At 40.7% G+C, this 144,179-nt stretch overlaps 6 protein-coding genes and 2 long non-coding RNA genes across 12 annotated transcripts; 6 read left to right on the top strand and 2 right to left on the bottom strand.

Annotated features, from left to right (window-relative positions):
• The first annotated feature begins 10,991 nt into the window (after positions 1-10,991).
• LOC145448792 (kelch-like protein 7) lies at positions 10,992-11,951 on the top strand. The gene has a single exon (XM_080327243.1). It carries the CDS (start codon positions 10,992-10,994, stop codon positions 11,949-11,951), a length of 960 nt encoding a protein of 319 aa, XP_080183369.1.
• A 5,351-nt stretch (positions 11,952-17,302) lies between these two features.
• On the top strand, positions 17,303-19,093 carry LOC145448371 (uncharacterized). Its single transcript, XM_080326754.1, has one exon. The coding sequence runs from the start codon at positions 17,568-17,570 to the stop codon at positions 19,083-19,085; it is 1,518 nt and encodes a 505-aa protein (XP_080182880.1). The 5' UTR covers positions 17,303-17,567; the 3' UTR covers positions 19,086-19,093.
• A 4,616-nt stretch (positions 19,094-23,709) lies between these two features.
• On the top strand, positions 23,710-25,333 carry LOC145448791 (kelch-like protein 7). The gene is made up of 2 exons (XM_080327241.1): positions 23,710-24,522; positions 25,145-25,333. Exons 1-2 carry the CDS (start codon positions 23,710-23,712, stop codon positions 25,331-25,333), a joined length of 1,002 nt encoding a protein of 333 aa, XP_080183367.1.
• A 7,849-nt stretch (positions 25,334-33,182) lies between these two features.
• Positions 33,183-40,327, top strand: LOC145448407 (uncharacterized). The gene is made up of 3 exons (XM_080326788.1): positions 33,183-33,407; positions 34,576-34,648; positions 39,906-40,327. Exons 1-3 carry the CDS (start codon positions 33,389-33,391, stop codon positions 40,219-40,221), a joined length of 408 nt encoding a protein of 135 aa, XP_080182914.1. The 5' UTR covers positions 33,183-33,388; the 3' UTR covers positions 40,222-40,327.
• Positions 40,328-40,613: 286 nt separating this feature from the next.
• LOC145448408 (uncharacterized) lies at positions 40,614-42,943 on the bottom strand. The gene is made up of 2 exons (XR_013917898.1): positions 42,525-42,943; positions 40,614-41,556 (listed from the first exon to the last, which is right to left on the bottom strand). It is a non-coding gene; the product is annotated as an uncharacterized LOC145448408 (long non-coding RNA).
• Positions 42,944-47,737: 4,794 nt separating this feature from the next.
• On the top strand, positions 47,738-106,659 carry LOC145449019 (uncharacterized). 4 transcript variants are annotated; one of them, XM_080327485.1, is made up of 4 exons: positions 47,738-47,860; positions 64,705-64,765; positions 73,028-73,301; positions 105,325-106,659. In XM_080327485.1, exons 2-4 carry the CDS (start codon positions 64,728-64,730, stop codon positions 105,424-105,426), a joined length of 414 nt encoding a protein of 137 aa, XP_080183611.1. In that variant the 5' UTR covers positions 47,738-47,860; positions 64,705-64,727; the 3' UTR covers positions 105,427-106,659. The 4 variants fall into 4 exon arrangements, 3 of the variants coding, with proteins under 3 accessions (XP_080183611.1, XP_080183610.1, XP_080183609.1); XM_080327484.1 differs by having other exon boundaries at positions 47,777-47,872; positions 64,693-64,765; XM_080327483.1 differs by lacking the exon at positions 47,738-47,860 and adding an exon at positions 63,219-63,378 and having other exon boundaries at positions 64,693-64,765.
• Positions 82,476-87,583, bottom strand: LOC145448543 (hepatic lectin-like). Of its 2 annotated transcripts, none has more exons than XM_080326950.1 (3): positions 86,139-87,583; positions 83,107-83,254; positions 82,476-82,886 (listed from the first exon to the last, which is right to left on the bottom strand). In XM_080326950.1, the coding sequence occupies exons 1-3, from the start codon at positions 86,206-86,208 to the stop codon at positions 82,607-82,609; spliced, it is 498 nt and encodes a 165-aa protein (XP_080183076.1). In that variant the 5' UTR covers positions 86,209-87,583; the 3' UTR covers positions 82,476-82,606. The 2 variants fall into 2 exon arrangements, with proteins under 2 accessions (XP_080183076.1, XP_080183077.1); XM_080326951.1 differs by lacking the exon at positions 86,139-87,583 and adding an exon at positions 85,659-85,983.
• Positions 92,284-103,190, top strand: LOC145449028 (uncharacterized). Its single transcript, XR_013918110.1, has 3 exons — positions 92,284-92,884; positions 95,222-101,669; positions 101,720-103,190. It is a non-coding gene; the product is annotated as an uncharacterized LOC145449028 (long non-coding RNA).
• Positions 106,660-144,179: the final 37,520 nt, after the last annotated feature.

Here is a 144,179-nt window from a genome sequence, read left to right as displayed (position 1 = left end):
TACTTTCCGACAAGGGCTGAATATAGATAGAGGATGTATGTCTCACTACACCATGAATGCTTGACTTAGCACTTTTTGTTCTTTTCAAATTAGCATATAAACACCTTATCCAATCCGATTTTAGGCACACAACTCACTATTTGCATTTCAAATCAAAACTTGATATTTGTGTCTATGACGTCATAGAGTACGCGACTTTAGTATCTAGAATTTCTCATTCCCTATGATGTCATAATATGCATATGTTCAAATTGAAAATATTTTTGCTTTGCTCTTTTTGCGTTACTTTCGCTTTGACACCTGATGAAGGAGCAGCGCTGCGAAAGCTCGTGTAACTAATAAAGTTATATTCATTCGCAAGTGGACGTTAAATAGAGTGTGAAAGCTACTAAGGTCTTACGTTTATATATATCGTCTGCTATCGGCGCAACCAAGTATTCAAAAGTAAATATTTAATCCGATTTTCATTCGCCCTTGATCCGGATTTTCATTCGCACCGTTCGCACCACGTCCGTCATTCGCACTTGATCCGGATTTTCATTCGCACTATTCGCACCACCTTCGTCATTCGCACTGCAATTTTTTTCATTCGCACCAGTGCGAACCGTCACACAGGTTGAAAAGCACCGCACTATACAGTTTGTTCCAATGTCATTTTGGCGGCGTGAAGAAGCTTTTGCGATATTTTAGCATCGGGTTGCTTTGCGATAGGTATGGGATGTACGTGAATTTACCAGCTGGTATGTAATCCTGATTTACACAGACAGCATGTATGTAGGTAGGTGGTAAAATTACAGTCTGAGTGGCAAATATACAGGATAAAATGTAGATTGGATATACCGGAGGTGACTCTAACATTACAGTCTGGCGTGTAAAGTCAGATTACCGGACGAGTGTAAGTTAAATTTACATTGACTAACGGTGATGATAAATTACCACGAAATGTCTGGCTACCGTGCTTCCAAACATTTCGCGGTAAATCAAGGTTTTTTTTTTTACAGTGCGGTAGTTATGTCTCCTAACATTAGGGGTGTTCAAAAATGACTTTTTTCTCAAATTGTACTGGCTAATCGACAAAATTGTTCGGTTAGATATTTAAAGTCCACACACCAAATTTGGTTCAATTCCAGCCAGTAGCCGTATTGCTACTAGAGAAGAAAGTTTCTATTTATTATATTAACATGAATTACCAAAAATTTCAAAATTTTCAGCTCACCCCATGATAGTGTTAGGTTGTCTATAGAAACGATATTCACCAAATTTGGCCCAATTCCAACCCGTGCAAGCGGAGTTATAGCTGTCAAAAAATTTGGATTTGAATAAAATAATATTTACGGTGGGCACACTTATAATTAATAATTCAAGAATTGGTCACCGTAAATACTATTCTGTGACAATACAAATTTTTCGAAGGCAATAACCCCGCTTCCACTGGTTGGAATTGAACCAAATTTGGTGAACATCGCTTCTATAGACAACCTAACACTTTCATGGAGTGAACAGAAAATTCTGAATTTTTTTGTTTATTGATTTTTATATAATAAGTAGAAATTTTTCTCTCCTGTAGCAATGCGGCTACTGGCTGCAATGGAACCAAATTTGGTGTGTAGGCTTAAATTAGGTAACCTAACAATTTTATCAAGTTTGTTTTTAGTTGTAAATAACACAGTTATAATTTCCATGCATTGGCGGTACAATTGCCACTGGATCCGGGGCGATTGTAACATTTGAGCGGCGAAGCCAAGAGGACTTACTTCACAATAATACTGAAGACGTATACTAATGAGCTTAAGTACAGCTTTTCGTGGTGGGCACATTATTGGATACACTATTCCAGTGTTGGGATGAAGTCACTACCTTCGAGTCATGAGTCATTACAAATTTTACACGAGTCGAGTCGGGTCAATCGATTTTCGAAGGTGGCTCGAGTGAAGTCAAGTCACTCGTTTTTTGGATGTGACCTGAGTCATGTCAAGTCACAATTCAAACCAACTTGAATTATCAAAGTATGAGTAATGATTCAAAGTCATTAAATTTTGCAAGTTTTGTGAAAATTGGCCATTTATCTCAAATCAGACAACGACTATAAAGTTAAATACACAGGAAAAAACACGTTGTATCGCTCACGCACATCTCGAACTGATAAGAAAATACCCAAGTTACTGTATAACCACATGCTACAGACTGGCATTATCAGCCAAACTAGATGATCGAATACGAAGCCTCGATAAGTTACAAATTGACATGGTTCAACGCACTACCCATCTACACATTCATGAGAAAATAAAATCATGAACTATATTCGTTCGATTCAGACCATATGCAAGAGGGTGGGTAAAGGGGAGCACTGCGCAATGTAGGCTCCGAGCCGTCTAGGAAACAGGCATACATTGCTGTTAGATTAACCCACTACAACGACGACAACGTAAGCCATGATCATGTCGTTTGTGATCAATATATTTGTGATGTAAAGTAACAATGCAGGTCTGGTGTGAAGTATAATCAGCAAATGGCTGGTTGCTCTCACCAGTGATACCGACAATCCTAACATTAGGGCTACCATAATTTGGAAATCTGAAAAGAGGACACTTATTTCAAAATTTTCAGACTTGCAATACCGGAGGAAAATCCTAAAAAATGGTACATTTTTTGCATTTCGTGGTCGGTTAACTAAAAAGGGTCAACTTCCTGGCTTAGCTCCCAAAATGTAGCTTTTCTTTCACATTATCAGTTGGTTGACAAAAAAACGGTCAGCTTTATGGCTCAGCTCCCGAATTAACCGCTGGAAAGTTACTTCAGTGCTGCTTTACTGTATCTCAGTCGAATTTCGCCTTATATTTACCCAAAATTCTCAAAACAGAGGACAACATCTGAAAAAGAGGACATTTGGGCGTCCTAAGAGGACACTTTCAAGAAAGTCAAGAAAGAGGACGTATGGTAACCATACCTATCATACATAAGGTTCGGTGACTTAATCGACACTGTGTCCTTGATGACTTGAAATTGACTCGTAAACTTTTCCTAGACTAGAGTCACGAGTCAATCCACATTTTTGAACGACCGAGTTAAGTCAAGTCAAGTCAAGTCATTTTTGGAAAGTGACTCGAGTCATCCCAACACTGCACTATTCACATATTGTGTGGACATAGAACTTAAAATATTCCATTACTTTCACGTAAAATTAGTGGGATACTGTTAACTAATTCTACGAATTTCCAATGTGCTCACGAAACCTCTGAATCCTTGTTAGGGCGATTATTATTGAACATAGCAAAACAATATGATTTTCAAAAGTGTTTTTACTAAGTCAAATATTTTTATAAGCCGAATTTCCTTTGTGTCGTAAAGGTTGCATGGTCTGTGAACTTCTTCTTTTACATTTCACGAGTACTGTTCTAGAATATGTATGTCACATTTCCTACTTACTGTGAATCATAAACTGTCACGTGAAATAATTAGGTTGATATGATCTGATGATCAATAGGCTACTCCTCGAAACGTAAGTCCTGATTCCTGATACGGATTAGTTGGTAAACAGAGAGAAAACTGGTAACTATCAGGCACTGACGCAGCGTGTCACAAAGATGGAGAGCTCCCAATATTCGTTGAAGAAACTCACGCCTCTATCTCAAACCTGAATCTGAAACAAGGTCGCGTGGACCATTGGGACTCACATCAAAAACCGCTGGATGAAAAACTGCGATCTAGACGGCATTATCATTATGAAGCAACACGGTGTGGCACGTTGAACTTATGTGCATTTTATTCTAACAAATGTCAAAGTTTTCAAGTATTAGATCAAAATCTTACATTCTCAGGTCTAAAAACAATCGCACTATATACTTATCATTAGGGCGAGTTTTTACCTAAAAATGGAAAAGTTTGACCTAAAATATAAATGTTGACTGTTACGACCTAAAAAACTGAATTTAGACCTAATTTTGACCGCACGTATGCAAATTAGGTATTTTCGCACATAATGTTAAAATTGTACTACTTATCGTAATTTCTGGTTGGAACTGTGTGTCCTTACGAAGTATTTGGCTGATAAAACGTTTTTGGCTCAAAAACTGACAACTTTTTACCTGAAAAAACTAGTATTTAACGAAGTCTCGAAAGAAGGCAGCAAAAGACCAGAAAAAGTGCGCAAGAAAAAAGCGTTAAAAGACCTTACGAAATTTACTGTGCGTGCGCAAACGACCCAAGTGTTTACAAGCGCCATTTATGTCAATAAAAACAAAAACAAAACCGACAGTGCAAAATCTACGTTACAAATGAAATGCAGAGGTCAAAACAGTTTTAACTTCGAAAACAATATTGACAAATTTTGACCTAACCCTATACAATTTTGACCAAATTCTGACAAATTTAGACATGTAAAAAAAATCGCCCTACTTATCATAGATCCAAATTGGTTCATTGAGCCCGACTGGGTACCATTGTTGTAAACAACGTAAATTTTGCAGAAGATGTTGCAACATTAACAAGTTGGAAGCATATTTAAACATATTTCATCTTGGAATATTGTGCTTTGAATATTCATGCAAAGTTTATTCGCTTAGTTTAAATGCAAACTTGATACGGATATGAGGCTAATTAGATTTCCAAGTAAATCAAGGCATGTGCTTTATATTCGCAGGGTGCAGTACTTTTACCATTTTTGTGATTTACTACATGTGATGGGTGCTGGAAAATGGGGCTTGTTTATAAAAGAGCGAGAAGTCACACTGACAGAGTACAGTCCTCAGTGCTGAAACTCAGAACTGACGGGGAACTTTGCGACGTCACTATCAAGTGTGGGAATGTCAAAGTAAAGGCTCAAAAAGTTGTATTGGTGGCGAGCACAGAATATTTCAGAGCAATGTTTTTAAATAATACCGACAAAGCCCGGACCAGCATTGTAGATTTTTCGGCCATGACTCCAGAAGTGGTGAAACAGTGCATCGATTTTATTTATTCTGGGACCGTGGGAATTTCGATGGATATAGCACGGGGACTTCTGGATGCTTCCGAAATGATGCAATTGACAAAGTTATCCGAGCTTTGCGTTGAATTCTTGACTGAAAATATAGACATACAAAGCTGTGCTGAAGTCTTAGGCCTTATCCGTGTTTACGACAAGGATTCTCTTAAATTACCAATGAGGCAATTTATTACAATTTTGAAAAGTTTCGAAAAACCGCTGATTTTCTATCGCTGGATTATGGATGTCTGGAGCATTGCTTAAAATTCGTAGAACAAGGCCACACACGCATGGAAATGCAGAAATGGTTTGGTATCGTGTCCTGGACTAACGAAAACTGTCAAAGGAAAGAACACTTCAAGGATCTCTTCAAGATGATCGACTTGTCTTGCCTGCCTCGAAAATTTCTGAGCGAGACGATCTGTTGTGAAGATTCGGTTAAGGCTTCAGTAGAATGTTTGCACCTCATTCAAGACGTGCTTCTTAATGAATGCGTTTCATTTCGAAGACAAGATCATACCACTGAGCACGGAATCGGTCGAGTGCAACCAGCCGTACAGAATTTTAATATCGGCGCGATCATCCGCAGATGTTTCCTTTTAGTGCTAAGGCATATTGCATACTTTTTTGGTTATTGTTTCATCATTGTTATTGTCTTATCTGTATGGATAGAGCACAGGAAACAGTAATTTCAGTTGAAATTTAGCTATCAATTTAATTTGCTAACTTACTTGCAGCCATTGCTAGCAACGTCGTGTGCAACGTGCGTATCTTTGATCGTGAAGGGATTTTTGGTCGTCGTGCAACAATGTTCCTGCACAGCAAGCGTTGGGAAAGGATGAGCCTCCAATCGATCAATCAGAGTTCTGGGCTTTCCTGGTGTCATTGATCGCCAACCTATGATTGAATGTGTGAATTACCCGACCGTGGCGTGGTGACACTATGTATGATGGTACGTTCCACAGCATGTGTTTAAAATTTGACTGACATTGCGTCAAAACAGTGTGGAGTAGTTCCTTCGGATGTTGGTTTGTCAACATTGTTAGTGTTATGGTTAGTGTACGCTCATGTAATACAAATGCAAGGACCGTATGCGCCATTGTTCGTTTGAAGTTCAAGGTGACTTGCGCTACCGGGATTAATTATCAAGTTCATTACTGATATGATATACATGATTGGCGCGTATGAAACGATCGCGTGAACTCGATTTGGGAGTTAAATTGCCCCATGAATCGCCGCACTAACATATATTTTGCATTTGGTAAAAATCTGGTATTGAGAGAAGCAATGCAAATGGCGAGAGAATGCATTGTTCCATGATAAGGTTCGACCTCTCGGCAAGATAAGGTATGCATGTGCATTGTGCATGTGTATTCGTGGAATTATTAAAGCACCTTAATCAAAGAGTCAAAGAGCCGGTTCATAGGCTTCGCGGTTTATCCAACCATAGTCAATCCTATTTTTGTGGGATGACCCGGGGTCAATGAAAAGGCTGGATTGAAGCTGCATGTGGCTCTAAGAGTCATGGTTGGAAATCACTCGTCTAGGCCCTAGATATGTAGTTCTAAAAGTGGGCGATTTTGAGATACGGGGGCAAAACAAGGGTTGAATGGAAGTAGGCTAGTAGTGGAGATGTCGTACCGATGGATCCAAAATTGTAAAATGATCTCTGGCCCTCGAATCTTCCGCCGAGAATAGCAGATCTTTTGCTGACTCAACACTTCGACCCAAACTCTACCTATCGGGGACATCTAGATCAGTGGTTCCCAACGTGGGGGATATCGCCCCCCAGGTGGCGAAAATAACGAAGGGGGCCATAGGGGGCGAAAACGGACGAAGGGGGTGATAGGGGGCGAAAACAACGAAGGGGCAATAGGGGGGCGATGGCGCGGTAAAACGGCTATATTTGAGTCGCCATCGTAACTACCGCACCCCAAACCCCCCCCATTGGAAGTGGGGGGGGGGGGGGCGAACTCGAAGGGGTCCCAAAATTATGTCTTGAATTAACATAAATTATAGAGAATTTTTTTAGAAATTCATGCAACTTATTCAAAACAGTTTCGCGCTGTGCGCGATTTATTACTTTCATATATCTTGATTTTGAAGTACCCGTCACGCAACAAAAGTACGCATGATTATGGAAATGGGAGTCTTCGGCGTCGGCCGTTACTGCGCCACGACGCACCAAGACATATGAAGTTATAGGACATGTAACATGCGTCTCCGAGAAGTGTGCCACAGAACGGCCAGCAGCGAGAAGACCTTGGCGGAAAAGGAATGTCCTTGTGCTGACCGAAAACTTCGATATATATACTATACATATATGTGTAATTGTCCATAGGCGTCCAATGGCTGGCGTCGAATGTTCCTGTCCTGGCGACCTTAACCCCACAGGACAAATGCCATCCCGCAACGAAAAAATTATTTGCCAGTAAAGAAATACCAATTTGAAATCATGTGCGTCTTTTAGTTTGGTACGTTTTGACGTTTTCCATATCTTCTGACATAGCAGTATAGGAGGTCACGAAATAGCATCATGTAACGAAGTCAATATAACAACGATTCCGCCCGATTATGTTTAATTATTATTTAGAGGTCCTACCTTTTCCAACACACCACATTCAGCTCTACCGGTAAATCTGATTACGTGAGCAGAAATAGGATAAAAAATTGATAGCAATATGCCAATATATATGCAATTCCCGACCATTCTGACCGATTCATACCTGCATTACATAAATTTGTCACGCTTCACGCCTTTAGGCGAAATACGGTGACTCAACAAACAGTACATGAAATAGGGTATAGCTGATATGTAGCGACAAAAAAAACACTGGCTGAGGGGGGTCTGGGGTTTAGTTTATCACCATATGGGGCCAAAGACCAACGTTTTTAGGGGGGACTGACGAAGTGCTGTTTTTCGGTTCCCAATATTTGGGGGGCGATGATCGGTGTGGAGCTTCAAAAGGGGGCGATGAGTCGAAAAAGGTTGGGAACCACTGCTATAGATTAATATACACCTTTTCAAAAAATATTTATAAACGTTAAAAATTTGTTGCTTGAAAGTATCATCGGTCCCCACCCGGTGGGTCCAAAGGTACATGTCCATGGTGCATGGGACATATGACACATACGTTCAAAAACTCAAATTTTCATCTTGTTTTGTTGTGTACTGTATTCTAAGCTGCAGAAACCCCATGAAAATTGTTTCGTCGCCACCTTCAAGAATAAAATATATCATATCAACTCAAATGTTGGCATAAAATCAAGTTTCGATTTACGCCCGAACTTGCAAAATTATTGGCACATACGTATTACCCGTAAATCGACATTTTGACTTTCAAATACCATGTTTTAGCGATAAAACACCCTTGCAGGTATCTATGATTTACAGCCTCTACATATGTAGGCTAGGCGTGTTTTTGTTGTTGAGTGATTAGTGGGTCCAACTATTTTGTGTCTGATTTGGCTATGTTACCATAGACCCCCACCCTATGAAGATTGTATTAGAATTGAAAATAGTCCAAGCAAGGATGGCATTAAATTATAAGATATGTGCCAATATATACCCTGCTACAAGCCTTACACTTTCTATTAAAATTGTGGCTGGTTTGTTAGTGCAGAAGGTGATATAGAAAAATATATAAGTCGATCCAAAATTATTTGACACCTCCCAAAACATCAATCATCTGTCACCGACCCCATCACTCACGCAGGTCGAAGTTTTTTGCATATGAGGAAAGATTCTGCCAGCATGCAATTGTAGATAAGCTCGAGTACTGTAATTAAGAGATTATTTTCGGCCCCAGTGTATCCTCGGTACCACATCTCTCTTAGGCCTATACCATAAAAACTACCCGAGTGAGTTGATACAGTCTGCTTGAATACTACAGAAAATTGGAAGGATAACCTTACCGATGACCACATGTTTTTGGGGGTGATAAGGATATTTTAAGCAAGCTAAGGAGCGATAAGTCAGAAAAGTTTAAAAACGACCGCTCTAGCAAGACAATGGCGGTATCTGGTACATTGTCTGGCATATACACACACTAACTGGGAAATGTAGATATGTTTGTAATCTTCTTATTGACTAGGGCAGGATTTCAAAACTCCCGAACTCTGGGGCTGAATTGAGATTTTAATAGGAGTCCGCTCTTGGGTCCCTCTGTTGTTGTACGTTTGGAATCATAAGATAAGCCAAAAAGGTCGATAGCACAATGTTTTATTTATTTTAAATCGACCAAAGAAGCGTAAATTTCTATATTAGAAACTTCCAAGATACACGTAGATGATTGAATACAATCTACACGTATCATAAGGCATTATCAACGTTTATAAACTCAATGAATTTATGCTTTTTCAAACTGCAGTATCTACACCCAGCGACGCATCGATTACAATTGCCTTGTATTGCTATGCCTCCGTTGTAGTCCGTAGCGCACATGCTCTTATAGCACGTGTACACTTTATTATTTTATATTAATAATAAACTATGTCGCCAAATGACGTATTGGGCCGAATTCGCTACAGGTTACAGCTTATAATATCGTAATCGGGCGCAACACCACAAACGTGTAGTCCTACCGATTTTCTCGACGTCGAATCATGCCTACTCGGCTGTTTCTGCTTTACGTATCGATCGATGACGATCAGAAGAGCAGTGAAGCAGTGAAGGTTCCAGCAGATTTGAACGGCTTATTATCGACACTTATCGTGACATTCACCCATATATATTCATTCAGCGACAGCACCAAATAATATTTAGCCTAAATCCTCAAAAATTACCGCAGCTTCTTCGAACCCATAGATATATGATTACTGTGAATACGAAGCCGCGACAGTTGTATACACATTACACCGTGTACAGTACATGTAGCCTACAGCCCCAGTGAGCTGTATTTTATTGCTGCGTTGTGTTGTTTATCGCATCTTGGAGAATGAATTATATATTTGGTTAATGTATAACTTCATAACGACGCCAAAAGGATTCTGCTGGACAATTATACTGAAGACAAACATTTCTAAACTCAAGTATACACTTTAGATCGTGGTGGGCAAAGTATTGAACACATCCTGCGTTGAGCTTTCAATGTTCGCATTCCGTTCACGGGAAATTAGTTGGATATTGTTTGTCCAAGCAGGGGAGGCATACATGAGATAGTGCCAGTAGTCAGGATGAGCAAAAGAGAATTGTCTAATAACTCTGACCCTTCAATGCGTACTGGTATCTTTTATCAATGTTAATGAAAGACTAAATTTCCGAAATTCCTGTTTCCGAAAATTCGAATATTAATAATATCATCTTAGACGTGGAAAAATAACAACAAGGTGAGGAACAGAAGTCTCATTGATTGTTGGCAACAACCCGAGAATTGCAGCGGAATGCAACAATGCGCTGTGTGTCGACTTTGCAAACCGACGGTACAGTATCAAACGTGGAGTTACGACGGCCAACTGGTACTGCAGAGCAAATGCATTTCCTTTTTCATGTAACTCTTGTGTATTTTCCATACACACGTACCTTTAATTGTGAATATGTACTCGCTTCTTACGTTGGACGTGTGTGAAAAATGCTAATATGAAAAGAGTGTGAAGTCGCCAGTTAACATTTGGTTTTATATATTTGTAAATCGGTCTCGAAAGGGGTCAGTGCCCCATCAACCATGAATATAGTTGTAGCCACATCACTGATTGTTACCTAATTTTATCAATTTCCAATGAAAGCACCAACACTCGGAAACCTTATCACAGATCCCAATCCCTACTGGGAACCATTGTTGTAAACACTATCAGTTCTTTAAAACATTAACAGGTTGGAAGAAATATATTAAAACTTGATTAATTACTAATGTTGTGCTTCGAACATTCATGAATGGTTTATTTTCCAAGTTTAAATACTCGGATCAAGCAAAGGTGATACTGATATTAGGCAAATCGAATTCCCGAGTAATCCCGAACTGTATTTTATTTTCGAAGTGTGCAGAACTTTACTATTTTTGTGATTTACTAGATTTTTGGGAGTTTGAATATGAGGCTTGTTTATAAAACTGTTAAACATCACACTGGTAAAGTACAGGCTTCAGTGCTGAAACTCAAAACGGATGGGGAACTTTGTGATGTCACTATAAAATGTGGGAATTTCGAAGTAAAGGCTCATAAAGTTGTACTAGCGTCAAGCACGGAATATTTCAGAGAAATGTTTTTGAGTAACACTGAGGAAGATTGGACGAGCATTGTTGACTTATCGGCCATGATTCCAGAAGTGGTGAAGCAGTGCATCGATTTCATTTATTCTGGGACCGTAGGAGTTTCGATGGATATAGTACGGGAACTTCTGGATGCTTCCGAAATGATGCAATTGACAGCATTGTCCGAGCTTTGTGTTGAATTCCTGACTGAAAACATTGACGCACAAAGCTGTGCGAAAGTCTTAGGCTTGATCCGTCTTTATGATAAGGATTCTCTCAAATTATCAATGAAGAAATTTCTTACTGCTAATTTTGAAAATTTTCGAAAAACCGCTGATTTTCTGTCGTTGGACTATGTATGCCTTGTGCATTGCATAGAATTCATAGAACAAGGCCACTCATCATTGGAAATGCAGAAATGGTTTGGTATCTTGTACTGGACCAACCAAAGCCGTGAAAGGCAAAAACACTTCAAGGATCTTTTCAAAATGCTTGACCTTCACTGCGTGCCCCGAAAATTTCTGAGCGAGAATATCTGTTGCGAGGAACTGGTTACGACTTCGGTAGATTGTTTGAAACTCATTCAAGATACTGTTCTCGGTGAATGGGTTTCATTTAAAAGACCATGTGATATTACCGGTGATGGAATAAATGAACTGCAAACAACTGCACAGGAATTTAGTATCGGGACGATTATCCGCAGTTGTTTCTTTGCAGTGCTGAAGACTATTCAATATATTCTTGGATTTTATTTTTTCATTACGATCATCGGGTTGCTTTTTACAGCAGTGTTGGGATGACTCCAGCGGTGTTGGGATGACTCGAGCCACCTTTTTCGTACTACTGACTTGACCCGAGTCACTTTGCAAAAATGACTTGACTGGGCGTTTCAGAAATGTGGATTGACGCGTGACTCGGAGAAAAATTTACGAATCAATTTCAAGTCATCAAGCGATCGATGTTGATAAAAATCGCTGTATACTTTACAATTTTCGGATTGTTCCCGATACGCTGGTGTGACTTGTGAGCGACAATTCTCATTCATTGAATGATTTTGCGTTTTACTGAATCTCCATTGCTATATCACAAATAGATTGACTGCATACGTTGTCACAGTAGTAAAGTAGTATGATAAAAAAGTACATTTTTCTGTTCTAGTTTTCATTGGTGCTAGGTGATCACTAAGGTGATTTGTTTTCTAACATGTGAAAAAAGTCAAAATTGTTTACAAAGTCAAAAGATTTTTGTAACCTGCATTGCGTTTGTATCGTAGATTTTGCACTGTCGATGAACTTATCATTTGATATTTTACAGCTTGTAGTCTACTTTATAGGCCTACCGTTGTTGACGGCCTATTGTCTTGTCCTTGTAAATTATTAACATTCAAATGAGACAAACAGGTTGACATTGTGTTACGCTCAGCGTACCGGAATATCCTCTGAAATAAGACTGAGTGGACATTGCTTGGTTCTTATATCAAGAAGCGCACGATGAAAAATTGTGATGTAGACAGTATTGTCAGAATGAAGCAACATGGTGTTTCACCTGCACTGTACGCTCAATTTCAGTGTTGTCAGCACACAACTGCTGCTGTTAAACGTTTTTTGTCCTTTCTTGGCAAACTACTTAGTAAGGGCTGACACTTTCTTACCCGAGAATGTAGGAAAGTATCTTTCGTTGTATTACAAATTGTTTTCATTGTTTCTACCATAATACGTGATGTAACTACTGGGATTCTTCATGCGGCCTGATCCTGTTAAAATAAAGTTTTTTCATGTAAAGATTTGTCAGTTTCTGAGTCAAAAAAGTTTTGCCATGACAAACTACTTCATAGGGTCAGACAGTTCCAATCAGAAATGAAGATAATAAGTAATACTATTGTAACCAGTGGTGGCCCTACGAATGGGGGGCCCTGGACGAGACATCCCGTGGGGGGGGGGGGCTATAAGTATGTAACCGTAACTTCTGGGGGGCGGAGCCCCCAAGAACCCCTTTACATTATATTATTAGTATGATTATTTATCTGTCACCACGTCAAGGTTTGTGCCAGGTGCTGGATTAGGCCATACCTACTGTTGCATGAATGGAAGGTTATAGACTACATCCAAACTAAGTAATTCTACCGCATGCAAAAACGTGGGGATTATCGGAATATGGGACTTTTTTTTAACAAATCCAGAGATTTGATGATCATTGACATATCTATACGAAATCATCTTCTTGATTGGTACACGGATTTCCACATTTATTCGCTATAATTCTTGAAAAAAGCGCTTAAACCAAAGAGGGGGGGGGGGCCTTCGACCAGGAGGGGCCGGGCGACCGCCCACCTCGCCCACCCCAAAAGATACCACTGATTCTAACATTATGTGGAAAAACCTTCAATTTGCATACCTCAAGTCAAAATTTGATCAGAATTAAGTTTTTTAAGGTAAAGAAATGTCAAAATTTTGATTTTTTAGGTCTAAATCATTCGTTTTTTAGGTAAATAAAATTCGCCCTAGTGATCACCTTCACCAAATCTCTTGTATGATCGAAATAGAATTCGAATATAGTTTACAAATTTATATTACTAGTCGATAATTTACGCAGGCTTCAATTGTACCCCATGGATACGTAGCTGGGTTACAATGTATCATAACTATTCGTTTCCCCTATCTATGGTTCGTATTATATTCTCTTTTTGGCGGATAATTAAAGACTTGGGGTATACAATAATCACGTAGTTTAGCAGGACTACGCATTCGTGAGATATACAACGCCGTTTGCATATATTTCAACTCTATATTCATCCCTCGATTTAAAATTGACGACTGGTGACTCAAACTAAATTTCCAACAGTCAGGAAAGGAAAGAGCGTAAGATTTTTTGTCCTCGATGTTTTTGCGGCATATAAACCGACTCATGATATACATACACACGATTTCTGCATATGCATAGTATGAGTGCATGTGCCGCTGGATAAGGAATATGCAGATATAGCGTTGTACGGCTTTCTAAGTCTTGCACCACCCATGTTATCCCAGTAATGCCTGAGCGCTAATCAAAGAAGTCATGGATACCAGTAGTACTATAATCAGGTTTTTCAGTCTGACCCGGCCTGGGATTAAATCCAGGACCTACCTATCAACAATCTGGACTCTTCACCATTACGCTATGTCTGGTCGGCAAAATGTAATGACATAATCATTCCTCGTACTTCGAAAAGATCATTTGACTTGAATTATGACTTGACTCGTGACTTGACTTGACTTGACTCGAGTCAAAATGTGCAATGCAATATATTGATATTGTCTGGTAAACTTTTCTGCAACTCGTCATGATGAATGTGATGACTAGAGTGGCATTAAAACATACTCCACGCGCTCGCTGCAATGTGAATCAGGTTCGCTGTGAAGCCGCCCTCTCCACTTGACAAACTCAATGGGCTGGCTTACTATCATTATTCTGCGAATCAAATAAAGTATGTAGTGTTCATTGTTTTCTCTTTGACATGTCAGCGATGTTATGAAGTAAAGTATGTTCTCTATAAATCATGTTTTCATATGACTGGCGTTCTTTATCTCGACTCGATCGACCTATTTCCAATCGGCGTGGAATTTCACGACAGCAGTGTAGCTCGTGATTATAGAGCACATGTTTCGTCCTGTCGGCGGCTGTCAAGCAATCAAGTTGGTGCAGTTGTCACCACCGTGACGCTGATGGTCTTCAAGTGCAAGCGAGCTATCTAGAGCGGGTCCTCCTTCCTCCGTTGCTGTTGGTACGGCATCGTTACAAAACACGCAGAGAGAAGACCCAGTAAAAAAGATGACAGAATGACAATGAAAGAGCGAAATAGCCTAAAAACAACGCTATCAGACGTTACGATTTATATCAGTCGACCGAGTTGGTTGGTAGATTGATGGAGTGATCATGGTCCTCTTTACATCCTCCGATCTGCTCATTGTATCGCATATTGTACATTGTGCGTTTTGAGCTCCACATTTCCTGCAGTAGTCATGCTACCTCCACTGGCCTGTTGAATAGTGCGGAATACTATGGGCTGTAATTGACTAAATAGCAGGGTTCCGGAACATGTTTTTCAAATGAACCGTATCGGAACCATATTTTCAATTGTAATTCCCAAAGAGCCATATAACGATGCCTATCAACACAGCCTAACGATCGAGATGTGGCTGCACAGTTTTCAAAATTGGGATGTCATTTGTTGTTTACGAGACAATATAACAACAAAAATATAACACTCACTACCAATTTTAGTTTAAGCTGCGACATACACACAATGAGTTAGCTAATGGCGGATGGTAGATTCAAATCTTCCATAAATACTGGTGAATTATCGGAGAATAAGAGACAACGAACAAGAAATTTATTGATTCTTGTAACGTAACACATTTCCAGCTTTCATCTCCCGACTTTGATTATCACCTACCGCTGTGTTGTAATGATTAAATCTATCATTCGAAAAGTGTAAAAATTTCAGTTCCAGGAATAAAGAGGATGTCAGAATTTTTGAGCTGGAGCTCAGCCTTACGGGCGATATATTGGTCGGGTTATTGTTTTGGGGATCATGCAATTCCCGAATATATGCAATCGTTTGAATAGTAATTTCAGAAGCTAAAATAACTCAGTATTGGGCTGTCGTCAGCAATATGAGAATATTACCCCTTGTTTTTCTTTACGTTATGACCGTATACAATATATCTAGATTTGAGGAAATAAATGTTTACAACTATATAGTCAGTCTTTCAAATTAATTTGATTCAGTTTCTATGTTGTTTCGTCATCATTACCCAAAATAGTTTTGTGGAACAAATTTGTGTGCCATTGGGAGTGTTGCCTTTATACTAGATTTGATTAATCTAGGTGTAGGTGATGAGCTAGTTAATTGTTTTTTTATGAACCGTGTCAAAACGGTACGTCAACACGCACTCTTTCGTGACGAATAAAACATGCTACGATCAGCTTGATTAGACATCCATGGTGCTCAAACGATATACAGCGACTGAACTGTGTCTGAATGGGCTCGGCTGTCCTCGTGTCGGCAAATTATCCAAACATTAGCAGAGTAAGTGTAAAATGTAACGTGAATTCGGCCCGGGTGCCTGACAATCCGGGGAATTCGAAAGGTAGCTATAGTAAGGAAAGAGGTTTAAAGTTAATAGCTGCTTCTGCCAACCAGTAAATAAGGAGCAATGTAGCAGGTTTATTTCGTTGTGAGAAAATGGCAAATAAGAGCTTTGGCCTAGTTTTCCAGCTGAAGATGTGACCCATGTTTGCAGGCACACCTATTTCTAAAAGAGCTTTGTCCGTTGATCCTAGAATGGACACCTAGAATTAGTAGATTGTTATCGTACTATTTTGATGCTTTGCGACGGCGCATTTTGCTAGCCGGAACTCGCAATCTGAGTTTCAATAACAGTGGCTTTTGGATACAGTTTCTCGTTTAAGAGACTTTGCTCTAAATATGTTATCAAAGCTTTGTCCACACTCCTATTTGTCAATGCGGTTTGCCAGTTACGAAGTTGAATAAAATGACTAATGGCAAAATATCAAATCAAACACAATCAGGCAATTGGAATTCCAAATTATAAAGAAATAAAAACGATATAAATGAAGAACGGTTGAGTTTTTGACCGATTCCTTGAAAAGATGCTGTATGTCGTTACAAGAGTGTGCTAACACTACAATGAGGAGTTAGGACTGTTGATGCAAGCACAGCGCAACTATTCATTGCTGATTCATTCTGTATCAAAACGTAGCAAACTAGTATCACCCATTAACGTTGCTCACGTCAGTCCGCTCCCCAGTCCGGTTCATTACAACAGAAAATAAGTATTTTTCTTTCATTTTCTCACTATGTTGAGTATAGGCTATATCATTTATCGTCTACCGGGTGGCGAGATAGCGCAGTGGTATAATCCGCGGCTGCAACACCAATGGGTGCGGGTTCGAGTCCGACCGAGGTCGACTTCCGAATTCCGATATCTAAGTGTTGGAGGTTTACCTAGGCTCCTCCTCGCCACCTCATCCGCGTCAGCGGTGTCTTACAAAAAGCCTAGAGGTGGGCCGTGCTATAAGTCGGCAGTTACGGAAAAACAAGAAAAATATCGGCCTGGTGTAAATGACCAATGACCATAGTAGTCGATAAACACCATGCGCCAATATTGTTTTGTGTTGTGTTGAAACGGAGCCGAATGTTGGCTCCTGTTAATTGATTGTCCGCTGATTGCGATTGATTGGTGTCATCACATAATTACTTTATATAACGGTTGGTCGCGGTGTTGGGTTCTCTTTTACAGCAATAAACTTCTGTCGTAAGCCGACATCGTTCTTGGTGCCTATAGGGAATACAGGCTCTATACTGGCGTGGTGGCAGCGGTCAAGGAATCGAAACTCTCACCAAGAAAACGGAAATGTCAGCCTCGGCGCGTGCACCGAAGCAGTGGTGTCTAACAAAATCGGAGACGATCACATCTTTTGAAAGCTGGAAGAGCAATCTCAAATACTGCTTGAGCATGGACGCTAACTTTGCACCATTCCTCGCCGATAATGCAACGTGGCAACGCTACACGAAAGCCGATGCTACACGTGGCTACACCGACGACGACGGAAATGTTCCGGAGGACCGAAGAAAAACGGCCCATCAAAAAGTGCAATTGTTGGAACTCATGCTTGGTCAAGTAGCAAATTACTGCCCGATCATCTCCAGAAACATGTTTATCCAAAAGAGCACTTCTATGGAGTCGATTTGGCAAACTATCAGGTCTCACTACGGGTTCCAGCGAACAGGAGCCCATTTCTTGGATTTCGCAGAAATTCAACTCGAGCCAGATGAGAAACCTGAGGATTTGTTCCAACGTATAACATCATTCATAGACGACAACCTGTTGAAAGCTGGCGACAATATCAGCCATCATGGGACCGACGTGACAGAAGACGAGGAAACCTCTGCCACCGTCGAAAATCTTATCGTCGTTATGTGGCTACAGACCCTTCATAGAGATTTACCGAGACACGTGAAGCAGCGTTACGGCACAGAACTACGAAGCCGCACTCTTGCCTCAATTAAACCAGAAATCCAGGCGCTAAGTTCCCTGATGGACGAAGTGAATGCTGCAAACGAAACACGCGTTATGCGTTCTTACCAAGCTCCACCAAAAACTGCGGGCCAGGACAGACGACAACGCAACAAGGTGTGCCCGTTGTGCAAAGCCGCGAAGCGTCGGGTTACAGATCACTATCTCAGCCAGTGCCCATTCTTACCAAACGACGATAGGCGATTCATCAACTCGCACTCGCTCGTTGTTAACGACGGAGAAGAGCCGATCAAAAATACCGACCATATTGACACAGTAGACTGTAGTCACCCTGTCAGCCGTGTATCCATAAAATGTTCTCCATTCCTACAGGTGTACCGCAACTCGCTATGCATCAACTTGACTTTGGATTCCGGAGCTACTGCAAATCTTATTCGAGAGTCGACAGCTAATCGTTTGAAGATTCCGATTGTCAAAACATCTCACCAGGCCTTGCAAGCAGACGGAGAAACTCGTTTACCAGTTGTTGGAGAGATCTCGACGACATTCAGGTTAGGAAAACATAAACTTGCGTTCCCCGCCCTGGTTGTGCCAAAGCTAGGTTCTGACGCCCTGGCTGGGATGCCATTTTTCGTTCAAAATGACGTTGGCATACGGCCAAGCCGAAACGAGGTTACTTTGGGCGACGAGAGGGTGAAGTGTCTGGATATCGAATCACTACCAACATTCAGTAAGACCCAAGTTCTGCGAACGAAGTGCACTAAGACTATGGCCCGGCGACAACCTCGAACTACAGGTAAATACAAATTCGTCGATTATTGTAGAGCCGGTTTCATCGCACAGGATCACCTCCCAAGAGTACAGGTGGCCGATCACCCACGTTGCGGACGTTAAAGATGGTAAACTATGCCTTGTAAACGACACCGACCTTCCCATTAATGTCTCCAAACATGGTCACGTGTCGAGAATAGTACCTTTGGGGGACGCCCCCGAGGCCCCGGAAACCCTTCCCCCGGACACTCTACCCGACATGCTCGACTCACAACTAAGAGGTACTATACCTTGCGTCTCGATTGACCCTGATGGTATTTTGGACGATGATATCCGCGAGCGGTTCTCCGAATCGATAAAACAACATGCTGGCGTCTTTAACAAATCGATTGGTCTTTACAATGGGTCTCACGGAAATTTTGAGGCAGTCGTGAATATGGGCCCTACATCCCCACCCCAGCGTAAAGGGAGGGTCCCTCAGTATTCTAGAAACCGCCTCTTGGAATTGCAGCAGAAATGCGATCTGCTCGAGTCCCAAGGTGTTCTTCGTAAACCGGAAGAGTTGAGCGTAAGTGTAGAGTATCTGAACCCTTCATTTCTCGTGAATAAACCCAGAGGGGGTACACGTCTAGTTACGGCCTTTTCCGACGTAGCACAGTATTGCAAGCCACAGCCCTCACTGATGCCCGACGTAGAATCGACTATTCGAAAAATTGCTGGCTGGAAATATCTGATAAAGACTGACCTAACTAGCGCGTATTACCAGATACCATTGTCAACATCATCAATGAAATATTGTGGCATCGTTACCCCATACAAGGGAACCCGCGTATACACTCGTTGCGCTATGGGCATGCCAGGGTCCGAAACGGCTTTAGAGGAACTAATGTGTCGTATCGTTGGAGATTTATTACAGAAAGGAAAGATCGTGAAAATCGCCGATGATTTGTACTGCGGCGGAACCAACCCAGTTGAAGCACTGGATAACTGGTTATCCTTCTTGAAAGCCTTGGCACCTTCCGGTTTGCATTTATCTCCCGACAAAACCGTGATTTGCCCGAAAGAGACGATGCTGTTAGGATGGGTGTGGCAAAATGGAAACCTTCGAGCAAGCTCGCATCGAATTTCCTCGCTCAGCAGTTGCGAACCACCAAAGACTGTGAAGGGACTACGCTCGTTCATAGGCGCGTATAAGGTACTGTCCAAGGTAATACAGCAGTGTTCTTATTTCTTAGCACCGTTGGATCATGCCGTTGCCGGCAGAGACTCGTCGAACATCCTGGAGTGGTCGGAGACATTACTGGGCCAATTCAAATCCGCTCAACGTCACCTCAATACAAACGAAACGATCTCGCTACCGGCACCCAGTGATGAGCTATGGATAGTTACGGATGCCTCACCAAAGGAGAAGGGCTTGGGCGCGACGTTGTATTCGGTCAGGAACGGGAAAAAGTATTTATCCGGTTTCTTTAGCGCTAGGCTTAAAGGGCATCAACATTCGTGGATACCTTGCGAACTCGAGGCCCTGGGGATAGCTGCGGCACTGAAGCACTTTGGGCCATACGTGCTACAATCCAAACACGCCGTAGGTATACTAACTGACAGCAAGCCATGTGTGCAAGCAGTCGAGAAGCTACGACGCGGCGAGTTCTCCACTTCAGCCAGGGTATACTCTTTTCTAGCGACAGCATGCCAGTATCGATGTTTCGTGAAACATTTACCTGGCTCGCTTAACCAACTATCTGATTTTTCAAGCAGGAACGCTTACGAATGCAGGGAAAAGTCCTGCCAAATCTGCAGATATGTGGAAGAAACCAAGTTAGAACCCGTCGTCAATCATATCGACGTTGGCGATATCGCTCGTAACAAGGTGAAACTGCCGTACACCAACAGACATCCGTGGCACAATATACAGTCGGAGTGCAACAATTTGAGACGAACACATGCGCACCTGAAACAAGGCACTCGGCCCTCGAAAAAGGATGCGAATGCAAAAGATGTGAAAAGGTATCTCAGGGAAGTAACCATTTCCAATGACGGTTTATTGGTCGTACAGGTTCGTACACCGCTTTCTCCAGTCAAAGAAAGGATCGTCATCCCGAGAAAGGTACTTGCGGGAGTTCTGATGGCGCTTCACCTAAAACTCGATCATCCTTCGATCAACCAGTTGAAGCAAGTGGTCTCCAGATATTTTTTCGCACTAGATCTTCATCGCGCCGTGACGGAAGTGAACGAACGTTGTCACACATGTTTGTCCCTGAGAAACATTACTCCTGCTTTGACCCCTCAGTCAACGTGTCCTCCACCCTGTGCCATTGGAGAAAGGTTTGCTGCCGATGTCCTGAAGCGTGAAAAACAATGCATTCTCGTGGTGCGTGAAACAGTGTCTTCATTTACGAAATCTATTATCCTTACAGACGAAAGAGCGGAGACTCTACGTAGCGCACTCGTAATCTTGTGTCTAGACCTGCGCCCACTGAACAGCCCGAACTCGGTCATCAGAACGGATGGGGCTACATCGTTTTCAGCACTGAAGAACGACTCGCTCCTCTCTACCTACGGCATGGCTGTGGAAACGGGAAGGGTCATGAACGTTAATAAAAATCCCGTCGCCGAAAGAGCAGTCCAAGAACTCTCCAGCGAGATACTGAAGCTTCAGGGATCCGGCTATCATGGAGGTCAAGTGACTCCTCTACAACTTCAAATCGCCACTTGTAACCTCAACAACCGTATCCGCGGAAATGGCGTCTCGGCAAGGGAGATCCTGCTTCAGAGAGATCAGTTCACCAACTCCTCTCTCCCCATCGATGATGAAGAGCTGATAAAGAAACAACAGGAACGTAGGACCGCTAATCATCCGGCAAGTGAAGTTGCAAAGGCACCTAAACGAGAAACGAGGAAATCGGTTCCTGTCGGCGTTGGAGATATCGTTTACCTATACAACGATAAGAAAAAGCACCGTAGCAGGGACCGATATTTGGTGGTGTCAACCGAAGGCGAGTGGTGCAACATATCTCGATTTGGAGGCAAACGACTTTCGTATGGGACTTATCGCGTGCGTCAAAATGACTGTTTCTTGGTACCAAACGAAATTGGACCAACAGATCGAACTTTGAATTACTATGATTCGGATTGCGAATCTATCGAGCATGAGCCCGAGATTCTCGACAATGCGCCGATCTCCGACGAAGGGCCCTTGGAAGCATCTACTTCCGACGAACGGCAATATCCGGCATATCCTGTCTCCGAACCAGACTCGCAACAACGTCTTCCTGACCTCCCATCGGAGAGTCCACCAATACGACTTCGTCGGTCTCTGAGAGTCAGAAAACCTCCTGTCTGGCATAAAGATTATGTCATAGACAAATGAAGGAGAAAACGTTGCGCCAATATTGTTTTGTGTTGTGTTGAAACGGAGCCGAATGTTGGCTCCTGTTAATTGATTGTCCGCTGATTGCGATTGATTGGTGTCATCACATAATTACTTTATATAACGGTTGGTCGCGGAGTTGGGTTCTCTTTTACAGCAATAAACTTCTGTCGTAAGCCGACATCGTTCTTGGTGCCTATAGGGAATACAGGCTCTATACTGGCGATGAATACCCCAAAAACAAATTTATCTTCTACGTTTTGCTTTGTAGATTGCTTTCAGCAGTTCTATTAAAGATAATTTCACTTGAAACAGCTATTTGAAATTCATCCACTGATACATTGGCATTGGTATTACATTCATTAAGCGAGCGAGGGTGTCAATGATTAGCCTGCATTCGGACCTGAGCAATGTGCGGCTCGCGACTGGAGTTGGACCGCGAAAAGTTGTCTGGACTTTAGAACATAAAACCAACTTTTAAATGTTAATCAATGACCTAAAATCATAGGCTGTATAAACTGAACCTGACATTTGTTCACTATGTAGCCTGTTTATTTATGTCCCGTAATTACGCAGCCTACGTACGTCATACGAGTGAATCAGACTCAAAACAAAACCAATGCAGCTAAGTGTGACATAACAATTAGAAATTAGAGTCACAAAAAGTCATTGCTTCTATATGGTTTCGTTGAAATCTTCTTTGTTGCCATTGTCACATTTACACACTATGCGCTTCAAATTATTACGCGATACGTTTCCAAATCATTAATTCGTAAAATACATGAATCGGTGCTCGTGATTAAACAATGAACGAAGGTATATCAAACGACAAACGATGTCTAAAAAGGAAAGGTGCGGGCCAACGGACAACATTCCAATAAGAACCGGATCAATACCTATTTGTTTAATGAAGTCACAGATTAGCCCATCATTTTAGTCCTTTTAGCAGTATTGCATTCATATTGTGTCGAGCTTGCAGGTTTTGCATTACATTCTCGTGAAATTAATTAAGTATTGTTAGCAAATTCTATCAATTTCCATTCTGAAGTGGTATCACAGATTCCGCGGAGTTCCTGACTTTCGTTTACGACCCATTGTTTTAACTAAAATCAATTCTTTTAAACATGTTTCAAGATTTACAAGTTGGAAGAAATTATTTTGTACTTCATGCATATTGCAATGTTTTCCTATGAACATTCCTGCAAAAGTTTACATGGCAAGTTTTAAACGCTTGGATTAAGCAGTCTCTCATCATTTGAATCTGAGGTTAATTGAATCTCCAAGTAAACCCATAAGTCCCTTTTTTGGAACGATACAGTACCTTATCATTTTCGTGATTTCCTAAGTTTGATAGTGATTACGATGTTCATGGTCAATATGGAGCTTGCAAATAAGACTGTTGAAAATCATACCGACAAGTTGCATGCTTCGGTACTGAAACTCAAATCTGATGGAGAACTTTGTGATGTCATTATAAAGTGTGGGAATTTCGAAGTAAAGGCTCATAAAGTTGTACTAGCGTCAAGCACGGAATATTTCAGAGCAATGTTTTTGAATGACACTATGGAAGCCCGGATGGGCATTATTGACTTTTCGGCCATGATTCCAGAAGTGGTGGGGCAATGCATCGATTTCATTTATACTGGAAAAGTAGGAATTTCGATGGATATCGCACGAGGACTCTTGGATGCTTCTGAAATGATGCAATTACCAGAATTGTCCGAACTTTGTGTTGAATTCCTGACTGGAAATATCGACATACAAAGCTGTGCTGAAATCTTAGGATTAATTCGTCTGTATGACAAGGAATCTCTTACTTTACCAATGAAGAACTTCATTACCGCTCATTTTGAAGACTTTCGAAAACCCGCTGATTTTTTGTCGCTGGACTACGGATGTCTCGTGAATTGCCTACAATTCATAGAAAAAGGTCATACACGCCTGGAAATGCAGAAATGGTTGGGTATCTTGTCCTGGACTAACCAAAACCGTGAAAGGCAAGAACACTTCGTTGATCTTTTCAAAATGGTTGACCTTACCTGCATGCCTCGAAAATTTATGAGCGAGAATATCTGTTGTGAGGAAATGGTGGAGGCCTCGGTGGAATGTTTGCAGCTCATTCAACATGTTCTTCTCGGTGAATGGGTTTTATTTGAAAGAGATGATCATAATGCCGGTTATGGAATCAATGTAGAACAACCAATTGTACAGAATTTTAGTGTTGATGCGATTATTCGCAGATGTTTCCTATCATTGCTAAGGCATATTGCATATTTCTTTGGATATTGTTTCATAATTGCGATCATTGTTGCTATATGGATGGTCGAAAAGAAACAAAAATTATAATTGCAATGTAGAATGTAATTTGTTTGCACTGCTTACTTACTTACCACCCATAGCCAGCAACAATATGTGCATAGTTTAACTGGGCATGGCTAGTCCATGGATTGGATATCCACCGTATTTTAATTCATAGCCTAGAAGGCCCGGTCCGGATCGAAGCCAGAGTCGTACTTTTTATCATACGGCCAGAGCAGAGTGTCCTACAATGTTGTGGATGTGGGCACAAGCAAGTCCCACGGCTCACTGCGATCGGGTTACGCCATTCTTTCCATTTTATCAGGGCAGCAGCTGAGGGCTCTATTTAAACTTGCTTGCCGAGCGAGAAATTTGATAAAATTTGTATCATTTGAAAGCTACCATAGTACTGCTTACTAAAGTATAAATTTTATTATGCTCGTTCTCCTGGAACCTCCCAGAATCAGGGTCAAGTTTTGCATTGTAACGTATGTTTCACATTGTGACGCAACAGTGTCATGTGGAAGCAAGTGCGGAGCAAAGCAAACCGCAAGCGTATTGGTCATTGCTGCGCAATCGATTGAGCATACACACTTTCACTGTCACTGCGCGCTTGCTCCTGAGCAGCGACATAATATCCCACACTGGAATGTTGCGTTGTGTCAAAATGATTAACCCGTTGCAATGCAAAGTTCAAGGCTGATTTTGAAAGGTTCTAGGACCATACGAGAGCACAAAAAACTATATCATCGTAATGAGTACACTGCGGTAGCTTTGCTGGTGCACACACCATTATATAACACTATGGCCAGAGTACTGGGGAGTAGTGTGCACGATTTTGCCAGATCCAGGATGGATATTGGCAGGATTTTTTTTGAAATTTCTGATCGGAACCGGATCGGGAACGGATTCCTATTTTTCCGATACGGCCGGAGTCTGGTCGCAGCCGTACTCCCTTTTGAAAAAGCTGGACTTGAGTGGGAGTAGAGAATTTGTCGATGTATCCCGCACTAGTGCATAGTATGTATCCACAATCACTAAGGAAGTGATTTTTCAATGGTTCATGATCATTCAAAATGAGAAGCGCTGCATCCTAGTTTCGTCCCAGTACCATAGGTGGTCGTAGAAATGAATGAATATTTTGAATAAACTATCGCACTTTTCAATGAAATCTGCAGCCGAAATCATAATTTGATTAGACTAGATACACTTACTTCTAATTGCAACTCTATTGCCATTTTCTTTCCACCGTTGAAAATTAAATAGTTTATTTACATGGTCTATTCATGTTTATTTTATTCTGCTGAGAAAATAATGTCAAAGTTACGTCTTCTATATCATCGGAGTCAAATTCAAATGTCCTAGCATGGCCGAATGTAGGGGATGCGGTACCGATGGATCAAAAACTGCAAATAACCTCTGGCCCTCAAATCATCAGCCGTGATACTGGCTCAACACTTTGATCCAAGTTCTGCCTAGCGCGGACATTTACATGAATATCCGCCTTTTCAAAAAATATTTACGGACGTTTAAAATTTGTTGCTCAAACGTATCATCGGACCCCACCCGGTAGGTCCAAAAGCACACGACCATGGGACCGATGAGAGATACGCTCTAAAACTCAAAAACTTGTTTTGTTTTGTACTATAATCGTCGCCACCTTCAAGAATAAAATAGGTTATATCTGCTCAAATGTTGGCATAAAATCACGTTTCGATTTACGCCCCAACCCACAAAATTAATGGCACATACATATTGCCCGCAAATAGCTATTTTGACTTTCAAATACCTCGTTATACCGATAAAACACCACAGGTAACTATGATTTACGGTCTCTGTATATGTAGGCGTATTTTTGTTGTTCAAAAACTGCAAATGACCTCTGGCCCTCAAATCTGGAGCCGTGAAAAGATCTTTTGCTGGCTCAACACTTTGATCCAAGCTCTGCCTAGCGCGGACATTTACATGAATATCCGCCTTTTCAAAAAATATTTATGGACGTTTAAAATTTGTTGCTCAAACGTATCGTCGGTCCCCACCCGGTAGGTCCAAAAGCACACGACCATGGGACCGATGAGAGATACGCTCTAAAACTCAAAAACTTGTTTTGTTTTGTACTATAATCGTCGCCACCTTCAAGAATAAAATAGGTTATATCTGCTCAAATGTTGGCATAAAATCACGTTTCGATTTACGCCCAAACCCACAAAATTAATGGCACATACATATTACCCGCAAATCGCTATTTTGACTTTCAAATACCTCGTTATACCGATAAAACACCACAGGTTACTAGGATTTACGGTCTCTGTATATGTAGGCGTATTTTTGTTGTTAAGGTATTAGTTTGTCCAATTATTTTGCTTGATTTGGCTATGGTATCACGTATCACAGGCCCTCCATCCTGTAAAATATTGTAATTGAATTGAAAATAGTCCATACGAGAATGGTATTGAATTAAAAAATACGTGAGATTATATACCCTGATACAAGTCTTAAACTTCATTTAAAAAATTATGGCTGGTTTGTTAGTGTGGAAGGTGATATAGCAGAATGTATATACGTCGATCCAAATTAATTTTACACCACCTAAAACGTAAATTATTTGTCACAGACACCATAAATCACACAAGTCGAAGTATTTTGCATGTGAGAAAAGATTTTGCTAGCATGCCATTGTGGACAAATTCGCGTACTGTAATCATGGGAATATCACAGAGAATTTTTCAGGTATTTTCTGATCCCAGTGTCTCATCGGTACCACATCTCCCTACTCGTTTTTTGATTACGCATTATGCGTCCCATGGGTGAGATAATACTTGTTCAGTTGGATAAGACAGGATAAACAATGCGACAAAGCTCAAGAAATTCGTAATGTCAATATTTAGATCAGTGGTTCTTAACCTTGAACCCTGCGCCAACGAAATGACTGCCCTAATCATTGAGTGTAAACGTTGAGACCTGACACAGCGTTCAATACTAAAACCAAGACATACCGTGCAAAAGATCATGACAGATCTAGGTATGGAGCATCGTTAAAATCAATTGAAACCAATAGCGGCTTTTACATAAAATCTGTTAGCGATAAACAACGAATCAGCTCTTACTCGACTTGGAAACGAAATTACCAACCACATAGTTCAGTGACAAAGTTAAAACTTGTTACAGCGTTTGATACTAACATTAAGAATTACCGTGCCAAATGTCATGACCGATCTCTGTATGGAACATCGTCGAAATCAATGGATTCCAATACCATCTTTGAGTAAAATCTGTTTGCAATGCATGACGGATCAGCACACACTAAACTGTGGAAACGAGGCTACTACACTGATCTTTAAGTAGCAAACCTGAAACTTGGAGCAGTGTACAATACCACCAGCACGACACAACATACCAAGTTTCAAGAATTATCATGGTGCGAAACAACGTCATAATCGACCTATTCCAGCATAGGTCGACTCAACGCATATGACGGTAACATAGTTCAGATGTAGATAGGATTGTTACATCACTGTGTAGGGACAACTAGGCAAAGTCGACCAGCTTGCGCGTTAATTTGATGAATATGAGAGATTAAATCAGCATTTCTTTATTGTGCGCGGGTTTGAAAGAACAGACAGTGAAAGTTTTTATGAACGCCACCGGGACATGCCCTGGCTAGGCATTTACAAAGCGAGAACACAGAAGAGAATTTGATTTTCGCAGAGACTTCGCTATATATCAGAGATCTCAAACTCAAATGTGCTCGCGGGCCAATTTCCTAGTTTTTGATGACGCCGCGGGCCGCAGCATCAATAATAGGGATAGTCAATGTATAATTTCCAAGAATAGGTCTTATTTGACGGGACCTTGCAGACAGGCATTCCACAAACATCGTGGAAATGTACTTACTATTGTAGGAATTCACGCTTGACACGGAATAAAATCATATTTTCAAATATTCGAATAAAATTGTTTTAGTGCCGGGCATAATTTGTTAAAATAATGAGTTATAGACATCATGCGAGATGGTGCATCATGACATCGTAAAACTGTCGGGTTATAATATTGCAGCGATTGGACCTTTGACGTGCCACGAATTTTTGTAGAATATTTTAAAATCTACTGAATATTGATCTGATATCAGAGCGGTTTAGCCTAATCCTGGTTTTCATATAGTCGTGATAAGTAGGCTATTGTTGCTGTCATTGCCAAAGTCAAATTAAATCATCGTCATATTTTGCATTCGATTATTATTGGAACTTAGCAATAACAACTTGAATATAATATTTATTGAGCCATAGTAATTATTTCTTAAAATTTTTAGCGACCGTACCCCTTGTGCTTCCAATAAGATTTCTCGTAGCCTCTGACCATTTTAAACACAATTTCTAATGGTTCCTTCATTAAAATCAGAAAGCCCATTCACATAACATTGCGCGTAGCGCGAAGACTATTATCCAGTTGAATAAATTGACCTAGAAAATGTTCCACCCACTGATGTGGTGCTTTATACCCCGATGAGGTCTACGTACCTTTGGTTAAAAACCCATGTAACGGAATGTCCAGTTGCCGAAGAATTCATTGCAGGGTTGTAACCAAGTCACATGGTTCCGAGTCACGAGTCAATCCTACTTTTGTGGTTTTGACTCGAGTCGAGTCGAGTCATTTTCAATTCATCACAGACTCGAGTCCGAGTCCAAGTCACCGTTTAAAGGGTCAAGTCCGAGTCATGGTGTTATGACTCGAGTCGAGTCCAAGTCACAGTATTGAAGTCATGTTCAACTCATGTTTTCAATCCTGCTTGGGTGATATCGAATTCCCTGTTTGCGAAACATGCTCATTTTGTCCCTATCAGAGTCTTGGCACGTGTTTATTTAGGCAGATAACGGACAGGTCCTGGCCTCATTTACCGATGCTAAAGATAACTTTACTAATCTTAGAACTTAAAATCAAATATCTCTCTTGTCAGTCTGATACATCACCAATACAAGCATTCAGTTTTTATTATGAACACATCGACGATAGCTCACGAATAGCTGATAGAGAACCAACGAATTTACGCCTACATACTATCTGATAGAGAACCAACAAATTCACGTCAAGATACTAGTTGATAGAGAATCAATAGATGCATGTTAATGTAGAGGTATTTACAACAGGCCAGCATGCTGTAAAAGCGCGCATGCAACTATGTGCATTGTGCAGCGACAACAGAACAGATACCTTTTGATTATAATAAAGGTTTTCCCAATTGCATTATAGACTACATCGCAGTTACAGCATTGGAGAAATAATTGTGCAATGGGGCTGTTCAAAAACATTTTTTCAAATTTTCCGACTACTTCTTAAAATTGCTAGATTGCCTAAAAAAATCAAATTTGGCTCAATTCCAACCAGTAGAAAGCAATGCTATGAAAAAAATTTTAGACTAATTACAAATAGAGATTTTCGAATTTTACCGGCTATCTCATGATATTGTTACATTGTGTAAAAATATGATTCATAGCAAATTTGACTCAATTCCAACTAGAAGAAGTGAAGTTATTAGAGTAGAATGTTTTGGATATGAAAAAATAGTTGGCTTAGTACTATGTAATTATATTATATGAAAGAATTTCTCACTAAAATACTCCATTTATTTTCAAATCCAAAATATTCTCCTCTCACATCATTGATTCCACTTTTTTCAAATTAAGCCAGATTCAGTGTTCCTTTTATGCAACATAACAATTTTATCGTGTAACCACCCAGTAAAATAAAAAAGAAGTTATTTTAGAACAGCCATATTGTACAAACATCACACAACATTAGCCATTCATTATTACTCACGTGCACAATGCACATACCTAACAAAACGTCAAATGGACGAGGGGCATTGTGTGTTTTCACAGACAGCAGATCAAATCAATGAGTTACACCTCAAAAATACTAATGTGGAAAGGAGATCCTCAAATATGTTAAAGCGGCATGACCGTAGAATGAATCCACATCTACTGACTCCGACTCCTGAGTCTTTAAATGTACCGACCCCGACTCCGACTCCGACTCCTGGGTCTTTAAACGTACCGACTCCGACTCCGACTCCCGACTCCGACTCCAGCATTATTACAATCTACTTCGAAAATTATATGCCACATTGTCGGTTGAATGACTATCATACAACCATTGAACATATGCAAACATATGATTAACTGTGTCATGCTAAATTGTTTCATTGTGGCACAGCTCGAATTATCCACTATGCAATTAACATGAAGATGGCCTGTGCCACACGTGCAAGGCCGAAGAGACGGTCGAGCACTTTCTGCTTGTGTGCCCAGTATATGCTTCTCAGAGACAATATTTGAAGAGTGCGGCTAGACGGAACCATGTCGACATAACAGTACGGGCCCTATTATCCAGTCCATATACAATTCAGACTGTCATTGAATTCGTATTGGCTACCCGATTAATCTAATTATTTGCGGATATATTATTTTCGACGTGGTCTGGTGCACATGACCTTAGTAGTTAAGCACCATTAACCCCACATACAACAACAACAACATGAAATAAAGATTTGCTAAATATCCTTCCTTTCAAGTTTTTATAACATGGACTCTCTAATATCCTGACATGTATGAATCATTCAAATATGGCAGATATCCAATCCTGTATAATAAAAATGTAGATAAAAAATCCAAGTGTAGCGCTTGGGTATGGCTCAGCAACTAATAAAGAAATTGAACTTACTAATTTTGTCATTACACACTATCCTGATTACAAGCACAAACACTCTTACTACTAATAATAGACATTGGTCATAAATGGAATTTATTTAAGTAGTCAAAGACCATAGCCTATGTCTAGTCTACATGTACTTAATCAAGTATTCAAGGATTGGGACTTGCAGTCTTTCTTAATCATTTGTTCGACCCAAACAGCTAAGCTACACTACAAATATTTTTAATTTTGTCAAGTGGGAAGCATCGTTTGGTCATATTTACATCATTTTTACAATTTTACAAAACCAGCCGATGCATTTTCTCTGTCACACATGGTACAATTTCAAAAATTGCATCAATTTTGACTGCATCGCGAAAACGCATCTTGCGATTTTCTTCCCCTCTGCAACTGAGTTTTAATTTGCAAGTAATGTCTGATTTTATCTATATCAGGGGTGGGCAACTTTTTCGGCGAAAGGGACACCTGAGATTTACGAACCATTGCGCGGGCAACTGGAATGTTGATAACCTTCTTTTAGTCTTCGATAGGAGCGAACCGAATTAGGTAACATTGCAAACAAGACTTATATTAATACGCTCTAAAATTGATAACAATATGTCATGCAACTGTGCAGTGCGCAATCAGGCCCTGGTCGCGCGAAGCGCGAAATTTTTTTGCAAGATAACGACTGATTTAGGCTATAGCTATATCAATAAATATGTCGCTAACATACATTGGGGGTCGCATCTGTATACCACTGAGCTCATTTGGCAACGACAGGATTATTCGACGTTTAGACATAGCAAAATCGACGGTATCAGTGAACACTGAACATGCCTCTATCATTTTGTGCAAATATTTTGTCGACGATCTCGCTGCGAGTGCACAAGCGAAGCCGTATCTCCTAATTGCGAATATAGTTAGACTCAATTCTGTGAATAATATGTATTTATAATTTTCAGAAGGGGGCTCAAATACTGAATGCAAGAAATCTAGTGACAATGAATCATGCGAAGTACCGAGAAAAATTTCAAGTCAAATAAATCTGCTATGAAATATTCTACTTCATGGTCATATACGAAGATCTGGGATAAATGTGGCTGACCCCTGGATACGTCAATGCGTCAGAACTGTTGTTTTAGTAATCATCAAATTTCGCGGTCATGCCAATCAAATTTTAGTTGGCCTTGCAATTGTACCTGATGTCATAAATAATTTCGAGAATTACCTCGCAGGCCACACCTAACCTTCTCGTGTGCCAAATTTGGCCTGCGTGCCACGGGCTGGCCGCACCTGATCTGTATAGTTATTAATAACAGTGATTGGTGGTACATAAAAATTCTATTGAAAATTCTTTGAAAGCAAATGTTTTCATGATAGAGAAGTTGGAGTCGGAGTCGGAGTCGAAGTCATAGTCATTCTCACAAACTCCGACTCCGACTCCAGTCAGTATTTTCCCACCGACTCCGACTCCGACTCCGACTCCAGCTATTATAGTTTTCACGACTCCGACTCCGACTCCGACTCCATCAAGCGAAAATTACCCCGACTCCGACTCCGACTCCACCGACTCCGACTCCGACTCCACAGCCCTGGGTAGAAGGTCACATTTTTTTCAAGGTGACGCTCAATCTGATGCATAAATGAAAAGCATACTCTGCTGGTATAAACTTTATTTTCTGCACAAAACTTATGTATCAGAGAAGAGATCTCCACCCTTAGCAAAAAGGTGTGTATTCCCATCCGTGTACACATGGCGGTGTGAATATACACCAGTGATACACGAAACCAGTATCTACCATAGAGGGATAAGACCTACACCACGGTATAAATCAAATACAATATTTTAATCAAAATTATGCTTACAATGATTTATAATCACGATATGGTTCTGAGTTAGGTCATGTTTTCGTGCAGCACATTTTGCGTGTGAATAGGCCTACACCAATGGTAATGGTACCGCGGGCCAGTATTTTCTTACTAGAATTTGCTGGAATTTCATATCGAACCAGGACATCTGGTAACAGGCGACTCCATAAACCGATCATGTGCCACAAGTCGGCAGTTCATGAATCACAATACATTACGTGAGTGACAAAGTAGTTTTTCAAATCGCAAGAACATAGCATTGTTATTTCATCGGAAAATTCGATGGCCTCACAATAAATCCATCCAAAATTCGGACCGTGATCCTTGAGCTTTGTAAACACCCCCTGCTGACTATATTCAGGGGTATACAATTGTACGTAGACCTATGTGTATATTTAGTTAATTTGGTAGCCTATATATATTGCATTCTTGAACCCGCTTGTCAGAATTAGCAAGAATCAGGACTGATCGCCTCGAATACTCGCTATTTTAATAGGACTTTGCGCCAGTGGTTTTGGAAACGCCCTTTGCCTTCCTTTTCATGGCCTTGTCCGAATATTAAGAGGTGGTCAAAAATCAAAATGGGCGTGGTGCTATTCCTAACATGAGGCATACCGATCTTACTTGAGGAAAGGTCTTATCATTGAATGTCATGCTGTATAGTAGGGGTCGCGGGCGTCATGAGTTCAATATAGAGATAAAATAGATCCCATAGCTTAGAAATCATGCTTTAGAACTATACGTCAGTACAACGCTGTGCTCTCCAACATGGACGATGGGTATGGTTACAGCAAAAAAAGTAATAATTTCATAAAATTGAATAGTATATTCATATGGAAATGAACCCGAATATTTTCGCCTGACTGTCGTTAGGGGTAATCGTCAATCGACTATAGTAGAAAATTGGAAAGAACACTGTATATCAACAAAAGTGTATATCAGCAATGGGATCGCAAAATATGACGTCACCGAGATGAAATTTCGACGATTCGGGGCGAATAGAGAACAACTGCTCCCTGCAACACGTAGACACGTTATTCCTGCAGTTCAGCAGAGTAATGTATATGTAATCAATATAAGTGCCGCTGTAATTGTGGGTATAGCGTGGGGGAAATAAAACGACGTTTGCAACACCGTATAAAACATCCTAGATTTATTAGATTACGTGCATCACGCGTTCGGCGAAAGGCTCACCTCTGAGTCATGGACCATGACCCATCCCCCGAGGCTTGATTCAGGACAGTCAAACGCCCTAAATCCTTACGTTGGCAACCATTTGTTGGAGCTTCTCTATCTTGGCAGGATGTATGCATTAGTACACTAGTTACGTTAGTAGTGATTCATAGCGGATTACTTGCCTTGATTATTATCATTACAACTTTACAGCGCCTTATCACTCCACGGACGCCCATGTCACGTATTCAACGGCTACCACGACTCAACAATTTCGACCAACAGGGTACGTAAAATTTGCCTTGATATTCATGGAGATATACTTTTTGGATTCACGCGCGTTGACATTAGCTGCTGTCGTATACGAAGCATGCAGACATGTTCGCTGTACACAGTGCACATGCACAGTCATCAGCAGAGGTGGTCAAAGTAGTCAAGAAATCTACTCAAGTAGAAGTAGAAGTAGCGACGAAAAAATCTTCCCAAGTACGAGTAGAAGTACTTCTTCGATAACTCACCTGAAACTACTTGAAGTACAAATAGAATTGACTGTCTTTAAATCTACTCCAGCAAGTAAGTAGTTTTGAAAACAGTCTTAATTCGTTTGCATGGACTATCCAAAGCTGCCAATTCAGCTATGCGGAAGGTGCAGAAAGGTTGATTCGTATTGATGCATCCCAGGAGGTATCAGTTTTCGACAGAATAAGCATTCTGTCGCATCATGGGATGCAAATTACAGTATTGATCTGAAAATGCGATACTAACCCTTTGTTTACTAGAAGACCCCGTTTAAGAGAATATCATGGCATGGCGCCCTACCCCATATGATAAGGCCCCAAGTTTAGGTGAAGAGCAATACCTAGAAGTTGTATCGGATACGGTTTCATCACTTTGCGCGATTAGTATACGATGAAAACAAATAGTGTGGATCGTAAAAGTCATCTTTAGTGTAGATTTATTTTCCGAAAATAGAGCCATTACCACACTTGCTTTTATGCTTCAACATGTATGTTCTGCAAACAAAAGATATGAAAGTAATTACAACTCAAAGTATGATACTCACAATTGAAACAGGAATACAAGTACCACTTCTAAAAAGCGGAAAATATAGTTCTAGTATTTTGTCTATAAAGCTTCAAAGGTGATCCGCTAAAACAGGTGTAACGTTCAAAAGAGCTGGATTTTCCAGATTAGCAGGACATGTAATGGACGGCTAGATTACGATATGATATGTAATTGCTAGATTGTGAAACGGTAGTTTCAAACGTTATGGTCGGCCATATTTACTATGATGAAATATTTGATATGGGCGTCAATGCGGTGTGAGCGGAACCAAGCAATCCGGTACCTAAATCATATTCACTGTTACTTTCATGAAAATATATATAACTCTCCATAACTACTGTGCGCGAAGCGCAACAAAATTTCTGGGCTTTACATGACTTTTATAAATATTAAATGTTGGTACTCCGTGGAAACAGCCCCGAAGTTCCTCAGGCTATCTTTCGTATTGGGATATTAAACTACTTGTACTTGACAAACTGTAAATAGCGAAAAGTAAGTAAGTAGATCACAAAATATTAAGAGGTAGAAGTAGAAATAGAGAAAATCAGTACTACTTGAGTATGTATCATAAGTAGAGGAAAACTACTTGAGTACTTCCAAAAAGTAGAAGTACTTCGTTATTGACCACCTCTTGTCATCAGTTATTGATCATACGGTTAGCCAACAAAGCTGTCGGTGAATGTGGCATCTCACTTTGCTCAGCTTACACTAGAGCAAGAGGATTGTGCGACACTACGGCTGTATTCTCCAGCTTATGTAGCGTCTGGTTAACGGCTTCATATTTTAATTTGGCGAATCTCTGAAAGGTTCGTGACGTCATATTGCTAATTCCAACCCTACATTTCAGTGAAGTGATATATGTTAATGTACACGATATTTAGTGACGACTTCAGCCATAAAATGCCACAATGCTGAAGTACATACTGATTTTTTAAGCGTCGCCAATATATCAACTGGAGCAATCAAATGCTATAAAATCGATATTCGTCCGTTGCTTTGCCAACAATTTCGACGAGGACTTGCAAGGGAATATAAGCTTACGTCTTATCGGTCTTGGCCAGACCGCACAATGCATTCGGCGTCTGAGTGGGATTGGGATTGTCATGATGAATGCTCGTTTAGTCTAATATTTTATGCTGTCAGCGCCATGTATAGAGTGGCCCGCAGTTAAAATGCAATAAATTTCAATCAAAGATGCTACAATGACATGATAACTATAATATATGAAAAAGGTGCACATTGCAGAACCTACCAAGGTTCGTTTGTGAACGTGAACCTCTAAATTTCCGAGGATCACACACAAAACGCGAACGGGAACCTCACGTTCACACAACCACTTATTGTAGCCTATACTGTCTGCAGCATGAGAGGGTTCGCAGTGAAGGAGCAATATCATGTTCTTTTTCGATTTCAAATAGTTGCGGCAAGCCTTGAAAATATCTACGTATACTTCCAATTGAGTACATTATTGATGATGACAGCATTTATAATTTTGCTTGAAAATAATAATGGCTAGCCTACTTAGACTACCTCTTACTAGGGCTGGCCAAAATCGAGTATCTAAGTGATTCTATTCTGAATCACGTATTACGCTTCGAGTCGAGTCGAGTATGCGAGTATCACTGATTATGACGCCACAACATAATGTAATATGTCAAAGATCAAATATTTACCGTTTATGTCATCACAAAGCCTGTTATCCGTCACATGAAAGATACTTTGGCATTTTTGTCGACCATACCGTTTTCATTTTACTTTTTGACAATATTGTGGGGTGATGATGACTTCAGACATGTATTATTTCCAGTAACCTTCGAAGCTTTGTATGCTGCGATACGGCCAATCAAGGTTTCCTCAGTGGATCAATCAATCAATCAGGTTTATCAATATTTTCATCGTTTCAAAACATCACCAGACTGCAATACAATGAAAATATAAAAAGATGTTGAAACAACTAGTAGTAGCCTTTAGGATCAGACACCCACCTTAACCTAGGCCAGGGCCGGCCAACCCGTGGCTCGTGAGAAGGTTTTGAGTGGCCCGCGAGGTAATTTCCTAAATTAATAATATTATCAAAAATGGATTGCACAGATTGTGAACTTGCAAAGCCAACCAAAAATTAGATTAATCTGGCCGCAACACTTGAGATGTGATGACTAAAATATCAGTTCCGACGCATTGGCAGATACATGAGCCAGTCACATTTTGGTAGATCTTCGTACACTACAATAAATCAGAATGATATGCGATAGATTTATCAAAAGTAAAAATTTTCTACACGTTTCGTGCAACATTTTGTCACTCGATTTCTTGCTTTTAATATTGTTGCCCCTTTGTGAAAATGGAAGATCGCCTTACATATCAGATTGAGTCCAACTATATTCGTGTTTACGAGACAAAGTGTTGTTCAACATATGCGAATGGGATCTATAATGCGACCCTGCGTTTGCGCTCGCAGAAAGGCCGTGAACGCATGTTGGTCGAAGCTTTCGATATCAATATGTCCATTGTCCAGGCGCCAAATAGTCCAGTCCTTGCAAACTGGGCCCAGCGATATAAAGCAGGCCCGTAATATAGTCAGTGACAATAATATTGACATATGAACTTCATAAATTTTCGCGCTTCGAGTGACTAGTGGCCCGCGCAATAGTTCGTCAATAGAATGTGACCCTATGGCTGAAAAGGTTTGCCAGTCCTGGCCTAGGCGAAGTAAATAAGAGGCATGTACACTGAATGAAAAGTAATGTAGAGAATATAAGACGCAAGCGACAAAATGAGGTGGCATGTGGCGGAGGGCGAGGTCGATGTTAGGCCGTGGTCCGGTAATCCTGAAGACTGGCTGGTATTCATTTAGAAGAAATTGCTTGTATTTCGACTTGAATGCGGACATGCTCGACGACTGTCGGATAGCCGGCGAGATGCTGTTCCACAATTGGGGTCCGGCATACTTGATAGAGCGATGAGTTTTCTTGTATTCAGTCCTGATCATATGGTAGTTGTTCTTTGTTGACGCGCGTGTGCTGTACTTGTGCGCTTTTGTCTCCGAGGTGAAGTCGTTGAAATTTGAGGGACATTGACCGCAATGGAACTGATACATAAACTTGCCAATTCATATAGCTTCCTCATATCTTCTAAGTTTAGAACCCCAAATCTTTTGAAAAGCGATTTATCACTTGTACATCCAGGCCCCGTGGGGCTTTGGCAATGCTACGGATGATCCGATGTTGAAGTTTTGCAGTGGTTCAATTGTATTCTTGCAGGCAGCACCGCAACAAAGAATTCCGCATTGTAACTTTGATCGGAATAGCGTGTTGAAGAGTATCAACCGCACGGATCGAATAGTATCGAATAGAGTAGAAACTATAATTCTTGTTAGGTAATTAACTTTCAGTTGCGGGGAGCGTCTAATTTCAGTACTCGAAAAATTAGTCTTTTACTACTCGACTCGAATCATTAAAATTAATACTCGATTCAGATTCGAGTACTCGAATCATTGTGCCCAGCCCTACCTGTAACCTATTTGAAGAAAGGGGCATATGCGGTTTACGAATGAGTGTCACTCATGTATTGATGACATTTTGTAGTCACCAGGAAGCATTTTAGGAATCAATTGGCAATATGGCCCTGGACAAGGCGAATTGTTGATCTGCTTGCACGGACAGGGCTATTTGGTGCAGGTCATTTCGACACTAAGACATATATCAATATGGAAGGTTTCTCATTTAGGACCACAGTTTCGTCGTGATCTTCCTGGAAGCGCAAATCGCGGAACCGCATGTTTGCGAAACTATACCTGCATTGACATGTCCTTGCACGTAGGCTGACGTCTAAGGGCCGCTGTCTAGTCGTCCCGCTGACTTCACACCTCTCGACAAAAGCTTCCCAATGGCCACAAGTGATATGTGTGATAAATTAAGATATGTGGTGACACTAATTCTCGCGAACATTGAGAAAATTACTTGAGTTGAATATTCTACTGTATATTATTTACTGAAAATGAAAGAATTAACGTTCAACAACAGCAGTTGTTTGCTGGCAACTCTGAAGTCGTGCGTACACTGCTGGTGACACACCGTGTTCCTTCATTCTGATAAGTTCGTCTACATCATGCGATTCTTGATCCCAACCAATGCCAACGCAGTCTTGCTTCAGTCATGATATTGCGATACGTTGAGCAAAACATCATGTCACCTTATTTGTTTGTTTCAACAATGTCAAATGATAAGTTCACCGACAGTACAACACGATACAAGAGAAACGAAGCTGATTGCAAATTTTATTTTGACTTCGTGAACAATTTTGACAATTGTTTGACCTATCGCTACAATTTTGACAAAATTCTGACTTTTGTTGCAGTGTCAAATAAATCACCCCAATAATAACTAATTTCGAATATTGCATCGCGGGCCACTCAGAACCCCCGACCTGTAACATATACTACAATTTTCATATGAATTACATCTTGGAGCTTTTTTCAGACAATTTCAACATTCCCTCTATGGATGTTTCGACAACTGTGGGGTCTGTATTATAACCTGGTTTGCCCCGTGTTATACTTTTGGAAAGACCGCCGAAGCCGTAGGAGAGGACTGTGTAATTTGGGGCTTAGCATATTGGTGCTTTGGATGGATAGCAGGTGGACTCATCCGTGGAAAAGTAAGACAAACTCGGGGAATCGATGGTAGCGTTATCGGAGACTTTTGCACGCATTGCTGGTGCCCATTTTGCGCTATCATACAAGAACATCTGGAGGTAGTTCCCGGAGCTATGGCGCAATCAATGGTGCGGGTTTAAGCAAGATCACGAAACAAGCATGGAATTTTAAAATTTTGGAAGTTTATTTCAATTGCGTCGATATGTAGTTTTTTAATAAATCTAAAAGCAGAGCGCTCTTCAACTATTATTTAGTCTCTTTCATCGGATATTCTCAGATATCAATAAACCTGACCCGGCAAGGATGAAGTTACACATTATAGCGCGTTATCAAAGCCGCGGCCGATGGGACAGGCGGTGGCACGTACCTGAAGGAAGCTTATCTGATCCAATAAAAAGTCTGAATTCCACATGATTACTGTAATTCTGTAAATATTCGGTTCAATAAACACGATTGATTAAAGAGTATAAAATAATTTTTTTGAACTCCGCGATTGTTCCAACTACATCTAGATTGTAGACTGTACGTAAACCTGGGAAAACAATGATATATGGGGTACTCAACTGTAGTCCGAATGGAGAACTTTTGAGTGTTGGAACCCAGACCGTTTCTGTCTCACTATTTACTTAGTTTTATAATGAAACTAAATCCAATTCTTTGATCCGGAGTTGCAGATCATTTATTCACTAATTAGGCTTTGAAATAAGGCATGGACGGGGCTGGTGGCCGTTTTTAGTCGGCACATGGATATCGAGTAACAAGAAGAGTTGGATCAATTACATCAATTCAAATCAATTACAATTACTTCTTTGCATGTTTCAATTACATTACAATTACTCAATGCTAAAAATGTCAAATTATAATTACAATTACTGTTAAACATGTACACTGTTAAAAATATTCTATGCCAAATTACTGGTCTGGTCCTGGCAGCAGTTTTACGACTCTGAGACCGGTAAATTTGAAAAATATTTTCCCGTAAATAATATTGACCGTAATTTATTTTTACAAAGACTGACTGTTAAAATTTTTACGGAAAATTCTCGTTACCTGACGTAACGGAAAACGGCTGTAATACCAAGTTACTGGTCTGGTCCAGTGCAGCAGTTTTACGCTGATGAGACCAGAAAATTCGAAATCACTCTCCCAGTAATATGATTTTACATATGCTGACCGTAGGAAGTTTTACGGAAAATTTCCGTAACTATAGGTAACAGAAATCTGCTGTAACATCAATATACTCGTCTGGTCCCTTGCAGCAGTTTTACGTTCCTGAGACCAGTAAATTTAAATCAGGTTTATTTGTTGCGGGAACACGTAAAAAAGAAGTAAGTGTGGATAATGACGAAAATCCAGTCTTTCTTGTGAAGATCATCAGTCAGCAACTGCCTGAATGAAGAGGGCTTCATAAAAACTTCAGCAGCAGTTGAAGGACTGTAATTTGGGCCATGCTCTTTTGTCGGTTCTTCTATAATCTGAACAAAGATTATGCAGTCATCAACACAGTTACAATTTGGAAACTTTAAGACGCTATAGTATGACATACTGCGACTTTTCATATTCTTGTCAATTTCTCGAATAATGATGGCCTGGGATAGCGGTGTCGAACATAAGGCCCGCAGGCTGCATGCGGCCTGCGAAGCAATTCTGAGTAGTTTGAAAAAACCCTGTATTACCCAGCACATTTTCTAACAAATGTTGAGATATTATTGTAAGAAATACTTCCAGCAAGGCCACAAATGTCAAGATCATAGGCCATAATATAATTATCCGACAGTGGTGTTATGGTTTTACTCTAGTCATCATCAGGAACAAGTTGGTGATACTGACATCCAATTCCCAAAACTCCCAAAAGTGCACACTGAGTTCATATTTTTATGAAAAAATGAGCCAAAAGTAGTTATTTGTGAAGTGAAACTGTTATATGCAGGTCGCATGGAGAATATAATAGTTACAAAAAATACAATTCAAAAATATTTGGTCGCACTGCTGTATCACTTCTACTCAAAGGCCCCAGACAGACAGAGAAACCCGAATGACGGATAATAATGAGCCAAATTCTAACGTCTGCGTTTACAATTAAATCACTTGTGTTCCTCAAAGCGCATACGAAGAGTTAACGGCAGATTACGAATAAAACAAAGGGAGCATACAAATATGTCAGCTTATTCCGTCGTTAGAGTCATTGTTTTAGCGCTTGAATTCAAACGATCAATCTGCTGCTAGAATATATCCATATGATATGATCGTGAATGATATGTAATATACCAAAATGTATACAGGATTGATAATAAACTATTCAAGCAAAAAGTAAGGGCGGGCGTTTTGATCTACAGTAACATTTTGAAATGATTTGACTGATCCGGCCCGCGAGCGGTTTGAAAGTTTGACTCCGGCCAGCGACGCAAGTTGAGTTTGATACCCCTGGCCTAGGACTTCGTACCTGAATCATCTTTTCCAGCGTGATTGCAAACTTTTCTGGCAATATTCCTTTGCATCGCACGTCCAATGCATTTCGCACGGCACCGTGCTAGAAGCGAGATGATCCCTTTCTATCACATAAGCATTCGACGTCATGATTCGTAATGCCATAACGCTTCCATTTTCGTTTAGTTCAATGTCAGAAATGTAATACATTCTTATAAGCCATAGCTTCTGTTCACCATTAAACTGAAACGAAAATACATAGGCCTTCAGAAACAGCTCGGATACTGCTATACCTACAATATCTGCAATCAACACCTGCAATATTCTAAAGCTAAAGTTAAGCTGTGGCTTCGAAACCCTCAATATCTTACAGCAACGCATCTTGTTATCATCCAATACGATAACATCGCGTCGATATAATATCTGTCTCGGAACATTCAGCCGCACGTGCACACTGCTCAGGCTCAGATATGTCTGACGTCTGACGCCGCTTGTCTCGAATATCTATGACGTCACAAGGTACTGTTCGCTCGAGCAGCTACGAATTCATGATCAAACAATTCATAAGGCCATTCGCAGGAAAAAGGTGAAGGACGTTTACTACTCTCGTCGCAATGGCAAAGGAGCATGACGGCTATACAGTAGGCCTATACACCAGCTCCAGTGTTTCGATATATAGTTTGTATCATACATGCGTCAAGGAGTCTACAATGGTGGCAGAACTGGTCCAACAGATAATTACAAAAAATATCATACCTGCAGCAAAACTACATAACATACCAAATTCGCTTGGCATGCTACTATTGCTAGACCTTGATGTCTCAAAGCATACTATTTATAAAGCGATATATACGATGGTATCTGCAATGCCCAAATGTTCGGATACCATTCACCGATTAGCATTCAGCACGGCCATCGATGTCGTAATTTGCTTGATGATTGAAACATGATGTAATGACGAAAATCACATATATATGTCCACAAGACCGTAAGCGTGTAAAATGATCGAATTGTAAGTGCAATAGCAATGTTGCAACTAATGATTATCCAGTAAATCGCTTTTACGAATGCAAAAGTAAATCCAGAATACTGATTATCCAGTAAATTGCTTTTACAAATCCAAAAGTAAATATGAAATACTGGTTATCCCGTAAATTGCTTCTACGAATTTAATCTGTAATTTTTTTACCCTCTAAAAACAAGTAAATTTACTTTCGACGTGCCCGTATATTAATTTAACGGGCATTTACCGTTAATATAACTGACGGGACAAATTTACCGGTATAATTTGGGTAAATCTACGAATATTTCTAAGAGTGTAATTAATCACAATTACCATTACAATTACATTTACTGTAACATGTAATTGGATCGGTAGAGAGGTGCCCTTTGGCAACCGTAGCGACGTAATTAGCACTAATCTCAAGCTAGTCATGTTTCATTCATGATACGTAGAATACCCTTTAATAAAAAAAAAGTCGAACGTGTTCGAACTATTCCTAATCATGAGTACTGGAAACTACAAACACAGACATTTTTTCAAGCGGCCAAAAGTTTGAGCGATTGGCAACGACTATCAGCGAATAGGCTACAAGACCAGTAGTGAAATGTAATCAAACGAATACACAAAGCCTCAATTTCTTTTTGCAATTGTTGCAGCAAGCCTCAGTACTGGTCAGAGATTTAGAAAAAACTCTGACCGTGGTTTAGGAAATGGTTCATCACAGGTTTCACAAAAGTTTATTTGCTGCTTATCCATTTTTGAAATATTAAGATTTAGTTTAGCACACTGGTTCACAAACTTTTTTAGACACTCCCCCTTTACGACAGTGAAATATTTCGTGCCTCCATTATCGTCATATCACACAATGAAACCGCAATGGTGGCAATCCTTACAGATAGTTTGATGGTATGGAAGGTTGTGACTGTTGATGATAGAATTCTCCACATAGCAATAACTATGAAATGAAGGTAAATCGCGCCAAGCGCGGTAAAGTTTTTTAGTTTACCGAAGCTTCGCGCCCACTTTCAGACGCTTTCACGCTTAACAAGGGGGTCACGCCCCCAAGTTTGAGAATCACTGGTTTAGCCTATATTGTAATTCGCTACGTTTTTTGTTGCTACTGAAGTATGGGAAACAGTATAGCATGGCTGGGTTATGTAGCTAACGAGGTACGCATAGAACACCGATGTAAATAGGCTAATTATTTTATATTGTGATTGTCAATGTAATTGAAATTATAATTTCGCAAAATCTTCATCAAATTACAATTACAATTACAATTACACAAAATAGAAATGCTTCAATTGCAATTACAATTACATGAAAAAATGCAATTCCAAGGCATAGTGTATGGAAGGAAGGTTATGACTATTGTGAGACTTCTACAATATGAAGTTTGGACAATACAAAAAGCAACAATTTTGAGCTGGAATTAAATCGCCAACATTTTTTCAGTTGATATTTTGTCAAAAATAATCATATGCAGATAGCACGTATAGCATATAAATAATATAGCTATATTGGTGTGGAATCCCTTATCCTACCCCACTTGTGCTTTGTTCAAACGTGCGCGACCGCACGCAAAACAAAGAAATAACAATGGGGGGGGGGTGCCGCACGCCATTCAAACTTGGCACTTCTTCAAGGGACAAACAATAGGTGTTCGGCAAAAGTGATTCAATTGAGTACTTTTGGGCTGTTACAAAATGCACTATACTCAAGAGTGGCATTCTACAAAATGTGTCCTTATAGAGCAGGGGAGGGCAACATACGGCCCGTGGGTCGGATACGACCCGTGATGGGATTTTGTGCGGCCCGCCGACAGTTTTCGGTCTTACGTGATGATGAGGACCGCGTCACCGTCTACATGCACTTAGGCGCAAACATTTTTAAAAACATTAGCAAGACAAAATGACGTTCTAGTACAACTGATGTTCACCGCATTGAAGTAGCCAGCAGCGAATTTGGCCATGCCATTCCCAAATTTCAAGAGAATATTCGTGATATTTATAAATATAGTGGAATGTTTTCGGGCAGATGGATTCAAACTAAAAACATTTCGTGTGATAAAGTGTCTCTATGTACGTGTATTGATTATGGGAATACAGTATCATATACACTAGAATAGCCCGAGGTCGTGGGGTAGCACGAGTTTTCAACAAAGTAATTAATAAGAATGAACCCGCCCGAAGTGAATAATCTGCCATAAGTTCATGAATATATATTCTTATGCATGATCAATGATCAAAATTATAATTATACGTGCTGTTAATTTTCGAAAAAACCACTTGCTCATACACTCACCAATATCATTGATCAAATTCATTCATTAATGCAAAAAAATTCGCGCCTCGCGCGACTAGAAGACAAATATACTGATTTTTGATCGCATTCATATCACCGATTTGGGCTCGCCCGTGAATCGGTCGCCCAATCTATACATAGTTCGCAACTGCAGGAATGTGTGCGTCTCTGGATTGTATGTGCAAAGGGTAGTGCAGGCGGGTAGGATGAACGGATTTGTGGCGCGTTTCCCCGGGGCAGTCCCCTGGCCTAAACTCATAAAAAAAATCAGGAATCCGGCCCGCCTTATGTTCATGTTCCCCTATACGGCCCGCCGGATGAAGAAGTTGGCCGCCCCTGTTATAGAGTATACTCGGTGTTGCTAAGTCGACGCTTCAGGCCACTTCGATTCCAATCCTTCAAAAGTCATATCATACTGGGCATATGACATAATTTTAGGAGAATATATATTATTTCTCGTTCACTTTGTGCCTTTCTGCGTACTCAACACAGATGCTTGACAGACAGGCACACCATAAAAAGCATCAGTCACGCGAATTCAGTTAGCTTGCACCAGTCGAGCAAGCACTATTGCGAATCGTTACGACGCGACACTGCATTCCATCGAGCAACGGACGAGCAATCACTATTGCGAATCTAGCTTGTAAACGCATCTTCGTGCTTCAACCAAATTAATTCGAAGTTCTTGGTTGTGTTAATTGAATAGAAGACCGATACGCCGCGTTTGTCGGGTTCGCATTAGCAGATTTTAGCTGGGCGGACAGGATTCGACGCATCGAAAATCGGCACTCATTAGGATTGGAGAGTCGCGTCGAAACAGGCGATCAGTGTTTAGGAGATGCCGCCCGATATCTTTCAGTAGTATCACCTTTTCACGTCCTTTTTTCTGGTGGGCTCGGCATGAAGAGCCTTTGAATCATATGCTTACGGATTTTCTTGGATAAACGCGTATAGGGAAATACACGCTCTTCAGTATTTTCATTTGTTGGGTTAATAGCATGTCGGTTATTCCTTCAGTATCCCTAGAAATTTTCAATATGTAAGGCTATAGTTAATGAGTCGTCCTAATCAGGTCGACGTTTAACCCAGTCATACCTGTTAGTAAGAGGGGGAAATGCAGTAGCCTACAGCGACGTTAGGGGTGGGCAGGGGCGGGCAACTTCTGCAGTCATCGGGTTGGATATGGGAAAATGAAGTAGTCTACGTGGCGGGCCGGAATCCTAAGTCGGTGCATTTAACCCGTATTAATCTACCAATGGGATTCATCGTAGTTAATGTAAACTTCAAATTTGAAGCATAGGCCTATAGAGACAAGAACAGTATTTATTGAATTTATAAACGTAGTGTACTTCAATAGCTGTTGAAGTTAATGAGACACCTATGGACGATCAAAGTTGTGAACAGGTTATTTGAACTCTGACAGCAAGTAGGACACAAACAAAACAAAGAAATAAATATCAATTACCAATCACTATTATTTGTGTCCGCAGAAAGAGAGAACAACCTACAGCCTGTATAATTTGACGTAGTAAGCAAGTAGAGGAGAATTGCTGCAGACTGTGACCGAGGGCCAGGTTATCATGTAAGACAGAAAACTGTCTGCGGCCGCTCAAAATCCCTTGCCTTCTTTTCCACTCGCATGCCCGTATATGAAACTACTTCCTTAGTGGTAGTCAATAATCAAAAAGGGCATGATGTCATTATGAATGTGATCCATACCGAAATCACTATGGAAGACGTTTCAGTGTAGAATGTTAAATAGCAGGGGTGGGCAGACCTACGTCACGCGAGGAAGCAGTAGTACGTTGATATCATATCCTGCTTCTATAACAGCATGCTGTTGTGGGGTAAAAAAACTCGAATGTTGCAATTCTGGAGACAATAATGAGTGGAGTCGGTCACATCATGTGTAATATAGTGCTCAAGAATCCCTACTTCCTTTTCCTTATCACAATTTTACAAGCTGCTTGTGAGTGCGGACTACAATATCCTTCGAAGTCGAATATTCAAATCGTATTATCGGAATAGACTGTTTTATTGCGTGAGTATATATTCAGGTATACGGAATGCCTTAGATATGAGTAATATAAGCAATGATGATATGGATTCAATGTTACTGCCGGCATTTTTATATTACACTATCCAATTATAATGGATATATTACGGATTTATTTCATGAAATAAGTCGTGTGGATGGTCTAAATAGCACTGCATGAGTATGTGAGATTTTATACGTCAGGGGCTAATGCAGGGGTGGGCAAACGACGGCCCGCGGGCCGCATGCGGCCTGCAACACCGCTCTGTGCGGCCCGCGAGAGTCTAAAGAAACTTTTTTTAAATATTGATAAAATGCGTACTAAAAATCGAAATAATGCAGGGACTTGATAAACTTGTTGCTAGTATATTTCACCATGATAATTCTAAGACAGTGGTTCTTAAACTGGTGGGCGCGCCCCCTTGGGGGCGTGAAATCACCTGGAGGGGGCGCGAAGCTGAGCTCAAATGAAAATATTTTTCGCGCTCCGCGCAATTTACATTCCGTTACGAGTTATTGCTCTGTATTTAGTCTGTATTACATATTTAAAAATCTCTCATCCGCAGTCGTAACCTTCCATGCCATCAAACTACCCGTTAGGTTTGCTAGCACCCTGGTTGCGTTTTGTTACATGACGATAAGGGGGCGCGAAATCTTTCACCATCGTAAGGGGGGGGGGGGGGGGCGTTTCTTAAAAAGATTGGGAACCACTGATCTAAGGTAAATACTTAATATCACAGCGGGATAGCTGCAATGAGATTGACATAATTTCGATCACGAGTGGGATTTCAGATTGGCCACTCCATTTTTAATTATATCAATGCTGTGATTATAAAAAACGATTCGGGCTTGTCTTAGGTTGATTCGTTGTCTGTATGCGTAGAATTGGGGTATTTATATTTGATCTACACAATGAAAGCGTGTTTGAATCTAACATGGTTATGATGCTGTCAGCATTGTGTGTCCTGGGACTGAATCAAAAGTGGAATTAGTAAATCTATGAACAGATCGCTGCTCACAGATTTAATTTTCAATCCTGTTCTAAGAATCGGGCCAACCGACTTTCATCTCTATAGTTTTGACAAATTGGTTATTGAGGTCCGCCAGCGTATGAAATCTCGCCACTATATGTTTCTGACGCGTGTACCATATCATCAAAGCAATGTTCGGCTTGTTTTAAATATGCACATATATTATCTCCATGTCCTCACTATATAATCAAATATCAAAATTGCGTTTTGGTTTATAATCCCAATTTTATATAGTGGGGCCCGCGAATGGATTCAGACGTTGAATGCGGCCCGCGAGCTCAAAGGTTTGCCCACCCCTGGGTTAATGGCTAATGTTTAATGTTCCACCAATGTTTCTTATTCGACTAAAGGAAATCTTGAAGTATGTGTATGTATTTGTATATGAGTTCCATAGGTGAGTGAAATCTATTTTTATGGTAATTTAACGACAAATAAAATTGATGGCGGACAGGAAATATACGCCACTAAGCTAATGCGAATGGAAAAACAATCGCTACAGTGGTTATTATTTTTGTGATTTTGTAGTCAACATTCCATGCGCTTCTAGTCGTTGTGAATGATTGCCGTGGCATCCATTAGGGTACCAGTAACTGTACCATTATTGTATATACAAGACCAGTTAAATGCTTGGCCAAAACAAACGGTGGTTTAAAACATGTTTTAAACAGTGTTTTTCCAAAAAGCCTTTAAAAAAATGTTTTTTTTAAGTTGCAAAATTATGCCATTACTGTATAAATACTTTACAAAAACATGTTGTATGATCCTACGGACAATTACCACCCGACGTAGCCAACGTATATCGATATGGGATGGTTGCAACACTCAAAATATAGTCGGTTCAACAGCAATAGTACATATATTTCGCCAAAGGAGCAATTTTTACCCTATTTCTTCAATTGTCAATGTCAATCCACTATATGGCGTCACAATTGAATATTCATGGCGTCATGGCGTTACAAAACATTTATTAAATTAGGACCTTGTTTTAAACATGTTTGTTTAAAATTGATTTTTGTTTTAAATGCAGCCCTAGATACCGCTTCATCATGTGTCTCCACTCCAAGGTGTGACATGATGTTAGGCCACGTGACAGGTTTTGTTTGTTTGGGATATTCATGGTGTTTTTCGACTACAACGGTCATTTACACCAGGCCGATTTTCCGTATTTTTTGATTCCATATCTGCCGACTTGTAGCACGGCCCACTTCTAGGCTTTTTGTAAGACACTGCCAACGCGGATCGAAGTCAACCTCTGTCGTACTCGAGCCCGCAACCCATTAGTGTTGCGGCCGTGGTTTATACCACTGCGCTATCTCGCCACCTCCATGTGACAGGTGTGGGAAGCGTTATCAGTTTGTATCAAGAAGTGCTGTCGACTTGTTTGCATCCCACACCCTCAAGTAATATTCATGAGTGACTGTGTGCAGGCTTATGTTGCCTAAAATGCCACAGCCTCCAACCGAGATTGATTGTAAAATATTATATTTTGGCACTGCAATGGTACGATTCGTAGACGAAAGCGACCCATTCCAATAAATTTTGAGTTGAGAAAATAATGATTCATTACGAGAAATACTAATAAATTGTATTATTTCGTAATGCAGAAGGAGCATATCACCGGACGCGCGGATATGGATGCTGTAACGGTGCAACAAAATGGGTAGGTGATGCTTGAAAGTCCGTTAAAGGTCACAGGCCCTATGTGTATGAACGATACGTGCACCTCCACGTCGTTGATCAATCGCCACCAAAGTTAAGGAAATGCCAATTTATCCATGAAGAGTTACACACACTCACAGTGATATGTCAGCTAGGCTTACCATACGTCCTCTTTTAAGAGGATTTGTCCTCTTTTTTGAGATTTTGTCCTCTTATTTGAAAATTTAGGTCAGATTTAGAGGAAATTGCGAGTGATATGCCGCAAATTAGCACAGAAGGTAAGCTCCTGCGGGTATTTCGGAGTGAAAAACGGTGATCTTAGGTCTGAGCGAAAAGATGACCTTTTTTTTTTTTCTAGTCACCCACCTGACAATGTGGAGAAAAAAACGGTATTTTGAGCTCTGAGCGGAAGTTATGCCCCTTTTTTTTATCAACCGATTACGAAGTGGGGAAAATTTACCGGATTTTGAGAATTCTTTCCGGTTTTGCATGTGAAAAAGTGTCCTGAAAAAGTGTCCTCTTTTTAGATTTCCAAAATATGGTAAGCCTAATGTCAGACTACAGTGCCTTCAGCAAATGTTGACAAATACTGTCGGGGACAACTTCTAGTGTTCACAGTGAAAGCATAAAGCAGCAGTACAAAATATCAATAAACTTGCCTGAAAATAGATATTTCAACGACTCGAATAATCTTGATAATATTATTACACATGAATGATAGGCTATACTTTGAATAGTGTGGTAGTGGTGTGTTATTTCGTTCGACATACCACGGCCAGGGATATCATATTTGATATTAAATACGGACATTATTGACGTCGTATCAGTCAGTCATATATCCTGCTAGGTTCAAATCATATGTATTTGCGCTGTGCAACTTAGTTTGTTCTATGCGTTGCGCAATGAGTGTAGTACTTGACAAAATTGAGTGCTTGAGTAATTTTATTCTGATTCGACAGTTAAGCGTCGCGTCGAGTCATGTATTCGAGTATGAATCGTTATGACGACAAAACAGTATGGAATTTGGATGAGCGGGAAAGTTCAAGTATCTGACATTTATGCTACCACAAATCAAATAAATCCGGTTACACTACATCAATTCAGACTCGAGTCACCTTTTTCGTATGACTTGACTTGACTCGACTCACTTTGCTTAACTGACTTGACTTGACTTGACTCGGCGTATCAAAAATGTGGATTGACTCGTGACTCGGAGGAAAATTCACGAGTCAATTTCAAGTCATGAAGTAATCGGTGTCGATAAAAATCATTGTGAGATCGACTAATTATTCAATGATCGTGCGTTTCGCTGTGCCTCCATTGTTCTTGCACAAATAAATTGACCGCAAACGAAGTGATCGAAGCTTATAGCTTACAATGTCGTAAACTAATACAGTAAGGTAATTTAATGGCAAAATGTATATTTCTGTTTTCTGTTCTTACGTTGACCAAACCTCTTGTTTTATTGAAATTGAATTCGAATATAGTTTATATAGTCATCAGCCCTTGGCGCAGGCTTGAATTGTATCATATCAATATGTAAATGATGGGTAATATATCGCATCTTTTCAATTCGTTACTCTATCCAAGTGGTTCCCAACCTTTTTCCACTCACGTACCACTTCGAGGTTTTATGCAGTGCTCGCGTACCAACTATATAATTTACGCACGCCGTAGGCAGTCAAAAATGTTTTCACCATTTATGACGTCATCATCACGTATTTGATCTATGTGGGGTGCAATAACTAGGGTGATTTTTTTACCAAGAAATAGGACGATTTCAACCTAAAAAAACTTAATTTTGATCAAATTTTGACCTCACGTACTGTTGTAAATTGTACTACTTAAGTTCATTTCTGGTTGAGACTGTCTGTCCTCACGAAGCAATTTGCCCTGAAAAAGCGTTTTTGACTTGAAAACTGACAAATTTTGACATGAAAAAATTTATTTTAACAATATCTGGCCAAGTAGTTACGCCACGTATTATGGTAGAGTAGAGTATAATTTGTTGTAGTACAACGAAATATACTTTCCTACATTCTTGGGTTGGAAGTGTATGTCCTTACTAAGTAGCTTGCCAGAAATGGAGAAAGACCGTTTAACAGCAGCAGTTGTTGGCTGACAACACTGAAGTTGTTCGTACACAGCTAGTGACACACCATGATGTTTCATTCTGACATTGTTGTCATACATCACAATTTTTCATCATGCCCTTCTTCATAAAAGAACCATATAATGCCCAAGCAGCCTTGCTTCAATTAGGATATTGCGGTAAGTTGAGCATAACACCATGTCAATCGTCCACCTATTTGTTTCGTTTGACAGTTTATGATCCACGATCAGCAGACGATGGGCCGTCTACAACAGTAGGTCTATTAAGCAGGCGACCAGCCGCAAAATGTCAAAGTCTAGGATCAAAACGAAATGGAGGGGTCAAATATTTTTGAATTTGTAAACAAGTTTGACAATTTTTGACTGAACACTTCAATTTTGTCAAAAATATTTCCCCAGTAATACCAAATTCTATTGAAATATGCATTATCAGCCCGGGTTGATGAGATGCATGGAATTGTTTTTTTCACCACTAGTCAAAAACCTTCAAATAATTCCAAATCAAACCCACCTGAACTAATAACTTCCTTCGATCGAGAAAAAAAACAGAATCTACTCGCGTACCACCTGGAAGACCTTCGCGTACCACTCTATGTTCGTTTATTGGTTCAGAATCAATGACCACTCAAACTGTACTTCAGACAGCTAGCAAAATACAATGACGTAATCATACCTCATACTTCGAAAAGGCAACTTGACTTGAATTGTGACTTGAATCGTGACTTGACTTGACTTGACTTGACTTGACTTGACTTGACTTGACTTGACTTGACTTGACTCGACTCGACTCGACTCGACTCGACTCGACTCGACTCGACTCGACTCGACTCGACTCGACTCGACTCGACTCGACTCGACTCGAGTCGACTCGACTCGACTCGACTCGACTCGACTCGACTCGACTCGACTCGACTCGACTCGACTCGACTTGACTCGACTTGACTCGAGTCACCTCCAAAAATCGAGTGACTTGACTTGACTCGAGTCAAAATGTGCAATGACTCGAAAAGATTCGAACTCAAAGGTAGTGACTTGATTCCAACACTGCATTGATGATGCACTGCATGTCGTATTTTTCTATAATATCACTTTCGTATCGCTTTTGTGACAATATTACAACGAGCAATGCGCTTATATATCCAATTTTTGTTCACTTGAATCTTTTCGACTAGCTCTCAGCAAGAGCGAAACTCGGTATATGCGGATTAGCCAATTAAAAATACAGAAAAGGTGTCGTTGTTGTGACGTATAGGCTAATAATGATAAGTGCATATAGTCGCGAACGGCCGATCACAACGCACAGCCTAATAATTTTGAGATTTTTTTTACCTAACGCTACAATTTTGAACTAATTTTGACAATTTTTGACATGTAAAAAAAATTAACCTTAGTCATCACCTTATCAAATAGGCCGTGATTAAGTTTGGGTAGAGGTACTGACCTGGCAGTGCATGTCTGGGCGAAAACTCAGATTTGATGGTGGCCTATACAGTTTCCGAAAAATTGGCTTAAAGCATTGTTATAAATCCTACATGTCTACGTGCACGCCTTCCAACGTCGACTATGTTCCAGTTTTCTATCGTAGGCTACTACATTTGGGTTTATACTAGACAAGCATCATTTGGATTGAAATGATGGATTTTATCTAAACACCTTGAGGGTGTGAGTACATTCCTTTCGCTAACAGTGTACAGCAGCGGTATAGCTTACTTTGGTGGTGCATACCGCTCTAGTATGGTGTTAGTAATGTTATTGCTTACGGAGTAACTGTAGTAGCCAGTCATCATATCAATAACATTTTCCAGACAATTTCAGCATAAATTATGCGGATGTTGCGACAACTGCGGACTCTGTATAAAGACAGCGGTAGTTCCATGTTGTATTTTCGGCAAGACAGCTGAAGCAGTCGGAGAGGATTGCCTCAAGTGCGGGGTAGCATACCTTTTTCTTCGCTGCATTGCCGGTGCAATTATTCGCGGAAAAGTAAGAGAATCTCGGGGAATTCAAGGAAGCGTGGCGAAAGACGTCTGCACGCATTGGTTTTGTCCGCTTTGCGCCCTCATCCAAGACCACTTGGAAGTAGTTCCGTTAGCGATGGGCGAGGCGATGGCACGTACCTAAAACGAATATATCTAATCCAATAAAAAGTCAGGATGCAAGAAGATTACTGTAATTCTGTAAATACTCAGTTCAATAAACACGATTTATGGAACATTAGAGAATTTTGGACTTGCGATAGCTCCAACTACATGCAGATTGTAGACCAGTGACTCTTAAATTTTTTCGACAGCGACACAAATCTGAGTTTAATGGGCATCTCGCGACTATTGCTGAGCAAAATCGACCACCTGACTCATTCGATTCCGAACCACGTATATTACGCTTCGAGTCGAGTATTTGAGTATCGGTCATTATGACGTCACAACATATTGCACCATGTCAAAGTTCAAATATGTACTTTTTATGCCACCACAAAGAACATAATGCCGTTTTTGAGTAAAATTATTATTTGATTTTTGTGACGTGATGAATGAATTCTGACGGCAAATTCGGAATCAGCATCGTCAAATTATGTAAACGCGAATAATCGTTCTAAAAAAACAAAAACAAAAAAGTTTAAAAATGTCGACCAGTGTAATCATGTGCAGGTAGCACGTGAGTGATACCTCATTGGAACTTAGTTCAAACGTACCCGACCATAAGCAAAAAAAGCTGGCACTTCTTCATGGGACAAACAATAGGTGTTCGGCAAGAGTGATTCAATTGAGTACTTTTGGCTGTTAAAAAATGCGCTACTGAAGAGTGGCATTCTACACAATGTGTTCCAATTGAATATAATCGGTGTTGCTAAGTCGACGATTCAAGCCACTTAGATTTAAAAGGCATATCATATAAGGCAAACGACGTAAATTCATTATAAATGTCTGATTTCTCGTTCGCTTTGTGTCGTTCTACGTACCATGCAAAAGTGCTTGAGGAACAGACCAAAACAGACCAAAAAAGAACCAGTCACGCGAATTCAGTTGACTTGCATCGGGCGATCGATCACTATTGCGAATCTAGCTTACGTATCTTATTACTTCAACCAAAGCCTCAATTATTCAATTTGGATTTCTTGGTTGTGTTAGATTGAATAGAAGACCGATACGCTGCGTTTGCCGAGTCAAAATTAGCACATTTTAGCTGAGTGGACAGGATTCGACGCATATAAAATCGGCACTCAGTCGGACTGGAGAGTTGCGTCGAAACAGGCGATCAGTGTTTAGCAAGTGCGGTCCGATATCATTCTGCAGTAACACATTTCCACGCCATGAGCTCAGCATGAAGAGCACTGAATTCTTTGCTTGTGGATTTTCTTGGAGAAACGCGTATAGTGAAATACACGCTATTTTGTATTTTCATTTGTAGGGTTGATAGGATGTCGAGTATTCCTTCAGTTTCAATATACAAGGCTATAGTTAATGATTCGTCCTAATCAGGTCGACTTGTACCACTGTCATTCCTGTAAGTAGGAGGAGTGAGATGCAGTACAAGGACGTTATAGAGCAGGGCGGGCAACTTCTCCAGTCGGCGGGCCGAATATGGGAATTGAAGTAGCCCGCGTGGCGGGCAGGATTTCTAACTCGATACATTTAACTAGTATTTATCCACCAATAGGATTAATCGTAATTAATGTAAACTTCAAGTTTGAAGCATGGGCCTAGAGATCTAAACAGTATTGATTGAATCGATAAGCGCAGTGTACTTCAATTGCTGTTGAAGTTAATGAGACAATTGTACATGGTCGATCAAAGCTGTGTACAGGTTCTTTGAACTAGGACTGCACGTAGGACACAAACAAAACAAAGAAGTAAATAATAAGTAACAATCACTATTATTCGTGTCCGCAGAAAGACAGAATAACCTACAGTCACCATAATTTGACGTAGTAAGCAAGTAGAGAAGAATTGCGACAGACTGTGACCTCAGGCCATGTTATCATGTAAGACCGAAAACTGTCTGTGGACCGCTTAAAACCCCTTGCCTTCTGTTCCACTCCCATGTCCTAATATGAAAATATTGTCTCAGTGGTAGTCAATAATGATCAAAACGGGCATCGTGCCATAATGAGCGTTATCCATACCGAAATCACTATAGCAGACGTTTCATCGTAGAATGTTATAGAGCAGTGGTTCCCAACCGGTGGGTGTGAAATCATCTGAAGGGGGGGGGGGCGAAGATGCGGTCAACTAAAAAAAAATTTGCGCTCTGCGCGATTTACCTCCAATTCACGCGCGTTTCTCTATATATGGACCGAATTTAATATTTTTTAATTCTCTCATCAACGGTCATAACCTTCCATGCCATCAAACAATCTGTTGAGGTTGCTAGAATCTCGGCTGGATTTTGTGATAGACGATAAGGGGGCCGCGAAATTTTTGACTATCATAAAAAAAAGTTCGTGTACCACCTAAAAATAGTACATTGAACGCTCTCTTATTCACGAAATTTCATGATGGTGACGTCATATTTTGTGATAGGATTGTTGATATACAATGTTCTTTCCAATTCTCTGCTAGTTGCTGACGATTACCACTGACGAGTGTCAGCCGAAAATATTCGGGTTCATTTCAATATGAATATACTATGCAATTATATATTGAAGTTCTGTACCTCCAAGAAAATCATAAAAGGGGGCTTGTCTAAAAAAAGGTTGGGAACCACTCCATAATATAGAGTAAGAGTGGACAGAACTGATTCATGTGCGAGCCACATATCAAAAATTCGACTTTTAAAAGAGCCACCAGACAAAAATTCCAGAACACTAATTTAATCCGTTGGAATGAAATGCAGGCTATTGATAGAAGTTTACTATTGTGTGGTGACGCGGTGCGTCTCCACCAGTATTGTTATAACTGTGTGTCATTCGGATGCCAAGTCGGAAAAGGACCTTTTTTTAGTTAACACGACATAATTTCCCGTAAAAGTTTTGCGATCGGCAGTTTTCTGTCTCACTCGTAAAACTTGGCCAGGACCCAACTCTCTCCTACACCGGAAAAAGGCCATAAGTCTGTTTCGGAAATCGTGAATTCGGATATACCGGGAACAAACTTTCAGACCGGGCGGTCATCGCGAATCCCTTCAACGAATATTTTTGTAACGTAGACCCTAATATTGCTTCTTCTATTACAAAACCTGTGTCGTTCAGGTCAGAGGTTAGATCAATATCCCAGTCTATTGTGCTCGCACCAGCGACCAAATACGAAGTCGAAGTAGCCATCCACAAACTGAAATCGCACAAAGCCATCTGCAATGACCAAATCCCATCATGGTTTCCAAAAAAGATAAGCTTGGATATCGGACAGCATATAGCCCATTTTTTCAACTTCATGATGGAAAATGGAGTCTACCCAAGCTAAAAAAAAGCGATCATGGCCTTTTCATTCAAATAATATACCTAAAGATTTAGCTAATTAGGGCCATTTTATTTAATGAATATATCGTGTACCATCATGTTTGCATATTTGCTGGGGATAAAATAAACACAAAATGTTAAGACTGGGCGTTGAAATACTTGACAGAGGAATAGGAGTTCAGAGGCTGGACGCATACGATAGCGACTGCATAGATCAGGGGTGTCAAACTCAACGGCTGGATTCATTCATTTCCAAGACGAGTCAGAACCACGTGAGTGGACGTAGAAGCTGAAACGACTGGAAAGTAAACGAATAAGTAGTCCCAAAAGTAGATATGGTCGGCGGGCGCATACTTGAAGCAGTCACAATTGGAAAAAGACTATACTATCGAAATTGCAAGATCTATAAATTCCGGACCAGGGCCTACTGCATAGCGTTGGGACCCCGGGAAATCCCGATCCCGGGATCCCGGGATTTGAAGCAATCCCGATCCCGGGATTACTCCCAATGAAATCCCGGGATTTGTAGTGAGCATTTTCCAAGGCTTACGTAGCGCCATATCTCTTATTTTGGTAATAAAGCAATGTCACAAACTCTGCTGATAGTTTAAAACAATTCACAATTATTTGATATTAAAGTCAGCTATGGCATAACAATGTACTACACCAGTGGTTCCCAAAGTGGGCGATATCGCCCCCCAGGGGGCGATTTGTCGGTCCAGGGGGGCGAAAATAGCCAAGGGGGCGATAGGGGGGCGAAAATGGACGAAGGGGCGATAGGGGGGCGATTGGGCGTTGAAATGGTTATATTGGCGTTCATGAACATAACTGCCACACCCAAACCCTCAATTGGGATGGGAGGCCCACAGTTTTTTCGTGAATTAACATTGAATAAATTATAAAGTAATATTTTGGAAATTAAGGCAACTTTTTCCAAAAAATTTCGCGCTGCGCGCCATTTCGTAGTCCCACATTTATTGCTTATTGGTTACCCTTTCTCCAAGAAATAATACGCATGAGTTATAGAAATGGGCATCTCGGCGTCAGCCATTATCGCACCAAGACATATAAAGTTTCAGGCCATGTAACATGCGATTCCGAGAAGTGTGCCAGAATGAGAAAACCTCGGCGGAAAAGGACTGCCTTTATGCTGACCGAATTCGATATATATACTATATACATATATATATTTAACTGTCCATGGGCGCCTAAACGGCTGGCGCCAAATGTTTCTGTCCTGGCAATCAAAACCCCACAAAAAATGCCATCTCGCAGAGAAAAAATAATTGCCAGTGCAGAAATACCAATTTGAAATCGTGTGCGTCTTTTAGTTTAGTACGTATGGGCGATTTGAATATCTTTTGACATAACAGACAGACCACGAAATGTCATTACGTAACGAAGTCATTATACCCACGGGTCCGTCCGAATATGTTCAATTAATATTTACGGGCCCTACATTTTCCAAGACACCTCACTCAGCGTTACCGGTAAATCTGGATAAAAAATGGACAGCAATATGCAATTCCCGATCATATTGACCGATTCAATCATGAATGATATAAATTTTTCGCGCTTCGCGCGAAGTAAGCCGCCTAACTAAAGAGTCCAAAAATTTGTGCTAAGAAGTTGCGGTAAAGAGGTATCGGGGGAGTTGGGTCTGAGGGGTGCAGAAGTTTGCTTTATCGCCCTATGGAGGAGGGTCAAGACCAACGTATTGGGGGGGGGGCGACGAAGTGCTGTTACGGTCCTTTTGGAATCAAGTCGGATAAATTACCTTTTTTGTTAGTCAAATCACCAAAATTTAGCTGGAAAAGTGTAATTTCGAGGTCGAGCCGAAAAGTTGACCTTTTTTCTTAGTCAACTCGCCTGTGATTTCAGTCTATATGCCCATTTTTCGGTTCCCAATAATTGGGGGGCGATGATCGGTATGGAGTTTGAAAAGGGGGCGATGAGTCGAAAAAGGTTGGGAACCACTGTACTACACAATCACTCCCATCGTAGTCTACGAATCGTAGCAGTGTAACTGAGTATCGGAAAGTCACAAGGACGGTGCTGTGGAGGTGAAATACAGGTCGAATAATGGCGAATTTCGGATATGTCAATGCAAAGAGAAAATCACATGTTTAGCGAAACCGTTTTTTTTTATAAATCTACATAAAAAGCCAAATGCAACTTGTGTCAAGACGTTTTGAAAGCTTCAGTGTCTAGCACAGGGGTCACCAACCCGGTGCCCGCGGGCACCAGGTAGCCCGCAAGGACTAGATGAGTAGCCCGCGAGCCCATTCTAAAAATATCAGCATTTACCAATATTCGTCAGATTATTACCAGTGATCTTTTAAATATATAGATTGATTGATTCAGCTATTCTTGTTTAAAACACACTAACATGTAACATACATATATAAACACTTGAAAATATCTTCAATTACAATTAGTAATTTAATGTAATGTAGTAATTAGATGTACGACTGTACGTGATAGAATCACCAGAAATTCAAAATACGGCGCATTGCCTATAAGGCGACATGAAGGAATGCCGTCCACGGTCTTCTTGAAATGTTAGGGGGCTCCGTTACGATAGCTCGACGACCAGGACAATGCCAAAGTAGTAAACAATATTACTATTCGGAGTCAGATAGCCGTGAAGTACTAGCAGATTTTCAAGATATGTATACCCATTACTCATTGCATCTTTTTGCACAGCTTGTTTCTGTTACACTCAACGCAGTTTAACATACCATGTTTCTAACTTTCTGTAATCGTTGCTGCTGTCCGGTATAATGAAATCTTGTCATTTCTGGATGCTGAACAGTTGAAGATTGAAATTGTAACACTGCAAAATGACCCCCACCTCAGTCTGCAGCAAACGTTTGGTGCATTGTTGATACGGAAAAGTACAGTGGTGTAAGCGCAGCAGCTATGACGGTTGCAAGCGTCTATGGTTCAACTTATCGTTGTGAATCAGCCTTTTCGGACATGAACTTCATCAAAAACAAACACAAAACACGCTCAATCAATGCACATCTGGAACACTCACTCAGAATTGCAGTGTCCAGTTATATACCGGAGTACAGCGCACTAGTTTGTATCATACAATGCCAGGCATCCCACTGACTGCTATAGAAACAGATAACATGATGTCCAGTCCTGCCCAGTGCTATGAATATCAAAGCGGAAATTCAGTGTGGTACGGGTAAACGGCGTAAGTAAATAGTAGCCCGCAGCTTCAATCATTACGCAAAAGTAGCCCTATAATAACGCATTTAAGGTCCGTACAAATGATAATGATTAAATCATGCATGATTCAATCGGACACGTCAAAGAAAGATCAGCTAAAATGAAGATGAGGAAGATCGATTCCTATAAAATAAATCGCATAAGCCTCGCCTCGATGAACTTCTTAACCAGTTAACTGCTGTGGACGGGTAAACATTTATTCAATTACCCAAAGTGAGTGAATTCGTCGGGCCTTTAAGGCTTATGGCTATGACTTGTCAAGATGTTGCAAACGGATTCGTGACTTGGTGATCGAGCACAGTAAATAAATCCGTAAGTGTGTGGAAGAAGAGCTTATGGCAATGAAACGCAGCATTGGACGTTTTTCGATCACGTTTGACGAATCATTTTCTACACGAAACAGGCGGTACATGAATTTAAACGCTCATTATCCGGGTGGCCTTCGGTGGCTGGGTTTCATTCGTATTCACGGGAGCATGTTTTTACGTCAATACTACAAGGAATAAATGTTATGTGTGTAGCTTGCAAGTGTATTTTACTACTTTGCTAATCCCGGGAAATCCCGGGATTGAGAAGCGCAAATCCCGGGAAATCCCGATCCCGGGATTTCAAATCTGATCCCGAAGTCCCAACCCTGTGACTGCTCTAATGCAAAAGACTAAATACACTGCAAATCTTTAGAATCTTCGAAAATATATTCAGTAGTTGCTGCGATCGGTATTGCTAATGTTTCAAGTGAGAATTTCACTCATACAAGTGATGTCAACATATCTCGATACTATTAATTTATACCAAGGGTGGTCAACCTTTTTGCCATTGACGGCCGCATTTCGACTACTGATGTAGCCTAGGGTCGCATTCCAGGGCATGGTCGTAATGAACCAGCGGGACGCCGAATACCCATGTTAAAATGTCTTGGCCATTTCCGGTGAACTCCGGACTAAGCCATATAGGCTTACTATATACACCCAAGTCGCGAGTGGTGACTGCGTGATCATGCTAAGAGGCTGACCATAGTCACTAATGAACTTCGTCATTAATATTGCTAGTTTATATATTACTATCATACATTTATCCATTCTCAGCCCATGTGATCAGAGTCACACGTAAAGTTGATGGATGAGGTTTTTTTTTAAATTTAGGGCAATTTATAAATGATGATGGGTCTTCGGTGGGCTAATTGTTATTAGTCACTTTGTTGCATGCCGTTATTTCTTGACCTTCCATCAGGATTGTCGGTTTAGTGAGGAGTGCGAGTTTGTATTTTAATATGGGGCGAAACTGTACTGTGGGCAATGATTGGAAAGGGTGCTACTATATATTAAAATCCAAAAATGAACCTTCATTGAATCGCGAGCAGCACGAAAAAAATTTCAAGAACAGTTAGAATCTCTTAAGAAATCGGGAGTCGCTTCGTAAATTTAAATTGCATATCGACAGCCGCCAACCCATACTATAATTAAATTACGTGTCCACGGCCGCACAAATTTCCTTCTACGGCCGCATGCGACCGTACAGCCGCAGGTTGGCCAGCCCTGATTTTTACTCTTCAAATCAAATTGTAAAATCCGAATAAGTCTCCAAGTAGAAGTAGAAGTAATTTAAAAAATTACCTACTTGATTAAATAGTAAAAGGATACGCAAAACATAGTGTAGTACTCCGAAAAAGTAACTGAATTATGTTACTGCGTGGGGCTTGAATTAGTGATATTTTGAATAGTGTTGCGCTGACGACCATGACAAAAGATGGAAATGCCTTTTCTCAAACGAATTTCTATTGATGATTGTGCATTGTGCAATGTTTGTCAGGGCTGCTTTGATGATTACATTACTTCGTTTAGTAATAGACGGAAACAATCATACGTTGACATCATATCCTGCTTCTACAGCATGCTATTGTGGGGTAAAACCACTCGAATGTTTCAATTCTAGAGATAATAATGATCGGAGTAGGACACATCCTGTATAATATAGTGCTCAAGAACCCCTTCCTCCTTATCACAATTCTACAAGCTGCTTGCAGGTGCGGACTACAACATCCTTCGAAGTCGAATATTCAAATCGTATTATCGGAATAGACTGTTTTATTGAGTGAGTAGATATCCAGGAATACGGAATGCCTTAGATATAAATGATATAAACAATGATGACATGGATTCAATGTACTGTAGGCCTTTCTATATTACACTATGCAAATATAATGCATATATTACGGATGCATTTCATAAAATAAGTAATGTTCGTGGTCGGAATAGCCCTCCATGAGTGTGTGAGATTTTATACGTGAGTCGCTAATGTTATCTAATGTCCACCAGTGTTGTCTATTCGGCAGAATGAAATCTAGGAAGTATGTGCATGAGTGTCCCACGTGATTATAATATATATTTATGGTAATTAAAGGATATAAATTAACGGCGGATAGTTATATACACCAGTAAGCTCACGCGAATACAAAAACAATCGCTGCATTGAATATTATCATTATTTTGTGGTCAACCTTTCCATGCGCTTCTAATCGTTGTGAATGATTTCCGGCATCCGTTCCAATAACTGTAACTTTATTGTCGATATGCAGGACCATTACAGATAAGAGCTTGCAAATAATACATTTCGTAAATGCAGGATACGTCCGTCGTCATTTAACCCCGTGCCGGTGTGATTAGATTACCAACTCATTTTCATGGATACCAAAACAATACTCGTCTTTTCTTTCAACGTTTTTCCTGCGTAGAACTGTTAAATTAGGGTTACCATACGTCCTCTTTTAAGAGGATTTGTCCTCTTTTGTGACTTTTTTGAGAGTGTCCTCGGAGGACGTCCTTTTGTCCTCTTTTTTGAGATTTTGTCCTCTTTTTCGAAAATTGAGGTCACATTTACAGCAAAATGCAAGTGATATGCCGTAAATTAGCACATAGAAGTGACGATCCGACGGGTATTTCGAAGTGAAAAACGGTGATTTGAGCTCTGTGCGGCCTTTCTTTTGAGTCAACCGATCACAAAGTGGGAAAAATTCACCAATTTTTGAGAATTCTTCTCCGGTTTTGCAAGTCTCAAATTTCTTAAAAAGTGTCCTCTTCTTAGATTTCCAAAATATGGTAAGCCTATGTTAAATGCGATACCGCTTTATCATGTATCGCCACTTCAAGGTGTGTCAGGCTCTCAGGCCGTGCAGGACGATGAATAATGGTCTGCATCAAAAAGTGCTGTCGACTTGTTTGCATTCCACGCCCTCAAGAAATATTCATTGTTAGCTATGCAGGCTTCTGATGCCTAAAATGCAATAGCCTTCAACCTATGTTGATTGTAAATTATTATATGTTGGCGCATTCGCCAAATTATTTTGAGTTGGAACAATAATGACTCATTACGAGAAACAGCAATAAAATGTATTATTTTGAAATTCAGAAGCAAACTGAGACCCGATCACCGGAGACGCGGATATGAATCCACCACATGCTGTAACGGTACAACAAACTGGGTGGGTAATGCTTAAAAATCCGTAGCGCTCGCAGGCCCTGTGCGCCTGAACATTGCGTGCATCCCCACCTCGTTGATCAATCGCTACCAAAGTCAAGGGAGTGCCAATTTATCCAAGAAGAGTTTCACATACACACTCACACGACTTTACCATGATAATTCAGCCTGGCGCCTTCAGCTAGGACTACCATACGAGTATATTGGTCCTCTTCTTTCAATAAATTTAAAGTGTACTCGGAGGGCGCCCAAATTTCATCTTTCTTGGGAATGTGTCTTCTTTTTCTAGAAAAAGTATTAAAATGCCATTAAAAGTCGACCTTGACGCCAAACTTGGACAACTAGATAATTCTAGTTGTCTAATTTCACTAAATTAGAGCGAAATGCCAGTAATCTAATTCTAATCTAATTTGAAAAAGCTGAGATTTTTCCAGTTGTCCAAGTATACGCTCGGATAACTAGATAATTCTAGTTTCTAATTTCACTAAATTAGAGCGAAATGCCGGCAGTCTAATTCTAATCTAATTTGGAAAAGCTGAAAATTTTCTAGTTGTCCAAGTCTGCTCGACGCAGCGTACGACAGAGTTTCGGGAAAAAAAAGACGGGCAAAACGGAGTTCCAGTCGAAGTGATGACCTTCTTTTTCGAAAAAATTTAGTCAATGCCACAAAGGTATCGTAAAAAAGGGGGTTACTTCGGGAGTCGGGTCACAGTGACGACGTTTTTATATAGTCAACACAGATAGGCCTACTATTGGTCGATAACTTCAAAAATTAACCATATTCTTTTCTGGTATTTCCGCTTTAAACGTTTTTAAAAAGAGTCCTCTCTGATCTCAGAATATGGTAGCCATACTTCAGCAGATATTGACAAACTAAAATGTATGTGACAATATTCAGTGCTGCCAACGAAAGCATGAAGCAGCAGTAGAAAATATTGATTAACTTGCGTGAGAATATCTATTTTAACGATTTGAATGATCTTGATAATAATGTCACAGATGAATGATATTCTTTAAATATGGTGGTAGTGGTATATCATTTAGTTGGCTACACGATGGCCGCCGCCACCACACTTGATATTAAATACGGAAATTATTGACGTCGTATCAATCAGTCTTTTATCCTACTACGTTCAAATCATTTATATTTGCTCTGTGTTACTTAGTTTGTTGTATGCGTTGCGCAATTGAGTGTTTGAGTGATTTTATTCTACGTCGAGTGTTAAAGCTCGAGTTGAGTTCGAGTCATTTATTAGAATTAGAGTATCAATAATTATGACGTCAAAACAGTATGGACGAGTGGGAAAGTTCAAATATCCAACATATATGCCACCACAAATCAAATAAATCCAGTTACACTAAATTGATGATATACTTTCGTATTTTTCTACAATATCTGTTTCACATCGCGTTTGTGGCAATCTTACAACGAACAATATGCTTATGTTGTAATTTTTGTCCACTTGAAACTTTTCGACTGACTCTCATCAAAAGCGGAAGTCAGTACATACGGTTAAGCAAATTAGAAATACAGTAAAAGTTTCGCGTTGTGACGTAAGCTAATAATGACAAGTACATAGTCGCGAATGGCAGATCACAACGCACAGTAACGGTGCAACAGATAAGATAGCCTGATAACAGCCCAACACTATATGGAAGATTCCCAGTGTATTGCGGTGTTATTTCTGGCAGGTTTATAATGGTAAATTAAATGAAGAAGAGAGTGACCACCAGCAACTATGGAAAATTGATTGCTGTTGCTATTACCATGGCTACCTGATATCGTGGGCATCCTTTAGCATGGGTGGCCAACCTTTTTGCTATTCACGGCCCACGGCCTCATTTCGATTACTTATATACAGATGTGGTCAAAGTAGTCCAAGAAAGCTACTCAAGTAGAAGTAGAAGTAGCGACGGAAAAATCTACTCAAGTACGAGTAGAATTATTTCTTCAGTAAGCAATCTAAAACTACTTGAAGTAGAAGTAGAATTGACTGACTTTAAATCTACTCAAGTAAGTAAGCAGTTGTGAAAACGGTCGTAATTCGTTTGCATGGATTGTCAAAAGGTTCAAATTGAGCTATGCGAAAGGTGCCGAGCTTGATTCATATTGATGCATACAGGAGGTATTCAATTTTCGACATCATAAGCCTTCGTCCGCATCATGGGTGGAAAATGCGATACTAATCCTCTGTTTACTCGAACAGAACGTTATAGAAAATATCGTGGTATGGCGCCCCTTCCCCATATTTAAGGCCCGTAGTTTAGTCGAAGAGCAATATGGAGAAATGGTATAGGATGCGGTGTAAACACTTTGCGCGACTAGTCAACACGTTAATAAAAATATTGGGATCGTAAAAATGCCATATTGTTTAGCTTTTTTCCAGAAATTAATGCTTTTACACTTCCACGTGTATGTTATCCAAACAAAAGAACTGATAATAATTAGAACTCAAAGTATATGATACTGGTAATTGAAAGTGAAATATAAATACTACTTCATGAGGCGTCTTTAGTCGATAAAGTTTCGAAGGTTGGTATGCTAAAACAGCTCTAAAACTAAAAGTCCACTTTTCCAGATTAGAACACGCCATGGACTGCTAGATTACGATATGATAAGTAAATACTAGATTGCTAAACATTTGTTTCAAACGTTACGATGAGCCGTATATACGGTGACGAAATATTTTATATGGACGAAGGGCGGAAATGATAGAGGTATGAATGGTACCACCCCAACCTGCTACCTAAACTATATTCACTGATACCTTCGTGAAATCATACTGGCTACCCAGTATCCACTGCGCGCGAAGCGCGACGAAAATTCTGGGCTTTACTCAACTTTGTTGAAAATTAAAAGTTGATACTCCGTTAGAACAGCCCCGAAATCCCTCAAGCTATCTTCCTAATTGGTTGATTAAACTACTTCTACTTGACAAACTGAAAATAGGTAAAGTAAGTAAGTAGATCACAAAATATTTCAAAGTAGAAGTACCGAAAATCATATCTACTTGGGTAAGTACCAGAAGTAGAGAAAAACTACTTGAGTACTTCGAAAAAGTAGAAGTACTTCTTTGCTGACCACCTCTGCTTATATATTTCATTGCGTAGTCGTAATCAAGTCAATGAACGCAAAATATCAATGTAAACTGTCCATGCCCATTTCCGGTGAGCCCCGGACTTGTCTATTTAGTCATATTTCCTTAACGCACAAAAATCGCCAGTAGTCAAGTTATGAATAGTGGATAGATTGGGATTCTGGTGGCGGCAAGCGCGATTTTTTTTTCAAATTCATGAATGAATTTTGTTATTAGTAGTTGTCTGTTGTTTGTTTGTGATATTCATGGTGTTTGTCGACGACTATGGTAATTTTACACCAGGCCGATATCCTTCATTTTTATTTCGTATAGCTGCCGACTTGAAGTACGGCCATTTTTTAGGCTTTTATAAGACACCGCCTACGTGGATGACATGGCGAGGAGGAGCCTATAGATAAACGTCTAACACAGTGGTTCTCAACCTTTTTGTCGTCACGGACCCCTTTTGGACCGTCACGGACGACAGCGGACCCTCTCAAGATATCGTTCAAAATTAGCTCAATTATCGTGCCGACATCACCTGTCTTGTGCTAATAGTAAATGTAGACTAGTGATAAACAGCCACAAAATGCTTTTTCATGAAAATAACAGCCCACTATATACAGAAATTGGATATACTTTTATCATTTCGAAGGGGATTTTTTCAGCTGTATTTACTGTCTTTAAAATCAGCGTATTCGATTTGATATGAATGAGTACCGAAAATCTATTTCCACAAAGATATATTGGTGGCAAATGTAATACTAACGCGTAACGCTTCCAACGACAGCTTTTGGAGTGAGTTTTAATGAACATATCACGTCCGGCCTATAGTCATTTCTCTCCAGCATCTTATATTTAAGTTACATAGTGGTTACATTCGATTCCTTTATTGGGACAGATTCTGAAAAGAATTCAGGAATTTCTATTTCAAAGGAACGTTTACTAATTTGCTGAAACTGACAATTCCAAATCCAAAATGTTTTGCAGACATCTGGAAGTCACCATGTTCGACCTTGCTATCTCCAACATTTCATTTTTTCACAAAACCCAACAAAACATCTCTCAACAGCAATATGTTTGCATCAGCAGGCTATTGGCAATTTGACAATTAAAATGAGTTTGCACAGTCGGATATTTCATTTCAGACGATCATTTCAATGATGTGAGTGCTAACGTTTTTGCTATTATGGAGCGTAACTGGTTCATGCTTTTCCTAATGAAAAATCAAATAAAAATTAGGTTGTTAATCATTTTACAGATTTTGAGGCTTCGTGGACCCCCTGGAAATGCATCACGGACCCCTAGGGGTCCGCGGTCCTCCGGTTGAGAACCAATGCTCTAACGCTTAGGTAGGAATTCCGAAGTCAACCTCGGTCGGACTCGAACCCACAACCCAATGGTGTTGCAACTATCAAATATTTCTAATTTCTCAGCTCATGTGATCGGATTCACCGGTAAAGTCAATGGAGGAGGTTGGGCCAAATGTTATTCATCATCACTTTGTTGCATGTTGTTATTTCTTGACCTCCGATCGAGATTGTCGCTACAGTGTAAATATATTGGAATAGCTGAAACGAACCAAAAACAAATTTCTTTCGTGAGACACCCACGACTCCACAAAATTTCTCCTTGGCGCGCATCATTTTTGCTTTACACATCGGCACAGCAGGTCTGGTTTGCAAAGGGCACTACTATAGTATATACCTTCCTATGCATAACGGCATACGTATCAGATTACTTGAACTACTATTCACTGCAAGGTGGGTAGGGTGCGATTGTAGCGAATTAGTAGAAGTAGCGATTTGAAAGTAGTTATACATAAAAATCCTAATACAGTCGAGTGAAGTAGTCTAATCCACAATCACTCCAGGAAGTAGTGTAAGTATAGGCGATATCTAGTTGAATTAGAAGTAACAATATTAGGGCTTCGGTACCGACAACCTCTAAACCAGGGGTTCTCAACCTGGGAGGCGCGCCCCCCTTGGGGGGGGGGGCGAGAAATTGACGAAGTCAGTATAGGGGGGGGCGCGAGAAATTGACAAAGTCAGTATAAATTGTACGTGTCTGAACACGTGTTTCACATCCAATATGAGGAGACGATTAATGAAGATGAAATTTATTCCATATTCAAGAAAGCTTGCAAAATACAAACTCTAGCAACCGCGCTCTACGGAGTATAGTCTGATTTCAACTTCATTTGAGCCAATTGTTGAAATTCCCACGTGTAACTCATTCATTGCTTCATAGCTTTAACAGTAGCCTAAAGCTTGTCGCGCTGGGCAGCTCTTGTTAGTAGCTTGCGAACTGCACTGCCTAAGACAGACTTAGATGCAACATAGGTTGCCCGGTTTCGCCTTCAATTAGGCTATAAATCAGCGCAATTTAATTAATTTCCAAAACTGATCAAATTTAGCCTGGCAGGACAGAACGACGCCTTGCTCTCTGTACTCACTACCAGCATCAGGATTAGTCTCAGGGTGACCTACCTTGAAATTTATTAATGGATGTCTTGTTCAATGTTTTTTTGTTATTTTCAAACAAGTTTGGAGAAATTTGTCAGCAATGTAAAAGACTCAACAACTGGAATGCAGATTCAAAATTGGCGTAAGATATACCTTATGTATACTATTAGATCAGGGGTGTGCAGCCTGCGGCCGTAGAAGGGAATTTGAGCGGCCGTCGACGCCTAATTAAATTAGTATGTATTGGCGGCCGTAGACATGCAAATTGCAATTACGAATTCACTCCCACATTTTCGAGAGATTTTAACCCTAGACTGCTCAGGTGGGATATCGTTACACGATGAGTCAGGTGGGGTCAAATTGACCCCATCAGTTAATATGCTTTTTTTCTTACCAATTTCGCTATAGATCTGTCTAATAACCTCCTGCGTAACGTTATAACGATGCATCTACCTTTTTGGTACATGGAACCCTACTCTCTACCCATCCTAGACCACTGAGGTGGGATATCGTTACACGATGGGTCAGGTGGGGTCAAATTGACCCCATCAGTTAATATGCTTTTTTTCTTACCAATTTCGCTATACAGCTGTCTAATAACCTCATGCGGGACGTTATAACGATGCATCTACCTTTTTGGAACATTGAACCCTACTCTCTACCCATTTCAAAGTTCCCGCTGAGGCCTAATACCATTACACGAATGGCGAGCTGTGGTCAAACACCCCCCATCAGTTATTTATTACAACAATTATTATTATAAACACTACAGGAGGCCTGCAATACAATACAACTATACAATACGGTACAATATTACAACAATTATTTATTACAACAATGTAAATTCAATCAGAATCCTTATCCGGCCCAATGCATGTTTCGCATGTGGTACATCTTCTGTAGTAACACTCAATCCATGACTCAATCCACCTAAAACCGAATTTTTCTGACCAGCAAAGAGTTCGGAGCTATTCATCATGTCTCGTTGACTCCACGTGACATGAACAATGCGAAAGAATCACATAAACAGCCGGAATTGGTCCGATTGCAAAGAGGAGAAAATACTTAGTCTGGCCATTATACCTTCAGAATCTGACCCATGCTAAATCAATAGCTCATAGCGGCGAGGAATTAGAGATAACCAGCTAATGCTTTATTCCAATTGATAGTGCATATGACCATTTAGGATTACATGGCTGGCAAGAACAATCTGACCGCACATGAAAATATGACTCATATATTTGCTAGCCTGGGGTCAAATTGACCCCAACCTGAGCTGTCTAGGGTTAAGTAATCTTGAAATTTTCTTCGCCCTCCGCGCAATTCAACTAGACTTCATTTTTCGATTTTAATGCAGTAGCGCCCTTCTTAATCTGAGCCGGAATGGGAATTGGCAAGAAATAACAATTCGTTCGCGGCCCTGAAAAATTTTCGCGCCCCGCGCGACAATATGCATCTCCCGGCAACTAATCATACCATTGCCACTCGCGATTTCGGCGCGTACAATAGGCCATTATGAAAAGTAGAATAGTCCGGAGTTAACCGGGAATGGATATGAACAGTTTACCATAGGAATTTTGCGTCCAGATCGTTCATTGCGGCTATGCCCTGGAATGCGGCCTTACGCTACATAAGCAATCGAAATGCGGCCATGATTATATAAAACGTTGCCCACCTCTGTATTAGATGATGTGCTCTTTTTGACATGACGATAAATGCAAGGGGGGTCAGGGGGGCGCGATTTTTTTTACCATCTCCAAGGATGGCGCGTGTCAAAAAAGGTTGAGAACCACTGCTCTAAACGCAACATTTAATTATTAATAGGTTCGCGTTCGCAGGTTAGGTTGTAAACTGTAAATATTTTATAAAATATTGTTTTACGGTACTTTTAGCATTTTAGATAAAAGTTCATTGCATTTCAAATTTTATAACTCACTGCTTTAAGGTATCAAAACAGGTTCAGCATAAAATTAAGATAAATATTGTGTCGCCAATAGTGATGATGATTCTCGTTACTTTTCCCGATATATCTATCGATTACGCTAACACTAACTGCTAGGCCTATCTGATGGGACCTGAAACGTGAGCATAACCACACTGAGCTATATGCCTGGTGCAGCCGAAAATTTTATTTGGACTCTGTGGTGCAACATCGTTGCAGGGCTATGAAGATCCTCTAGGTCTTGAACGTATACCAATGGAAGTAGGCAATGACACTGTTCTCATTGGGCCATAGAGATAGCGCGATATGTAGAAGACCTTTCTAGTCACCACATTCTCAAATAGGCCGTGATTAGGTCTGGACGTAGGTGCTGACTTGGCCGTGAGTAAGTCCGGGTGGAAACTCAGATTTGGGTCTCGGTTCAAAAAGTTTAAGAACCACCGGTTCAATGAATTATCATAAATCCTACATGCCTATGTAAAATATGTACATGCCTCCCAATGTCACTATATTCCTGTGATCCACCGTACTCTATTTGTACTGATTCTAGTCAAGCATCATTAGGATTGAGATGATCGGTTTGATTTATACGGCGATCCAATTCTGAGGTAGGTTATGATTTCGTGTACCGCCTTTACGGTGGGAATACAATATATTCGCTAAGAGTGTACAGCAACGGTATAGCAAACCCAGGTGGTGCATACCGCTATAACGGTGTTAGTATTGCTAATGTTTACGAAGTAACTGTGGTAGCCAATCACCAATTCAATAACATTTTCCAGACAATTTCAGCACCCTTTCTGCGGGTGTTGCGACAACTGCGGACTCTGTCTAATGACAGTGGTAGCCCCATGCTATATTTTCGGCAAGACAGCTGAAGCAGTCGGAGAGGATTGCCTCATGTGGGGCGTAGCATACATTTTTCTTCGCTGCATCGCCGGTGCAATTATTCGCGGAAAAGTAAGAGAATCTCGAGGAATTCAAGGAGACGGTGTGGAAGACGTCTGCAAGCATTGGTTTTGTCCGCTTTGCGCTCTCATTCAAGACCACTTGGAGGTAGTTCCATTGTGGATGGGCCAGGCGATGGCTCGAACCTAAAGGGAGTTATCTAATCTTTCAAAAAGTCCGGATTCAATAGGTTTACTGTAATTATGTAAATATTCAGTTCAATAAACATGATTGATGGAACAATAGAGAATTTTGAACTTTGCGATTGTTCCAACTACACGTAGAGTGTGGACTCGCGATTCTTGAACTTTTGCTCACAATTAGTTAGCCCACATCCCTCCAGTCCAAACAGCTGTTACACGGCTGTGATTGAGATAACTCAGTCGACCAAGTCAATTGTTATCATTTTGAAATGAGTGAAATTAGTAGGGACGGTGCGAACCCCTGAAAGGTTCGGGTTCGTGTGAACGAGAATCTCTTCAACTTCAACTAGGCTGAGATCGATCATTGTTAATAATGATTTTGATTGCGGGTCAAGCTAACAGCAGAGAATCACTACATATTCTGAGCAACCTTTTCTAACAAAGCAAGTCAAATTTTTCGAAAGGGCATGGTGCATGCTCCTCTATAGTTCCGAATTTCTTTTCTCGCAGCCAGCACCACGAAAGAGTTGGTCCGATGTCAAAATAGAAAGAATTTCAACCAAAAATGTGATATTAACGTTTAAAATAGTAATGTATGAAATATGTTCACAGTGCAGAGCCTACCAAGGTTTGCTTGCGGACACGAACCTCCTAATTTCCGAGGTCCACACACCCAACGCGAATGTGAAAGTCACGCTCACACCATCCCTAAGAGTTAGTGTCTACTTCATTCGTCCATAGTATTTATTTATAGTCATAGCGTTACGAGCATATCACTATTTGGTGATACGATGATTGAAATACAATGTTCTTGTCAATCCCCTATACTATCTGCTGACGATAAAGCTTAAAACATCCAAGCTGGACATGAAATTTGAAAACTTGAAAACTTTGCAAATTTGTTTGACCTGACTTGACAAATGTTGAAATGAATCGACTCGACTCAAGTCAAAATTTGCAGTGACTTGTTTTAACTACGGGAATGTTCTGGTTCCGTTTTCGCCCGATTATATGAGCAACTGCAGCTTCGCTTGAGTTACCTACCAACATATCCACATCTCGAAATCGACTTGACGGTGAATCTGACATTGTAAATGTAAATGTACTGTTCAAACTGGCAATGAATGGCTTGACGGCATGTTTAGAATAGCAGTAGGCCTACGTACGTTGTGGTAATTATAGTCACCTCTTTAGCATACAGGTACTAGAAAGTTTGAAAACAACTGCTAGATATCATAATGTTCTAAGATGGTTGATGACAATTCACTACTCAGTCTGTTAATGAAATCGTATTAGAAGGGCTTCCTGGGGCTACAGAACTTCAACATACAATTGAAATACATATTCATATGGAAAATATCCCGAATATTTTCGGGTGACGCTCGTCAGCGGTAATTGTCAAAAACTAGACGAACATTGTATATACGACATTGTATATGGCAGTTGTCGGGAACCTACGGCTCGGGAGCCATATATGGCTCTTTTGGGCATACGATATGGCACATTCCGAAATTTGTATTTTTTGGCTTAATTTATCAAGATTGCTGCAACTTGGTAATAAATATTCAGCGCGGCAATTATAATTAATCTTGTAGCAGTATGAACATGTCTTTGAGAGGTTAATACAGTGGGGTATTCGGGGTTAGGGCCTCCGCACACTTTTTCAAAATCCTCAATTTTAAGTTGCTGTCGCGCCGGCGACCGATATCACTCACGAATTCGATGTATACCCAACACGAAATCGTGTATTGCGCGATACGGTGAATGATGTAAGAGACAAGGAGACATGGCTACGCCTGTATCACAATGTAGTTTTCAAATACACATTGTCTTCCTCATCTACGGCGAGAAATGAACTACCGTGGAAGTGACATTCACAATTACAAATTCAAATTACTAACAACGCTATAAGCTATCCTCGTTCTTCTCTCCTCGTAACTTTGTAGTCGATGTTAAAATGTAGGCGTGTGGCGCAAGGTTGTGTTACCGCCGAATACTTTAAGAATTGAGAAATCGAATCGGAATCAGTGCGACAATTAAATTCGAGTATTATCAGTATTATAAAGTCTATGATATTTACGATGAATTGCGCTGATCACAGGTCGTGCCGGTCGTGCTTCCCTATGCCCTATCTCTGCTTTCACGCCATTGCAGTGGGTATGTATACTGCTGCATAGTGACCTAGGTCATGCTTGGCTCCACCTGCGAATCATGGGTCATCGCATTTGAGATTAGCACCAAGACGAACCTACGATCTCGTATGACTGAAGAAAGTCTCAAATTTTGTATGCAGCGTAACGTCAACGAATGTCGACCAGACTACTAAGTCATCAGTAGGGCGTTTTTTTTTACCTAAAATAAGGAAAATTTTGACCTAAAAAATCAAAATGTTGACTTTTTTTGACCTAAACAAACTGAATTTTGACCAAATTTTGACTCAACATATGCAAATTAGGTGTTTTCCCACATAATGTTGAAATTGTACCAGTTATCTTCATTTCTGGTTGGAACTGACTGTCCTAACGAAGTAGTTTGGCATGAAAAAACGTTTTTGGCTTAGAAACAGGCAACTTCTTACACGAGAAAACCAATATTTTAAGGAAATCTGGCCCTATGAAAAATTCCAGTCGTTACAATATGTTTTATGGTAGAAATAATTAAAAAAAATTGTAGTACAACGAGAGGCATTTTCCTACATTCTTGGGTAGAAAGTGCATGTCCTTACTAAGAAGCTTGCCAAGGACGTTCATGCGCTTCCTAATATAAAAATGATGCAATGCGCAAGAAGTCTTTCTTCAGTTGGGATGTTGCGGTACGTTGAACATAACAACATGTTTACCTACTTGTTTTATTTGACCGTTTTGATTCATAATGAGCAGACAATTAGCCGTTTACAACGGTAGGCCTATAAAATAGGCTACAAACTGTAAAATATCAAATGATAAGTTCACCGACAGTGCAAAATCTACGATGCGAACGAAATGCAGACGTCAAAAAAATTTTGACTTCATGAAAAATTTTGACAAATTTTGACCTAACGCTACAATTTTGACAAATTTTGACTTGTCAAAAAAAAACGCCCTAGTCATCAGGAATGTCATGCAGTAACAAAACTATAAAATTGTGTAAAAAGTAGATTCCTACTTTGACTGTTGTCTTCGTCTGTTGGAAATCTAAATGGTAATTCTCTTGAGCTTAGAAAAATATCACGTGCCTCTCAGTGCAATACAATTAGAAATTTATGCCTTGCAAAATATCTATAACTCAAGTGTTGCATACTCATTACTTAACTAAAGACAGCCAGCATGATTAGTACGAGTTTTCACTGAGGAAAACGACAAATGCCCTGTAGTGATTTCGAATTTTCGCTACGATGACGTCACCATTCTTCAATTGTGACGTAGTAGTTGATTGACATGCATGGCTCTTCGGGAGTTCAAATGGAAAGTAAAGGCTCAATATGGCTCTTCGGACGAAAAAGCTCCCGACCACTGGTATATGGTGCACATTCCCGTACAATGTTCTTTCCGATTTTCGACCATAGTCAGCAACCGTGACGAATGCAAGCGAAATGTAAGCCTAATCGAATTGATCGGTTGATCAAGTTCGAGCAGGCCTGATCCACAAGACCATAGCAGTCTAGCACCATTAACCCCACATGCAACAACAATACCAACAGCCACCACAACAACAACAATAACAACAATAACAATAACAAGAACGACGACTGAAGACACAATCAGCGGACGCAGATGACTGTTATATTGTTGTTGAGTATGATTTGATTGGTGATTTTACCTCAATGGTTTTGTTCGCCATTTTTGCGATAATTGTTCATGCATTAGATGGCTGCATTCGCTGATAGAGTAAAATCTATCACGTCCTTGAAGAGACGTGCGTATTTAAGTAGTACTTCAAATTTCATTGGTACTTTGAAGTCCGAGCATTTGTTAATTAGCGCTTTCCTTTGGCGACTGTGCTTTCGACAGTACATTACTTAGTGCGATACGTCTACTAGTTCAATACACCATTCGCAATTTAGAGAATCCGACAAACCAATTCTGTTGAGATGTGCTCTTAATCCCACAATGCCCGGTCTGTAGGCGGAATAAGATTGATTGGCTTTTCTTCGGCATTTCAAAGAAGCTAACAGCTGAATAAACATCGGGAACAAACTTTTTGAAATGTTCTGCAGTTTAGGACCCTGCAAATTTCGAGTTCCACTCTTCATATACATGTGTTCGTATGATTTTAATGACTTCCTTCGAAGTCAGGCTTGGCTCCTCGTCCTGTAGAATAGGCGAGTCGGCTTCCGCTTTGGCTATAGCAGATCTGCTTTCTCGTTCCCGTGAATTCCGCAATGTCCAGGAATCCATTCCAATACGACACCGATTCCTCTTCCTTTCAATGCGTGGATGCCTTGCAGAATCTTTCCGATAAGGTGATGAGACTTCACCTCCATTTCCTGAATCGCTTGAAGGGCACTCAAGCAATCAACAAGTAATAGAATGTCCTGATGAGCATTTCTATTCGCCCAGTCAGTTGAATTCCAATAAGCTCGGCGGCAAATGACGACGAGTTCTTTTCTGACGATTTTGCTCCGTATATACTTTTAGAGATATAAAACGCCCCGGTGGCACCTTCTTGACTTTTCGCTCGATCTGTGAATATTTTCAAGAATCCTTCATCATATGTGCCATTGATATACTCGTAGACCAGGGGTGGGCAAACTACGACCCGCGGGCCGCATGCGGCCCGCAACACCGTTCTGTGCGGCCCACGAGAGTCTAAAGAAACTTCATAAAAATATTGATAAATTGTGTACTAAAAATCGAATACAGCGACTTGATTAAACTTTTTCTTAATATATTTCACGATGATAATTCTAAGGCAGTGGTTCTCAAACTGGGGGGGCGTACCCCCCCCCTTTGGAGGCGTGAAAGCATCTGAAGGGGGACGCGAAGCTGAACTCAACTGAAAAATTTTTTCGCGCTTTGCGCGATTTTCATCTCATTCTTTATTTTTTCTCTGTATTTAGTCTGAATTTCATGTTTCAAAATCTCTCGTCCATAGTCGCAACCTTCGATTCCATTAAACTATCCGTTAGGTTTGCTATCATCCTGATTATAAGCATTGTCATATGATGATAAGGCGAAGGGGGGGATCTTTCACCGTCATAAGTGGGCCTGTCTTAAAAGGTTTGAAAACCACTGTTATAAGGTAAATACTTCCTATAATATTTTTTATTTTTAATTTCTGCTGTGACAGCCCGATCTCAGGACTTACGCAGTTTGAAAGGTTTCAACTGCTAAACATCACAGAAATCCTAAACGAGATTGACATAATTCAGATCACGAGTGTGATTTCAGATTGGTCACTCCTGTTTTAATTATTTCAGTGATGTGCTTAAAAATAACATCGATTCGCGCGTGTCTTTGGTAGATTCGTTCTCTGTATGAGTAGAATTAGGGTATTTATATTTTATCTGCACATATAGTAGAAGCGTGTTTAAAGCTAACATGGATATGATGCTGTCGATATTGTGGGTCCTGGGACTGGACCAAAAGTGGAATTAGTAAAGATATGAGCAGATCGCTGCTCACAGATTTCAATTCTGTTCTAAGAATCGGGACAACCGACTTTCATCTCTACATAGTTTTGAAAAATTGGTTATTGAGGTCGACCAGCCTATGAAATCTCGCCACCGTTTCTGATGCGTGTACGATATCACCAAAGCAACGTTTGGTTTGTTTTAAATAAGCATATATATTATCTCCAGGTCCTCGCTATATTATCAAATAACGATATTGTGTTTTGATTATAATCCCTATTTTATATAGTGCGGCCCGCGAATGGATTCAGATGTTGAATGCGGCCCGCGAGCTGAAAAGTTTGCCCACCCCTGTCGTAGACAATTGTTGCCGCCCCGGGTTGACCTCTCACCAATAATTTTGTGATGTTCATATCGACAGACGCCTTCCTCACATTCCATGCCGATGTGGGTGTGGGCATAGGTATATGGTATGGGCACAACGTCAATTTCATATCTTTGAAGCCATCCCATGTTGATATTTGATTGAAACTCCTAAAAGTTTGCTTTGGCCAGCATTCTTTCCACAAGGACAATAAAAGTTGCTCTCTCCATGGGTGATTCAGATTTACCATTATTGCATGCCTAAATTTCATGCGTAAGAATCTCTGTCGTAAATCCAATGGCATTTCCCCACATAGTAGCCTACATATATTGCGCCGACTGGAGTGCTCTTCATCGCTCCACAGCACAGACGTAGTGCCTTACTTTGCAATATTTCAATTTTTTTCAGCCACGTGTGTGAACCGCAGTAGTAGCCTATGCCTCAAAGCCATATTCTATCAGTGACTGTAACAAAGTTCGGTACACATTAAGCATCGACTCGAGTGGTGATCCCCAATGGAGTACCTGAAATCATTCGTAGAAAGTTGATACGTTTCATGCACTTTTTATGTAAATTGTCTATGTGGTAGCGGTATGTTAATCTCCGATCAAAAGTGATTCAAGATAATCCGCTGTAGCTTCAACTGGAATCCTTTGAGGGTTATATATCAGCTCGACGTTTTCAGTCTTCCGTCTATTGGTCAAATGAACTGTGACCGTCTTATCAGACGATACCCTCATACCCAGGCCGTGTTATTTTTGGCATTTCAGGAGCCAGATGCCAAAACTGCCAAAAATAAAAATTTGAAAATGCCAAAAATAAGCAATTTTTGGCATATGCCAAAAATAACACGGCCTGCCAAATAGTGTATTTCGTTCATGGTGTTGTGTTAACAGGACCGCGTTACAAGCGAGAAGAGCGTTTGTGAAAGGCAGGTTTCTTAATCTGGGTCCAGCCCACCCATTAGGGGTGAAAGCATGGTGTCCTAAATGGTGTGGGCACATCGTGATTGAGCGGCTGACTGCATTTGGTTTACGTCATACTTTCCTTTGTCCAAAGGCAATTTTACGACCATTTTTGACCGGCTTGTCGAGCACTAAATTTGATAAAACGGGTATCAATGAGAAGCTGCCGCAGTACTGATTATTAAAATATAAATTATATTCTGCTCATGGAGCTAGAACCCCCAAAATCAACCACGATTTTGCATTGTGATCGAGTTGAGCATTGTGACGCAACACACTGTCTGGCTATTTCTGAGCTGCATAGTCTCGTTTTGCCAGACAGTCTTGTTGCGTCAATGTTCTTAAACAAGCTAACCTTCCCAGGACTCTTCCATGCGAGTTGGTAATATTAAAGCCACCTGAAGTGAAAAAATGTCCTCCGAAAATATATCGGTAGACTGAAGGAGAAATGATAGTCGGGCTACTAAATAAAATGTGTTGAGAGACAACACAGGAAACTCCTGGAAAAGGATCAGGAAGAAAATTATTTCCGCGATGAGATCGATGGCACTGGCGAAGTGATCTCTTTTCATGATGCATGGAAGCCGTTTCGGCCCGCCAAAGATTTTGAAGCTCTGAAAACCTTTTGTGGATGACTGGCAACATTCTTCCCCTCAGCGGCTACTGTTGAAGCCGATATTTCCCAGATTCGCTGGGCGAGAAATGAATTTAGGAGAAACTTAGCTGACCTGAGTTTGGAAGCACTGCTACAGTGCAACGATTTAAGTCTATTCAACAGCTGTAACAAGCAGCTATTGAGCGTGTTTGTTAGGCTTTTTTTTTGCTCATTGGCACCGATTCCGATGGATACTGCACATTTTGTTGTTTCGTTTGATATAATTAACCAATGAAATCGTTAGGTTTTTTCTTCTCTTATTGTTTGTTGGCACTGATTATACGTGGATGCTGCACATTTTGTGGTGTCTTTTGACAAACTAGCCCAAATAAAGCGTTTTTGTGACTAATTCGAGGCTGAAACTATCTATTTAGAGGACGATGCCAAAACTGCCAGAATTAAAAATCGAAAAATGCCGAAAATAAGTTATTTTTGGCAGTTTTGGCATATGCCAAAAATAACACGGCCTGCTCATACCCCATGCATTGCTCCAGGATTGGAGATTTTCCAGATCCTTTTGCAGAGAACTTGTTATTGACTGTACATTCAAACCAGATTCCCAAAAAACAAAATCATCAGCAAATTAGCCTTTTTTAGAGGTTATGTGTTCCGGTAGGTCATTAATCATACTGGAAATTATTATTGGGCTGATGACACTCCCTTGAACGATGCCGCTCTTCACAAAATATTTCTCGGATAGCTGTGACCCTACGCGAACTTGTGCGGAAAGAAAGGATCCTAACCAACAACAACAACAACAATAGCAACAACAATCTCGGAATCTCGGTTTCCGTTAGTTCCATTGGAACCACAGAAATTACTCTTCTAGCTTTCGTGTTGTCTATACGATACAATGTTGCCTTTATTGGTATGCTCTTGTCTTTGGATCCAAGTCCTGGCAATCCAACAGAGATTGCATCTGTTTCATGTTAAAGCATTCCACTACTATGACCCCATTTCTCAACACTCGGATATCTTTGTATGAGCCTATGAGTTCATTCAGCTGCTTGTTGACGAGAACCGGGTGATACGATTTCATGGTCCTTTTCGTTCCAGAGTTGTGTCTTGATTCTGTCTGTTTCGGGTTTACAAAGTCTTTTGTCGCCCGCATTTTAGACATTAGTTCATTTTCAACGTCTTCCTCACGATCATCTATCGTCCTCGTGCTATTTTTCTGTCGCAAACCCATGACTTCTTGCTGTTCACACATATTCGCCTTGTATTTCTCGTCGTATTCGGATTGCGCTCCCCTCCTAATTAGTTTAAATTGCTACGTTTGCCGCCATTTCAAGAGAACTGACCTTGCCGACGTCTAGCGCGTGATGTATCATGGGAATGATGGCATCATATTCTTCTGATACGAGGAAAATCAAACGAAGCTACCTTTCAACGTTGTTACAATCGAGCATTGGCCGAGTGAAAATGATTCGTGATTAATAATTGTGTCAATACTGCCCTCTGCACTTTCTGAACCAGAACTCCCATATAGCTATCTACCACTGTGATGCCATAATGGAGATTACGACGATTCGGTGAAAAACTTGACGGGTGAAATTCACAGTAATTAAACCACGTAAGCAGCTCAAGATTGCGGTGTCACAAGATTGAGACTGAAATGTATTTAATGCAATTCTCAAAATACAACAATCATTCTGCTGTGTTTACAAGAATATTTTATAGACACGTGTATTATCGTAATACCATCACGAAAGCAAAGTTAGATCCGCGGTTGAAATTAAATGCTTAATATGCTGATCTCGCAGATGAATTGCATTTTAGGCGTGCAGAATAAATCATTCATGAGCATCTTGGTACAGTTTTCCGTCGATCGGACATGGGCGCAGAATTCTTGCCCTCCATCGTTGTTAGGTTCTGTGGCTTGCCAACCTACTAAATCCGAGTTAGTGGAACCGCCGTCAGCCCAGGACCACACTCCAGCATAATTCTTGGTGTACCCGATCCACGGAGCTTTTCCAGTCTCAAGCGAGCCCAAGAAACTAGCGCCCATGATGTATCTATAAAGGATGACGATGGAATCGAGTCGTAGTCTATGAGAGTGCAATATATATGCTTAGCGTAGTCCAACTTTAAATCTATTACAATATTGCAAAACTAGAGCATTCGCATTAGTCTCAAATATAAGAAACGATAACTTCGCTCTCGAAATTTTAGATATCACGAATCTCATTTCAACTACAATCCTTTTGAAACTGCTTTACCTATTCCCTGACTTACCGCACGGTAGCAGGGTCTCTCAAAATTCCAGACGCAAGCCTCCCGCCGTAGCTCTCACATCGAGATTTGGCAGTCTGGTAATTCGCTTTCTCAGTGAATAAGTTGAAAAGATACCCCTTTGAAACCTTCCACGTCGAAAAGTCAGGACCTGTGTGCAGGGCTGTGGAGTCGGTAAATTTTACCACCGACTCCGGCTCCGACTCCGACTCCACACATTTTCAATATACCGACTCCGACTCCGACTCCGACTCCGACTCCTGAGTCTTTAAATGTACCGACCCCGACTCCGACTCCGACTCCTGGGTCTTTAAACGTACCGACTCCGACTCCGACTCCCGACTCCGACTCCAGCATTATTACAATCTACTTCGAAAATTATATGCCACATTGTCGGTTGAATGACTATCATACAACCATTGAACATATGCAAACATATGATTAACTGTGTCATGCTAAATTGTTTCATTGTGGCACAGCTCGAATTATCCACTATGCAATTAACATGAAGATGGCCTGTGCCACACGTGCAAGGCCGAAGAGACGGTCGAGCACTTTCTGCTTGTGTGCCCAGTATATGCTTCTCAGAGACAATATTTGAAGAGTGCGGCTAGACGGAACCATGTCGACATAACAGTACGGGCCCTATTATCCAGTCCATATACAATTCAGACTGTCATTGAATTCGTATTGGCTACCCGATTAATCTAATTATTTGCGGATATATTATTTTCGACGTGGTCTGGTGCACATGACCTTAGTAGTTAAGCACCATTAACCCCACATACAACAACAACAACATGAAATAAAGATTTGCTAAATATCCTTCCTTTCAAGTTTTTATAACATGGACTCTCTAATATCCTGACATGTATGAATCATTCAAATATGGCAGATATCCAATCCTGTATAATAAAAATGTAGATAAAAAATCCAAGTGTAGCGCTTGGGTATGGCTCAGCAACTAATAAAGAAATTGAACTTACTAATTTTGTCATTACACACTATCCTGATTACAAGCACAAACACTCTTACTACTAATAATAGACATTGGTCATAAATGGAATTTATTTAAGTAGTCAAAGACCATAGCCTATGTCTAGTCTACATGTACTTAATCAAGTATTCAAGGATTGGGACTTGCAGTCTTTCTTAATCATTTGTTCGACCCAAACAGCTAAGCTACACTACAAATATTTTTAATTTTGTCAAGTGGGAAGCATCGTTTGGTCATATTTACATCATTTTTACAATTTTACAAAACCAGCCGATGCATTTTCTCTGTCACACATGGTACAATTTCAAAAATTGCATCAATTTTGACTGCATCGCGAAAACGCATCTTGCGATTTTCTTCCCCTCTGCAACTGAGTTTTAATTTGCAAGTAATGTCTGATTTTATCTATATCAGGGGTGGGCAACTTTTTCGGCGAAAGGGACACCTGAGATTTACGAACCATTGCGCGGGCAACTGGAATGTTGATAACCTTTTTTTAGTCTTCGATAGGAGCGAACCGAATTAGGTAACATTGCAAACAAGACTTATATTAATACGCTCTAAAATTGATAACAATATGTCATGCAACTGTGCAGTGCGCAATCAGGCCCTGGTCGCGCGAAGCGCGAAATTTTTTTGCAAGATAACGACTGATTTAGGCTATAGCTATATCAATAAATATGTCGCTAACATACATTGGGGGTCGCATCTGTATACCACTGAGCTCATTTGGCAACGACAGGATTATTCGACGTTTAGACATAGCAAAATCGACGGTATCAGTGAACACTGAACATGCCTCTATCATTTTGTGCAAATATTTTGTCGACGATCTCGCTGCGAGTGCACAAGCGAAGCCGTATCTCCTAATTGCGAATATAGTTAGACTCAATTCTGTGAATAATATGTATTTATAATTTTCAGAAGGGGGCTCAAATACTGAATGCAAGAAATCTAGTGACAATGAATCATGCGAAGTACCGAGAAAAATTTCAAGTCAAATAAATCTGCTATGAAATATTCTACTTCATGGTCATATACGAAGATCTGGGATAAATGTGGCTGACCCCTGGATACGTCAATGCGTCAGAACTGTTGTTTTAGTAATCATCAAATTTCGCGGTCATGCCAATCAAATTTTAGTTGGCCTTGCAATTGTACCTGATGTCATAAATAATTTCGAGAATTACCTCGCAGGCCACACCTAACCTTCTCGTGTGCCAAATTTGGCCTGCGTGCCACGGGCTGGCCGCACCTGATCTGTATAGTTATTAATAACAGTGATTGGTGGTACATAAAAATTCTATTGAAAATTCTTTGAAAGCAAATGTTTTCATGATAGAGAAGTTGGAGTCGGAGTCGGAGTCGAAGTCATAGTCATTCTCACAAACTCCGACTCCGACTCCAGTCAGTATTTTCCCACCGACTCCGACTCCGACTCCGACTCCAGCTATTATAGTTTTCACGACTCCGACTCCGACTCCGACTCCATCAAGCGAAAATTACCCCGACTCCGACTCCGACTCCACCGACTCCGACTCCGACTCCACAGCCCTGCCTGTGTGTGCACGGAGAAATGAAATTTCTACAGTAATTGTTGCAAATGAGTCGTGCATCCACTTCCAATTCTCGCAGTCCGGGTAGTCTTCAAAAGCGTGATATTCATCAAGCACATGACCGCTAGCGTAGCGATCACGTACTGGTCCATAATGTGTCGCCCGTTTAAACAATGGCACGAACTTTTACAGATGGTTAGCATATCGAACACGATGGTGAAAAGAACGTTCCCACCATCCCTAATAACGACCTAAATCGAGCGATGAGTTCATTCGTCTGAGCAGGTCAGCTCGTTATCGTCGTGACTCGTGACGTCCTGACATACAGATTGCATATCCCAAAGCTCAGATACTCACTGTTCAAGTAAGATCAGAAGGAAGGATTGATGATTTAACCTACCGGGCAAACCAGACAATATCATGCTATGATATCGTAACGTAGTCGATTTTAGTTTGATCAGGTACGAATCATCCATACTTACAAGCAGTAGGGGTTCCATAGGCAGACGCTATGATGGCGATCGCCAGGAATCCTCGAATGGTGTTGGTCATTTTATCGAGATATTTATTTTATCAGTCCTCTCTGTAAACATGAACTCTGAACATGAACGGATGGGATTGTACGCAGTCCTTTGGATGCATGGCGACCGTACAATGCGTGACAACGGCTAGCAAGAGTTTGATGGTTTGGTATCAATATTAGACATGTACTGGCAGTTTAGATAACATTGACGTGGATTTATGCATCCAGTACTCATACAGCACCATATCAGCACACATCCCGATAAAACAATCAACATTTTGATGACTTCAAAAGCACTGGAGATGCATAACTGCAATATACAATCTCTGTTCTCCTGGAATATACCAATTGTCATGTCCGTCGCGTCGTAGGCCTACTTCGTGATGCCATTGTTGACCAGGGTTACCATATTTTGAGATCCAGAAGAAAGGACTCTGTTTGCAAGTCACAAAGCGTATAATTTTTACTAGAAATATTGTTGCGTTAACTAAGGAAAAGGTCACTCGGCTCCAGACAGACCCGCCCAAACATGGTACTGTTGCTTGTTGGCTAAAATGTTCGTGTTTCAAAGTCGATTTCCGGTATTCCTTGCCGTCGAAATCAGTGTTTAAGGGGTATTTCTAGTTGTATCTCTGCTTTCCCCACTTGTCAAAGATATAAAGGAGGTCGGGCTGCCAAAAAGAGAACAAGTGGGCGTCCTCGAAGTACAATTTTCATCTCCTGAAAAAGGAAGATAAATCATCATAAAGGAGGACGTATATGATAACTAGAGCGATCGAAAAAACGGATGATTTTGAACAAAAAAAAAACTCAAAGTTTTGAGAATTTTTACTTTAAAATTTTAATGTTGACAAAATTTTTCCCTTATGTATGTAAATTAGGTGTTTTTGCACATAATGTTAGAATTGTACTTCTTATCTTCAGTTTTGGTTCGAAAGGTCTGTCCTTACGAAGTAGTTTGACCTTAATTTTTTGACTCAAAAACTGACAAATCATTATATAAAAAAGCTTCTTTTCACCGAAATCTGAACCTATGAAGAATTCCATTAGTTACATCACGCATCATGGTAGAAATAATTTAAAAAAATTTGTAGTACAACGAAAGCTACTTCTCTACATTCTCGGGTAGAAAGTGTTTGTCCTTACTAATTAGCTAGCCGAGAATGAAGAAAGAACGTTAACAGAAGCAGTTATTGGCTGGCAACACTGAAGTTGTGCCTGTACTGCTGGTGACGCACCGTGTTGCTTCATTCTGACAATGTTGTCTACATCACAATTTTTTATCATGCGCTTCTTGATGTATGAACCAATGCCCACGCAGTCTTGCTTCCGTTAGGATATTGCGTTGAGCATAACACAGTGTCAACCTATTTGTTTCATTTGATCCTTTATGATTCACGCAATGAGCACACAATATGCCGTCAGCAACGGTAGACATATTAAGTAGGCTACAAGATGAAAAATATCAAATGATAAGTTCACTGACAGTGCAAACATCTACGATAGAAATGAATTGCAGGTTGCAAACAGATTTAAACTTTGCAAATAATTTTGACAATTTTTCAATCTATATAACGCTGCAATTTTAACAAAAATTTGACTTATTTGACATGTCAAAAATTCGCTCTAACGATATCCCTACCGTTGATATACAATGTATTTTCCCAATTCTCTGCTGGTTGTTGACGATTAACCTTGACGAGTGTCAGCCGAAAATAATCGTGTTCGTTTCATTATGAATATAGATGCAAAACTAGATCTTCAATATTTACTTTTTCCTTACTTGATAATCGCTTTTTCTACTTGTACTTGAGCTAGAATTTGCGTCGGTGCTCCTACTTTTACTCGAGTGCCAACGAGACTTTGACCCATCTGCTTACTTCTGCCCTGGCGACTGTCAACATGTCGCCACAGAACGCATGACTATTATGGACTGTTCCATTTTCCCAATCGGTATTTATGCATCGACTGATATCTTCCAATGCACTTGGAAAACGGATAGGCCTAGCTCATAGCGTTATGCTATCTTGATCCAGTGCCTGCAGGGAAATCACGCGGGTGGTCGTGCAACGTGCATATGTCTAGCCGGAAACCACCTAGCCTGCAAGGCTGCAATTTAATGCATTGCTAGCCAAAATCGTGCTTAAACAAATGGAGCATATCGAATGCAGATTGTGTGTGCCACGGACATATATATTCGTTAAGCGCCGCTGCGGTGACTCTCTTCGGCGATCTTTGTATTAGTATCATTTCAATCCCAAGTTCTGTACCTGTAACAGTCTTTGTATAGTACATATTCATTACAACACTTTATGTTGTGCGGCGTAGTTACTAGTTAGTATGAAGGGATTTAAATATTGAGAAAGAAATCACACGGACTACCATCACGACAGGTCGACAGCAATTTGACTACCGAGTGCGTCAAATTTCCCGCAGTCGTCTATGGTGGCCAAGTTTGGCGTGCCACCAGAAGCATATTGATTCTTGAACGCGCGTTGACTTCTGACTAACCCAGATTAAAACCACTGCTATATAACGTATTGTCAAAATAGCTTCATGAAAATGGTTTTAACACTATTTGATCGCCGCACAAAATGATGAAATCCGGAGTTGGGCAAAATCATCGCGGCCAAGTCTGTAGATGGCATAGCACATTGTACGAAGTAACTCCACGCATAGTCTGGCTATATCTACAATGTCAGCATGGTCTCCGGCAATGCTATTGGAAAGAAAACTTTTCTTATGACATCAAGGAGTCAACAATAGAGCCATACCTGGTAAAACCCGTGAATTATCTTGCCTATAGTGCGCGATTAGAAGGAATAAACGAAGGCAAAGTAAATCAAGCACAGATGATTTTTTGGCAATTGAGAAGGAGAAGGGGCCCGATGTTGTTTATGCAACCTATTTACGTAAATACGGTCAACAGCAGAAGTGGGAAAACTACGGCCAGCGGCCCACGAAAGCCTCAGGTGAAATTAATGATAAAATGTATGATAAATTATAGTCTTACTAGTAGTATTGTTTTAAATTTATTGTAGGCGTATTTTCCCACATTGCGAAAGGTCAGAACGGAAATGACTTGATATTTCGTATTATTGTGTTCTGTATATGCAGTTAGGTATACAACGCATTCCTAACGTCGGTCATAATATCTAATGATGCCCGCTATTGGATAATCATAATCAGAGCTCTGTGTGTGTGAAGGCATGGGGTAATCCCTCTTGCCACAACAGTTTTATAATGGGATCTCGGTATTATTCAGAATAGTCCGCAGCGTGAATCATCGGTCGGTTAGCGCTGTTCATCAGAGTGCCGTGCTAATAGCGCGAGCGTCGACAAGACAAATGCCATCGCGCAGTCAACATTATTTTTCTAGTAAAGAAATACAAATTTGAAATCGTGTACGTCTTTTAGTTTGGTACGTTTGTGCGATTCCAATATTGTTTAACATAGCAGATAGGAGGTCACGAAATAGCATCATGTAACGAAGTCATTATACGAACGGGTAGGCCAGAAGATGTTTAATTGTTATTCAGGGGTCCTATAGTCCTATACCTTTTCCAAGATGATCTAACTCAGCTCTACTGGTAAATATGATTACGTGAGCAGAGAGAGGATAAAAATTGAGAGCAATATATATGCAATTCCCGATCATATTGACCGCTTCAATCATGAATTATAGAAAACTTTTCGCGCTTCGCGCGTTAAGGCGAAACGACTAAGTCACTAAACGCACACCCAATGCAGATGATAAGTAGCAGCAAAAGCGTATAGCTTGAAGTGGGTATGGGGGAATCAAGCCCCCCAGAATTTCGGTTTATCACCCCATGGGGGACCCAAAACCAACGTTCGATGGCGAAGTGCTGTTACGGTCATGGCTATAACTATATGGTTATGACACACAGGGCCTCGCACAGGCGTGTTATGGATAGCAACTCCATCTCGAATGATATACAAAAGAGTAAATAGATTTTTCTTCGTGATAATCGCATTCCTTGTAATTATTAAACGTAAACATAACATGGGCAAAATACTGCTCCATCGTTCGATGCTACGTTCTGTGATGATCCGAGACTCTGCTTGCGCAAACTAAGGGTTGTTATTGTAAGTGGTATTCCTTGTGTTTGTCGACTATAATGTTCATTTACACCGGATCGGGTTTTGCAGGAATGACTTTTCCGCGTGTCTGGTTTATTCGCTACCCGACACCGTGACCTTGGAAATGTAGAATCCAGCCACCGGAAATCGCTCAGAACGCGAATAAATTTTCTCGTTGCGTGAAATTCAACAAATATTACATACATATTAAAATATCGCTCTGGTGCTGTCGTGACCCAACACTAGACCCTTCGCACCCCATGTTTGGGTCGCGGCACATACTTTAGGAACCCATGTTTTAAACTATAGAGCAGTGGTTCCTAAACTTTTTTGGCTTGTGACACATCAGAAAAATTATAAAACACACGCGGCACACGTACTAGAAGTATCCTTAAAAATACGTTATAATGCGATGGCCGTGTTAATTTATACGAACATATACAAGACTGCAACGTGGTTGCATTGTTGACAAAGACACCGTCATTTCTTCCTCCATTCCAAGCAGTTTATATCGTGTAATTTCAGACGTAGCAAAAACGAAACAATGTTCACACTGTTGTCCACATGGCTGTCATGGAGATGCGCAATGCACGTGACTATAAAATCCAGGCTGCTTTTGCACGCATGGTGAAGGATTTGGAATGAGACAGCCAAAACCCGCTGGTCGAGTTGGGCCGCAGAGAAACGTTACTTTGTTGATGACGGCTGTCGGTACTTTCTATAGGCACATCTGTTAAAGTGTGAGCACACATTACCAACCTCTCCTTACCCTGTAAGGATAATGGCCTACGTAATGCATTCCCCTACATCAGGGCCCCACGAATTATCGCGCATTCTTCTGTAACTTTCGGGAAATTTCAGTCTAGCCAGATTTAAACATTAAGTAACGTTCATGGTTCACAACACTAAATGGTATCATCCTTTATGGTACGATAAAGAAATATTATGACGACTCAATTTCGTAACAGACACGCTGTATGCAGCTGCGGATACAATACTTAGAAACATTTTGTGAAAAATAACTCGAGATAGTCTTTTAACGAGGAATTGGCGATCTGAAGGTACGCGCAATTCATTTTACACGAATTACAATAAAGCATCACTGCTTTCATGAATACTCGTATGAAACATCGACGCCATAAATTCGCGTTTAGTGCGACCAAAAATTCCTAGTGGCTTCGATAAGATGCCAGTCGATCACTAATTGCGCTTCTTCACGTTTAGATTCCAGTTCGCCTCGTTTTGTCTCGGTTTTTAGTTTCGCTTGTTCTTCTGCTGCCTTGGCGATTTTGAGTCGTTCAATTTCGCACTCGGGCCGAATACGTCTCATTGAGACGTAAAGTTCTCGCGGAACTGGCGGTCCTGCCAAATTGACGGCTTGATGTCAATTGTCTTTCCTGAAATGATGTCGGAAGTTGCCGACGTCAACACTTCCGGTGGAGTTCATGCTTTCGTCACTGTATTCCTTAAGTGTTGTGTCCCATCGCATGGATACTCGGAGTGTCGGAGACGGCGTTCGTACCTTTCGACGGCTTGCATCAGTTCGTTCAAATCATTGCAGAGTTGAAAACATATATCATGTAACGCACTCTTGGACTTGATGATGGGTGAGTGAGAAGACACGTTTTTTATTGCATTGTAGAAAGCGCGCTCGGCTGTCTCGAGAGCTGCCCTGGATTCCCTCGTGACTTTGTCCACGCATGTTGATTGCTGGATGAGTCTTGATAGGCTACTTGCAGTATCGAAATCATATTGGCATCAGTCAGCACTTGTGTTTTTCAACTATGTCCTGAGAGACTAATTGTAGCTCTGTGGCAGAACCGGACGAGAGTCTGGCAATTTGGCAATGCCGAGCAGATCGACAAATTATCTGGTCCGTCTCCGATCCTGATTTCCAATTCTCTAGCCCGGCTGTATCAGGAAAGTACCGATCCGGGTGCGGCTAACAATGAGAAAAGTCCGGCAGGATATCTAATCCGGCTCCGGTCCGTGATCCGCCCTACACGGCACGGTGGCTTCCTGAATTTAAAATATGGCTCCTTTATTTTCGCACTGGCTTGGCGGCTACTTGCCTGTGGTTGGGTGGCGTTATTTGGTTACAATAGTCATGCTTACCAATAAACATATCCAGCTCCAGCCCATGCTCCGCACTAGTATGTGGTTGCGAGTATGACTGACTTTCATAGTACTTTCAACTGACTGTATATCTGAGCGACAGCGTATTACCAATTCTTTTCTATTAAAGCTCGATCGAATAAGGATCAACTGAATATATTCTTACAAATCTGGAAAGAATACGCTGGTAAATACTCCTAATAAAAGATATTATGCCAGTATCGTGCCTAACGAGAAACAATTTCGCGACCCTGTTTAATATACGTCCGTCGTACGAAAAAATGGCACGTGGTCGTTTGCATCTTCTCTCAATCGATGCGGCGAGTAGACCGTGACCAATTGTGACAAAACAATGATATTAAAGAACAATCTTGAAACTAATAACAATTCTGCTAGCTTCTTGCAGTTACGGCTACAATATCATTCAAAGCGAAATATTCAAATCGCAATATCCGGATAGACGGTTCCATTGCGGGAGAAGACATCCAGGTACGAACTGCATTATGTAGGAATACCGCAATGATTAAATGAATTCAACGTGCTCTAGGCCTTTCTATATTACACGGTGCAATTATAATGGATATATTATGGATGTATTTCGTATAATAAGTAATGTGGATGATTGATATAGGACTACTTGAGTGTGTGAGATTTTATACGTTGTTGTCTATTCGACATAATGAAATCTCTAAGAAACCATCCTATGTGTGTGATTGGCCTAGGCCCTAGGTCAGAGGTTCTCAACCTGGGGTCCGCGAATCATTTTCAGGGGGTCCACGAACCTCTAAATTTACAAAATGGATGATAGCCAAATTTGTATTTTTTTCATTAGGGAAATCACGAGACAGTATCGCTTCATTATTGGTAAGACTTCAGGACTCCCATAAACAGAATGGCCGTCTGAGATGAAATATACTACTGTGAAATTCATTTTATTTGTTAAATTACCAATAGCCTACTGATATAAACATATTGCTGTTTCTAGATATTTTTTTAGGGATTGTGGATGTTGTTAAAGAAAAAGCTGGAGAAGTAAGTCCAATCACGGTGACTCCGAATTGTTAGCAAAATCCATGCTATCCTGCGATGTAGGCTACATCACCACTATTTCACAATACCTTCAACATGAGCTAGTAGATAGAAATCAACAGGCTTGACGTTCGATACTCATTAAAAAAGCTGTTTCCTAATTTTGATGCCGTATTTGTTGTGATCAAACCCAACGGTGTCGTCAGAAGCGTTACACGTTTTTATTACATTGGCCACTACCAATCTTTGTGGCAATGCATTCTCGACACTCCTTCATATCAAATCGAAGACGCATAATTTCAAGACACGGCCACGTATTCCAACAAGTACAGTTGCAGAATTCCCTTTGAAATAATAAATTATACCGAATTTCCACATAAATGATGTGATTTAATTCTCCAAAAAATATTTTGCTGCTGCTTATCACTAGCGTACAGTTTGCACAAAAACAGGTAACGATTACACGATAATTGAGCTAAATTTTAACTAAATGTAATAAGGGGTCCGCGGGGTCTGCGATGGTACAAAAGGGGCCCGACAAGACAAAAAGGTTAAGAACCACTGCCCTTCGGTGAACGAAATATATTTCATGCTAATTTGTGGGTATTCAATTTTCGACAGCATAAGCATTCGTCCGCATCATCGGATGAAAATAATAGTATTGATATGGAAATGCAATACTAATCCGCTGTTTAATCGAACAGCACGTTTTAGAAAATATCAAGGTATGGCGAACTCCCCCATATTATAAGGCCCGTAGTTTAGCCGAAGAGGAATACGGAAAAGTTGTATATAAAAAGGTGAAAACATTTCGCGCGATTAGTAAACGGTAATAAAAAATATGGTGGATCGTAAAAATGCCATATCGTGTAGTTTTATTTCCGGAAATTAAAGGCATTCCTACACTTGCTTTTGTACGTCGAAATGTATGTTATCCAGACAAAAGAACTAATATTCATTAGAACTAAAAGTATATGATACTGGGAATTGAAATTGAAATTGAAATATAAATACTACTTCTAAAAGCGGAAAATGTATTTCATGTCTTTAGTCCAGAAAGTTTCAAAAGTGATATGCTAAAACAGATATAGAACTAAAAAAAAGTCGGAGTCCACTTTTTCTAGATTAGGACACTCCATGGACTGCTAGAATACGAAAAGATAAGTAAATGCTAAATTGCGAAACATCGGTTTCAAAAGCTACGATGAGACAAATATACAGTGATGAAATATTCCATATGGGCGAAGGGCGACAATACGGTGTGAAAGGAACCACGTCAACCCTCTACCTAAATTATATTCACCGATACTTTTGTGAAGTCATAATGGATACTCCGTATCCACTGGGCGCGAAGCGCGACGAAAATTATGGGCTTTACTCAACTTTCATGAATATTAAATGTTGATATTCCGTGAAAACAGCCCCGAAATTCCTCAGGCTAGCTTGCTGATCGGTGGATTAAACTACTTCTACTTGACAAACTGGAAATAGCGAAAAGTAAGTAAGTATATCACAAAATATTACGAAGTAGAAATATCGAAAATAAGATCTACTTCAGTAAGTACAAGGGGTAGAGGAAAACTAATTGAGTACGTCGAAAGAGTAGAGGTACTTCGTTACCTACCACATCTGAATGCAAAACCTTCAAACTATGTTGGTAGTAAAATATCATATGCTGGCCTTGCAATGTTTGCCTACGACTCGTAGACTAAATCGTCCTTTTTACATAAGTTCGAGTTGAGACACTTATGACTCATTATAGAAAGTAGTTCCAAATTGTATTATTTTGTAATGCAGAAGCAAACTGAGACCCCATCACCGAACGCGCTGATACCATCACATGCTGTAACGATACAACAAATCGGGTAGGTATAATTATTGAAAATGCGTAGAGGTCGCAGGTCAAATGTGCCTAAACTCTACGCGCATCTCTTTCACTTCATCGATCAATCGCTGCCAAAGTGAAGGTAGTGCCAATTTATTCCAGCAGAGTTTCTTATACTCAAACGACTTGATCATGATATTTGAGTCTAGCGCTTTCAGCAGATGTTGACAAACTAGATATTCTCAGCGACAACCTTCATTGCTGCCAAAGAAAGCATAAAGCCGTATTAGAAAATATTGTGTTTGAATATATATATTTATATGACTTGGTTTGGACTTGGTAGTGGTATATCATCTAGTTAAACTACCCATACCACGGGTGTAAACTCAAACTTGCGTCGCGGTCCAAAAAGTTTAAGAACCAGACTGATTCAAAGCATTGTTGTAAATACTATGTAAACCGACGTACTAGAGCTGAGCATTGACCGGAGCCGGATATCTGGCCGGATTTTCTCATTTTGGACCAGAGCCGGATCAGTACTTTTCTGATACATATGCCAAGTCCAAGTTGGCATAATTACTTCAAATAAGAGTTGGGCTTGATCTTTGAGTTTTAAATTTCCTGTTTGCATTGTTTCAATCCATATACCAGTGGTTGGGAACCTATGGCTCGCGAGCCATATATGGCACTTTTGGGTATAAGATATGGCTCTTTGCAAATTTTTATTTTTTGTAATGAATTGATCAATATTGCAGCGACTTAAAGGTCAATTTTCATAACGGCCATAATAATTATACTCGTGGTAGTATCAACATGTCTTTGAGATGTAAAGACAATGCCGTCTTCAAGTTTAGGGGCTCTTTTCAAAATCATCAAATTTAAGTTACTGTCACACAGGCGGCCAATATCACTCGCGAATTCTATGTACTCGACTCGAAATCTTGAATTGTGCAATACGTTGATTAATCAAAGAGCATAGCAGACATGGTGACGCACATTTGACCACGCAGATTTCAAATACATGCTATAGCTATCCACGTTCTTGATTGCTAAGTATAGCTATGTGTAGTACCGGCGATAAAATCTAGGCGTGTAGTGCAACTTTATGTTACCGCCGAATAATTTGAGAAGTCGATATATTTTCGGAATCAGTGTGACAGTCACATTCGATTATTATCAGTTATAAATTCCAATCTACTCACGTTATCAATGGTGAGGCTTATATAATGGCGATTATTCGGAACTACGCCGATTTTCAGACTAGCATTTAAATTGTATTTCCGGAATCAGGGCACCAATTACTTTTAAGATCAGTATTGTTAAATTTGAGCGCTCGGAGGGCCTTGCCGACTATAGGATGACCAAGACCAATAATGCTGCTTTTATAGCTGGCTCAGCAGTAGGCTTGTCTGCGTATTCAAGTGTGAGAACTAAGTTGCGCATCTATTCGTAGGTTAGTGATCTATACTCTGGGTTACGATTTGGTACAGCAGACCGAGATAGCTGTGAAGTTAAACCAGTCCTAGGAATTGCTTAAGATGGTAATAATTGTCAGATTGACAGATTGCGCTTAAATTTATACAAGTGTTAATTAAGACTCGAAAATAAAACGTGTCAAGAGAGTGGAGCTTTCTTTAGAAAGAAGAAGGAAGCAAGACAAGCAGAAATACAGAAGCAGATTTAAACTTGAAGCTGAAACTAGGTTTACCGGCATACACCACTTAAATGATATGTTTGGATTTTTAATCCCCAGGCGCTGCTGCAAAGCGAAAGTCCCAATTTATTCACCAGCGCTTTTAAAAGCACTCATGACGACGACGTGGACTTTTTGGAGTAGGCTGCGGAAATTGACAGATTTAAGACGCTGGTACAGAGCAGTGAAACCACGTTTGATCGTATAGTGCAACAGCGTTTGATGTTTTACAGTGGTTATAGTTAATGCAAAGCTACTTGAATCGACACCGTATTTATGCTCGTGTCTGTAACTTTATCTGACCATTGGTGTTTCAAATGCGAGCTGTGAGAGGAGCTTCTCAAAGCTCAAATTGATTAGGTCGTATTTACGTTCTGCCATGAATGATGATCGCCTATCAGCTCTATCCAGTCTGTCTATAGAAAGAGACTACGTTCAAAAACTTGAATTTCAGGATATTATCGCTGATTTTGTTTCGGCGAAATCCCGAAATGTTATGTTTTAAGGTGGCTAATGATTTTTTATTTGCACAATATTAATATTATCATGAATTCAAGGCACTTCAATGACGCTTGTTAGGCCTTTTGCATCACGACATGGAAATTATACAGTTCAGTGTCATTGTCTTTTTAAGTATCGTTGATATTTGCGTTTTTCTTTAAGCGCTTCGCGATCGTTCACTTTCATTTCACTATTCACTCTTCATTTCACTCTCCATGCATTCAACTTCTGGTCTCGCATGCCGACTTTGTGCAGCGTGGCTTACTGCGTTTCTGGGTCTTGTCAACACACTGTTAGTACAGCGGAATCAGCGATGAAGAGCCCAGATAAACCTCCGACACATAGAAACTATAGCTTGAACATGGGTTCGGACTAACCACCATTGGTGCCGCAGCGCAGTTGATTTACACACTGCGCCACTCGCCTCCCCTATGTGCACAATACATTCGTTCGCTATTTCTGGTCTTTATTATTTTTGGCCTTATTAACGTTGAGACGGTGACGCTGGAACGCGGCGTATTATTTGTAATTATTTTTATCGAAAAGATTGCTTGAGCTGGAATCTATGTCGAAATTTGCTGCGGTCTACTTAGGGGGGCGGCATTTTAATCAAGAGCCAGGGGCGGCAGCGCATGCTGCTATACGCCAGTGGTTTTAGGGTGAACTTTAAGATCTTATATCTATAAAAGATTTGGGGCACTTGAATATATTGTCGAATACTTGAAATTCGAAAATGCCGTCACGGGCCGCACAAAATGTTCTCACGGGCTACATGCGAAATCAGAATGAGTACTTTTTGAGTGGTGGATGCGGACCTTGTCGGACTCACCTTTCACTTAGTTTTATAACAAAGCAAAATCCCTTATCGTTGATCCGAAGGTCCCGATCGTTTATTCGTTATCCTGTGAAATAAGGTATGTGCTGGGCTGGTGATACTTTTTTTTATAGGTGGTCATGGATAGGAAGTGGAGCAAAATATGCGAAAAATATGCGAATTTGGTGGACAGAAGGAAGTGATGGCATTTTTTAGTCACGCAAAACAGTTTGAAAAGCATTGTCTAATATCATTTATATGACTGTAAGTTATTTCACGAGAGTTATAACGAACTTAAATGACTATCATTTTTTTTTATCTCGACCTTTGCTAGTAATAGCTGAGTATCCATGACCTACACCTAGAATTGAACGAGGTGTATATTACTACACCGACTAGAATTTGTTGTCGTTAATTCCTATTCCAACCGTAACAGTCCCGTCACTACGGCGTTTTCTGAAATCTCTAACTGACCTTTATTCCTTTAAATATATCAAAACAGTGGTGGCTCAGTGCAGCTAATTCTCCAAAAAATATTTTGCTGCTGCTTATCACTAGCGTACAGTTAATATTTGCACAAAAACAGGTAACGATTACACGATAATTGAGCTAAATTTCAACTAAATGTAATAAGGGGTCCGCGGGGTCTGCGATGGTACAAAAGGGGCCCGACAAGACAAAAAGGTTAAGAACCACTGCCCTTCGGTGAACGAAATATATTTCATGCTAATTTGTGGGTATTCAATTTTCGACAGCATAAGCATTCGTCCGCCTCATCGGATGAAAATAATAGTATTGATATGGAAATGCAATACTTATCCGCTGTTTAATCGAACAGCACGTTTTAGAAAATATCAAGGTATGGCGAACTCCCCCATATTATAAGGCCCGTAGTTTAGCCGAAGAGGAATACGGAAAAGTTGTATATAAAAAGGTGAAAACATTTCGCGCGATTAGTAAACGGTAATAAACAATATGGTGGATCGTAAAAATGCCATATCGTGTAGTTTTATTTCCGGAAATTAAAGGCATTCCTACACTTGCTTTTGTACGTCGAAATGTATGTTATCCAGACAAAAGAACTAATATTCATTAGAACTAAAAGTATATGATACTGGGAATTGAAATTGAAATTGAAATATAAATACTACTTCTAAAAGCGGAAAATGTATTTCATGTCTTTAGTCCAGAAAGTTTCAAAAGTGATATGCTAAAACAGATATAGAACTAAAAAAAAGTCGGAGTCCACTTTTTCTAGATTAGGACACTCCATGGACTGCTAGAATACGAAAAGATAAGTAAATGCTAAATTGCGAAACATCGGTTTCAAAAGCTACGATGAGACAAATATACAGTGATGAAATATTCCATATGGGCGAAGGGCGACAATACGGTGTGAAAGGAACCACGTCAACCCTCTACCTAAATTATATTCACCGATACTTTTGTGAAGTCATAATGGATACTCCGTATCCACTGGGCGCGAAGCGCGACGAAAATTATGGGCTTTACTCAACTTTCATGAATATTAAATGTTGATATTCCGTGAAAACAGCCCCGAAATTCCTCAGGCTAGCTTGCTGATCGGTGGATTAAACTACTTCTACTTGACAAACTGGAAATAGCGAAAAGTAAGTAAGTATATCACAAAATATTACGAAGTAGAAATATCGAAAATAAGATCTATTTCAGTAAGTACCAGGGGTAGAGGAAAACTAATTGAGTACGTCGAAAGAGTAGAGGTACTTCGTTACCTACCACATCTGAATGCAAAACCTTCAAACTATGTTGGTCGTAAAATATCATATGCTGGCCTTGCAATGTTTGCCTACGACTCGTAGACTAAATCGTCCTTTTTACATAAGTTCGAGTTGAGACACTTATGACTCATTATAGAAAGTAGTTCCAAATTGTATTATTTTGTAATGCAGAAGCAAACTGAGACCCCATCACCGAACGCGCTGATACCATCACATGCTGTAACGATACAACAAATCGGGTAGGTATAATTATTGAAAATGCGTAGAGGTCGCAGGTCAAATGTGCCTAAACTCTACGCGCATCTCTTTCACTTCATCGATCAATCGCTGCCAAAGTGAAGGTAGTGCCAATTTATTCCAGCAGAGTTTCTTATACTCAAACGACTTGATCATGATATTTGAGTCTAGCGCTTTCAGCAGATGTTGACAAACTAGATATTCTCAGCGACAACCTTCATTGCTGCCAAAGAAAGCATAAAGCCGTATTAGAAAATATTGTGTTTGAATATATATATTTATATGACTTGGTTTGGACTTGGTAGTGGTATATCATCTAGTTAAACTACCCATACCACGGGTGTAAACTCAAACTTGCGTCGCGGTCCAAAAAGTTTAAGAACCAGACTGATTCAAAGCATTGTTGTAAATACTATGTAAACCGACGTACTAGAGCTGAGCATTGACCGGAGCCGGATATCTGGCCGGATTTTCTCATTTTGGACCAGAGCCGGATCAGTACTTTTCTGATACATATGCCAAGTCCAAGTTGGCATAATTACTTCAAATAAGAGTTGGGCTTGATCTTTGAGTTTTAAATTTCCTGTTTGCATTGTTTCAATCACTATACCAGTGGTTGGGAACCTATGGCTCGCGAGCCATATATGGCACTTTTGGGTATAAGATATGGCTCTTTGCAAATTTTTATTTTTTGTAATGAATTGATCATTATTGCAGCGACTTGAAGGTCAATTTTCATAACGGCCATAATAATTATACTCGTGGTAGTATCAACATGTCTTTGAGATGTAAAGACAATGCCGTCTTCAAGTTTAGGGGCTCTTTTCAAAATCATCAAATTTAAGTTACTGTCACACAGGCGGCCAATATCACTCGCGAATTCTATGTACTCGACTCGAAATCTTGAATTGTGCAATACGTTGATTAATCAAAGAGCATAGCAGACATGGAGACGCACATTTGACCACGCAGATTTCAAATACATGCTATAGCTATCCACGTTCTTGATTGCTAAGTATAGCTATGTGTAGTACCGGCGATAAAATCTAGGCGTGTAGTGCAACTTTATGTTACCGCCGAATAATTTGAGAAGTCGATATATTTTCGGAATCAGTGTGACAGTCACATTCGATTATTATCAGTTATAAATTCCAATCTACTCACGTTATCAATGGTGAGGCTTATATAATGGCGATTATTCGGAACTACGCCGATTTTCAGACTAGCATTTAAATTGTATTTCCGGAATCAGGGCACCAATTACTTTTAAGATCAGTATTGTTAAATTTGAGCGCTCGGAGGGCCTTGCCGACTATAGGATGACCAAGACCAATAATGCTGCTTTTATAGCTGGCTCAGCAGTAGGCTTGTCTGCGTATTCAAGTGTGAGAACTAAGTTGCGCATCTATTCGTAGGTTAGTGATCTATACTCTGGGTTACGATTTGGTACAGCAGACCGAGATAGCTGTGAAGTTAAACCAGTCCTAGGAATTGCTTAAGATGGTAATAATTGTCAGATTGACAGATTGCGCTTAAATTTATACAAGTGTTAATTAAGACTCGAAAATAAAACGTGTCAAGAGAGTGGAGCTTTCTTTAGAAAGAAGAAGGAAGCAAGACAAGCAGAAATACAGAAGCAGATTTAAACTTGAAGCTGAAACTAGGTTTACCGGCATACACCACTTAAATGATATGTTTGGATTTTTAATCCCCAGGCGCTGCTGCAAAGCGAAAGTCCCAATTTATTCACCAGCGCTTTTAAAAGCACTCATGTCGACGACGTGGACTTTTTGGAGTAGGCTGCGGAAATTGACAGATTTAAGACGCTGGTACAGAGCAGTGAAACCACGTTTGATCGTATAGTGCAACAGCGTTTGATGTTTACAGTGGTTATAGTTAATGCAAAGCTACTTGAATCGACACCGTATTTATGCTCGTGTCTGTAACTTTATCTGACCATTGGTGTTTCAAATGCGAGCTGTGAGAGGAGCTTCTCAAAGCTCAAATTGATTAGGTCGTATTTACGTTCTGCCATGAATGATGATCGCCTATCAGCTCTATCCAGTCTGTCTATAGAAAGAGACTACGTTCAAAAACTTGAATTTCAGGATATTATCGCTGATTTTGTTTCGGCGAAATCCCGAAATGTTATGTTTTAAGGTGGCTAATGATTTTTTATTTGCACAATATTAATATTATCATGAATTCAAGGCACTTCAATGACGCTTGTTAGGCCTTTTGCATCACGACATGGAAATTATACAGTTCAGTGTCATTGTCTTTTTAAGTATCGTTGATATTTGCGTTTTTCTTTAAGCGCTTCGCGATCGTTCACTTTCATTTCACTATTCACTCTTCATTTCACTCTCCATGCATTCAACTTCTGGTCTCGCATGCCGACTTTGTGCAGCGTGGCTTACTGCGTTTCTGGGTCTTGTCAACACACTGTTAGTACAGCGGAATCAGCGATGAAGAGCCCAGATAAACCTCCGACACATAGAAACTATAGCTTGAACATGGGTTCGGACTAACCACCATTGGTGCCGCAGCGCAGTTAATTTACACACTGCGCCACTCGCCTCCCCTATGTGCACAATACATTCGTTCGCTATTTCTGGTCTTTATTATTTTTGGCCTTATTAACGTTGAGACGGTGACGCTGGAACGCGGCGTATTATTTGTAATTATTTTTATCGATAAGATTGCTTGAGCTGGAATCTATGTCGAAATTTGCTGCGGTCTACTTAGGGGGGCGGCATTTTAATCAAGAGCCAGGGGCGGCAGCGCATGCTGCTATACGCCAGTGGTTTTAGGGTGAACTTTAAGATCTTATATCTATAAAAGATTTGGGGCACTTGAATATATTGTCGAATACTTGAAATTCGAAAATGCCGTCACGGGCCGCACAAAATGTTCTCACGGGCTACATGCGAAATCAGAATGAGTAGGGGAGATGTGGTACCGATGGATCACTGGGACCGAAAATACTTGAAAAATTCTCCATGATAATCCCATGATAACACTCCGTGAATTTGCCTGCAGTTACATGCTGACAGAATCTTTCCTCACATGCAAAAAAATTCGACCTGCGTGAGTTACGGGGTCTGTGACGAATGATTTACGTTTTAGGGGGTGTAAAGTAAATTTGGATCGACATTTGCATTTTTCTATATCACCTTTCAGACTAACAAACCCGCCATCATTTTTGATGTGAAGTATAGGGCTTGTATCAGGGTATATAATGGCACATCTTTTTTTAATCAATACCATCCTCGAGTGGACTATTTTCAAGTCAATTACAATATTTATGGGGTGGGGGACCTATGGTACCATGGCCAAATCAAGCAAAATAGATGGGCCAACTAATCACTTAACACCAGAAACTCCCCTACTTATATATAGGCTGTAAATCATTGGTACCTATGGTGTTTTATCGCTATTACGAGTTATTTGAAAGTCAAAATGTCGATTTGAGGGTAATTTGTATGCGGCATTAATTTTGTAAGTTTGGGCGTAAATCAAAACATGATTTTATGTCGACATTTCAGTTGATATAATCTATTTTATTCTTGAAAGTCGCGACGAAACATTCTTCTTTGGCTTGCTATAGAGTACACAACAAAACAAGTTAAAAATTTGAGTTTTGAGCGTGTGTCTCATAGGTCCCATGGTCGTGTGCCGTTGGACCCACCGGGTGGGGACCGATGACACGTTCGAGCAACGAATTTTAAACGTTTATAAATATTTTTTGAAAAGACGGATATTCATGTAAATGTCGGCGATAGGTAGAGCTTGTATCGAAGTGTTGAGACAGCAAAAGATCTGCCATTCTCGGCTGAAGATTTGAGGGCCAGAGATCATTTTGCAATTTTTGATCCATCGGTACCACATCTCCCCTACTTTTTGAGTGGTGGATGCGGACCTTGTCGGACTCACCTTTCACTTAGTTTTATAACAAAGCAAAATCCCTTATCGTTGATCCGAAGGTCCCGATCGTTTATTCGTTATCCTGTGAAATAAGGTATGTGCTGGGCTGGTGATACTTTTTTTTATAGGTGGTCATGGATAGGAAGTGGAGCAAAATATGCGAAAAATATGCGAATTTGGTGGACAGAAGGAAGTGATGGCATTTTTTAGTCACGCAAAACAGTTTGAAAAGCATTGTCTAATATCATTTATATGACTGTAAGTTATTTCACGAGAGTTATAACGAACTTAAATGACTATCATTTTTTTTTATCTCGACCTTTGCTAGTAATAGCTGAGTATCCATGACCTACACCTAGAATTGAACGAGCTGTATATTACTACACCGACTAGAATTTGTTGTCGTTAATTCCTATTCCAACCGTAACAGTCCCGTCACTACGGCGTTTTCTGAAATCTCTAACTGACCTTTATTCCTTTAAATATATCAAAACAGTGGTGGCTCAGTGCAGCTAATAAAATAGGGTTGCCATACGTCTGGAATTTTCCCGACATGTCCGGAATTTCACCGATCAAACTGCGTCCGGAAGGAATTTCTAAAATATGCCTAAATATCTGGAATTTTGAAGGCTTGACGTAAGTTCATAATTATTTCGTAATTCAGCATAATAACAATATTTTCGGGAAGTTTATGCTACAAATTTTCTTTCTTCGCGCTGCGCGCGATTTACTATCACCTTTATTGTTTTCAACATGGCGACTACCACCTTCGCAAAAACTACAATAAAAATAAAAATAACCTTCATTTACTGAAATAAGCCTAATTGTAGTCGCAATTATAAGAGAATGGTATAATCTCAGAGACGGTCAAGACCGATTAAATGCTTTATTCAAAGATAGTGGTTCTAAACGTGGGGGTTGTTTGCCTTTATTCTGGGGTTCGACAAGATCTTGACCGTAATCCGCTCGTCAAATTTTGATCCGGGCCACCGAACATTTTCAAATTGGAGATGAAGTCGCTACCATAATAAGTTGGAAACCAGCATTAGGCTGATAGATAATCTTATCGGTGTGACATGAACATGACGTAGCAATAGGGTTACCAGACGTCCTCCTTTAAGAGGATTTATCCTCATTTTTCAGGTTTTTGAAAATGTCCTCCGAGGACGCCTAAATGTCCTCTTTTTTGGCAATTCGTCCTCCTCTACAGCTTTTGGAGCTGCGATGATGGATAGTTTCGAGTGAAAATGGGTATAAATGACGCAAAACAGGAAATTCGTGGTTCGAACGAAAGAGACGACATTTGTGTGACAGCAGACCAAGAAGACAGTATGGGCGCAAGAAATACGTGCTTTGTGTCGGAGGTTTATCTGGGCTCCTCATCGTCGATCCTGCTGTATACGCAGCGCCTTGAAAAAGCCCAGAAAAAGAGAGAGCCGAACTCTTGAAAGAAGGCAGCAAAAGTCCAAAAAAAAAGACGCAAGAAAGAAGCGAAAAAATACCTTATGAAATTTACTGCGCGGGCGCAAATGACCTAAGTGTTTACAAGCGCCAATTCTGTCGATAAAACAAACAACAACAAAAAATACCTGCTTGATTGGACCAATCTTCAAATCAATGAGCGTTTGATATCGAGGGACAGAATTGTCTCCTCGATGACTCTCCCGTGAAGAGCTTGATGCTGGTATCTTCGATGAGCCTCAGAATGGAATGCAGATGAACTATTCTAATTTGACATGAACGGAAATGAGCATGGAATTCTTTTAGGAATATAGTACAACTACTTGGGGGATCGCAAAGCCCTCAAATACATACAGTTTGTCCAAATATTGATTTCTGCACATGGAAAACTTGTAGCAAACAGCAGCATCAAAGTTTACTTCCTGCTCAATCATCTTGATGCACTTCCCAACAGAGAAGCAAGTGTAATCGCCAATCGCCAATCACAAAAGTAATCAACAACAACAACAACAGACCGACATTGCCTACAATTGCAGATCGCTTTGGAAACAATTTATTTTCCAGGACATATTATTCTTATGATAAGCTATGTATGTGATAATTTGAAATTTACGATATGTGCTTCAAATGATATAACACTGACGAAATTAATGGAATGGAGTATTTCAATATTTTATGTGGATACTTATCCTTAGAAGTCTTCAACTACGATAAATCTATTACCCGAAAATTTTGTGATGTTGCTAATTTGATTTAAAACTATCTTCATTGTTTACATTGTTATATTGTATCGCACTGATTTTTCATAGCATTAATATTAGTGATTTTGTTGCGTCGTAAGCCGATAGATAGACACGGATTCTTAGAGTAGGGATGACGACTGGTATAATTTTGGGACGCGACTGCACCAGTCCATTCGTTTGATAACGAATAATTTGTGATATTCAAATTCAGTCGTGTTTGATAACATAGCGCGGAAAAGTTGTTCCTTGGTAATAAAATTATGATCTTCCTGTATTGCAGCAGTCGGCTTGATGTCATATTTCGATTCGCTCGAATTTTCATTTCTCAGCAAATTATTATCCTATCTGGATTGGACGGACTTTATTCCTGGGTGTAAGACCCATAGGTGCAGCCATCGGCATTGCGGCGCCAGGGATCCCCGTGAATTTATCGTCTAAATCAGAGCCTCCCAACCGATGGGTCGCGGGGAAAAAGTAACCTATCCATCGTTGCTATGTTGCTCCGAATAGCCCAGTGTTTCTTAACCTTTTTTTCTCCAGCGACCCTTTCAAAAATGAACTTTGTCTGGCGCCCGCTATTTTAAGGACTGCAGTAAAAACAATGGGTAAATGGTCAAGGTTCGGTAGGTCTTTCCGGGTTGGGATTTTACTATTGGAAATATTTCAAGCTTGAATCGCGCCCGAGGACCACTCGAATAATCAACGATACTATAATTGTATGTGCTATAGTCGGGATCAAATCAAGGTTGTTATTTGTGGGTCACAAAACTAAACAGTATCATCCCTTATGATACGAAGAAGAAATGTTCTGACGATGTAATTTTGTAGCTCCCAAATACAAGTGTATTTAGCTACCGATATTGGCCGGAAAGCTTCAAAGCATCTTCAATGTACAGAGCGCATCACTCTCAAAAGTGGTACAGCAGTGCCTCTTCGATTTGGACACCGTGTGCGCCACAGGATGCAACATGCCTGGTTCGAAACATTTTGTGGAAATTAACCTGAGCTAGCGTGCAGAGGTGGTCAAAGTAGTCATCGTCGCTACTCAAGTAGAAGTAGAAGTAACGCCGGAATTTCAAGTAGAAGTAGGAGGGGGGGTTCACAAGTGAGTAAGTAAGTAGGTATTCTACTAATATTTTTGCCTACAAAACTTAAAACTGTCAAGTAGAAGTAGAAGTAGTCTAAAATCGTAACTACTTCGTTACTGACCACCTCTGCTAGCGTTACGGGAGTGTTTTAACGGGGAATTGAGGATCCAAAATTACGTGCAATTCATTTTACATGAATTATCCTAATCACTGCATTTACGGAAACATCGCACGCTTAAAATTAGCGCGGTGCGCGACGAAAAATTTCGAAATTTGACAGATTTTGTCGAATGATAATTTGGAATGAGAACTCAGAGATGTATACAACTATTGTTTTACTACTACTATTGTCCCTGCTACACCATCTACTGCGACGCCATTTTCTTCAGCGCAAATCCCCTGCCTTCGAAATATACCGTTTTTGCTACAGCTATAGAGACCCTGATCACACCGCAGTGATAGTAACTTCCGTTTTGACTAGTCCCAGGCGGCAACGCCGGACAAACGTTTTAATATATGCATTATAATTCGGTAAACAGATAGATGTTTCAAGTCTACGACATTATGTATAAAACCTAACTTCTGTCCACGAACTAGTCCTGCAACGAACCCCTAATTAAGCTATAGTGCATACCAGGAGGCAGGGGCACAGCAATACATTCAATAGTCGAGTACATTACAAACACTAAACGCGACATTGATCTGAAAGGTTTAGCACAGGCGCGGGCCAGACCCGGCCTCCGACGGAATTTTGGGCTGCCCGCAAACAGTTTCTAGCTTTACACGAACATTTGGCGAGCGGTCATAGTCTGTCGCAATCCCCCGCTAACTTGCTTACGACATCAAATCATTTTAATTTTCTTTAGTTCCGTGTTTTCATTGTGTGGAAGCATAGTCAAGTTTTATGCGTGAGGGAATGAATCAAAGTTTGTCAACCTGAGTAAGATGGTCATAAAACTACTTGATCTGTTCAAGCTTACAATGTACATATATTTGCGAGAAACATTTTCGACCATAAACACTAACAAGACAAAGCCGCGTTCAAAACTAACTGATGCCCACGTGCCCCGGGTTTAGCACAATCCCGTGCATTACTATTGTTGACACTAAAGCAGTGGTTCTCAACCTGGGGGGCGCGGGAGGCTCTCAGGGGGGCTCGTGAAATTGACAAAGTCAGTATGATATCTCACTAAACGTGTTTCACAACCATTCTGAGAAGACGATTGTTGAAGATGAAACTTATTTCGTATTTAAGAAAGCTCGCCAAATTCGAACTCCAGCAGTAGCGCTCAACGTAGTAGAGGCGGATTTCAATTTCATTTGAAAAAACTTATGATATTCATTGAAGATTTAGAGTAATCCCCACGTGTAAGTCATTCATATTCATTACTTCAAAGTTTTGGCAGTAGCCTAAAGCTCAGTGCGCTGGATAGCTGTTGTTAATAGCTGGAGTACTGCACTGCCTAAGACAAACTTAGATGCAATATGGGTTGCCCGGTTTTGCCCTCAATTAGGCTACCCTAAATCAACACAATTTAATTATATTCCAAAACTGATCAAATTTAGCATGGCTGTACAGAACGACGCCGTGCTCTCTGTAGTCACCACCAGCATTAGGATTAGTCTCAATGCAACCTACCTTCAAATAAATTGATGTCCTGTTCAATGTTTTTTTTTTGCTATCATCAAACAAGTTTGGGGAAATTTGTCAGAAATGTTAAAAACTCAACGACTGGAATGCGGATTCAAACTTAGCGTAAGACATACCATATGTATATAGTATCAGATCAGGAACCTTTGGCTGTAGAAGGAAATTTGTGCGGCCGTCAAGAACTAATTCAATCCGTATGTGTTGGCTACCATGCAAATTGAAATTACGAATTCGCTCCCTAATTTTTGAGATATTATAATAATTAATCTGGAAATTTTCTTCACGCTTCGCGCAATTCAACATCGATTTACACTATTTCCACTACCGATACAATCGACAATCATGATGGGGGGTCAAGAAATAACAGCATGCAAGAAAGTAACTAATAACAATTGGCCCGTCCGAAGATGCACTTGCCCTAAATTTTTGAAAGCAGTCCTTCCATGAGCCCTACCGGTGAATCTGATCACATGGGCTAAGAAAGGATAAATATTTGAAAGTAATATGTGATACTGCTACTATTAATTACGGAACTCATGCGTGAATCTGAAACATTTTTGCGCAGGGCGCCACAATATGCAATCCCACCAACTATTCATAACATTGACACTCGCGATTTCGGTGCGTTCAATAGGCCGTTGTGAAAAGTAGAATAGTCTGGAGTTCATCTGGAATGGAGATATACTGGACAGATTAACATAGGTATTTTGCGTTCAGTTCGTTAATTACGGCTATGCCCTGGAATGAGGCCTTAGGGTTAGGCTACCGAAAAACAGACGTGATTAGCAAAAAGGTTGCCTACCTCGGTATTAGATGATGTTCTCTTTTTGACATGACGATAAGTGCAGGGGGGTCAATGGGTCGCTATTTTTTTTTTATCATCGCCAAGGGGGGCGTATGTCCAATAAGGTTGAGAACCGCTGCACTAAAGGATTCGAAAAGCTTCTTACAGGAACAGAACTTCAATATACAATTGAATATAGTATATTAATGTTGAAATGATCCCGAATATTTTCGGCTGATACTCGCCAGGGGTAATTGTCAGCAACTAGCAGATAATTGGAAAGAACAGTGTATATCAACCAACAATCGCATAAGAAAATATGACGTTACCAGCACGAAATTTAGAGTAAGAGAGCGTTCAATGTACTATTTTTAGATGGTACACTAAAGGTTTTGAACATTACTGCGGACTCGTCGTTAGGCAATCAAAGGACATGCATGCAATCAAAGATAATAGTTTATTTTTGCCCTCGATATTTTTTGCGGAGTACACACCGACTAATGATGTACATACACACGATCTCTACATATCCATACCATGAGTGCATGATGCGCATTGTACATATGCCACTGGATAAGGAAGGTAGAGATATAGCCTTGTACGGCTAAGTCTTGTACCACCCCTCCATGCTATCCCAATAATGCATGAGCGCCATGCAGGGATGTCATGGATAGCAGTTTTACTAAGCAGATATTTGGTCCGACCCGGCCGGGGATCGATACCACGACCGACTGATCAAGAAGCCGGACGCTTCAGGATTACGCTATCTTGTCGGCTCACATGCCCAACAATATACGATACTTACATCATCAAATTACTGACAATATACAGTTATGATCTTAGAAACACATAGCCCAACTATCTATCCACGGATAGCATATTCATTCTATTAGCAAGCATTTTATCACACGGGTGATATTTGGTGTTCCTTTTTGGCGGTGCCTTGATTTTCATCACTCGGCACCGACGCCGCGCAGTCGCAGTTCGATAATTTTACGGTCTTCTTCACGGATTCCCAGATATCTTTGGAGCCAATGTTATAGATGATCGGGTTGATTGATTCCGTGAAATTCACAATCCAACACGAAGCCAGGAAGCCTAGCACTTCCAAACGAGAATCATGTCGTCCCACGACTTCCCAAATGCTATAAGCAACATCTGGGATGTAGCCAACTAGGAATACCGATATAATGGCAGCAAGCTGTACCAAAGCATTTTTCTCCCTTTCCCGAAATTGCTGGTCCCCGGTGAATTTCTGTCTCTTTATCTTGTTTCGAATCAACGATACCGCGGTGGCGATGCACAGGATGATAATTAGCGATACCGGCAAAAAAGTCAGGAGGACCATGTCAATGAAATAGGATACGACAGCCATCATCATGGCAGACCTTTTTACGAAGCAAATTTCCTTGTTCGCTCTAGTTGATGAGATGATATCGAGGTAATATAATGACATAGGTAGAATGACCGCAGTCACAGTCAGCCATACACCAATCACTAATGTTTTCGCTCTTCTCAAATTCATGAATCCAATCGCTTTAGTTGGCTTCTGGATTGCATAAAATCTCCAAATCGACAGTGCAAGGACCAATTGAATTGTGACAGCCGATGCTAGACTTTTTAGAGGAAGTAGGGTCTTGCAAAAAAGTATGTTCCAGGGATAATCCTCATTTACAGACGTGCTGAACATTTGTTTGACGATGAATGGCGACACGAGTGTGGAGATGATGTCAGAGCAGCACAAGCCCATCATAATGATATTGAGAGGTGTTTGTTTCATTTTGCATAATCCCACGAGAGTAATCACATTTGCAGTTAATCCAATGTTCCACACGATGGCGAAAGCTATCCCGATCAATACCATTTCATTTTCAGACAGGCTTCGTCGAGAGTGTTCACCAAATGCAATTGCAGTAGTTTCATTCGTAAATGGGTCAGATGTTGCATTCATACTTAATTTGATTACTATGAACTACTGAAATGTACAGTATTTGCGGTAAATGAGTCAATATATGAAATTCGAACTTTGATCGCGCAAGACGAGAGACCGTGCGATTATAGAGCAGTCGCTCCCTATGTTGAGGCGGTCTTTTTGTGGTGCGCATGACAATTTCAGGATCGCGAAGCGCCTTCAAATAAATTCACACGAACATGAAAATTTTGCAATTTCGGAGTAATGGAATCTAAAGATGTTCTGGCAACGTATTTACCGAATTAAACACGAAAGCTACCCTAAAGTGGCAGTATTGTAGATGTGTACAGACTGTGCACGTGCAGCCAGCGGGTGCATCATGGATTGCATTTCGGTACTGGCCATTTTCGAGTCGGAACATCCAAGTCATGTGGAGATTTGACCAGCATGCGACTCCATGAAGTCCACTTCCAAAAGAATCAGTGGTGAAGAAACCGTGACGCGAAATTATCGCCTCATGTTAGGCGAGCCTTCGATATTGATATGTTCTTCCAGTGATAGAAATAGACGGCCCAAAATAATCAAGTCATAGCATTCTCTTCCCAGCGTGGTACAAAAGCGAGCCACGCAGGAAAATAATGCTCCCCGTGTCGAAATGCGAATTGAAAAGGAATTTTTTGTTGTATGATTTAATCTGATGCAACTTTCACCAAAAATCAATATCCCTCAACTCAACAAATAATTATTAACAGTAAACCACCAGGATCTTTACCTTGCGTAATGTTTATGACGTCTTAACTTTGAGACATAGATATGGCGTAAGATTAATTACTTGCCCCAAAACTTGGAGTACATTGGTTCTACCGGTCGCTCTGATCAGGTGCACCGAGAGAGGATCATGCAAGACCTGTAATATTGAAAAGAAATGCCTGTTTAACTCTAAAATCTAAAGGGCGACCAAAGAGCCATGGCCCCAGTACCCTTTTTCAAAAATATTCGTAAGTTAACATAAGGTGGAGTATTTGTGAGTAGATGTATTCAACTTGAAATTGCCATTCGCGCTTTGCGCAATATATAGTGGCAATAGATTTTTTAATTTTTGATTACCCATAAATAAAATTGAAAAATAAATCAATAAAAATCCGCGTAATGTACAAAATTGATTATCACTTCGGGTTGCCATACGTCCGGAATTTCCCGGACATGTCCGGAATTTCACTGTTCAAACTGCGTCCGGGGGGAATTTCTAAAAGATGCTTAAATGTCCAGAATTTCGAAGGCTTGACGTAGGCTCATAATTTTTCGTAAATCAACATAATAACATTATTTTTGGGACGATTTACGCTACATGAAATTTTTCTTTGCGCTGCGCGTGATTTACCATCACATATATTGTCCTTAATATGGGGACTACCACTCCTCAAAAACTGCAATGAAAAATAAATAAAAATAAACTTCATTTACTGAAATAAGCCTAAATAGTCGCAATTCTAAGAGAACGATATATTCCTAGAGACTGTTAAGGCCGTTTAAATGCTTTATTCAAAAATAGTGGTTCCAAACGTGGGGGTCGTTTACCTTTATGTTGAACGTAATCAGAGTCCAAAAGAGCCCGTGAGTAACTCTGTGCAAAGTTGCTGACTTCTTTTAGTAATAAACTCGTCAAATTTTGATCTGGGCCACGGAACATTTTCAAATTGGAGATGTCAAGTTAAGTAATTAGTTTGTGATACAAATATATTCGTTGTTAAAAAGCACCATATAGTCTACGGTGATTTAATGATATTAATAATAACATTCATTCTACCGGCAGTATTACCAAGCATGGATAATGAAACACATGGCACAATATTAGGAGACTGATACCCTGCCCACCTGCCGCAATTCTTTGACACAATACCATGTAGAAATTGGCGTCATGGTCTCGTATTCCATACGTAGGGCCGTAACTGCCGCACCCCAAGCTCGAAGGGAGCCCAATATAATTTCGCGAATTTGCATAAATTATTCAGTCTTTTTTGAGAATGTATGCAACTTATTCAAAAAATTTTTGCGACATGCGCGATTTCAAGTTGCCAGATATATGGATTATTAGGTAGGCTACTCTTCCCCAAAGAAAAAAATACGCAAGATTTATAGAAATGGGCATATCAGCGTTGGTCATTACCGCGCCACGATGCACCAAGACTTATAAAGTTTTAGGTCATATAGCAAGCGACTCCAAGAAGTGAGCCAGATCGATCGACAGCGAGAAAACCTTGGCCGAAAACGACTGCCCTTATGCTGACCGAAAACTTCGTTACATATACAAAAGACATATAGGTTAAATTGTCTTGGCAATCTGAACCTCACAAGACAAATACCATCCCCCAGGGAAAAATTATATGCCAGTGAAGAAATACCAATTTGAAATCGTGTGATCTCTTAGTTTAGTACGCTTGGGCGATTTTATATTTTTTGATACAGCAGGCAGGTGGTCACGAAATAACATGCCAGCGGGTCCGCCCGCCCGAAGATGTTCAATTATTTCTTACGGGCTCTACAGTTTCAAGATATCTCACTCAGCTGTACCGGTAAATCTGACTACGTGAGCAGAGATGATGACAAGAAATGGATAGCAATATACATGAAATTCCCGATCTTATTGACCGATTTTATCACGAATTATCGAAAATTATCGCGCTGGCTCACTAAACGGTACGTGGCAAAGGCGAACAACGTGAGGGGGGTTGGTTCATCACCCAATGGGATCTCAAGACTCCAGTTTTTTTTTTGGGGGGGGGGGCTGACGAAGTGCCGTTTCGTTCCTGCCAACGGGTATAGACCCGGAGATAAATAATTGTTATCGTGAGGTCCTACACCTTTTCAAGCACACCTCACTCTGCTTGTCCGATGAATCAGATTACGTGAGCAGAGAGAGGATAAAAATTTCTACCAATACACGTGAGGTTCGGTTTGTCACCCTATGGGGGCCCATGACCAACGTTTTGTGGGGGGCTGACGAAGTGCTGTTACGGCCCTGTCCATTACATGCGCATTACTGCAGACAGCAGGGATAGCGACGCCTTGCTTTGTCAAAGTATATAAAGTATAGGCCTATGGAGGAGGGGAAGCTCGAATAACTAAATCGAAAATGGTTTTGATTACCGGTGATTATTTGGGTTGCTGCAGAATGATATCCTTAATTAATCGACCACATATACGCTACAGGCTTCGTTCGTAGAAAACCAAATGTCATATCACTATCAGACATGATTACGACCAGCGTCAGTCAAATTCTGCCGCAACAACCACTCAGTCTAGTTCTTTTATTTTAATGTGAGCTTTTATATCAAGCACTAAGTGGTTGAAGTAAGTTCATTTTTGCCAATGAGTATCGAAATTTCTGGTTGATGGCGGGCCAACACCCAATTTTTAATCTTAGATGCTTTTCAAAACGCCATTCATTACCTCATGAAGCCCATTACTTCCCAATTACCCATTCCACAAGATTGTAATCGTCGCTCTCCGGGCTTTCATTTGAGTGCTCTTGTGCCAACACCTAATTTAGAATTGCGCGTGGTTCGAAGCACCTTTAAAAGCCGATCATTTGCTTTCAGATTACTAGAAATGTTTCATTCCGCTTCTTTAATGCCCTCAAATTACACTGCTCTGCAAATTTTAAAACGGATTTTGCGTCAAAAACTTTTATGATTGATTTTGGCTAATTTTTGGTTGCTGAATCCGATTCTGAGATCAGAATTGCTCTTTCACGTCAGATTATTTTCGATATCAATTTCAATTTCATAACTTGATCATATTTTAACTTTGTTTGTGACATTACGGTGACCGTATAACAGAAACACATCAAATACTGTTATTAAAATCACATATCATGAAACCTGGACTGTTGCAGTACAGATGGACTGTTTTCGGTGAACTTCATTCCAGTGCAGTTCTCAATCATCTATCAATCGAGACATCTTTTCGACTTTTCAAAATATCTATGTGGACGTAACCATTTTTAGTTGGTGTAGGGATGGTGCAAGCGCATTAAAGGTTCTGCTTCGTGTGAACGCGAACGTTTCTGAAAGGTTCTATGTGAACACGAACGTGCACACAAACCTATGACGATACGTGATCTCATATTGCAAGTCACAACCCTACATTTCCGTAATGCTATATATTAATTTACAGAATAACTAGCGTAGACTAGCGTAGACTATCGACAATATTATACCACAATGCTCAAGTAGCCTACATGCTGACTTTTTAAGCATCACCAAATGTATCAACTGGGACAATCAAATGCTATAAATAAATACACAAAATCAATAACTTCCGTAGCTTTGCTAACAAATTCGATGAGGACTCGCAATTGAATATAAGCTTAAGCCTTGACGGTCTATAGGCTAAATCGGAGAATGAAATCATAAGCGGTCTGAGAATTCCTTCATTTATATTGATCGGAGTGAATAATCGGCTTCCATACTTGCTACAGATATTACCTTAGAAACAAGTTACTTCAATTGCACGGATTTAGTTTTATTGATACAATAAACATATAAAGTCAAGATTGATCCTGTACACCTGCCAGATTTTTTTTTTTTTGATTAGACAACGATGCATTCTTATCAATTCCACTGATGTAAATATTGATAAGTTCAATAAGCAAAATACACACATATGTAATGTATTTCGTTCTTGATGTTGTTGATGTTCTTGGCCAAGCTCACCGCAGAGATGAGTCCCTTAATATTCACCAACGTAAATTTGAATATTTGAGGAAACTTGTCTAACAAAGCGAATATTTTTTAATTGGCTCGGTGCATGCTCGTTTGGGGCAAAGTTGATGTTCATTCAGAGAGTGGTCCGAAGTTGAAATGTTAACAATTGCAACTGAAGATGTTGAGCGATATAAAAATTTTGATAAATTGAAACGTTCGTACAAGGTTCGTTTACGAACGCGGACCTCTAAATTTCTGAGATTTACACACCGAACACGAAACAGAGCCTCACGTTCACGCCATCCCTAAATTTCTGAAATTTACACACAGAACACGAATGATAACCTCACGTTCACGCCAGCCCCAAGTAATACCATTGATTTGGTTGTAAACACGAACGCTTCCAATTATTTGTATAACACTATTCGTGTTTCCGGAGATTGAAGAAACACTCAATGAAACCACCTCACTGAACGACCTCACCACACCTAAGAAATTGGTAGATGTGAAAAAATATTTTCACGGCAACTATTAAAATATGCGCATGTGATAGACAGAATTAGACAAAATAGCTTTTAAGTAGTTATTCGTATATTCTAGCGATATAACGCCTTTCGGAATGTTTAACCGACTCTTTAATTGATTCAAAATAAATCACATCTTAATCTGTACTTTAAATAGGTAGAAAAATGCAATGACTATGAATCGTGTCTCGCACATCGAAAATTGAACTTGACTTGACTTCTGACTTGACTCGTGACCAGGGCTTTGGAGCAGCCGTAAATTTTAACTGCTCCAGCTCCGGCACCTGAGCTTTCTTCTATCATGCATCAGCTCCGGCTCCAGCTCCGGAGCCGCATTATTACCACTGCCCCGGCTCAATCTCCGGCTCCGGCTCTGAAAATTATCGAATGGGTCTGTCTATATCAGGGGTGGCCAACCCGCGGGCCAAATGTGGCCCTCGAGAGGGTTTTGAGTGGCCCGGGTGGTAATTTTCTATTATATTTCGAAATCCTGTTATATTATCGAAAATGAATTGCTCAGATTGTGAACTTGCAAGGTCAACCAAAAATTGCAAGTCTGGCTGCGACACTTGTGGTGTTGATGATTAAAATATCAGTTCCGACGCATTGGCAGATCCATGGCCCAGTCACATTTTTAGTAAATCGTCGTGAATTACAATACACTAAAATAGTAGTGAAATTTTTGTTCACGCTTCGCGTGTTTAATTGTCACACGATTTCTTGCTAGGTAGCCTACCCACCCCCTCCTGAAAATGAAAAAAAAAACGCCAAATTAACCCGATTGAGTCTATCTCTATTCGCAATTACGGGAGGAAGTCTTTTCGCAGTTGCGCTCGCAGAAAGATCGTCGACAATGAAATGATTCTCGCATATTACCGGAAACCTTCGATATCGATGTGTCCAGACGCCGAATAGTCGTGTCGTTGCAAACTGAGTCCAACAGGCGGTATACAGTAGACCCGCAATATACTCAAGTAATAATATTATTGACCTAGTTCATTTATAAAATTGGAAAATTTCACCCTCTTGGCGCGGCTAGTAGACCACGCACTCGTTCATCAATTGCATGTGCCCATTTAGCCGAAAAAGTTGGCCATTCCTGGTCTATATAGAATACTAATCTACCCACAGGTTAGTTATCCATACTAATCTAAAGTCTGTCAGCCGTCAGTAACATCTGATGCAGTAATGAAGACATAAGTGCCGCCGTGCCGGCTTGTGACGTCATAATGTTTACTTGTCAATTGTCGATAACATCATAATTGCACTAGAATGCACTTTACTCCATGTTATTGCTGTGCACAGCATTAAAACTCGGACCTGCAATTAAATTATGTGAAATTTGCAGATATGGTTGTTGCATATATAATAGCATCTGATGAAATACGTCGGAGCCGGAGCTACTCCTCAAATAACGGGCTTCACCTCTGGCTCCGGCTCCGGTTGAATTTTATGTAGAGCTCCAGCTCCGGCTCCAGCTCAGGTGAAAATGCACGGCTCCGGGGCTCCGGCTCCTTGCTTCGGCTCCGGCTCCGAAGCTTGCTCGTGACTTAACCTGACTCGAGTTACCTCCAAACTTCGAATGACTTGACTTGAATTTAGTCATCATCGTAGATCGATTGACTTGACTTGACTCAAAATGTGCAATGACTTCAAATAACTTTTTACTCGATGATAGTGAATTGTTCCCAACACTGCATAATTGATGGATTTGTGAGTTTGAACCAACAAAAACTTCACAGAGGCACATATTATGAATTTATTCAGTGAAATCAGTACTTTCGATTATCCCGATTTAACATAGTAGCCAAACCACGAATTACTAATGACGTCATCGTCACAAACCAACTATACCAGGTATATCCTCTTAAAAATTAACTTTAGGAGATTTGTCATTTTTCAATTTTCGTGAGAAGAAAATTACGCTAGAAATATTGGTAATTACTAATAATAACTGATTTTGGGTGCTATGGGTGCTAAACCTGGTTTTGACCCATGACCGATTTCGATTGGGGAAATATTTTCAATTCAGCATCAGGCGAGTCTTTTATTCTGTCATTAGCAAGATAAATTGGCACTGACAACATAGCTATGCAGCATGATGGCCTGTAACTGTAAACCAACCATAGACATCGTTACAATAGCGAATGTCATCAACTAATCAGAGTAAATAGAAAAATCCGAGTGCTTCTTCCTGCGCGCAGCTACTTTTCAATCAACAACAACACATGCCACCACATGAGTGGCTTAGTTGTAATGTTACAGATTTTATGGCTGGAAGTCACACGTTCAATAATTCAATTCCCTTTAGGACTAAAATGCGGTTCCGATTTCTTGCTTGTTTTAATTACACGTAAATCGGTAAATTATTGATTGATGTGATAATTTTACATTCGACAGCATTTAAAATTACAATTTACAATGGTAGGAAAAACAGAAGATCTGTATCAAAAAGTTAAGGTAGCATCAGCTACGGTCATTATAATCCTACATTTTGTGGTGGATTCTAACTGCCAAAATTCACTGCTTCAAACAGACACAATGAAGATAAGTCAGTTTATTTCCTCCCTTCGCACTTCGATACTTCTCTATGTTTATCATACCGAAGTAATATCAGTCGTCACAGTTCCCCTTTTATTCCTCCGAACTCTCGTAATCTCATCAACATATAACCTAACCAAAGCAATAGTATTTTCATTATATTCTCAGTACCAAATCTAACACACGGTCATTTCCTGACATTCCGTTCTGGTGATTCCTTGATTTCCAATTCTCGGTGCCAATCGCTGCTCTGTCACTCTTTGCTGTCCCAACGCCAGACAGTCACAGTTCGGTAGTTCCAGGGTCTTCTTCGCCGATTTCCAGAGATCATTGGAACTGAAGTTGTAGATGATCGGGTTGATGACTTCCGTGAAGTTCATAATCCAACGTGATGCCAGGTAGGCTAGCGAATGGGAACGAGTACTCCGCTTTCCAGTGACAGCCCAAATATTGTGAGAAACTTATGGGATATACCCAACTAGGAATGACAACATGATAGCAACAAGTTGCAACAATGTATTTTTCTCCGCTTTGCGAAATTCCTGGTCGCCGGTGATTTCCTGTCTCTTCATCTCCTTTCGAATCAACGACGCCGCGATGGCAATGTACAGTATGACAATTAGCGACATGGGTAAAAGAGTCATGAACACAGCGTTAATGAAAATAGATACACGGGCAATCGTCAAGGCAGAGTATTTTATAAAGCACACCTGCATGTTCGCTCTCTTTGCTGGGAAGATGTCTCGAAAATATGACCCAAAGAGGTAGAGTAACTGCAGTCACAGTTAGCCAGATGCTAATCACCAATGTTTTCGCTCTTTTTGTGCATGCTCATAAACCCAATTGATTTAGTTGGATTATGTACTGCATACAATCTCCAAATCGACAGCGCGAGCACCAATTGAATTGTGACTGCCGATGCGATATTTTGTATTGGTTGTAGCGTTTTGCAAAAAAGTCTGTTCCAAGGGTAATCTTCGTTAAGTGACTTGCGGAACATTTGTAGCACGATGAATGGTGATATGAATGTCGAAATAATGTCAGAGCAGCATAAACCCATGATAGTGACATCGAGAGGCGTTTGTTTCATCTTGCATATTACCGTCAGAGTAATCACATTTCCAGCAAATCCAAAATTCCACACGACTCCGAAAGCTATTCCGCTAAAAAGCATTTCATTATCTGACAGACTTCTGCCGGTGACATTCTGGATCAGAGTTGCAGTGGCTGAACTTGTGGGTGGGGATGCTGTTGCATTCATGCTAATAAGATAATGGGTTTCGGTACGAGCGAATAATTGGAATGTACAGTAGTTCCTTAACTAGGCCAAGCTCTAAAATTTAGATTTTGGTCCAAGTAAGACATGTGACCGCGGTGGTTATTATACCATTTCCAGATTACGGCCGAGGTATGAGACATTTCATTATACCCGACCCTTATCATTATGATGGAAAAAGTGGCGCTTTCAACTGATGGTGTGGTTATTCACGCACCCCACGCTGATTGAGCTGCGCGAGAAAATGAGGTTAAGATGGTTTCTTCGAAATAAATCAAAAATTATGTGTAAAAACAAGTTCTGAATTGCATGAGATGACGAAACGATTATCACAGGCAACAGGATCACGATATTACTAGGACACTGTGTTATGTTCTTGATCTTGTTTGAACAATAACTCAATACGACGAGGTTGCAATACAGAATCAATATATTGTACAGCAGAATAACTTTAAGGCAGCGACACGATCCAGAGTGCAGTTAAATGAAAAAGACCACGAGAGAACAGAACACAGGGTATAAATACAAAGCACGGCACACGAGGAAATAATGATTGGCGGTAATTACTAATCCTAGACAAATAAGAGACAAACGATACCAACGTAAAATGCATGAACATAACAGTCCTCCCCTGTAAGTTAGGAGGTACAAGGTGCTTTACGTTGGCCGATAGAAATCAGTTTGCTTCCTTATTCTAACCGGATAACGTCTGCCCGACGTTCGAGCAGGACTAGCTGCAGGACGTTGTGCCCTATTCCTAACCAATGGTTGCTCAGCTTGGGACTGTTGAGGCTGAGCAACTTCCTGTGTGGCTGTATCATGACCAGTGGAAATCAAGCGTGGTTGGAGTTGGTTTTTGTGCCTCCTCCAATACCCATGATCTGTTTTTACAATGTACACAACACGTCCCAGTATTTCCGTCACCACGCCAGCAACCCACTTTGGTCCGCTTCGGTAACTGCGAGCGTAAACCGAGGAACCAATCTCGAAATGAGTGACTGATTGTCCAGGCGTAACGGGTTTCGATTTGTCGAAGGGCGAGCACAGACTTAACAAATTGCGCGGCTGTCGACCATGTAAAATCTCGACAGGCGTTTTCCAGTCTATGCCCGGGTGCGGTGCACATCGGTAAGTAGCGATAAGTGTTTGGAGCGCGAAGTTGAGATCTTTTCCCCCGTCGCAATTTTTTATTAATCCAGCTTTTAGAGTCTGGACGAAACGCTCCGCTTCCCCGTTAGAGGCAGGGTGAAAAGACGGTGATACGATATGGCTGATTGCCAAATTCGAACAAAACGTATCGAATTCTTTCGACGTGAATTGCGGCCCGCCATCCGTAACAATTGTTATGGGCAAGCCTTCGATAGAGAAGACTTCCCTCAAAGCGTTGACCACACACAAGGTTGTGGTAGAACCGACTTTCATTACTTTAACGAAAGGATATTTCGAATGCGCATCGACGATGACAAGAAACATTTTGTTGTTTATTGGACCTGCGAAATCCAAGTGAATTCGATCAAAGCTTTCGGAAGTTTTGGGCCATTCGCGATACTGACGATCAGGCGCTTTCATTACCTTACGGCAAGCGTCGCAACTCTTAACGAGATTTTCAATGTCGCGATTAATGGAAGGCCATGCGATGTAACGTCGAGCCATCTGCTTCATTTTCGCGATACCCCAATGTCCTTCATGCAACAATGATAAGACTCGCGAGCGAAGTGACTGCGGAATTACTACGCGCTGAAAACCATCAATATTGAGTATGACTATGTCTTCGTGCAGAGAAAGCGAATGTTTGCTGGTCGAAAACCAAGAAAAATCATCAATTTGCGTCTTTGGATTCCAATTACCATGAGTGACAGATGATTTTACTAGTTTCATGGTTTTGTCCTTCAGCGTCGCGTCGCGAATTTCATTGCGAGTTAACGGTAAGCCATCGAATGCCATATTAATAGCGTGAACGATCTCCGCGTTTTCACGAATTTCCAGTTCGTCAAACTCAGGGTCTGGACCCTTTGGTAGGCGAGATAAACCGTCGGCGTTTCCGTGCTGATTAGTCGGTTTATAGCGAATATCGTATTGGTAAGCCATGAGCGTTAGTGCCCATCGCTGTAAGCGTTGCGCTGTAATCACGGGAATTTTCTTGTCCGGCGAGAAAATAGCTAAAAGCGGTTTGTGGTCCGTCACGAGCGTAAATTTTCTACCATACAAGAATTGACGAAATTTAGTGACTCCGTAAATGATTGACAGAGCTTCCTTCTCGATTTGAGAGTAGGATTTTTGCGAATCGGAAAGGGTTTTCGATGCGTGCGCGATCGGTCTCTCTTCGCCATTGTGCTCGATTGAGAGGACAGCGCCGATTCCGAATTGAGAAGCATCAGTTGACAAAATGAGCTGCTTGTTTACATCATAATGAGCTAACTGCGTAGCGTCGATTACGTCGTTTTTGAGAATGCGAAAAGCTGCATCACAGTCCGCATTCCAAATGAATTTCGCGTCTTTTTGAAGAAGACGGTACAAGGCAGCGGCTTTATTCGTAAAATTAGGAATAAACGCGCGATAATAATTGACTTTGCCCAGGAATGCCTGTAGCTGGCGAACATCCTGAGGTTTAGGCAACTGTTTGATTGCTTCAACGGATTTCTGAGACGGGCGTTTGCCGTCCTTGTCGATTATATGACCAAGGTACTCGATACTACTTTTGAAAAATTCACATTTAGCGAAGTTGACGGTGAAACCGTATTCGGTGAGGCGCTCAAAGAGTAGCGATAAGTTGCGAAAATGATCGCGTTCATCAATGCCAGTAACGATTATGTCATCGATAAAACTAGCAACACCGGGTAAGCCGGCGATCATGGCATCAATACAGCGTTGAAAATTTGCGGGACTAGATGCGACTCCGAAACACATGCGTCGATAACGGAATAGACCGAATTGCGTGTTGATGACACACAAATTCTTCGCATCGTCATCTAATTCTAGCTGAAAATAAGCATCGGCAAGATCAATTTTCGTAAAAATGCAACCACCCTGTAACTTGTGAAGAATTTCATCTAAAGAGGGCAGGGGATGTTGATCTATCTGAATTTGTTGATTCAATGCTTTGAAGTCACCACAAATGCGTACTGATCCGTTAGATTTAGTGACGGCAACAATTGGTGCTGCCCAATCACTGTAATTGATTTGTTCGAGAATACCTTGATTGACTAATCTATCCAATTCGGTTTGAACAGCGATTTGCCTTGCGAAAGGCAAAGGGCGTGGCTTGTTGAATACGGGCTTGGCATTAGGTTTCAAGTGAATAGTCACCTTTGTCTTGGTGCATCGTCCTAATACATTAGAGAAAACAGAGGGAAATTTGGACTGAAAAGATACCAATTTGTCGTTCGAATCAGAAATGTCAATAGTATTACATGATTGCGATTTGACCATCTGCGAGGAAATTGCATCCAAAGCAGACGTTCCATTAGCGGTCATGGAGAAAGCATCGCTCCAATCGAGACCGAAAATGTTTTGCCCACGGTGTTCGTCGAGAACCACCAATTTTAAGCCAACTCGAACTTCAGAACCCACCTGCACGGTTACAGTGCAAATACCTTTCACTTTCAGTGGCTTGTCGCCATACGTTACGAAAGAGCAATGGTATGCGGAGAGTTTCGGAGAGCCCAAAGTTTTGTACCCAGTCAATCCCACCATGGCGGAGGGTGCACCAGTGTCCCACTGAGTCGGCAACGGAATGCCGTTGATGCTGGAGTTGATCCAGAGCTGGTTTCCTACGCGTCGATATAGTTGATCGATGTCGAAGGAGAGGAGCGGCACTGAGCAGAAATTGACGGATGTGACCTGTTGCGTGATACTAGGTTTGGACATGCACACAGGTTTGATATGACCTTTACGACCACATTTCTGACATACTGAATGTCGATATTGACAGTCTTTTCTCTGGTGATCGATGAAACAGCGGCTGCAGGATTTCAGTCTTTCCTGGAAGTTGCCTTGGATGGATTTGGAAGGTTTTTTTCCCTTCTGATAGCTTCCAGTCATTTTGTTGACGATGGAAGTATCTTTACTGCTACTCTCGCCTTGGATAACCCTATCAGTTTCCAGCGTTCTCACGTATGTTGCGGCTACTTTGAGAACGTCGTCAAGGGATGGATTGGTTTGTGTTAGACAATGCCGTCTCACATCCGCGTGCGGCGTTTCTTTAATGATGAGATCGCGCATTAGCTCATCAACGTAGCTCTGATCACAGCCATCTCTTGAGCATATGAAGTTGCAATCCTTGGAGATTCCGCGTAGAGTTGCGATCCAATCAGCGTACGATTGTCCCGGTTGCATTTTGCAATTGTAAAATTCGTACCTGGCAGCTTGCACATGAATGGAGTCCTTGAAGTGTGTAGACAACTTCTCAGTCAACGCGTCGAAGGATTGTGCACTGACATCAGCAGCACCAAACAAATTACGTAGGAGCGAGTACGTTTCAGGTCCAACCCATGAGAGTAGACACGCTCTTTTCTTCTCCATGTTGGAAATGCCGTAAATTGCTAGGTGATGGTTGAATCGTTGCAGATACTGGTCCCATTTCTCCTTCGATTTTACAAACGAATCAAACTTGGGAGCGGTAGCTTCAGATGTTGACGTACCGGGACTCAACCTCTGCGCTAATTGCGCCATTTCTTCTTTATGCTGCTTCGCTTGTTGTTGCACCATCATTTCCTGCTGCTTCTCTAGAAGCTTTAATATACTTGCTTCCATAATATATCTCAGTCGCAGAAATAAATATGAATCCGACTTCTGACACCAATTGTTATGTTCTTGATCTTGTTTGAACAATAACTCAATACGACGAGGTTGCAATACAGAATCAATATATTGTACAGCAGAATAACTTTAAGGCAGCGACACGATCCAGAGTGCAGTTAAATGAAAAAGACCACGAGAGAACAGAACACAGGGTATAAATACAAAGCACGGCACACGAGGAAATAATGATTGGCGGTAATTACTAATCCTAGACAAATAAGAGACAAACGATACCAACGTAAAATGCATGAACATAACACACTGTGTTCTACATATGATGTGGTCGCAGAATAAAGTCGTGACTGAGATAAAACTTTTGGCAGCAGCCATTTTCCCCGGTAAGTCGTCACGTCGCCGTATTCTAACTTAAATATTTCATAGCAGCACGATTCTCCAAATATGACGGGGTCCCAATTGGAAAATAATAGTGTGTTTAAAGTTTTGGCAACAAACATTTTCCTCAGAAAGTCACCGTATATATATTACACTTATATCTAGCTAGTCAACAGTGCTAACTTTGAGACGGCTACCCCCATCACCATGAAATATTCTCATCTTCCAGTTGTCGCTGTGCTCTATACATAAAATCAAAAGTTGTAGTTCTGCTTTGCACAATTTGGATTTGACAGTCGAAAAATGCACTGATTCGCCGAACATCAAATCTCATAATTGAAGTTCCCCTTTTCCGATCTAACGCGACCCTTAGGACGTACTAGCAGGGCTTTGGAGCCGGAGCCGGAGCCCGGAGCCGGAGTCCCGGAGCCGTGCATTTTCACTGGAGCTGGAGCCGGAGCCGGAGCTCTACATAAAATTCAACCGGAGCCGGAGCTGGAGCCCGTTATTTGAGGAGTAGCTCCGGCTCCGACGTATTTCCTAAGATGCTATTATATATGCAACAACCACATCTGCTGATTTATCATAATTGAACAGCAGGCCTGAATTTTAATGCTGTACACAGCAATGGCATAGAGTAAAGTGCGTTCTAGTGCAACTATAGATAACTAACCTACGGATAGATGCGCGTCAGTTATCTATAGTGCAACTATGATGTTATCGACAATTGACAAGTATTCATTATGACGTCACAATCCGGCACGGCGGCACCTATGTCTTCGTTGCTACATCGGATGTTACTGAAGGCTGACAGATTCTAGAATCTAAATTACTATAGATAAATAACCTATGGGTGGATTAGTAATCTATATAGACCAGGAATGGCCAACCTTTTCGGCTAAAGGGGCACATGCAATTGACGAACGAGTGCGCGGTCCACTAGCTGCGCCAAGCGGGTAAAATTTTAAGTTTTTAAATAAACTAGGTCAATAATATTATTACTTCAGTATATTGCGGGTCTACTGTATACCGCCCGCTAGGCTCAGTTTGCAAGGACACGACTATTCGGCGTCTGGTCACATCGATATCGAAGGTCTCCGATAATATGCGACAATAATTTTGTGCCTACATTTCACCGTCGACGATCTTTATGCGAGCGCAAACGCGAAAAGACTTTCTCCCGTAATTGCGAATGCAGTTAGACTCAATCGGGTAAATTAGGCGTTTTTTTTTCATTTTCATTAGGGGTTAGGCTACGAAGCAAGAAATCGTGGGACAATTAAACTAGCGAAGCGTGAAGAAAAATTTCACTACTATTTTAGTTTATTATAATGTAAGACGATATACTAAAAATGTGACTGGACCCTGGATCTGCCAATGCGTCGGAACTGATATTTTAGTTATCAACATCCAAAGTGCCGCAGTCAGACTTGTAATTTTTGGTTGGCATTACAAGTTGACAATCTGAGCAATTCATTTTCGATAATATAATAGAAAATTACCTCGCAGGCCACGCAAAACCCTCTCGCGGGTCACATTTGGCCCGCGGGTTGGCCACCCCTGATATAGACAGTCCGATTCGATAATTTCCGAGCCGGAGCCGGAGCTGGAGCCGGAGCAGTGGTAATAATGCGGCTCCGGAGCTGGAGCCGGAGCTAATGTATGATAGAAGAAAGCTCCGGAGCCGGAGCTGGAGCAGTTTAAATTTACGGCTGCTCCAAAGCCCTGCGTACTAGGACAGTCTTGGAGAAATTTAATTTTGAAATTTCAAATTTCTGTTTTTTTTTAAGTTTGCTCTGACGTTATCTAATTCAGAGACGGGTAGACCTAGGCTAAACGACTGTAAGCATAGCATAGGTGTCGATGCTTTCTAAAAAAACATGAGTGAACACTATAGGAGATATAGCCTATGCCATACACATTTCTTATTTATCCTGAAGCTGTGTAACAAAATTTCACAATGGAGAAAAACATCAATGAACATTTTACTAGTAATAAAAGATACTGAACGGGAGGCGAATATATAGAATCGAATTGCGAAGTTTTCAGTTATGTTTTGGGTAAGATAAGGTCATGGGATAAGAGTATAGGTGTTATGTTAATATTTCCAGCCAATAAAAAATAATTAAAATTTTGAATTTTTTTTCAAAATATTGACTTGGTCGTCCCCATAACGGGAGTTTCATAGGGCAACTCAGGCGCTATCTCACCAATAATTATTTGCTATAACAAAAAATCTTCAATTCATAATTTACAGATGCATAGTATTCGATATATAGCGAATTTGCGGCAAAAATCGAGGTATTTTCTGTGTTTGCGCTTGTAAATGCGCACGCCGGGACACAGGCCTACATTTTCTCGCCCCGATAGCGTTCGCCACTTCCTCTTTCGTTATCCACTCTCCCAAGTCCCAATGTCATTCCAAGAAAAGAGCAATGACTTTGTTTCTCCATTATCTTGCTCCGCGAAATTCGTGAGATTTGGGGTAACGTTCCATTCGCCCTACCGCTGTGATGAAACAATGGTATCTGTGTTGTGGTCCATGTCGATTTTGAGGGTGCTCGAGCCGGCATGAGTTTTTAAATACCATGTCGTATGTCTTGGTATATGAGTCAGAGTCTGATACTGTGCTAAAGTGCACCTAATGAATAGCGTACGAGTTTCGTTTCCGAAGAAGAGTTTGTGCCGATCCGTCTCGTAACAGATTTTAGGTGAAGGCCGGTGTTGTACTGCACTGATCAAAAAAAAAATTACATACCGAGATCTGTCATGGAAATTGACACGGTATATGGTATCGCTTGTATCTAAGAAAATGCATAGTTTCAAGGTAGTTCGGGAAGAAATTTTTTCGCTGAACAAATGATATTGCCGGGAAATTAGCTGACCAAATGTTTAAAAAACATGCCTCTCCTGAGACAAACGTGATTTCAAATCCGCATTTCTAAACGGAGAGCATTAGTTTATTCGGTGGGTCTCATGTTTTAATGACTGGATTATTCGGCTTCTGCCATTTATGTCTTGTTGTGTCGTGGCGAAATTTATGACCGGCGTGCCAATGGACCCTACCGATACTTAGAATATTCGGTTGGGCGGTGGTTAGATGGATTTACCGTTACGTGGTTGGACTCATTTCTGTTTCTTATGCGTAAATTGATCTTATTAGTGTTGATTTGGGGAGGGAATGTTAGGGATGGTGAAATAAAAATTATAAATCGACACGAAATCGCGGAAGGCGCGAAGGTCACTGTCACTGTCACTGTCACTGTCGCCTGGCGGCTCACCTATTTAAAATAGGTTGCGCCGACTCCCCCCTTTGTAATGTGTGTTACGTCCCCGACACGGTTGACCACATACTCTTGCATTGCGAAAAATATGACTTTCACCGAACATTTCTTGCCTACGCTTGTACCACGCTCAATGTACCGCTTACTTTAACCAATCTACTTACTATGCCGCAATTATTTACGCCGGTCGCCGAGTTCATTATTGCATGTAACTTGTATATATAGTTTGAAAGTTTGTATAGTTTGAAAGTTTATATAGTTTGAAACTTATTATAAGCCTATGTCCCAGAGCACCAAAACTCGATCCTTAATAACATATTTTGTCCGTGGTGCACAAGGCCGGAAACGGCGACACGCGCCACTTAAAACTCATCATTAATAATAATAATAATAAGAATATTCGGTTGGGCGGTGGTTAGATGGATTTACCGTTACGTGGTTAGACTCATTTCTGTTTCTTATGCGTAAATTGATCTTATTAGTGTTGATTTGGGGAGGGAATGTTAGGGATGGTGAAATAAAAATTATAAATCGACACGAAATCGCGGAAGGCGCGAAGGTCAGTTATCTGTCGAATGACTCTGCCCAAGTTGATTTCCGAGACATTTTGGGCCCTAATTTCGCACAGCATCCATGTCCCATACTTTTGTGCTTCACATTGACGTATCCGTGCTGGGCAGAAACACCTCATCTAAAGGAAGGGGATCTCGAAGATCCTAATCGACTTGAATGTGAATGGTCTGGAATCTCCTGGAATTATTTGAGTTGATTCTACAAAGCATCCCTACATGATAGAGTTTCGTCCTTCGTCCTCAAATGCCATATAACACATAATCACCACCTGCATCAGTCAAGATTTGCCCCATCAGTCAATCCATTGCCCTTTTCACCGAATTATCCCGTAACCGGTCAACACCGAGAATGATATGGATTCGTTCGTTCGCGTTCTGTGTGTGAACGTCTGAAATTTTAAGGTTCACGTTCACAAACGAACCTTGACGGGTTCTGCACTGTGAAACTCTTTCATGTATAACAACTTTTTCACGACGTTATAACGTCCATGGTTGAAATTCTTTGTATTTCAACTTCGGACCATGCACTCTCCTCATGACGCCGGCAACATGAAAAGAAGCTCAGCACTAATAGAGCACGCACCTTGCCAATTTCAAAAATCATTTGCTCGAAATTCTGCTCGGAATATTCAGCTTTCCTTTTGTGAATCTTTAGTAATTTTCTTCCGTGAGCTCTGCCCGTATTCACACAATAGAAAGAACGAAGCAGACTGTACATGTAGGAAGTCAGCGAGTTGTGCTTAGTCAACCAATGAATTATTTACACCAAGAAAATTGATATAAAGAATGCATCGATATCTATTGTAAAAATCTATCAGGCGTACAAGATCTCTCTTGATTTGATATCCTTGTTGTATCATTAAAACCAAATCTGTCCGATTTGGGTGTTGGCTGCTGTACAACTTGTTTTTCAGATAGTATTTGTCGCAAGTATAGAAACATCTGTCCAATCTAGTCGAGTCCTTGTTGAAACTATAGGCAAAGCTGCGGAAGATATTGGATTTGAGGAATTATTATAGCATTTGATTGTGCCATTTGATAAATTATGTGACGTTTAAAGAGTTTAAAAGTATGTACTTCAGCATCGTGGCATAATATGGCCTGAGTCGTCGCTATAGTTACCACACATGTAGGGTGGCAATTTGCAATATGACGTCACATGACGTCATAAGTTCACGTTTGCGTTCACACAGAACCTTTCAAAAAGATTCGCCTTCACAAGAACGAGAACCTTGAAGGCAGGGGTTTCAAACCCAAATTGCGTCGTGGGTCGGATTCAAACCTTGAGATCGCTCGCAGGCTGGACCAATCATAAGACTACAAAATGGTACCTCATGGCCTTGTTTGTCACGGGAATAGGGTTCAATTCTAGCTATGAATTCATTCGCGGATAATGGAATTGGCTCAAAAAAGATGATAGGCAGACATGATCTATTGAAACAGTGCCGCTAACTACGATATAAGTTGGCATATTTCTATGCTCTCTTGGATTCAGTCAAAAGCTGCCGTCAGCCCTGCGTATGCGTTGTGATGATACAAGAGATTTAACCGTAAACTAACATATTTCAATTTGGTGCATAATTATTTAATCGAGATTCAGGTTTTTCTGCGGGCCGGGGACCTTTCTAGTCAAAAGTGACTCAGCAGCAATGTTCCCACTAAGCTGCGCACGTGCACAAGTGCGCAGTGCTGAAACGGTCTCTGAGCACAAAAAATCCGAAGTGATGACATTTTTTAGTCGTTGCGCATTGTTCTCCAAAGGACCGTGCAAGCGAGCAGACTCGTGAAAAATTAGAGGGAACATTGCCAAGGGAAAATAGTGTTATCGCTGAAGTCTGAAACCGAGGTACTAGTGCGGCCCGTAAAGGTAAATGCGCTCTGTGAAGAAATCATAATTTGCAATGACATGCACCTCACATAGAGCGAGATAGTGCAATGGTTGCGCGTCCGGCTTCTCGATCGGTAGGTCGTCGGTTCGATCCCCGGCCGGGTCAGACCAAAGACTCGAAAACTGGCATTCGCGGCTATCCTGCTAGGCGCTCAGCAGTCACGGATAGCATGGAGTAGAAAAAACGGGGGTGCAGACTAGATGACCTTACTATAAAGGCCGTATCGCATCTCCGTCGTAGAAGCAACTCGATGGTGCAGACGAAAAAGAATACCATATCTCTCTCTCTCTCGCCAAAGAGATTTTTCTTTTAGTAAGGTCTCGTACGCGTGAGCGATACTGATATTTCAATAGCACAATCTCTTCTGGAAATGGCGAAATAACATGATTAAACAATGTTATAAATAGCAATGGGCTAGCTTGAAGGTAATCTGCGAGAAACTAACGAATAGTCTTCTCCGCGTGGCATGAACATTGCGGAAGATTTACTGTACAATTACAAGCCGTGTATTTTCGAAGTCATCACTTCCATCAGGCAAATCTGATCACGCATGGTGAGATAATATGCAGAATATGGAAGTACAAGCACCAATATTGTTGAAAAAATCCATCCCCTTGCAAACGTTGATCGGGAAATGCTGCAACTGTGCGCTGTAGGGCGTTGAATTACATCACCTTCTCAGAAGCACAAATTTTGATATTATTCGATTCTTTTTTACGGGAATCTTCTGTCGATAAGCTCATAAGCTGATATTGTTCTTCTTCAGTCGGACTTGAATATTCGTTTCATTATTTCTGACTGTATGACACAATAGTAATGAGTGCATTGCCGGTATTAAGACGTCACATCACTGTCTAGCCATAGGCCTACACTACATCGATCGCATGTATTGATTTGAAGTGCGTTCTCGTGCGTGTATGTCTACTAGTAATCTATAGCAGTGCTTCTCAACCCGTTTCAGTTTGCGACCCACTTTTTACCCAAATTCCATTGCGCGACCCACCAGACGCCCTTTCGTGACTAGTGTTTAAACCACTGGGCGCGAGTTGTTATGTTTTAAGTGCGTTACAGTTTGTTACAGGTCGTGCCTATAGCGTGAATATTTTCCCGAATTCATGATGGTATTCGGTCAGTGATATTGGCAATTGCATATAGGCTGCTATACTATGAATTTTTGGCGACAGCAATATTTGGAGACAGCCATTTAGTCGCCTATAGCCAATGGAAAATTTGGCATATGTAGGCTATACCGAAGGTTTCGAACCTTTTCGGCGGAGGTCTTTCTCACTATCGATCTTTTTGGCAGCACATTTCGCGGAGTTGCATGTTGACCGAAACTTCACATGTCTCGGTATTTCGTGGCCAACACCGAAAGGCCTATTTTTATATATTATGCGTATTATTTTATTAGGGAGGTCGGTATTCCTATTAAAATCAAGACATCGAACGATGTCAAATCGTGCGTGGCGCGAAGAAAATTTGAAAGAAGTTCATTAATTCTCCAAACAAATACTCTATACCCATAGTTTATGTGGATTCATGAGATAAGTTTGCCCCTCATCGAGATCGATGCACTAATTGGGGGGTTGGGTGCGGCAGTTAAGGTACTGCATGTAACAGATGATTACAGACGTGAAAGGCATATTTAGGCTCCTCGCTATCCGATCTGCTCAAGTGATGTTTTAAAAAAGTCTGTAGTGGATCGTGACCAAGTCGGCAAATGCGCATTCATAATAAAGAATATCGGCCTGTTGTAAATGACCGTTGTAGTAGAAAATTAACATGAATACCACAAACAACAACAGACGAGAAATCGCGTATCCAAGCAGCAATTCGTCCATTACGTCGAACACAAAGTGGTTTAGAGGAGCTTGCGTTGCGACAATTGTTGGCTGATTATAACGACAAATCGGGCTGGATTGCTGCATTTCCCGATCAACGTTCACAAAGACTTTGCAGGAAACAATGAATTTCAATCTCACGCATACACAATAACGCGCTGTCGGATTTCACGCTCCAATCAATATGACTATGACGAAAATCTGGCTCACGAATTATTGGGATCACGGCAACGTGGCTTGTGGCGATTATGGTCGCAACACAATTTAATTTTGAGGGAGAGAATGTGCATTTACTCTTCTAGTCTTGAGAATATGAGGCATTTGGAATATTTGGAAAATTGAATACGAAAGTGTAACATTTAAAACTTCTTCGCGACCCACCTAAAATAGCTTCGCGACCCACTGGTCGGTCGCGACCCACTGGTTGAGAAGCACTACTAATCTATAGTATGTCACCAGAGTGTCCTATATGGTGTCGACACAAGCAAATCTCACGGCTCAGTGAAATTGTATCACGTCACAATTTCCATTTGGCTACAGGCAATTTGACGGTCATTTCTGACCAGCTTGCCGAGCATTAAGTTTGGTAAAACGGGTATCAATCGAAAGCTGACTCTGCACTGATGACGAAAATATAAATTTTATTCCGCTCGCCAGACGCCAGACGCCAGACAGCATTGTTGCGTCCCAATGCCAATCTCTCGTTTCGCCAGACAGCATTGTTGCGTCTCAATGCCAATATCCATAACAATGAAAAATTCGAGGCTGATTGTGGGGGTTCCAGGGCCGCGAGCGGAATAAAATTTATATTTTCGTAATCAGTGCAGAGTCAGCTTTCGATTGATACCAGTTTTACCAAATTTAATGCTCGGCAAGCCGGACAAAAATGACCGTCAAATTGCCTGTAGCCAAATGGAAATTGTGACGTGATACAATTTCACTGAGGCGTGAGATTTGCTTGTGTCGACACCATATAGGACACTATGATGTCACCATGTACACGAATTTATTGTGACGTCACAGATGATCGCACAAAATTACGATTACGCCGTCTACATTACTTGCGTCTACAGGCGTCCATTTGTGTCGCTACAAGTGTTTTGGCTGCTTGCCCGTGTGGCCAACGTTGAGTGGTTACTCGCCAATTCTGCTTAGCACTATTTATACTGGCCGATTGTAATGGTGGCGAAACGAATGGGTAGTTTCTCATCCCCTCACCAAGCCAAATTAACAAAGAAGTGCGATCCGTTTAACATGGAATGGTTATCAGAGCAGGTGAAAACGGAAGACAAAACTATGAAATTAGGTGAGATTTTTCGTTTTTGAGCGAGAAAAGTCTGCTCTGCAAAATATGTCGAGAAGAATAGCTCACGAATTTTCGGATGCTAAAATGTGGACAGCATGGGGGTCACGAAATAGCATCCTGTGACGAAGGCAATATACCAGCGGGTACGCCCGAAGATATTTAATTATTAGGTAGTGGCCCTACCCTTTCCAACACACCTAACTCAATCAGCTCTACCGGTAAATTTGATTACGTCAGCAGAAAGAACATAACAATTGATATCAATATACCGACTTAATCATGAATTATAGATAGTTTTCGCGCGTTTAGCCGACACACACACACACTGTGACTAAACGGACACCCTATGTAGATGATAAGTAGCGTAAAAAAACGTAGAGCCTGAGGGGGGTCTGGGAACGGCGCACCCCACCCCCAGAAGTTTGGTTTATCACCCGATGGGTGGCCTGGTTGCGCACTGTTGTCCAAGTGCCTGAGCAGTAAGTTGGCGTGTTTGCGCAGACTCGTGAAAAATTAGAGGGAACATTGCTCAGCAGTACGACACAGAGTTGAATTATATTATTGCGTACCCGATATATTCTCCCTGTAAACCGCATATAATGGTTCCATAGTGGCGTTTTCGCCTTTGTGAATAACAAATTTTTGATTCATTGTTCCAGACAACTTGGAACTCGGTGTGCACTTTTTTGTATTTTCGAAATTCGTTGTCAATGACATTGCGTTCTGTGATTAACTTCGAAGTATTTCAGCATATAGCTCACTGCAAGGTGTGATGGCATATTAAGATGAACTGTCTTCCGTGATTGTTATCTCTGATCCAAACAATCGTGGATTTTCCACAGTGCTGTGGACGTGACCTTCATCACGGCGTTCTAGTTATTGCGAGAATCGATTTCGCTTTTACTTTACTTATATTTGCCAAAACTAATTAGTAGAATTGATGAAACCTGATCAAGGTGAAAATGGCAATGTTCGCATTCACTGACAAGCCATCGATATATCACGAAAAGTTTGCTAGACGTGAACTGTTGCAATTCTCAAGCTTGCCCGAGCTGCCGGCCCAGCTCGCATACCCGATTTTGATGAAGAAGTACAAGTCAATCATCTCGGAAAACTGCACAAGGATATGTTGATTTGATTCCAGTATATATCCCGATTAGAAATTCCTAGCCTGATAATCAATCCCCAATGTAAAGTTTCCGGGCATGAAATGATTAGAGAGCTGGTTACATTATTGAACAATTTTGAGCTCAAACCCAAGTTCAATATTTAATTAAGTCAAGTAGAAATACTCTCATTGGAGTCAGGTTGAATTTTTCTTCGTTGCCTCTCCCCGCTCATCTTTGATAGAACGTGTTTTCAGTGCCGTGACAAAGGTTATGACTCACAACAGAAGCCATTTTGGAAGGAGACTCGAGTCAAGTCCAGTTCCTCGATTTTTGGAGGTGACTCGAGTCAAGTCGAGTCAAGTCAAGTAAAGTTAAGTCACGAGTCAAGTCACAATTCAAGTCAAGTTGCCTTTTCGAGGTATGAAGCATGATTACGTCCTTGGCCTTTGCTAGCTGTCTCAAATACAGATTGAGTGGGCATTGACTCGGAACCGATGAACGAATGTAGAGTTGTATATACACAAAAGAAAGCGCTGTATGGCTCTCGATCATATACGTATAGAACTGTCACACTACGTAGGTAATTGCGAATTGATAAGACACAATACATTAGCCTACTCATTTACATATTGATATGATACAATTCGAGCCTGCGTCAATGGTTGACAAGTATATAAACCAGTGGTTCCCAACCTTTTTGTCTTCATTCCCCACTTCAGATTTATTCCGAGCCTTCATTCCCCACCAGGACCGTAACAGCACTTTGTCAGCCCCGCCCAAAATAACGTTGGTCTTGGGCCCCCAGAACCCCCTCAGCCCCGCCGAGCCTGCACGCTTTTCCCTGCAACTTAATCAGCTAAATTGGGTCTACTGTTTACTGCGTAGCCTTATCTCGACTAAATGCGCGATGCGCGAAAAAATATAATTCGTGTTTGAATCAGCCAATATGATCGGAAATTGCATATATTATGCTATCAATTTTTTATTCCCTCTCTGCTCACGTAATCAGATTTGCTAGTAGAGCTGAGTGAGGTGTGTTGGAAAAGGTAGGACCCCTAAATAAGAACTGAACATCTTCGGGTGGACCCCTTGGTATATTGACTTCGTTACATTGTGCAATTCCGTGACCTCCTATATCTGCTATGTCAAAATATATGGAAATCGCCAAAGCTAAAAGGCACACACGATTTCAAATTGGTATTGCTTTAGTGGCAAATAATTTTTCTCTGCGAGATGGCATTTATCCTATGGGGTTCAGATCGCCAGGACAGGAACATTCAGCGCCAGCCATTTAGCCAATTAAACATATACGTTTATTGTATATATATATTAAAGTTTTGGGTCACCAAGGGCATTCCTTCTCGGCCGAGGTCTTCTCGCTGCTGATCGTTCTGGCACACTTCTCGGAGTTGCATGTAACATGGCCTGTAACTTCATATGTCTTGGTGCGTTGTGGCGCAGTAATGGCCGAAGTCTCCATTTCTACAAATGCTACGTATTTTCGTGGGGGATGGGTACCTAATAATCAGATATTCGGCAATATTAAATCGCAACATAAAACGTATTATGAACCGATACCAGTAACGCTCAAAATTTCGCGAAAGCGTTATTTCATGTAAAACTAGCCGTGCTTGATACGTTTGTGACGCCATCATTGGTCATCCAAAGTTAAAAATGAGGTTTTTGGTAACGGTAATTGCGCATGTGTCTCCGTGAATATGTAGACTGTCCTCTATATCATTTTAAACAAATGCGTCTATTCCCCACAAGAAACCATTGAATTACCCACCGTTTGTGAACCACTGATATAACGTATATTCGAATTCAATTTCAATAAAATAAAAGGTTTAGTCAAGGTAAGAACAGAGAACAGAAATATATATTTTGCTATTAAATTACTTTACTACTAGGTTACGACAACGTAAGCTGTAAGCTTCGATCACTTAGTTTGTGGTCAATTTATTTGTGAGAGAACAATGGAGGCTCGGTAAAACGCACGATCATTGAATGATTGGTCGCTCTCACGGGTTACACCAGGGTTTCGCGAACAATGCGAACATATGCAAGATACAGTGATTTCTATCGACACCGATTACTTGATTACTTCAAATTGACTCGTGGATTTTGCTCCGAGTCACGAGTTAATCCACTTTTCTGATACTCCGAGTCAAGTCAAGACAAGTCATTTTAGCAAAGTGTCTCGAGTCAAGTCAAGTAATACGAAAAAGGTGACTCGAGTCATCCACACACTGGTTCGTACTTGGTTGCCTACACACTTATGGTGTTCACTAAATTTAAATATCGTCTTTCTGGCTCAACTCCCGAAAGACCCGCCGGACGGTTACGTCGGTACTGATTTCCTATATCTCTGTTGAATTTTCACATACATTTAACCAAAATATTAAAAAAAGAGAATACATTTCCAAAAAATAGGACATTTGGACATCCCCCAAAGACACTTTCAAAAAAGTATAAAAAGACGATAAATCTTCTTGAAAGAGGACGTATGGTAACCCAGCCTAATAACGAAGTGCTCTTTTAGACCACACCTGGGCATTTTGCGTCCAGCGGGCTGATTACGGCCCGCGACGCAATTCTTAGAAGCCCGCGAAATTTTGCTTGGAATTTGAAACATAAATCATACTTTTGAATGTAATGCGACGACAAAATCATAGAGTGTATGAGCTGAATCGGACATTCGTTTACTTTGAAGCCGTTTTTTGGGGCGTGATCTCTTAGCCCCGTGGTTGTCAAACTGAAGGGGGCACCCCCCCCTTCGGGTGGCGTGGAAGCATCTGAATGGACACGAAACCGTCTGGGAGGAGTAATGTTTGTTTAACTCTGAATGAATTTAATTCGTGCCGAAACTTCCAAGTTTCAGCAACGAAAGTATTTCCAACATGATTGTGGTTTGAATGTCAGACCTTTCACCGACCAGAAGATGTCTCTGAATCGAGACTCAGTGTTGGGATCAAGTTGCTACCTTCGAGTAACGAGTCATTGCACATTTCGGCTCGAGTCAAGTCAAATCAATCGATTTTCAAAGGTGACTCGAGTCAAGTAAAGTAGCTCGTTTTTTTTGAGGTGACTCTAGTCAAGCCAAGTCAAGTCAAATTGAATTTTTGAAGTATGGCTTATATTTTCTCGCAGGCGATCTATTGGCACAATTTTCAGAGTACCATATTGGCAAATACTTCATATGTTTTCGAGCATCGCGGCGTGGTAATGGTCGACGCTGAAATGCCTATTTTTATTTTCTATAAATCATGCTCTTTTCGTGGGGGAAGGGTACTCATAATCAAAAATTTGGCAACATGAAATCGCGCCCAGCGCGAAAAAAATGAAGAGAGTTGCGTAAATTGTCGATGAGTGATGTATAAATAATTTATGTTCATTCACCGACATAATTTCGGGACCCCCAATTGGACGATTTGGGGCGCGGCAGTTACGGTCCTGGTAAGAGGTCAAAGTCCGGTCGCTGTTTTCTGGTTGAGATTTTACTATTAGAAATATTTTGCGCTTCAATCGCATATATATACATTAATTGCATGTGGTGTATCCGGGGTCAAATCAAGGTTGTTATAACAGCCATCGGGGAAGGGTTCATACCATGTGCTTCAAACCAGACGTACGCAATCCGAATTCCCATCTGTGATTGGCAATACGGGAAATTAATTGCATTGGGTTTTGTTTCAGTGCTTTGTGTGACTGGTAAATCAACTGGGAATGTCATGGAGATATCTGCCCACATTTAATTTGGTACTGCACTCAGTTATTAATTTTAACACGAATGTATTACAAACAAAGCTCCGCTCCGCGACGATGTTGGCTGCATATGATTTCATAAATGTAGTAGCCTTAACAGCCCCTAGAGCGCGGTAACTGAACATATTTTCGAATATTCTACCAATGAATATTGTGTCATTATAAACATTTTGCGTTACCCGAGAAGATACATGTTGCAATTTCGTATGTAGCCACCTCCGACTAACTGTCGAAAGTATGCGACCACCCTCCCCCGACCAAATATACCTGAATATTTCTGCCACTTGAAGTAGTTTTCACGTGTCCTAAAAATTACTACTTATACTGTTAACGGAGTAGAAAATATAGGGAGTTACTTGTGCTACTTGAGTAGCAACGCCAATCACATCTACAAACTATAGTTCAGTGGTTCTCAACCGGGGGTCCGCGGACCCCTGGAGTTCCGTGAAGCATTTTCAGGGGGTCCACGAAGCGAAGCGAATTTACAAAATAGTTGATAACCTAATTTATATTTTTTCAAATTAGGAAAATCCCGAGGCAGTTTTGCTTCATTGCAGTAGACTCACATCAACAGGATGGCAGTCTGAGATTGAATATCCTGCTGTGTGGACTCATTTTAGTTGCTAAATTGCTAATAGCCCACTGATACAAATATTTGGCTGTATAGAGGTGTTTTGCTGGGCTTTGTGTAAAAAATAAATGGTTTGATAAATAAAGTCAATCACGGAGACTTCGAAATGTTAGCAAAAATCCGTTTTCTCCTGTGATATAGGCCTACATAACCATTTCCTTAATAACTTCAAGATTAGCTGCTAGATATGAATTAACAGGCTTGACGTTATATGTTCAATAAAAAAAATTATTTGTAAATTTTGGTGTCATCATTGTTGCAATCATACCCAAATGTGTCGTCGGAAGCGCTATGCCTTATTATTACATTCACCACCACCTTTCTTTGTTTAAATGGATTTTCAGCACTCGTTGATAAGAAATCGAAGGCGCAGATTTTAAAGACACGGCCACGTATTTCAAAATATGCAGGGGAATAATTAGTTTTGAAATAATAAAAGTCAACCTAATTTCTACATAAATATAATGCTGTCATTTTCAAGAAAGGTAATTTTGTTGCTGTTTATCACTAGCTTACAGTTATCAGTTGCACAAGACAGATGACGATTGTACGTTATTTGAGCTAAATTTGAACTACAACTTCGGGGGTCCAAAAGGAGTCCGCGCATACAAAAAGGTTGAGAACCACTGCTGAAGTTCATAGTAAAATTATTACGGCAAATCAGAAACCACCAAAAATGTAAAGTTTTTTGTATATAGAACTGGCGTTTAATATTGCAAAACACAAACAAAAAGCCTCGATACCATTTAAAAACATTTCTGCCTCTGTTCAAGTGTGGTATTTGGTATTTGTTGACCAGTGTAAATGTACGGGTCGAAAAGAGCTTCTGATTGGACGATGATAGAGAATCACTTTATTCAAGTTCACCGAAAAACTCACTCATTATGTATTAGGCTACAACAACCCAGGTTTCATGATAGATGATTTCAATAACAATATTTGATCTGTTGCTATCGTATGCTAACCGTGATGTCACTACCGAAAGCTGAAATTTGATTAATTTATGAAAATGAGAAAAATTAATAATATAAAAATCTGACGTGACGGAGAAATTAATAGCACAGAGTCGGATTCAGCAACCATAAATTAGCTCAAATCAATCATTAAAATTTTTGACGCTAGTTTTTTTCGAAATTCGTAAACCAGTTTTATCTCCGTCTCGGTCAACTTTTGCCCCCTTAACTTATGATAAATACATCTTAATAAAGTTATGTTTCATTTTTTTTGCTGTTCGATTGTTAGTTTGCTTTACTGAGAGTGATATTCCAATTTATGGTGTTGTATTCTGTTACGGAGGTATCGTGTTTTAGCTTATAATTGTATTTTAATGTCAGGCAAAATAGTGCTTCACCCCCTGGCACGTTTTAGGTCATAACTATTTTCCCTAAGGTAAAAAAAATGACAAAACCCATCATTGAAAAGCTGATAAAATTCTCTTTCCCACGGTATATAATACGTCTTTATAAGAATTTTTTCTAGGTTGACCGAAAATTCTACAGCACTATGAGCAGTCTAAGAAACAAAGATACGTTGTCATTGTTATTAGATTAATCTACTGCTACTACGACCAAGTTAGCTGTGATCGTTTCGCTTGCGGTCAATTTATTTGTGATGTAACAATATTGGATCAGTGAAACGTCCAATTAGTGAATGTCTGGTGGTGGTTGCCCTCACAAGTGACCACGGCGTATCGCGAACGACCGAACATACATAAGGCTGATTTAATCGATAGCGTTTCCTTGATGACTAGAAATTGGCTCGTATATTTTGCTCCGGGTCACGAATCAATTCACATTTCTGAAGCGCCGAGTCAAGTCATGTCATTTGTGCAAAGTGATTCGAGTCAAGCCAAGTCATTCGACAAAGTTCACTCGAGTCTGACTCGAGTCATCCCAACATTGTTGAGAGTAGCTGTTAGCTGTTGCTGTTATGTTCTGTCTGTCAAGCATCTGTGCATGGGGGTAGGCCTACATAGAATGGTACAAATTTAACGGGAAAAAGAATATTTCTCATGTCGTGTTACATGCATAATATGTATTTTGAATCTACGTAACAAAGGATATTTCATCAAAGTGTCTTACAATAGCGAAGTAGCCATTGCGAGTAAAATCAATTATTGTTATGTTCTTGATCTTGTTTGAACAATAACTCAATACGACGAGGTTGCAATATGAATCAGTATATATTAACAGCAGAATAACTTTAGGCAGCGACACGATCCAGAGTTCAGTTAAATGAAAGACCAAGACACAACAGAACACAGGGTATAAATACAAGCATGACACACGAGGAAATAATGATTGGCTGTAATTACTAATCCTATAGAAAGTTGGAGGGTTGCCCACATTCACGTAGGTCTATAGAAATCGGTGGGTTTCCTATTTCTAAGGGGATAACGTCTACCCGACGTACGGGCAGGACTAGCTGCAGGACCTTGTGCCCTGCTCCTAACCAATGGTTGCTCAGCTTGCGACCGCGGAGGCTGAGCAACTTCCTGTGTGGCTGTATTATTATGGCCAGCTGAAATCAAGCGTGGTTGGAGTTGGTTTTTGTGCCTCCTCCAATACCCATGATCCGTTTTTATAATGTACACAACACGCCCCAGTATTTCCGTCACCACGCCAGCAACCCACTTTGGTCCGCTTCGGTAACTGCGAGCGTAAACCGAGGAACCAATCTCGAAATGCGTGACTGATTGTCTAGGCGTAACGGGTTTCGATTTATCGAAGGGCGAGCACAAACTTAACAAATTGCGCGGCTGTCGACCATGTAAAATCTCGGCAGGCGTTTTTCAGTCTATGCCCGGGTGCGGTGCACATCGGTATGTAGCGAGAAGTGTTTGGAGCGCGAAGTTGAGATCTTTTCCCCCGTCGCAATTTTTTATCAATCCAGCTTTCAAAGTCTGGACGAATCGCTCCGCTTCCCCGTTCGAGGCAGGGTGAAAAGACGGTGATACGATATGGCTGATTGCCAAATTAGAGCAAAACGTATCGAATTCATTCGATGTGAATTGCGGCCCGCCATCCGTAACAATTGTTATGGGCAAGCCTTCGATAGAGAAGACTTCCCTCAAAGCGTTGACCACACACAAGGTTGTGGTAGAACCGACATTCATTACTTTAACGAAAGGATATTTCGAATGCGCATCGACGATGACAAGAAACATTCTATTGTTCATTGGACCTGCGAAATCCAAGTGAATTCGCTCAAAGCTTTCAGAAGTTTTAGGCCATTCGCGATACTGACGATCAGGCGCTTTCATTACCTTACGACAAGCGTCGCAACTCTTGACGAGATTTTCAATGTCGCGGTTAATGGAAGGCCATGCGATGTAACGTCGAGCCATCTGCTTCATTTTCGCGATACCCCAATGTCCTTCGTGCAACAATGATAAGACTCGCGAGCGAAGTGACTGCGGAATTACTACGCGCTGAAAACCATCAATGTTGAGCATGACTATGTCTTCGTGCAAAGAAAGCGAATGTTTGCGAGTCGAAAACCAAGAAAAATCATCAATGTGCGTCTTTGGATTCCAATTACCATGAGTGACGGATAATTTTACTAGTTTCATGGTTTTGTCCTTCAGCGTCGCGTCGCGAATTTCATTGCGAGTTAACGGTAAGCCATCGAATGCCATATTAATAGCGTGAACGATCTCCGCGTTTTCACGAATTTCCAGTTCGTCAAACTCAGGGTCTGGACCCTTTGGTAGGCGAGATAAACCGTCGGCGTTTCCGTGCTGATTAGTCGGTTTGAAGCGAATATCGTATTGGTAAGCCACA

The sequence above is a fragment of the Botryllus schlosseri genome, chromosome 10, assembly GCF_051294905.1.
Source record: "Botryllus schlosseri isolate E-star chromosome 10, Bs_hap1, whole genome shotgun sequence".
Lineage (NCBI taxonomy): Eukaryota > Metazoa > Chordata > Ascidiacea > Stolidobranchia > Styelidae > Botryllus > Botryllus schlosseri.
The sequence above is the reverse complement of the archived record's forward strand: the minus strand, read 5'-3'. Positions and strand labels throughout refer to the sequence as shown.

Excerpts from the sequence above, each read along its gene's own strand:
- LOC145448371 (XM_080326754.1), top strand. The coding sequence starts at position 17,568 with ATGTCAGCCTCGGCGCGTGCACCGAAGCAGTGGTGTCTAACAAAATCG.
- LOC145449019 (XM_080327485.1), top strand. The coding sequence starts at position 64,728 with ATGAATCCACCACATGCTGTAACGGTACAACAAACTGG. Across the intron at positions 64,766-73,027 it reads GTAACGGTACAACAAACTGG|ACAATTTCAGCACCCTTTCT; the intron begins GTGGGTAATGCT and ends AACATTTTCCAG. Across the intron at positions 73,302-105,324 it reads TCATTCAAGACCACTTGGAG|GTTTTTGAAAATGTCCTCCG; the intron begins GTAGTTCCATTG and ends CTCATTTTTCAG.
- LOC145448792 (XM_080327243.1), top strand. The coding sequence starts at position 10,992 with ATGAGGCTTGTTTATAAAACTGTTAAACATCACACTGGTAAAGTACAG.
- LOC145448543 (XM_080326950.1), bottom strand. The coding sequence starts at position 86,208 with ATGACCAACACCATTCGAGGATTCCTGGCGATCGCCATCATAGCGTCT. Across the intron at positions 83,255-86,138 it reads CTATGGAACCCCTACTGCTT|GTCCTGACTTTTCGACGTGG; the intron begins GTAAGTATGGAT and ends CCCTGCACACAG. Across the intron at positions 82,887-83,106 it reads AGAGACCCTGCTACCGTGCG|ATACATCATGGGCGCTAGTT; the intron begins GTAAGTCAGGGA and ends CATCCTTTATAG.
- LOC145448791 (XM_080327241.1), top strand. The coding sequence starts at position 23,710 with ATGGAGCTTGCAAATAAGACTGTTGAAAATCATACCGACAAGTTGCAT. Across the intron at positions 24,523-25,144 it reads ATGCCGGTTATGGAATCAAT|TGTCATGTGGAAGCAAGTGC; the intron begins GTAGAACAACCA and ends GTGACGCAACAG.
- LOC145448407 (XM_080326788.1), top strand. Across the intron at positions 34,649-39,905 it reads CAACAATTTCGACCAACAGG|ACAATTTCAACATTCCCTCT; the intron begins GTACGTAAAATT and ends AGCTTTTTTCAG.